Source organism: Ylistrum balloti, unplaced genomic scaffold, assembly GCF_031769215.1.
Source record: "Ylistrum balloti isolate Yb309-2 unplaced genomic scaffold, AGI_CSIRO_Ybal_v1 Utg370022, whole genome shotgun sequence".
NCBI lineage: Eukaryota > Metazoa > Mollusca > Bivalvia > Pectinida > Pectinidae > Ylistrum > Ylistrum balloti.
In genome coordinates, this window is record NW_026782089.1 from 340,197 (window position 1) to 484,375 (window position 144,179).

A 144,179-nucleotide genomic window follows, 5' to 3' on the forward strand; every position below is an offset into this window, starting at 1 on the left:
GTGAGAGTATTAACGATTTAATATCGCTCTTCAGCAGTAAACCAGATTTACATAATTGTGACACAATTTTTTTTCATCCTGTTACCATTCTTTAACCTATGGCCAGCAATGGTTAGGTCACATATCATATATAATGGTACATACTTTTTCTGGGGTATTACTTTTCATACTTGTGAAAAAACATGTGACACGTTAGTGCTAAAAGACTGCTGTAAACTTACATAGTTGATCAATTGAGAAGGAAATTAGCAACAAATTGTGTAGGGTCATGTGTTGTTATTTCTTCTTGTATGCTATAAAGTGGAAATCCATTATACTTCATTTATTAATTAAGATAACCATTTTGACAGGCTTATTGTCTTGTTGGGTCTATGGAAGACAGCTGATGAGAGTCAGCTGTTCAGGTGTTGGTCTTTGCTGTAATATAGTGCAGACTGAATATCACTGTGTTTTGATCTAGAGCATGCTTTGTAAATACATTCAACATTCATATTACATGCTTTTTAATGGAAGCTTTGAAACTATACAAGCTTTGATGTTTTTGTCTGATTAATAAATAAGATAAGTATGATGGTTAAACCTCTTAATGAAATTGTACATTTACATAAATTCATGTACTATTTAATCATTCATCATAGATATAAACTAATTTATTGAATGTCATGGAAACCTGTTGATATTGAATATCATTATTTCATAAAGATGCTCATTAATGACTCTGTGGTTTATTTTGCAAATACTTCAAAAATGCACTTAGTAAATTCCAATATCTATCGATACAGTATCACTACACAGGATTTTTCAAGTCTTTTCTAAGGGAAGTGTATTACACAATCTTCATACCGGGTGCATATTTTTAAATTAGTGCAAAGACATGTTTTGATATGAATAATTAAAGATATACTGTTATGCAATTATTGAATTTCTGAATACATGTAAATATAAAAAAAACTGGCAAATTACTGATTGTGCAATTTTAATGAAATTAAAGAATCTCTGAAAAAATATCAATTTTATAATATTGTTGTGTTTTCTTTTTTGAAACAGTAATAAATAAATATGTTTATATATTTGCAATATTGTTGCACAGTAATAACTGAAGTCCTCAAACAAGTTGTGATAAACCTAAAGGTCTTGTGCGAAAGCATTGTTGTTGGTGGGATGATGTGGTACCACACTCAAAATTGAATGACCTTCATTCACCTAAAATGTCATACAAATAAAATGTGGCCTTTTTTTGACTGCAAAGAAGACTGAATGTTACATTTCTCCGTTGGAATGTTGTGATTAAGTTTCTTCCATTTAAAGGCTTAACTCACTTTAAAATCTGTTAAAGTTCTTAAACAACTTCTGAAGAATAAACAAGAAATCTAGGGTAATGTCATTCAACCACAAGCATGCTCTGTAAAGGGCAATCAATTTGTCAAGTGGCAATGATATCTTCTATTGTTACAGTGTTCAGATAACCCTGAAAGTCTCGTGGAAAAAGCATGTACGGTATCGTGTTATTTAGCCACAAGAGTTGATCATGTTTTGAACACATTATTTTAGACATTTTCTTTTCATAAAAGCATCAATTGCAGAGATAAATGTGTTGTGGTATCAAAGTAAATCTGGTCTGGTGTCACATATAACAACATTCTTAGCTCGATTAAGGCTATGTCATCAGCGTAAAATCAACGTATTAGCATCATAGTGTGAAAATTGTTCATGAATTACCTTAACCCACAGAAGCCAAATGTTATAGGATCATTATTTAATTTCCTCTAAATAAATGGGAGATCCAGGGTCGTATTTGGCTAGTAGCAAGATGGGACGAGTAACAGTGACCAAATTTCAAGCTCGGAAGTTTGAAATTAGTTGGAAACTTGGTAGAAGAATTAAGGAGTAAAGGGTTTAAAGTTTTTAAAAAGTAATCTACGTTTAAAAGCTTCGTCTGAATGTATAATTGATATGCTAGGATAAAGGGTGATACACTTAAACATTCAAATGAGATAACGAGAAAGAAATTAAATTATGTGTTATTAAAATGAGCTAAATTCAATTTAAATTCTAATGATCTAATGATACAGTGCATTACAATCCTAAATATATCCATTACATAAATGTTAAGATCTAGTATGTAGGAAAATTGCTCGATTTGAATATTTTGAAATTGTCCTACTCTGATGTTAGCAATAAATACCACATGGGTCTCTTGGTTTTTTTTTTTTTTTTAAAGTTGATGAAGAAAAGAACAAATTTTAAATTGATCTAAAAAATGTCTTAATGATCAATATACTGATTTAACATTATTAAATTTTTTTAGCATGATTCTTTGGTAATTTTCTAGATCCAGCAGTTTAAGCAAGTGACTCATTAGTTCAACACAGTGTGCTATCTAAATTATAATACAAGCAATCAGACAATTTCTTTCAAAACTGTTTTCCAGCCACATACTCGCTGTCTTAATGAAAACCCAGGTAACTGTCAAATATTTCCATCTGTTTTATTCAACTAACAATTTACCAATGAAATTACAAGACAACTTATATCAGTAACAAAATTTGTAACAAACTTTCAAGTAAAACAATAAGTTAAGTATCAGTCTCAGTTTAGTGCGTATATCTAATTTCAAAATGTAACAGATGTCTCGTCTTGTTACAATAATCTGACTCAAACCAAAATTTCAAATCTTGTCAAATATGCACTTTTAGGGAATGAACTTTTTAAAAATAAGTACAGTATAAATAAACATTGGATATCAATTTTGCTTTTTCTTACAGGGAGACCATAATCTATATTACTTGCATATTTATTAAAACCCAAAACAATAGCTATGTTTTCTATTGGAAATATCTGCCTTACAATATTTTCAATACATGATAATTAGATCATCTGAGTATCATTGTCACATCAAAATGAACCTGATCAATTAATCCAGCCTAATGATATATTATTGCCATTTATAATATCAATGTCCAACGTGTGGAGCGGATGTTTGTCATTATAAGGTTGTATTTATCCTTGAAAGTTTAAAGCACATTTCATTTACAGAAGTTGATTTGTTGACGGACGGCTACAAACAAAAAAACTGAAGTCATAAAAAGATAGTTTCTTCAGAAAATTCTGTTAGCAAAACATTGTGTTATCATGAACAAAATCAACACACAGCTATTCAAATTGTAGCAAAACATTGTGTTATCATGAACAAAATCAACACACAGCTATTCAAATTGTAGCAAAACATTGTGTTATCATGAACAAAATCAACACACAGCTATTCAAATTGTATTTGCACACTGATTGGCAACTCAGATATTAACAAAAATAAATCTGTTATCACACAGTATCAAATAATTATTATTAATATCATTTCGCAAATCACTACCTGACAGGTAAACTTATAAAACATTTAAAACAAAAGCATCTGATTATATCACACTCTATATTTGAAATGAACACATACACACGTAATCTCTACTCCCTTTTAAAAGGAACCATTATGTTTTACAAACATGATTTATAGTCTCCATGATAATAGTGAAGTGTTTGAGAACAAGCAATTTGTGACTCATTGTTGCCAATCTCCAGAGGAGCATCCAAATGAATTGCTTATTCATAAGCATAAACATGTGCAGATGAGTAAATTTCTCAATATTACATACATATATGTATTCTAACCATACACCTTTCATCTCTTACGAGTCCTAAAAGGACGAAAAAGCTGGACAAGATTGTTTAGTTCATTATTTGGCACATAATGCATCTAATACTAAAATTGTACCGGCAGATGCCATTCACTTGCGTGTTTTTTTCAGTTTTTTTTTTTTTTTTTTTTGTTTTTGTAATTTTCAGGGGGGACTGCTGCTGATTTTTATTAGTTCCCGATGTTTGCCTTAAACCTGCATGTTACGTTTCAACTTTTATTCATATCAACTGTGGTATGGTTCACTATATACAGATATTCCTACTTTTTATGAAAACCCAAATATTGAAATATATCACGAGAATAGGACACCTTTTCATCTATATAACTTGATATTGATTTGACCAATTTTGATTTGCCTCCACCGCCTATGTATATAATGTGTCTAATACTGACTTTATCATGTAAGGTGTATCATCTATTTGTGTCTTATATACAATCTTCCAAGATATACCATAATACCAGCTTACAACCTTAACAATTACATGCAGTCCAATGTGAAAGTCATAATAATAGAAATGAAAAAGCAAAATTTAAGCAACCAATGATAAAATGGTAAAAATGTTCTGAACACACCAATGGAAAACTACATGCAAATTAATTATTTCATTCATTATATGCGTTTATCAATTAATCAAGGAAAGCATGTTGGTAGGCAACTGAACGTTTAAGTGTATATGGATATCAGATAGAGAGAACATTCTCTCCTGATGTTTATTTTGGTTACTTAATCACAAAGACACATTTCTGGATATTCAAAACATGTCCATGAACATCAACCGACTGCTAAATTCATAGTCACAGACAGACATTGACATACACATACATCAGCTGGAAAACCCAGATGTCGACGTCTGTTAATGATCTCTACCATAAAATATCCTAACATGACAATATATTTCAAACCTGAAATATAAGTCTGAAACGAATGCAAAATAAAATTTGTATATAATGTTGATATAATATGAATAATTTATTTACTTAAGAAAAATATCACGAAACTGGGACTATAGAATTGATTTTATCATATAAAACGCTAAACTTTGTTAAACTTAAGAACATATGATAATAAACATAAGTATACACATGTATAAAGCAAACTCGTCATTTTATAACAATATGCCCAATGGTTGACTAAGGTGTGTGTATATCAACACAATTTATTTATTACATGAATCCTAATATTGCAACTGAAACACATTTCACAATTCCAAACTAATATCAATAACAGAATGTTATAACATCAAATTAAATCTACGAATTGTATCACAATCTTAGAGAAATTATTAAATTTAATCTTTTTCTTTCAAACAATATAATTTCTTTTTATGTTCAAATGAAATTGTTTTCATTGTGGTTGTGCGCTGTCTTCACATCTTCTATGCTATATTTTACAACCACTCTTATTCAATTAACTGAAGCAACAAGAAAGGAGTAAACAGAAAGTTTACCATCTGATAACGTAAGTGATGCTTTCAAAACATCATACCCATAACAGAATTGTGAATATGAAAAAACAACTTTGTTTTTTTTATTCTGCAACGAGGGAAAGCAATAATGGAATAAAGTCTAACCAAATATCTATGATTTCTTGATCAGCATTATGATGGCAAACGCAACATTGCTTATGTATCCGCATACAAAATAACTAAAACAACAATATTGTGAGACAAATATATATATCTTGACTGCAAATCAGAGCAATATATCGGAATATACAAAATCGATAGTCTCGTCATAACCAAGTAATGTATTCCGCTGTTACCACAACAGTGGTGTGTCGAATAACTATGAGACGGATTTCGTTGTAAGATTCGACTGGAGAGCAGTATTTGACCTCATACACACACCAGCAATATTAGAATGATACCACAGCAATCGTTCGTTATGCATAAAAGAGGAAAAAATAAATTTGTGACGATGCAGATTCGACAGTGATTCTTTTTCCTATGTCACAATTACCATAGTTTTGTTGTAATGAAAATGCACCATTCTTCTTAAACAAGCATATTGAAACAATGCACATTGGAAGGCAATAAAACGGATCTACTGTACTGTATCACGAAAAAATGAAGTTAAATTACCTTTATATCAATTAGAACCTGGAATCTTTGTTGAACATACAATTTTGAAAAATTAAACTTCAAACTGACTAAAAATGAACAGTTACCAAGAAGCTTGGTCATAAACCTAAATGCGGTGAAACTAGGCAAAATGAACACTCATATTCTTTTATTTAGAAATAGATATTGTTCTAAATCAGTTGTTGTGAGCATTTTACGATTTAATCTAATGATTAATGCCCATCATGTATAGAATATAAGTGAACACCTATGTGATAGTATAATCAAACATTCAGCAAAATATAAAAAAAAGATAATTGAGGTTGATGGAGTTCAATAATCTTAAAATGATGCTCTCCACTTGAGCGTTGTCTTTCGTACAATCATTGTAAGAATGGCAAAATAAGTTATGGCTAGTTATCAAACTTTGTCAAAGATAAAATATCAGTAAGCCTTATCCCTGTACACTGACCAGACCCTCTTCACCTGCCTTGGGGCAAGTTTTACACTAAATTATAATGACAATGTATTCGAAGCACATGTCAACATTTTATGAAATATTTGGACACAGTGGGATAAATTTGACTCTTTGTTTTGGGTATTAAATTGTAGAATAAATTGCTCCATCGTTTATAAACTATTGCACAAAATATGAAATTCAATGATTTTGGAAATATTAAGAGTTGAAACGGATGAAATATGTGCGTAATCATCGTTCTTACATGCTGGAACATTGAGATTAGAATTACGATTTTATATTAAACAAGAGGCCTAGCGGCCTTGACGGTCACTTGAGATAAGCAATATTGAATATAAACATTAAAGGATAGTTATCAAGTGTTATGAAACAGGAATTGTGACACTGAAATAACCAACGTTATGCTCAGAAATGCATTCTATTCTATGAAAATTACAATAAGTCTAAAAAAAATTCCTCCTTAAGATGGTTCAATTCCGGGCCCCTGGAGGTCAATCAGGATCAATATGGGCATATCATTAAGCCGTCATCCTTCACTCAAAATTCTAAGCAAGTTTGATATATTTCTAATGAAAATTAAACAAATTATGCTCAAAAATCTAGTTTTCCTATATAAACTATAGTAAACGTTACCCCCTCCCAACCTGGTGCCATGATATTCACAATTTTGGTAAAGCACCCTAAGATGCTTCCACTCATGAAGAGTATTTGATTCTTTCTAACATACCTGGGTCTTGAGAAGAAGGTTTTTGAATTTGGGCCAATTTGACTCATTTTGGCCCAGCCCCTTAGGCTCCTGTGGAGAAGGGACTGTATAATTCACATTTTTTGTTCAGGGAAGGTTTCTGTAAAATTCATTGAAATCGGATCAAGGGTTTTAGAAAAGAAAAAATGTTAAATTGTTTACGGACGCACGACGCCGGATGAAGGTGATTGCACTAGGTCACAATGCCACTTTGTCTCAGGTGATTTAAAAATTGAGTAATTCTGTAAAAGCAATTTTAAAAAGTTAAACTTCCGATATTGTCGACTGCCTTTCATTTAAGCATTCATTCACCTCTTTAAGCAGAGTATCTGCTTCGTAACTTTGTTCGCAGGTGTTAATGTCTAATGTCTCATCGTGTGTGCTTGCTACTTCTTCACCATCATTGAAATCTGAAGACCGATCACCGGTCCTTGGATCGACTTTGTTATCGTTGTTTTGCAGATTACTTTTGATGTAAGACTTATTTTCATTAACATCAGCTCTATCATCCGACAATAAGTTTGCTTCTTCTGAAGTGTAACTAGTCGTTCTTTCAAACTTTTCAACCTTGAGCGTAACATCTATATCATCAGCTATGATATGGCCATTTTTGAAGACGATGTCGTCTGCATTGACAATCTGAAGTTCAGTTGTAGACGGTCCCGTCTTTGTACAGGCACTACTGTATCTTTCAATATCTACTGAAACAAAGAATTTATTTCTTTAAAATAATTCGAAATATTGAATAAATCCTATATGATAGATTGATTGATATGAAGTACTCGATGGCGATAACGTAAAAATGGTGGTATGGCAATATCAAAGCAGACAAGACAAAACAAGTCAGAAGTATACGATAACTAACCTCTTGGCGAAACTCTCTCACGAAGATCCAACATTGAAATTGATGCAAAATTTTCTGCTTCTGTGGCACCCGGATAATTCTAAATGAAGTACACAAAAGGAAATTAATTAAGAAAACGAAATACTATGTTAATGAATTATGTGTGATATGCTCATATATGTAAGGGCATATTTCCTTCTAATATATTGGTCCATGGACTTAATTAGCCATGTCAAATAAAAAATAAAATATTGTTGCTGAATGCTCAATTTTCTTTTCATTTATGAATCTCCTTCACCATTATCTACATCTACATCCTATTTGGATACTATAAAATGAAAACCCCACCATAAAACACGTATCGTTATTAAATCTAAATTCTTAAGCGTTATACATATGAAATGCCAAATAGTGTACGATCACATGTTTTATCAAACAAGCAGGTTGTCGAAGAAGATTTCTGATGAAACGTTGATTAAAGAAGTCAACGAACATGACATTAAAAGCTGATGAAGTTTACCCAGTAAATTCATTTACTACGTCACGTATGTTTAAATTTGGCGCCAGAAATGGAATAGAAAAGTTAAACCGAAAATGCATTCACAACACAAGCATTCCCAGGGCACTTTGTTGAATTCCTAAATACATGCACCTACTCTTCTCAAAATAACAAGAGGCCCATGGGCTTTAACGGTCATCTGACAAAAAGCAAGCCAAACTCTAACAACAGTGAGTCTGCTGTTAAAACAGTGGGCTTTATTCATTTGAAAAACTTGGTAGTCCTTCCTCCCAGCATCCTACAGGCCCAATATCGGCACTCTGAGCCTTTTGGTTAAGAAGAACTGATTTGAAGAGAGTCAAGGTTTCACTTAAACACATTTGGTAACACTTCCTCAAAGCATCCTACAGGCCCAATATCAGCACTCTAATCATTTAGGTTATTGAGAAGTCATTTGCATATTTTAACATATTTAACCCCTGTGACCTTGAAAGTGGGTCAAGGTCATTCATTTGAACAAATTTAGTAGCATGTCATCCCAGCATCCTACAGGTCCATTATCAGCACTCTTGGACTTTCGCTTATTGAAGAGAAGTTGTTTGTATATTTTAACATATTTGACCCCTGTGACCTAGAAAGTGGGTCGAGGTCATTCACTTGAACAAACTTTGTATGGCTCCATGCCAGCATGCTATGGGCCAAGTATTAGCCCCCTAGGCCTTCTAGTATTTGAGAAGAAGTTGAATGAAAAGTTTACAGACGACGCATGGCGGACGACGATGGACGAAGCACGATGGCTATAGGTCATCTCGACCCTTCGGGTCAGATGACCTAAAAATCCTTACAAATCACGGAATCGTCTAATTTTAGCGCTAATATCACATTTTAATGCACCTTGCTAGGCTTTAATTCATAAAGGTAGTTCATTTCTTTATTCCTCGGATCAGTTCAATATGTTGCGAATAAAAAAACGTTTCACGGTTATTATTAAGTAAAGGCATGCGCAAGATTTTAAGTATGTATGTTAACAATCAACAAATTAAGTATTGAATAGTAGTGGATGTGTTCTAAATTGATGTGGGTCAAACACTGAAGGTATTACTGTCAATCTCTGAACGTCTTGGGAGAATTCGATAAAATGGTATAACAATAAGACTAAATTTGAATGTAACTATGATCGAACTGAATAGGTGATTAACCTTTACGAAACGAATGCTCTTTTAATATTTTATGAGCCTAAATATACTAACCTGTTTCACTTTTGGAATTAGGAACATAAGCAGCGAACCTAATATTGGCGTTCCTCCAGCAATGTAGAATGCAAGGTCATAGGAGTGCATTGTATCGTATATCACCCCTGCAATGACACGCGACCTTAATCAAAGACCCTGAGCAAGCATTGAACAATTAAATGGTGTAGAATTAAACTTAATTGAATTGAATCGTAACCTACGTCATAAACGAACATTTACTTTAAGTACAGTTTTCGACTGAATATCTTTAAAATAGTGTCACCTGTAGGACATGTCGTTGAGACATGCAATCCACTTGCTAGATTTTGATAAACTTAAATATTGAGAAGACCTAGATAGTTTGCCGTAACATTGTACTTAAAACTAGACAAAGACTAAAAACCACGTCTTGATCCTATTAAATGACCTGCTACCTGTACAAATAGATAAACGAATTTTCGAATACATTTAAATGAATTGATAATCATGTACATAGCCCTGAGATACCTGGTTTGGGTAAATTAAAACCGTAACTACATACACTTTCAATTGAGACTAATAATATGCCGGATCAATCAGATCAAACAAAAGTACGTGAATGTTACGCTAATACCCTACTCGATCTTTTCGAAAATTCATTTTGTTCAACTAATTTTGAAATGCTACGACAAATTTTTGAAACTACATTACATCGCAATCATTAAGCTTACCAGCTGTTGGTGGTCCAACTACAAAAGGTACAGCAAAGATGCCTAGTAAAAAGCCTATTGCTTGTGATGCTTCTCTATGTCCAACGATGTCGAAGGCAATTGGCCCAAGCAAGCAAACGAAAATTCCGTCACAAAGCCCAAATATTAGGCTTATAGCAACAAGTCCTCCATAGCTACCGGAAAGAGGAATACATACAGTTACCACACCCATGATAAGAAAAGATGCCTGTTGAAGGTAAATGCGGTTGACAAAGGGAAAATCAGCAACTTTGCCAAACACTAACCGTCCAATTCCAGACGTTATTTGTAAAAAAGTTATCAGCAAATTGCCATCTGTGCCAGGAAACCGATCTCTTGTATGTTTTACCTGAAATGCAGTGAAGGACATATCATACTTAGCATTCAAACTAATTGATCGAAAAAAAATTGAAAGAAAATATTAACATGTCAACATAATCATAACCCTTACTCAATTAAATAAAACTAAGGCAAATTATGAAAAAAAAAAAAAGATTAGAAACTGAATTTGTCTCAATGATATCACTATGGCGACCTAAAACTTCTTCATAACCTTTTGAATCCTGTGGTATCAGTTTGTCTGTCAGTTGATGACTTCTTGCACAGAAATCCTAAACATGCAAACAGGCCTTTGGATGTCGAGTCACCTGCTTCATGTAGTAACCACAGGTCGGAGGTTTAGGGATGTTGTTATCCAGAAATGGAAAATTAATAATAGGGAAATTGAACTTATTAAACGTAACAGCCTGGTGGAAAGCTGTCCGCGTTTGTTTCGCTGTGGGAAAAGATCGAGATAAGCGACTGATGCCCTTGATTTCCTTTTCAGGTGAGTTTATACGATGGACGTGGTAAATTAATGTACTATTTAGACATGGTTATCTACAATATGTACTGCTGCTTGATTTCAATACGCGTGTACCGTCATTAAAAACTACATGCACTATTAACATTTTATTGCGCTTTCCCAGACGAACTTTGTCTGCCAGACAGTACATATGGACATCTTCGTCGAGAAACTGGCCTAGATGATATATAATATCGTATACTTAGGGATAGTATGAATAGGTGTATAATCAGTCCAAGGTCAAAAGATTATGAATTTTGACATTTGTTGTAAAACAAATTTAATAAGATAATTAATAAAAAAAACTTGCTACCACAAGCAGTGACAACTTGCTAGGGATTGTTAGCTTACTCGAACCATCTTTCAGGTTCCCTTATAATTGATTTGGGTATATTATAAGTCTGTTTAGACACAAACTCTATAAGCTGCTATCAGAAAAAAAATAGGAACATGAAATGAAATCGTTTCTAGTACTAGAAGAGATAGACCTAGACAGTCGACCTAAGCGTAAACCTGTTATCACTAGTCTACATAAACTGGATATCAACGATTGATAAATACTGAGGGCAAAGTCATTCAACATCTGGAAATTTTCCACAACAATCACCTTCAAAAAAGGTATTTAAGTGTGAAAATCCAGAAATGAAAATGAGCAGAAACAAGAGTGAAAGAAATTCCATAGAGATCTTGGCACCCAATATCTAATGATGCGTATTGATACTATGCACCTTTGAACTTTTCAGCATTGTGTTGACTAGTGAACATTAATAAACATGTGGCTATTTTAAAAAATCCAAGTGGATTATGCGCGGAATTTAAGAAATTCATGAAAAATAGCTAAATAAGAACTTTCACTGCCCATATCGAAGTCTTTTCAAATCAGTCTGAAAACAATATAGCGTGCGATCATTGAGATCGAATAACAAACAAAATACCGACATGTTAACAGGATCTTACATCAATTCGATGTGTAATTAGAGCAAAATATGAAGAAACGAAAGGGACCCTGAAAATGTAAAAGGAGATTTATAAAATATGTTTTGAAAGGTAAAGTCTTCAACGACCATTTTTTGTCTATCCAAGAATGTAAAGTCATGTTCCAAGATGAGAACAAGGTATACAACAACACTTCTATCAAACATGATCGTAGACATATCCTCACACAAGGCAATAGAATATTTCCCAATGAAATAATGTAGAAGATATTTTTTTCAGAAAAATATTGATGTCTACATTTGTTAAGGGGCGGACGACTGAACGTTGCACCAGGTACAAAGTGCGTTTGAAATCATTGCGATACTACTCTAGTAATATCGATAACAAAACGTCAGTGTTCAAGTCCTTTTGCTTTTTTAAAGATCAGTTCCGATAGGGCTAAAGGCATAACTAGAGACAAAAGGAGACCCGCGTTCATTCATTTAGAGAGATCCGTCCATTGTTTCTCTAGAAAAAGTTATAACTACATTTGTTAAAAGGAAGATGACTAAACTACGGATAAGGTACGAAGTACGAATGAACTGTCCCACATCTTATAATAATGAGCTTATTATACATAAAGAGGTTCATAAACTCCATGAATAATCATACACATGTATTCAACACATTGATAATGTCACATGAATCAACATATTTGATACATTTTCATTGTTTTTACATGTATGTAAAAACACATTTGTATCCTCTGAACAGTACATCCATTCATATCGATTTAATAGTGACATAAAGCGCATCGGAAACCCTCGGGAGCATATATCCACCAATATAATGCAACGTCCCCGGACGATATAAAGATACAGAAATGAATAGGCCTAGCATCGTGTACCCTAACCCTAACAAATATAGTGATACGATGCACTGGATATGACAGATAGTGAATTCAACGGTATTGTACAGCCGTTAATTATATCAAGGCCTCATCAATAATACCATGATCAAGAAGCCAATTTCGAAAATAAAAATGTGTCAAGAAGAGAGATATAGGTTACGTCAGGCCAATTCAATAAGTGAATTGTTCGGAATGTTGGGGTTTGACGTCTAACTTACCATTATTTGGTCATTCTAATTCTAAATCAATGGTACATTAATGAATACTGGAATATAAATTTTACTTACACTTGCATTGCTCAGAGAAAATCTCGTTTTCTATAATAAATCATTATTGAATGAAGAAAAATCCATATAAAAAGAATAGAATGAAATTCCTCGACTAAAATGCTGTTGTCAAAACCTCCCAGAATATATGATTTAGTTGAGAATAAAAACACTTTTACTTTGGCCCATTCATTAGATTAATCTATTACGATATTTTAAATTCAAAATGACCTTGGACTGTGTCTCAAACAATTATCAATAGTAATTTTATAATTGTTTGTTTGTCCAGGTCAGGGGACAGAACTTTATCGTTCCACACTGAGGCGGTTAGACAGCGTGGACGAGTTTCGACATATATCTAAATTCATCATAAAAATTCTTTTTCCCCCTTTGACTTTGTTTTTTTTAACACTAAACGTCACATGAATGTAATTAATCAACATTTAAAAAACAAATCTGTAAGAAATACGTACCAAATGTACAAAAGGTACAAAGTAGCCTATTAGCGCAACACCAAGAGAAAGGCACCACACAACGTATGCCTTGTTCCGAAATATTCTGACATTTAAAAACTTTCGTGTCCATGTACAACAATCATTGCAGTGTTCATACACACTTTCTGTTGATAAAGCCATTGCTGCAAGATTGTCTTTTTTAATTAATGGTTTCCAAGTCAGAGCACCAAGGATGAGGATGAAGTAGCAGCCTGCGAGGACAAGAAATGTATATCTGATTTTCAATGCTTCTAACATTTTTGGAAGACCAAGCGACAAAGCTATGGTGAATAAGGCACTACCGAACGCCACCATGCCGTTCACAAGTCCCATGTGTTTTTTGAAATAATGTCCGAGGATCACCAAAGATGGAGAATATGAGAATGCTGCGCCAATGCCAAGGCAAACTCCGTAGGATAAATAAAGAATCTCTAGTTCCGTCACAAAGGCGCTGATAATTAGGCCCGTCATTCCCAACACTGCACCTATCACAGCGATAGGTCGAATTCCGATTCTGTCACTTAGAATACTGGATACAATGCACATCAAAAATGTCACGCCAGTACACACGGAACCAACAAAGGCTGAAAATAGAGTTTTGATCACTATGAGAACATTGAACAATGAAATGAAATAAAAAAGAATGTTAATGACGAAAGTAAGCGTAATGCAACAAGAAGATATCAACACAAATAATTAGCGCGATATAGCGTTTTACCCATAACGTATTACCAACCCGAGCTTCGTCTGTTTGCCTGAAATGTATTGATTTGGGTGTAGATTAGTATATGAAAACATAGGACATTCTTTGCAAACTTGTCGTTGACTAAAATAATAACTAATGTCTTTACATTTTCCCAACAATTGTATCTAGCTTCCAATGTTTTTCCTTTCACACTCAATTTTGAGTTGATATTTTGCTGATTTTTATATCCTTTTCCTTATAATCGGCAAAAATTGTTCAAAAGTGTTCAATGTCGGAGAATATATTTTTATAATATTAATTATATTATGGTATTATATAATGTATGTGACTGTTTGCACACAAAACAACGTTAGTTGATCGGATTAGTCTAGACTATATGATTACAAGAGGTACTGTCTACGTGTCAATAATCATGTATCTCTTTCCTTAGCAAAATACAAAACATGTGTTTGTGGCTGCTATGTGTTATAGCTCAACAACAGTTTTTTTTATCAATACACCTTATCCTTTCAACAGCCACCAGCAACTTGACACTGTCGTCTTAATTGGGAAATCACTGCGTAGGCCATTGACCGCACTAGGTAACCTCGCCAAGCATGTGACAAACCATAATTCAAACAGTAGATTTGGTTAAACGATGATTTTTTTTAATGATTTGTACCGTTGTTGGTGGTACATATGGGGTATAGCAATACCAGAAACATGAGAGAAACAAAACGAAAATGAAACTTTAAATTAAACGTCAAAGACACAACATGAAGATAAAAAAGTCACAGATATAAAATTACTGATATTAATTCAATCTATCAAATACTTATTCAGAGGTCAATGAATTCTTCAGTCGCCAAGTACACTATCAAATACAAACTAACTATGAGACCAGCGAAAAGCCATTGACTAATAAATATGTCAAGATTACAAGTGCAATCACGTCCATTTAGGTGACATGGTCAAGGTCATATGAGGCTACACTATATATTGTGTACACATTTTAAATCAGCACCCAAAGTGAACTACATATTCGCTCAAAACAAAGACAGGTATACAAAGGTCTGTAACGCAGCCTTAAACTTTGTTTTCATTGAATATCTTGATCATGATTGGAATGCGTATTTTGACCTACCTAGATGTGTATATTTATAAATTAACATATTTAGTAAATCAGTAAAATTTTGTGTAAATCATACTTTTATACAAACTTGTAACTAAAACTTATTGATATCATGGATATCTGTTGCAACATATGATTAAAAGTGCGTAGTGGTAGCAAAATCGTTTGTCAACATTGCCAGTATATATAGATTTCAGGTACCACACAAATCGACCGTAATCGCATCTGTCATAGTGACTTGAGTTTCAGTATATGTTGGCTTCATCTTATGTAACTCGGCATTTTTAAAAAGACTGAAAACGATCGAGATATTGTGCATATTACGTAAGGTGTGTTAATTTGAAGAAGTGTAGGACAACTCTTTACTATCGTATGACACTGTTTGATATGGTCACAGTTAGCTTAAATACAATTCCAAGTGAAGAATACAAAATGGATATTCAGAAGACGAGGAAAATTTATGTGTAAACCTTTTTTGACTGCAGTGTAGCATTATCAAAGCTAATATTTATTAACCTGAACTGATTGACAGAAAGTTATTTCATCAATTTTCTTATCGTATCATGTTACAGATTATATCACCAGACAGCTGTGATATCTGATAACGTCAAATACCATTGATTTTGGTTAGGTATATGGGTACACTGAACAGTTTTAAATGAAAATCTGTACCTCATATGAATAAAATATTAATTATATCAGCATATATCTTTTTAATTAAACATAAACCTAAACTAATATCCGTCACAGAATGTACACAAATGAGGAGGCATACACAAGTGTTGATATGTGACACAAACAGCAAACTCAAAAAGCAAACAGAGGACAACTAGAGGACAAAAGTAAAAAAAAGGGTAACGTAAACATATAGATTTATTAACCACAATTTAGCATAATTATCGATGATACTTACATGTTTTCAAAGAAATATTAGGGTCTCCATCTGCATATTCATCCAGCATCACTACATATATGATTCCAAATGTATTGATGACTCCGAACACAGTACCATTGGTGAGCATGGATGTGAAGCACACCACCCATCCCCAACCTCCATCAGGGTGAACGAATTCACCACCCATAGTCTGGCTACTGTTCTTCTTAGCAGCATGATGACTTCCGTTTTCCATGCCGTTCCCGTGAGCGTTTAGAGGTTTCTGGACATCCATATGATCACTCATCGTGATCTAAAATGAAGGTTTTCACTGTGTAAGTTGATTTATATACAGTTAATAATCTTTATCCAGACGTTCAGGTTAGCTGTTAAGTAGGCGTCGGGTGAACTTTTCTCTAATCTTTCACCGCTGTAAATACAAATATATAGATATATACATATATATATATATATATATATATATATATATATATATATATATATGAAGGAACATTCGTGATAAGCTGTATGTGAGAACATCAATGTTAAATAGTAGCTGATTAAGAAAAAAAATTATACAGAAATATAGAACAATTACATGGATGTGGTCGCATGTTGGCTTTGTCAACTATGCAATCCCTAACGTACAATCTGAACTTTGTATTGTTAACTTTGTTCATGTAGGAGTGGGTAAGTGTGAATAACACGAGGTGTGTACGAAGTAAAACTGTCCGATAAAGCGATCAGAACAACGTGTTCATGAGTAGTGAATTAGACAAAGCTATAACATTCAATGTGAATCTCCAATGATTCCATTTGAAACTGTGAACGAATATGTATGTATGATAACAGCAATATAACAGCAATATGACATATATATAGTGTTATATCCCATTGATACTAAAACATTGTAAATTTAAGAAAGCACTTATCAAACCTAAAGTTTAGTTCTGATCGATTCAAATGGGAGGCATGCCACTTTTAACAAATTGGATGCAATTTTGCCTCTCTACCAATAAACATTTATGTCAGTGATTATAAAACCTGAGTGAAATACTATTCGAGAGTCTTCTTCAGACACTTGTTTACCAATACTAGTAATCAAATGCAGCAGCAACACAACTTTGATGGCCTAAGAACCTCACCTCTTCTGTTATAATTTTATGTAATTTATTGTTGAGCCTCTAGTATCCCTCTATAAAAAAATGACTCAAATTATCGTTTCTTTTGACGAGGAGTATCCGCCTATCTTGGATCTTGACAATTTCAAATATAGATATCTTATGTTAACTTTTATGTTGATGCTGTTCACGACAGGGTAGATTCGAAACTTCTTTTTTCAGAAAAGTATCATGCAATCAATAGCCTGAGTAGGCATTCACCGAAAATTACCATTAAGATTATTTAGAATTATATAGTAATCATATGGTGATTGGTCGTAGCATATATGTATTTTCTTTGTACTGTAAAGTCATATATTCATGGAACTCAAATTTCGTGGTTTGCATTAATGTGCGTTTTCGTTTGATTTCGTAAATAAATCTTCCTCAAAAATCCACTAGAACAGCTACTATAATCCGTGTGAATTTGTATCTGTTTTTAACAATTCCTGTGAATATTAATTAAGAGTGACCCGGAGTTCAACGAAAATATATAGCGACAAAAATATTTTACAGTACGTGTGAAAAATGACAGCAATTAAGCGATTAAGAAGGCTTGAAAATGGTGACTATTAAATCATCAGGATTTCATTTCTATTCACATTTTTGTTACTCACACACAAAAAAGTAGCATCTCAGAATTTCAAAACAATTTATTGTTTTCTACAAACAATTGATTTAAGAGAAAAAAACAATACATAAGGGAGTGAAAGCATTTGCGTTACAGTTTGTGATACCCACCATGATGAAAAGGTTAAGAATAACGGTGATCTATATTGTGCCTGCAGACAAGGGATATGATAACCTTATCCTTGCTTGCAGACATAATTACACTTCGTACTTACAAAAAAGACTAGGCTTGATCGCAGAGGAAGGAATACTGTTAAATCACTTCTCTGTATTACAATCGTTCATATTGTCTACTCATGATAAGGATACGAACTTCCCTAGATCCATAAACTTTACAAGAATCTGTATAAACGTTTTATTGTTGGCTCGTTTAGTTGCTAAACTAACTTGATCAAAGCTTCTTTCCACCAATCGTTGTGCTATAAATTCATGGCTTCAGTATTATTGTAAAACTTTCTACTTGAGAAATGGAATGATTGATATATATGTGTGAATTTTAAACAATCCTTTAAACCCTCTCCTGAAGACTTTTCTTTTGAAAGAACATTTAGTTTTTCCACTTCGTTGTCATTTACGAGAGCTTTCTTCACAAAGAAAGGTTAAAAATACGTTGTTAAATTGTTACAATGAATAAAATTCTGGTGAACAATAACTTCGTCAATTTTGGCGGCAAGATCTTCCAATCGACTAACTTTCTAAATGAAAGAAATGATAATTCACCTGCAATATTTCACACCAATTTGGTTGAAATCTACCTAGGCAATAAGGAGGAATAGCAAAATATTCTTATGTTCTCTTTTGGGGCCCGCTTGAAGTCCCTTGGGTGGAATTATATTTCTGAATTTAAGAAATAAGTGTGTGGTTTTAAAGCTAATCTCGACAATTCCCCCTTTTAGCTCCATTACTCAACCCTAGGGCAGAATCATATTTCTGAATTTAACAAATGGTTTCCCTCATCCAATGATGCATCAGACAGAATTTGGTTGTGATGAATTAAAAAAAAAGAAAAAAAAGTTTATGCACAATGCACTATATCTATCACAAGATTTTTCTATGCAATGAAAACATCTTAACAATAATCATGACTTGATTTATGAGTATGTAATTTTGATATACATTGTGTTCACTCCCTCTTAGGTATCACTGACCTACATGTTTTTTTTCTAAATTCACTAAAGACACCACGCGGGTCTCACAAGAGGTATAGCAAACAAGTATTTATTAAGGTCATCTGTTTATGGTGCTTCAGATGTTTACTCAGTCACTTTGAAACCATAAAATGCACACAGTTCTTTAAATGGCAGTGTCCGTCTGAACCAACTGTCCTTAAACCTCAATTATACTTCATTTCTTCGATTAATAACACAAAATTAACAAACTAGAGTCATAATTTGCTTGATTCGCTCATCTGTTCTGCAGCTTAAGAAGACATTGTCAGTTAAGTCCATTTCTGAAAATCTGAAAGCACACTTCCATGACATGTTTCTACACAAATACCATAACCCAAGGCCAATTGATTATTGAGAAGACGTTTAAGATTTTAACACATTTAATCCCTATGATCTTAAACTTGGATTGAAATAATTCATTTGACAAAACTTGAAGGTCCTTCATTCCAACATGATACAAGAACAGTACCATGATCCTTGGCCCTCCTGGTTATTAAAAAGAAGTAGCTGAAATATCTTTGTAACTTTCAATGTCGCGATTGTTCAAGAAGATTCAATTGCAAAAAGATGTCAATTCTTCATCTCATCATCCTACATGCTCAATTATCAGTACTATGGGCTTTTTTGTGGTCGTTTCAAGATTTCAAGACACTTTCCCCATGTCAATGTGGGTCAATGTAAATTTGAAAGCGGGTCGAAGTTATTAATTTGAATAAACTTAGTAGCCCTTCATTCCAGTATTCTATGGGCCAAATATCCAAAGTAAAGGTAAGGAAAAAATTGATGCTGGACGTCGCATCACAGCATACGACACATGCTCTTGGAGGGGGAGCTAATAAAATAAGCACAAAATTAGAAATCTCCAGTCTTCTATAGAATCGAGAGAGAGCTCTTTAGTGTGGGTTTTCCGCAAAAACCAGATTGGTTTCTAAAATGCAAGTCTTCTACAGAAACAGAGTTGCTTCTCTAAGCTTCTCTGTACAGACAAGAATATTTCTCCTAACAAGGATATCCTATACATACAAAAGGAAGACACAAATTAAAAGGTAGCGGTAAAGTAGCTCCCTATCGAAACAAGAGAAGGTTCATGGACACCTTACAGATACATGAGTGGTTTCCCTAATGAATGTATGCTACACTAACATGTGCTGTTTCTCTAACATAGATCCTTAACAAAACAAAAGTGGGTTTCCTACCCTGTGTCCCCAACAAAAAACAAGACTGGTTTCTTAAACGTAGATTGCTTGCAGAAACGAAAATGGTTTCTCTGAGTTCCCTATATATACAAAAATGGTTTCACTAATGTGGGTACCATATACATACAAAGTCTTTTTTCAAATGAAGATCTCTATCAAAACAAGAGTGGGTTCCTTAGTGTGGGTACCCCATAAATTCAAGAGTGATTCTCTAGTGTAAGTCTGCTACAGAACAATAGTGGTGGCACTAATGTGGGTCCCCTACAAAAACATTTCCCCAATGCAAGTCCTCCATACAACCACGAGTGGTTTCTCTAACATGACTACAATTCCAAAACATGAGTTGATTATCTAATTTGGTCTCTCACATTATCCCTACCAGAAACAGCAGTGGTTTCCCCAATGTGGGTAACCTACAGAATCAAGAATTATCTATTTCTATGGAAGGTTTCCAACAACAAAAAAGAACACTTTCTCTATCATGTGTGCCATAAAGAAGTATGAGGTTAGTTTTCTTAGGTTTGTCCCCTACAGCAAACGTTCTAATGTTTCTTCTCTACAGCAACAGCATTGCCTTCTCTTATTTTGGTCCTTTACCAAAAAAGTTGGTTTAAGTATTTCCTCTCATTAAAAAAGGGGTTTCCCCAGAGATACATGTACGAGATTGCCTTCTAAATCGTAAGTCCTCTACAGACACAGAACTTGTTTCTAAATATTCCAGAAAAGTTTCCCTAACGATGACATCCTATACATATGAGAAAAATGACAAAAAACATACAGATTGAAAGGTTGATCTAAATAAGGTCCATGCTGAAACAAGAGTGGTTCCTCTAATGGGGTTATCTTACACATACAAGAGAGATTTTGCTTAATGAGAGTGTGTTATACAATTTGTTTTTAATTGGGGGTTCCCTATACAAACAGCAGCAGTTCTCTAACATGGTCACCTATACAAACAAAAGCAATTCCCTTACTCATTACCCTATGTTCAAACACACACACACACACACACACATACTCAAAAGAATGTTTACTCTACTGTGCTTCCTTAGTAATCCTAAGAAATAGAGTTGTTTCTCAATATACCTTCTGTTTAAGACATATTGGGAAAAAAAGCTCTTGTATCCTATTTCATGACTTAAATGTGGTATAGTATTAAAGAATCCCAAACTGATCCGCTTTGAGCAAGACTTGAGAATTCTGTGATTTTTGGGACTCACTAAACTCTGAGGATCCACAATATCTCTTGGTAATGGGACTCAACAATCTGAGAAATGGTTTTCTGATCTTACCCGAAAAATCCTACAAAAAATATTGATATGTAGCATTTTTTCTATCTACTATTTCTTTAACTTCGACAGTTTTTTTTCTTCAAAGGGATTCATTTTGTGTTATGTGACCATCTTTAGCAGGAGTAACCCCCATAGAAAGGAATGATCTTAACAGTTCCAACTCAATGCACATAATCTGTCCTTCACTCTTTTTTTTTTCAAATCTGTTTTAATTGCAGTATATTAACCATCTATCTAGTCACATGAGTTATTTTATCACTTTTTAAAACAATAGATAAAATGTAAATTAAGATGATATTCAGACTGATAGATTTCAACATTACAATGGTCTCTTTTTCTCTCCTTTCAACTTCATCTCTTAGGCTTCATCACAAAATATCTATAACCAATCCTGTGTACAGGAATTGCAGTTCATTAGAATTGATTAATCCGAAAGTCGTACAAATGATGAGTTGTATCCAGATATAAACATAGGGAAATGCCATATATTAAAACAGTGGAGATTTTCTTTTCTACAATTTTTTTCCCAGTATTACATGTATTGTCAGCCATGCAAATGTGTTCCATTTATTTAAGAAAATTTGATATTTTAAAAAAAATTGATCATCATTCACAAAATTTACTTCCCAACTGGTCATTTTTTTAACAAAACGAGACAAAAAGCTCCTTTCAAAATTAACGAAGAAAAGCTAACAGATATACAAAGGTTATAAACATGTTTCAATCATGTGTGTACTTCAAATAATACTCTGAAGTATCATCATACAGTCAAGTAGTATGACTAATGATCACATTAAATATAAATAAAACTTTAAGACATTGCTTACACTGCAAGTAGTCATCATGAGTCATTATACTGTACTAGACATGACAGAAAACACTTAAAAATAACATCATTTAGCAATATTTATGAATTCAGAATTAATTTGTGCTATAAACTTTGATTATTCCTCTGCTATTGAGGAATTTTTATAAGGTGGTAAATTTGATAAGTTAAATCAGTAGTTAGTGTAACACATTTGCACATTTCACAACAGCAATTAATTAACTGTGACTTCATATATAGTCAACAAATATCTCAAACTAAATATTGCACCAGTCTACATGAACGTTACTGAATTATTGATCTGATGCAGCAGGTACCACATTGATTTGTATTCAACTATATACAAGTATGCACATGTATGTTTCAGTCTAAACAGGTGATATGTCTTCATAATATTAAAACCCTGGATTCTCGTTACCAGAACCATTATAATACATCATTTTTAAGACTTCTGCCATGCTTTTATGTAAATGAGATATATTACACAATATTATGCGACAAGTTAAGTATAAATTGATTCACAATTTCATGTTAAGTTTCATATGTTGTTCCTTGTAAATAATTTATTTTGGCAGTTATCAAAGGGATTTTTTTTTTCATGAATAACTTGTGCTTGAATAGATTCACCCCCCCTCACCCCCCACCCCATTCATTTATGTGCTTTATAACAGCTATCCTTCAACATTATTTTGTCTATAGCTTTTTTAACTTACTATTTTAATAGTAAAGGTTTATAGACCCATCGTCCTCATAAACAAAGAAGCACGGATATTATGCCCAATTTATTTCAAATTAATAGGAATAAGTTTAATAGCATGTCAAATGTGAAATTTTGAAATGTGAATGCACAGTTGCCCAAACCTCTAGTTTTAACACTTATTTACAATCACAATAACACATTACGGTGTATGTCAAATAAGTTCATTTAATAGATAAAGGCTACGTTATCAGAAAGAAGTGTTATTCTAAATTTTCCAAACTAATTCGAACTCAAGCATGTTGCTGCTGCAGATCCTTCTGGAGATGTATATTCATCCAATGACCTCCATTCCTGGGCCTGGCACCTGGGGACTGCAGAGTTCTGTAGTATATACAGACTGAACCTGATTGAATCATGCTTGTCTCCTAATAATTTTTTAAAGAAAGCTCTGTTCCACATTGATTTTCTATAACCCAATATTGTAGTATGATAAAGTGTGCCCATGGTAAAGTGACCCATGGTTCATTTCACCATTATGGTGAAAATGTTAAATGCTCCCCCCAAGACCCAACCCCCATGGTAATGTGAAGTTTCTTTATATTTATTTTCAATTGACGTTTCCTCGCTTGTTATTTTTATCTGTTTACATAATTATTTTCCTCTATAAATAATAAAACAGATAAAAATAACAAGGGTGGGGACATAATAATAGTAATACTTGATAATTCTTTATTTTTAAAGACGGGTAAGGAGTCAATCACAACAAACTTTATTAAAGTTTAACATTTTAACTACACACTAACTGGTGACACTTGAAATTTGTTGCAACAATAAAGTTTAACTACACTAACAAAAAATATGTCTAGGGTGGGAAATTACTTGGTGGGGCAGAGGACTTCACTTTACAATGGGTATTTTTTCTTATATGTGTGTTTAAATAAATGTATCAGGGTAATTTGAAAAAAAAGATGGTGAAAAAAATAGTGACATAATTACTGATTATAGTATTTTGACCAAAGTTCATTTCACCATGCTTCACAATACCATGCTACATCTAATGGAAATTTCCATTATTATGATACAGAGGAACAAAATAGTTAACAGTTATTTATCTGCCACATCTTTGTCATGTGTCTGGAAATATCTACCATGAGTCTTATCGCACAAATTAGATGCATCTTTCTTGAAATAAACTTAATAAAATATGTGGAAGAAATATTTTTCTGTATAACAGAAATAGCAATCAAAATTGGGGCCTAGTGTTACATGCATGGATATCATAAAATGTTGATATGGCCACTAGTCTAGATGTAACTTTCAAGGTGCATTTTTGACAATGTTATAAAATCTTATCTATTGATTATTAGATATTGAAATAAATTTGACTTTCAAATCTAGTGTTATATCATCATACAAAGTGTTAAAGAAATGGAATTAACCAACAATTTCTCAAAATTCTAATCTACTGGTAATTTTATCTAGTACTCATATGCACTTACACAATAAGTTTATACTGTACTTTTATGACTAAATATTTCCTGACATTACATCGAAATTCATCTAACATGTTGGTCAAATCACGAACCTGTTTTATTTAGGGATAACATAACATATAAACGGTGATAATCTTTTACCTTATACTCCTGTACAATACTGGTATGTCTCCTACACAATGAAGTTACCGTCAGGCGAACAGGTGTAATTTGTATCTTAAAAGCGGTTCAACTTACCGTGTCAGCTGATTGTCAACGTATCAAGTGAAATAGTTACAAAAACATAGACAGTAAATGTAACCCGACACAGTTCCATCTGTATATTTCACGTACCCGCGTTTGTAAATATTATCTAGATTTGTATGAGCTAGGCCTAGATACCGCTGGTTGGGAAGGCGAAGGTCACGCTGCGATCAGCTGATCGTTGGTGTATTAGCTATTCACATCCCACTCTTACAGCATAACCACTTTCACGAGAAAGCCCAGTAGGCTAGGACTATCCACCATTGTTATTGGCATTGCCGTACCTAATCATATTTTTTTACTATGATAAGTAGGATTTTAACACACACTCCATGCTATATATCCATACTGAGGTAATGCCAACAATTATATTCCACAGTTCAAGATGCACTGACAGCGATCCCAGCAGCAGCAGAAGATATTTTGGTTTACTCGTTTATCGGAACAGGAAATCATGTGAAAGAAACGGAACGCATTCGTTTGTGTGGAAAGATGGATTCGCGTCAAAAGAGCCGTTTTGAAACCGGTTATGACTAATCATTGATGCTCTGAATGCTAAAAAGTCAAAGATCGATTACGACCTGATATGAGTCAAAGATCGATTACTAGTGACCTGTCATAATCGATCTCTGACTGATTAGTATATTAAGCATTCAACGAGTAATCTCGTTATAATCATTGTAACAAATATACAAGCTTATGTATTCTGAGCCAGAAAAGATTACGGCATTAACGGAGTTCATCGTGCTGTCTTTAGCATTTGTTATACCGTAGAGATTTGACTATCGAACTACAGAGATTTTGGTTTGTCTTTACTCAGGATAAAATGTAATTCCAATATTTAAAAAAAAATCTTTCTCAAAGTATCTAAATCTATGCATGATGACGCAAATTGGCCATAATCTTAAAATACCCTTAAAGTTACCAGATGTGGTAATTTTCATGCCTGTCTCAGTACAAGTGATATTGTAATACACATATTTTTGAAACCCTGTTTGTAAGACGAGGCGGAAATATTTGGTTTCTCGCTACTTCAATCGATTGGGGAACTCCATCCATCTATGCACTTTCAACGACAACAGGCAATTATCATTATACCGAATATATTTGTATGATTAGAATAGATTTCTATAATTACGTATGATATCAACTAGTTATGAATAAACATATTTACATTTAAGAGCTTGCTTGTTAGTGCATGCTACGGTCACGGTCTGATAAACAGGTATATCTTTATATTATTGCACTTTATTATGAAACGGATAGAGTACATACTATCATTATAGGTTTCACAACAGCGCACAGTATACGTTATATAGAGAGAAAATCAATGAAGCAATACTTAACAACACTCGATACATGTGTAACGTGTACAGCAAATACATAGGTAACACGTCCTAACTTTGCCTGAAGTTTACTCATTGTGATGTAGCCAAACCTTTGGTCGAATGATTTCCGAAGTTCAAACTTACAAAATATTTCCCCCAATTCTATAGACTTTGGTCCTCTTCTCTGGACTGTTCGAAATCCAAGATGATCACCATGACCGCTATTTGGTATAGTTTCAAGTTACGCTCCGACTTCAACTTACTGCTACTTTCACTCTACTACTTCAGCACAAGTTTTGATGTGTATAGAAATCAAATCCATCCGGTGTATTTATTTATCGATGCGAACCGCAGTTTGGATAGTCGTCACGCGACAATGATGTCACATATGTTTTTACGAGGAAGTAATTAAGTATACATGTTTGTATGTGTCAGAGAAAATAAACGTATTATGTATGTGCATTTATAATATTTTTGTATAACGCAACGAGCTAAAAATTGCAGGGTTATGATACACAGAGATTCTGAGCCTCGGGGCCAGGGAACTCTTGTTCTCAGTAAAGGTATAAGCCTGTCGTTATCAAAAGGATTCTTTTCCTAAGAAGACGATATAATGTACATGTTTTTTTTTTTATCTTAAATAAGTTAAATATAAAATGGGTATTATGGATTATTCAACAAAAATCATATTCCGAGAGGACCAGGAAAAAAAATTGAAATTGGATAGCTCAAACTCTAGTGTCACAGCAGGATAAAAATATCGGATACCAGGGGAAAAACAGGTCGCGAGTTAGAGGAACTTGGGAAACTAAAGTATATTGTACAGTCATATAGAATACTAAAATCATTTTCATACACGGGGATTTTCAATTCTCAAGTACTTCATGTATTTCCTGAGTGTTTATATCATCGAATGGTACATGTAGTTGAATGTGTCATTTTGTAAACAAGGAAAAGGCTTCTTAACAATACATACAATGTAGTTTCCTAGAAAAAGGAGACGACGTTTTACATTCAATGACAAGGAAATTTTAAAAGCAGGAAGATATCTGTGTGAATTATGTGGAAATCAATAAATTATAATAATGTTGCTATGGATTTAAATGTATGTTTGTAGGATTAAAATCGATCCTTTCATCTATATTACCGATTTAAAAATAACTGATTGATTATCTCCCCTGTTCTTACAGGTGTGTTACTATGAATCTCTGCACAAAGACCCTTTCATGGTTACCTGGTTGTGGAAATTAGTGTGCAGTGGGTTGTAGAAACAAGTGAAGCTGACACTGGTCTTTTTATAGAGGCGTGGAGCATGCAGGAAGGGTGACTTAAAGTACATTAGAATTTCCCTTTATAAACATTCGCAATCACGCAATAAACAAGTCCATGTTATTACGACGTTCTATCTACCTTCCTTTAATATCAATCTGGAGTCAATGAACGTCAGAACTCTGACCGTATATAAAGTGTAGGAAATAAGTGACTCGCGTCTAAATGTATGTTCTTTGTGTACAAGCTGGTACCAATGTCACGTTTCAAAGTTCTGGACAAATATGTATTAAATACTATTTCTGTAGCAACTCTTATTTTGATGGAAATTAGGACAGGAACAACCATGTGACTTAACAATACCCAAGGTTATGACGTCACTTATTACAAAAGTAACACAGACAAATATTTGAAGCACAAATGCTGAAAATTATGTATCCAAACAACATATGTGCCTACCACGTTCAAGTATTGTACAAGACCCTAAGTGTAATTCCAACACGAGACCCCAAATCTTCAATTAAAATACAGGTAGATTTCTGTCATCGATTATCGTTCGACTCCACTGCCATCGTTCCTTTTCATAGATAAATCGCTCATCGAGTCAATGAACATCACATCTTAAAAGATCAGGTAAGTGTTAAAACCAGAACTAAATGTGAAGCTGATCTAACCGACAAGAATACACGCACGAATATAATCTGCGTTCAAAGGGAAACAACTCTTACAATGACCACGTTAACACCCATATGGCAGAACGGTAAGCCTATGGTCTCCAGGTTTAAAATGCTTGACGTCGAAATTGTTTCGTCCAAGTTGTTCACTTTAAACTTCAAACCTTCCAAAAAGAATAAGAATTAAAGGAGAACGATATATCCCATTTTCGAAAGCTGTTTGTTTGCATAACATGAATACTGCTATATCCCCACCCTTCGTGCATGTAAGAACTGCAGTTGTTATACTCTGTACTCGTTTGCATCTAGATGTGCCCTGCTGTTCACTAAATAAGACACAACAATGATGTTGGAATTTGTAGAATACTTGTGAAAAAGAAAGAAATATCAGGTAATTCTAGCATTTTCACGATTTAATTAAATATAAAGAAGTTGTCTGATGAAATCCCGTAATTTGAAAACTTAAGGGATTAACAATTAATTTCAATTTCAAATCAATTTTATTCCGTAAATTTTTACAACTTATTGGACACGTAAGAATTTTTTCAAATGACATATAGTATAGCATACATTCAACGGTCGTCCTTACTCCATCATTATCAACTTGTTGAAAACATACATTTTTACAAATGATATTACATAACATGCATTCAAGAATAGTCGTGTATGTATCACCATATTCAACTAATGTATACATCGACAACAAAAAATACAGTGTTATTAACGTAACAAGAAATGACCACAATATATATTCTGCATAATCTTATTATTTACAGACTGACTTTAGATTTTATAATTATTTTATCAATTATGGTCGTACTTAATTTGCCTAAAATATATATCCAGCTAGTTTACGAAGGTCGTTTAAGTTATCGACACTAAGCAATTGTATAAGTTATACATAGAAGGAATTCGCCAATAAAATGGTTTTATATATTTCATTCTTAAATTTCGGTATTTCCTTCATATCAAAATAAAATTACTTTAAATGCATATTCATCTCCTGTGTCTAAATTATAACTCGGACAAAGTCTTTGTTCTCTCGGTATATTATTATATCTGTCAGTTTCAATGGCCAAATTATGTGCGGAAAGGCGAAGTTTAGATATACAAATTCGATATTTTATAGGAATAAACTTCGTCAAATACTATTGTAGGGTAAAATTATTCGCAATGTGCCTACATAAAGTACATTTAGGTGAGGACTCCAGTAATCCTCTCAAGTGTTGCTGACTTTGGTCATCAATCAGCATTTATCTATTTCAATATTTAAAGTCATACCTTGTTTCGTCCTTTCGACCATCAATATACTCATTTGTCTTGGCAGTAGTGTGATAAGAAAATGATAAACCCGGCTTGTTAATCCCATAAACACGCTGCGACATATTCACCTATCCCTATTGACACGCCTGTATTGCATACCTACAATGTATAAGGTGCGTCTCGCTTAGGGAGACATATGTGCATTTAATTCTTCTTGTGTGATCTCGTTATACGGGAATAAATGGAACGTCGAACTTTAAGAAAACGTGAATTGTATGACGCAGTGTACTCAGTGTACATGTACTGGTATATAATACATGTATTCGTCCCTCGCTCTGAATTCGATTTCCGCTATGTTTTACAAAATTGTCCTCAAAGATTATATACGATTTCAGTAGATCGAATAAAAAACATTTATCGCGTACAAAATATTACACTTACTGAAACATGTTTTAAATAACCCGACAGCCTTACGACTACCGAGTTGATAGCCTTTCTCGAATAACCGAGTAGACAGCCAAGCTCAGCCGGTAATAGCCTGAAGCTAGAGTCTACCAGTGAAGTCTAATACACTATGTATCTCACTCGTGGTTCATTCTCGTGCACATTTCTCTGGAACGTTATATGCCTATTGTTTACCAATATCCGTGCATTGCCACATTCTACACAGTCTGTCTTGATCTATCCATTCCGAAACACTTCACTATCATGGGATACTCGCGTGGACGATTTGGTAGGCCGCCTGACGCTGAAGGAGATCATGTTGCAGATGAGTAAGGGAGGTTCGGGTCCCCATGCGGGGCCTGCACCACCCATACCTCGCCTGGGCATAGGGCCCTACAGCTGGAACACGGAATGCCTCAGGGGAGACGTGAGTGCGGGGAACGCCACTTCCTTCCCACAAGCTCTCGGCCTTGCCGCCTCGTTCAGGTAAGGACCGGTTCGATACACAGCAGGGGCACATTTTTGGTATTTACACGTCGCCTGAACACTGACGTTCGTCGGTGAGACGATGCACGGGCACGGGAGGAGTCGCGGAGACGGAAAACCTATCAACCATCAACCATAATTATTTGAATTAATTTTCTTATTATATAATACTTAAAAATGCAAAGCTTGTTAAAAAAGTTTATTAATATTTTTATCAAAATTGCGGAAACGATCGAAGGAGATATCAGTTTTCAGGGTTTTCCCCCAATAATTTTTTCAAAATAAAAAAAAAATTGCAAATTTTGCAGATGGTATTTAATATTCAATGATAATTAAGTTTTAGCAGGTCGATTTTCATCATATCATATACACTGTACTGTCAAAACACAATTCTGTGACAATATAGTTTACAAATTCATTTGCAACATCAACTGAATTAATAAATGCCGTCGCCTCTTTGTGGACATGGAGTAGCATGCAGTTGTTAAGACGTTGTGTCATTGTTGATTGCAGATAGGTTTTGATTCTGCACAATGCTGATGCTGACCGTTCACTGACAGCATTAGTTGCTGGTATCAAAAGTAAACAATATCAGAAGTTTTATCATGACTAGTAATGATTTGCAATTTACATTTACTATTGTCATCATCACAATTTGAGCAATTTTACTAAAAAAAACATGGTTGGAAACAAAGTTTTTATGTGTATTTCAGCTTTTAAATTTGCAACCAAACAACGCTACAATCCACCAGCTGAAGGGGGCTTCGCCCCTGGTCACCCACCAGGGCTTTGCCCTGGACCCGATGGGAAGCCTAAAGGTAGCCCACGGACCCCCTGCCTTAATTATGTATGTCAGTCCCCCAATGTCAAATTGCTTCCGCCGGGCCTGTTGAGGAACCTAAAAGTTGTATCATGTATGATTTGAGTCATTGGACTCATATCTTCATGAAATTTTAGGGTTCCGGGCTGAATAACATATTATTGCATATATGTTTCTCTATTGTGCCTTTTTTTCGAAAATAACAGAAACGGAGTGTCCAATATGCATGGTCCAGGAGCAAAATCTCATTGAATTTTCTGATAATCTTTAGAAGCAGTTTTGTTGATTTGTCGCTATGAAAAGAAAGTTCCACAAACCACGACTAATCTTTTACTTCTTTTTCGCCATTCTGTAGTACCGACGTTATATATGACGTAGCAGAAGCCACTGGTGTTGAGGTTCGCGCCAAATATAACTATTTTCGGAAGCGACAAGAGTACGGGGACCACAAGGGGGCGAGCTGTTTCAGCCCCGTTATCAATATCATGCGACACCCTTTGTGGGGACGGAACCAGGTTAAGTTGTTTTTACTCCATTAGCAATGTCTACTCTATAATTAATTGCTATTAAGAATATAGATCTGTATTTTTTTGTATCCCGAAACTGACGCTGTCATTGACAGAATATACCTGCTACAAGTATCTTTACTGTTGTACCAAACAAGTCTGTTTGCGTAAATTCATTTAAATTGCAGCTTCATCCGTTTAAGTTTGGTATTGTATTTACTCGTGCTGACAAATTTATTTTTTGTACATCTGCTGTCATAACTTATGATAAGGTCAACATCAAGGTCAGGTAAAGTAAGACTGAAAAACAAAACTGTCGAAGTTTCGATAGTGTGAAATTTCAGTAAATGTTGCTGTATAAATAGAATGTCTGTTCAGTATCTTAAATATAAGCTGTATTTTATATAGCTTCTATTTAAGACACTCGCCGTGTATTCTTTATACAGATCGTCACCGAATATTATTTTTTGAAAAAAAAAATGTATATATATATAGGTGAGCACGCGCAAATCCGAGCATTTCTTTGGAAATGCCGTTAGTGTTAGCTAACAGAGAAAATTTTATATCATCTGGTCCTGTACTCCTTGTAGTTTTACAGCAGTATCCTTACAAATCTTTTTTTAGTTCATATTTTACTCTAGTCTCATCGAATGTGTGTTTGAATTATGATTCCGTTGACAAGTATTATAAAATGTGGTATTATGACAAGTAATTCGTAAAAAAATATATGATGATATATTAAGTTCAGTGACTCTTGTTCCTTCAGAACGCCCATTTTTGTTGTAGGAGACCTATGGAGAAGACCCCTACCTCAGCGGAGTCCTGGCTGCATACTTTGTTAAAGGCTTACAAGGTCAGGACAAAAAGTACATCAGAGCTAATGCTGGTTGTAAACACTTCGACGTTCATGGTGGGCCAGACAATATCCCTGTGTCACGTTTCTCCTTCGATGCTAAGGTAAATAAATCACTATTTGAGAAACTGAAACCTGACATTGGCAGAACGATATAAAAATAACATCAAAAAAGAAAATGTATGAAATGATTGCATGCGTTTCCATTTCATAGAAGATCTGTGAAATTAGGTAAAGTTTTCATTTTACAGAGCATCTTTCGAGGTTAAATGAAAACTTGTAAAACATAATCTCTGTATGTTGATATGTTGAGAACTGCAAGAAAAGATTGTAAAAATAGCAGGAAGTATTTAGTGTCGCCGAGTCTTTCGGTTTCTCTGCCACAACGTACTGTTTAATGGAGAAGATTGGACACGAGATCGGAGATTCGCAGACATAAGACATTGTTTGACATGATATATCACGAACACATCACACTGTCACAGCTTCTGATTCATTGACATATGTCATCACAAAGACATCACAATGTCACAGCTTCTGATTCATTGACATATGTCATCACAAAGACATCACAATGTCACAGCTTCTGATTCATTGACATATGTCATCACAAAGACATCACACTGTCCTAGCTTCTCGTTCATTGACATATGTCATCACAAAGACATCACACTGTTACAGCTTCTGATTCATTGACATATGTCATCACAAAGACATCACACTGTCACAGCTTCTGATTCATTGACATATGTCATCACAAAGACATCACACTGTCCTAGCTTCTCGTTCATTGACATATGTCATCACAAAGACATCACACTGTTACAGCTTCTGATTCATTGACATATGTCATCACAAAGACATCACACTGTCCTAGCTTCTTGTTCATTGACATATGTCATCATAAAGACATCACACTGTCACAGCTTCTGATTCATTGACATATGTCATCATAAAGACATCACAATGTCACAGCTTCTGATTCATTGACATATGTCATCACAAAGACATCACACTGTCACAGCTTCTGATTCATTGACATATGTCATCACAAAGACATCACACTGTCCTAGCTTCTTGTTCATTGACATATGTCATCACAAAGACATCACAATGTCACAGCTTCTTATTCATTGACATATGTCATCACAAAGACATCACACTGTCACAGCTTCTGATTCATTGACATATGTCATCACAAAGACATCACACTGTCACAGCTTCTGATTCATTGACATATGTCATCACAAAGACATCACACTGTCACAGCTTCTGATTCATTGACATATGTCATCACAAAGACATCACACTGTCCTAGCTTCTGATTCATTGACATATGTCATCACAAAGACATCACACTGTCCTAGCTTCTGATTCATTGACAAATGTCATCACAAAGACATCACACTGTCACAGCTTCTGATTCATTGTCATATGTCATCACAAAGACATCACACTGTCCTAGCTTCTGATTCATGGACATATGTCATCACAAGGACATCACACTGTCACAGCTTCTGATTCATTGACATATGTCATCACAAAGACATCACAATGTCACAGCTTCAGATTCATTGACATATGTCATCACAAAGACATCACAATGTCACAGCTTCTGATTCATTGACATATGTCATAAAGACATCACACTGTCACAGCTTCAGATTCATTGACATATGTCATAAAGACATCACACTGTCCTAGCTTCTGGTTCATTGACAAGATATCACAAAGACATCACGCTGTCACAGCTTCTTGTTCATTGACATATGTCATCACAAAGACATCACAATATCACAGCTTCTGATTCATTGACATGATATCACGAAGACATCACACTGTCACAGCTTCTTGTTCATTGACATATGTCATCACAAAGACATCATACTGTCACAGCTTCTGATTCATTGACAAGATATCACGAAGACATCACAATATCACAGCTTCTGATTCATTGACAAGATATCACGAGACATCACACTGTCACAGCTTCTTGTTCATTGACATATGTCATCACAAAGACATCACAATATCACAGCTTCTGATTCATTGACAAGATATCACGAGACATCACACTGTCACAGCTTCTGATTCATTGACATCACACTGTCAGCTTCTGACAAAGACATCACAATATCACAGCTTCTGATTCATTGACAAGATATCACGAGACATCACACTGTCACAGCTTCTGATTCATTGACAAGATATCACGAGACATCACACTGTCACAGCTTCTGATTCATTGACAAGATATCACGAGACATCACACTGTCACATCACACTGTCACAGCTTCAGATTCATTGACATATGACATCACAAAGACATCACACTGTCACAGCTTCTGATTCATTGACATATGTCATTACAAGGACATCACACTGTCACAGCTTCTGATTCATTGACATATGTCATAAAGACATCACACTGTCACAGCTTCAGATTCATTGACATATGTCATAAAGACATCACACTGTCACAGCTTCAGATTCATTGACATATGTCATTACAAGGACATCACAATGTCACAGCTTCAGATTCATTGACATATGTCATAAAGACATCACAATGTCACAGCTTCAGATTCATTGACATATGTCATAAAGACATCACAATGTCACAGCTTCAGATTCATTGACATATGTCATAAAGACATCACACTGTCACAGCTTCAGATGTCAGCTTGACATGACATATGTCATCACAAAGACATCACACTGTCACAGCTTCTGATTCATTGACATATGTCATCACAAAGACATCACACTGTCACAGCTTCTGATTCATTGACATATGTCATCACAAAGACATCACACTGTCACAGCTTCTGATTCATTGACATATGTCATCACAAAGACATCACAATGTCACAGCTTCTGATTCATTGACATATGTCATTACAAGGACATCACACTGTCACAGCTTCAGATTCATTGACATATGTCATCACAAAGACATCACACTGTAACAGCTTCCGATTGGTTGACATAAAACTTCAAGAAAACATCACATTGTCACAGCTTCCAAGAGTACAGTGTATATAAATTTTGGTATAACGATTGAAATATTTTTTTATTTTCCGTATATATAATTGACAGGTAAGTGAACGCGACTGGCGTCTCACTTTCCTACCAGCCTTCAGACGTTGCGTAGAAGCAGGAACCTACAGCCTGATGTGCAGCTACAACAGGTCCGTTGGTGTATGTCGAAAGTTATTATTTTATTAGTTTATTTGACAGATGCACATAGATGATGACGAATGTCCTATGGACATTATGTAATTTATATTGTACATTCTCGTGTTGATAAATGAAAATACTAACATGGCAGCGTAATCATAATTCAAACTCAAATTCCATAGAATTAGGGCAAAATATATACAAAAGAAATATTTACACGGAGACTCCTGAAAAAGTACAAGAGGAATAAGATCAGGTGTTCAGGAAGAGTAAGCGTCTTCTGCTTCATGGACGCCACCCACCATGTAATCCTAATAAATCCAAGTAAATAATGTCACGTTCTAAAATGAGAACAAGGTATATAACAATGGAACCAACAGGCAAACTGATACGCATCAAATACGCCCATTAGCTCCCACGACAGATGTCGTCGATGAAACAAAATAATCATTTCTTTTCGGTGCACCTGGTTCTATTCTACAAGTATTTTATCAAATGTTCCAAATACATGATGTCTTTTGCTGATATTCATTTACAAATTTACATTTACATATTTACTTTTTCAGACTAAATGGGATTCCCGCTTGTGGTAATAAGCGCCTCCTAACGGATATCCTGAGGAAGGAATGGGGGTTCAAAGGTTACGTGGTGAGCGACGAGGAGGCTATTGAGAACATTATAGACTTCCATCATTACCTCAACAATTCTGTGGACACGGTGGCTCTATGTGTGAATGCTGGCTGTAATTTAGAATTATCAAACAACGAAGCAAGTCCTGTCTACTACTCTATGAGTATGTATCATGTCCTTTTGCATTACACACTTATTCCATTTTATTCCGAGGGGGAGAGAGAGAGAGAGAGAGAGAGAGAGAGAGAGAGAGAGAGAGAGAGAGAGAGAGAGAGAGAGAGAGAGAGAGAGAGAGAGAGAGAGAGAGAGAGAGAGAGAGAGAGGGGGGGGGGGGAGAGAGAGAGTAAACTGGTTATTAGAAGTTCTAGATCACAACGTTGTTCAAATATTCTGACATCTTTCCACTTTTTCTTATTGGTCTGGAATCGACGGAAGAACAACTGTGACCCTATATAGGATTGAGGGAAAAATTCATCGACTGCAGACAGACATAAAAGTCCATAAAACGTCAGAAAAATTCGAATCCTTCGCAACTGCCAGCATAAAAAATTTACCTTACGATCAAATGCTTAATGTTAGTATATATCTAAATTGTTTTACAAAAATTTGATCATTGGAGACACTTCATATTTCACATCTTATTATTATTTGCTTTCGCAAATAATCTTATACAACCATTTTTTTATTCCTATAGTTGAAGCGATAGAATCTGGAAAACTGACAGAAAGCGTTGTTCGGGAAAGCGTGAAACCATTGTTTTACACCAGAATGAGACTTGGCGAGTTTGACCCACCAGACATGAACCCATACGACCGTCTGGATTTATCCAACATTCAGAGCGCAGATCATAGAGCTAAATCACTTGAAGCTGCAATGAAATCTTTTGTTTTGTTGAAGAACGTCAACCATTTGCTACCATTTCATAAAATATTTAAGAAAATTGCGGTATGTGTCTTATTATCATAATGAGTTTTAAATGCCCTCTTGTCATTCACACAGATTTAGTTAATGCTGCAATTCCCTTAATTAACCAACGAGTTACACAGGACATTAAGCGATAAAGAACAATTCACAAACTGATTTTATTGAGAGTTTTGATTGGTTAAAGCATTTAGCACAAAACATGTCCTGAAGCTGTAACGTTCCAAATGGAACAGTAATAACTGTCACTTATTGCAATCATACAGGAACTGATTAAGACTATCTTAAATACTATTGCTACTGTGCAGATACTTATTTTGAAATTTTTCTGTATGGAAAATTGTTTAAGAAAGGACGAATGAATGAATATTCATTTCATATCACAAAATTATTCTGTTACCGGTTACAGGTGGTCGGGCCCATGGCAAACAACCTTGAACAGCTATTTGGTGACTATAGTGCGGACGCCAGTCCATCATACACTACAACACCTCTAGATGGGCTAAAACATCTCGCAGAATCAACTAATTATGGCCAAGGGTGTCCTGACAACAGGTGTGTCCTTTACAATGCTACACAAGTCAAGTACGCTGTGGCGAATACTGAGGCAGTGTTTGTTTGTCTTGGAACAGGTGAGGGTTGCCTTCTAACATTATGCTGATATCTATTTAATGGATACATTATAAGAGTCAAAAATACTTATTTAGAGAAACAATATTAAACACAAACATTTAGGCGTTGGTCATTTTAAAAATTTAAATTATTTGAAAAAACAATGAATTAACCAGATATTTACTGAATTTTGAGGTAACTATGCTAATTAATAAAACATTTCCATATACAGCGTGTATCATTAGACGTGTATTATCATATGTATAATTAAAACAGGTGTTACCAGTTATTATCAGAATTTAAGTAATAATCAAATAATCAAATAGGGGAAAGAAAGTCACGTCAATTAAGGTAGAAGTCTAATCATGTGCTGCCTACTAGTAGACAGTGCTAATTGAGAAATTCTAATTAAAATGTAGATACATATACCAACCCTCATGTTCCATTCTGTCAATTAAACGCTAATTTATCGCTCATAATTTCGAAAAAGGTAATTTCGAGTCATTTCATACTTAATATTTAATTTTGATAACTGTTCCTAGTTTATATCCTATATGACAGGACAGGAACTTGAAGGAGAAAGCAATGACCGAAGCAGTATGGACTTACCAGGGAAACAGCTTCAACTTTTGAAAGACGCCGTACAGTTCTCAGGTAAAGTGTTTTATACACACCTGTGGTAGACACCTGCAAACAGAATGTGCAATTGTGACTATACAGTTTTACAAAATATAACAACACTAGTGGTTTAATTTTACAAACATAAAATACTGCACTAGTATGTGCTCCTTTTTATCCATATACCCACTGTTTATAACGGATGCAAATTTGATGCTTCAAAACATTATGGACTATTTAAAGTTAATGCAGTAAACATTAAAAATTGCAGGTAATGTACCGGTTATACTGCTTCTCTTTAATGCTGGTCCTTTGAACATTACATGGGCTGAACAAAGTGGTCGCGTTGATGCCATATTGGAGTGTTTTTTCCCTGCGCAAGCTGCAGGTGAGGCAATATTCCGTGTCCTTACTAACAATGGCGACAATGGCAACCCGGCGGCGAGACTACCATTTACATGGCCTCTTTATGCTAGTCAGGTAAATATGCACAATAAGAGATGTGTGGAATTTTTACACAATGGAAACACGTGTATGTTATGACACCAACACTTTACAATCAAAGCTCACAATACAAGTTGAAACGCTTACATGTTGAGATTAATAAAGTAAAAGTTTTCGTTTCCCAAATGTTTTGGAGATACCTCCTTCGATAACGCTATCGTCCAGTCATTGTATCTAAGGAAATGGCAGACACGGTAGTTCAAACCGTGCTTCGAAACCAGTACTGACGTCCTAGGTTATGAAACCTGTCAAGTTAAACACACCTGTATAATATCATTACACAAGGCCCAGTGTGCACTCGCCTGACAACATTGAAGTGGCGAGAAGATAGTTGATGTTTCACATAGATACATTCAATATTATGTAAAATAATAAAAAAAACCCCCAAAAAACAAAACAAAAAACAAAAAAAGCGAATCAAAATCCCATCAGGCCATCACATACACGTACTCCAAGCTTTAAACTAGACATGGCATTTTTTTTTCAATGTCTGCTCACTGAAAAGTTTGAAAAAGCTGTATAACTTAGTTGTTGAATTTCTCAATCATGATCTTTTAAATGCTTGACAAATAAAATGCATGCAAAATGATGACCTGTCTTACATTTTACTGATGTAACTGAAATAACTGGACTAAAATGTCTTCCACTTTCTTGGATACAATGACCGAACGATATCGTTAAGGGGAAGGTCTCTGAAGCATTAATTAATAAATATTTATTTCTTTATTTATTTTTGATCTCAACATGAATGATTTTAACTGAAATTCTATGATACAATCAGTATATTACGTTTGTGTTGTTACAGGTGCCTCCTATAAGTAACTATTCAATGACAGGAAGGACCTACCGTTATTTCCAGGGTGATCCGCTCTATCCATTTGGGTTCGGTTTATCTTATTCTAAATATCAATACTTCGACGCTCGGTTGCCACCCCAGGTTATCGCTGGTCATCCCGTAGGGGTACAAGTGGAGGTCGGGAATATTGGGCCATATGATGGACAAGAAGTAAGGATCCTAATTGTTCTTTTATCCTTCTTACAGCTAACAACAAATGAAAAAAAGTCTCCTTAGACGATGGGGATTGAAGTCGTTACCTCGACACAGTTGTATAGTACAAACTCAGGTCAAGTTAAATACAACACTGCAAACAAAATGCTGCAGCTTTCCCACGTTACCTCCTTATTATCATAACAGATTATGACGCGATTAAACATATCAATTCATTTATTTATGGTATAGATGGATGTTACGTAAGTCTGATAGGAAATGTTATATCAGACTTATGAAGGATCAGATAGGTGATATTGGGATGTTATTACAATTATTATAATATTGTCATATCTTGCGTTGGTACCTATGGAATAATCTGTATCACATGTTCATATCTTTATAATAATGTCATATCACGTGTTCAGATCTTTCATATCATTTTAATAAGTCATATCATACGTTCATATCTTTATGATATTGCCACATCATCCACGAACAAGATTAGAAACTTTTATATCAGTTGGTATGTGTCATTTATTGCCTTGTTATCAAGTCAAGATGTTGAAATTAGAGGCATTTTACTTTTACCTGATTGTAGGTAATCCAAATTTACATGGAATGGAGAACGACAAAGACGCAAATGCCCAAGTTACAGCTAGTGGCTTTTCAAAGAGTCTTCCTAAGAATTGACGGCAAAATAGTAACCAGTCTGGAAATACAACCTAGGGACATGGCTGTGTGGACGGGAAATGCTTTTGTTATAGAACCAGGTATAAATAAATGACTACATCGCCTGAACTAACCGCCATTTCTACTAAGATTAGTTAAAAGGCAAACATATTAATAGAATCATAACCCAATTTCAAATACAATCAAATAAGGGCAAAATATTAAAAATAGATTGGTTTACGCGGAGAATCTTAAAAAAGAAGACAAGGAAAATAAGATCAGGAGTTCAAGAACCTCTCATGCTACATCGACAAAAACCGTCATGTAATTATTAGTCATACTAAGTTAGTAATGTCACTTACCCAAATGAGAACATTGTATACAACATTGGAATCAACATAGAAACTATAGAGCAGCAAACGCGTGCGGCTTCATATCGCGTAAAGATATAGAGTTTTCTCAATGAAATCACCTTGGTGACCGAAAAACTTAATTTTCAGCAATCTGCATTCGTCGAAACCCTGTATTGTAAGTTTGTCTATAAGGTATCGACATCTTACACGGAAGTCGTGTTACTTAGAACAGACCCATTATTATCGAATTAACTGGAACATGTAAACATCATAGGGATGTTGCTATCTAGAAATGGAAAATTTAGAGTAGGGAAATAGAAATAATCACGTTTATCATACAGCTTGGTGGAAAGTGTCCATGTTGGTTTCATTGTAGTAAAAGATTGTGGTAAGTGACTGATATAGGAGAGTCAGTTGTGTCTTTGATCAAACGGATAATGATTTAGATAATGAAGAAATGTATAAAGTAACTGAGTGTTTGGTCTGAAACAAGTTTTTTTATTATGATCAACTCTTTGAGAATCTTTGCTTAATACTAGATACTTTCCTTAAGCATAGTCATATGTGACGTAAAATGTTCTTTCCAGGTAAGATGAGGATCTATATTGGTGGACAGCAACCTAAGCAAAAGATGAACGTACCCTCCAATATCCTAGTGAGAGAATTCGAAATTATCAATTCAAAACCCTGCTATCATTGGCAATAATGTGTTAATCTAATGGCAGCTTATGATTACCAGGCGCATGCAAAATGTACAATTATACACAAACAGTAAAGAGATTACATTGTACATTGATAATGAAATATGATATTATGTATATGAGAAATGTAATATTCATTTATTTTGTTGCTTTTCATATATTTCATCGAAATTTGATGTGTACTTTTTGTTTGATAATTTCATGAAATCTATTAAACTTTATCGTTGACAGTGAATTAAAAGGAAGATCTGATTGTATATAATGTTCTTTATTTCGTGTTTTATTTACAAATGAAAGTTATAAAATGAAAATTATCACTATAGTCTATGATCTCTTGTATGTATCAGCAGCAGTTGTCTACTTCTAACAGGAAAGAAACAAATATAAAATAACCTGAAAATATTGACACACGACAGTTAACGACCGAAGTTGCATGTGTGAAATTACATTCTGTATTTAAGCACGTTGGCTGACTTTGTCGGTCAAGAGTTTAAAACTATAGTATTATGTTTAAAAAGGTTAACTTTTAGATGTTGTGGCGTTTCATTGGTTGAAATTATACTTGTCGCTGTGATTTATTTCTGCAATTTGCACCCAAAATCAGATTTAGTAGTAATTGCTATCACGCGAAAAATCATTCAAAACCCTGAATCCAATAACAATATTTTTCAGGATCAATTTATACAAGATCTTTTATTTGGAATCGATTATAATCCTTGTTGTGTATATTACATCCTATATATCTATCATCTACTTTCTTTTCTGATTTGTTTTATACATGATTAATTTTAATGTTGGTTTGGACGACGTTTACATTTTTGTAACAAAACTCAAATGATTTTTAAAATGTGCAGAGGAAAAGAGCGAGTAATATTCGTGATACGCATTATGTACTGTGTATAGAATAAACAAGAATCTTGAGACAGTTGCAATGACTGAGTACTTTCTTTCCGTGTGAAAAAGAACATTTCTAGGCAGTCACACTTAATGCTTCTCGGCGCTTGACAATAAACCCGGAGGCAGTCATTTTAATTCAGATATTACACTGATCGTTTAAAAAAAAGAACACATTACATCATTTTTTGTTTACCACACATCCATCAAATACAAGTATACATGTCTATTACAGATAAACAAGTGCCCAGGGCCGTTATATGATGCTTGTCGAAGTCACGCTTGGGCTAGTTTGTGTTAATTTTTCTCTAGTAGCTCACGATGGACTGCATGGCAATGTCGCATCATGTCATCCACAGTAGATACAAATCACTATATTTATTTGCAATGTGTTTGATCAGTTCCGCATTGAGTCTAACTGACCATTACCCATTCCGGAACACCTCGTTGCCATGGGATACAAGAGTTGACGATTTGGTTAGTCGTTTGACCCTTGAAGAGATTATGATTCAGATGAGTAAAGGAGGGTCGGGACCAAAGGGAGGACCAGCCCCGCCGATAAATCGACTAGGTATAGGGACCTATAGTTGGAATACGGAATGTCTACGGGGTGACGGAAGTTCTGGGAACGCAACATCCTTCCCACAAGCCCTGGGACTAGCCGCCACGTTCAGGTAACTCATTCTTGATGTGTATATACACAGTCATTTTTGTCTGATTATTAAAGATTTATCAATGTCAGCCCATTGCTGTTGTCAGGTAATATTTCACCCCAACGTTACGCCTATACGTAAAATCTTTTTGTTTGATAAATCTCATAATCTCTATCTGTAGTTATATTGTATATCATCTTTATCTGAGAGATGAGGTTGCGTCAGTGTACACCTTAGAGTAAAGTAATTATGCTGTCTGTGCCATCGCGATTAATAATGTAGGGTTGGTTGCACCACAACGAGTGACTTCTGACAGGATTATAAATATTTGGACAAAGAAAAATGTAAATGAAAAATCTAAAATATACTTTGTCTTCAAAATGTAAAAAAGAAATTGCCATAAAGCTCGTCAATGTTTTAAATATTGACAGTACATTTCTAAGAATCGCGGTAATTATTATTTTCACAATTAAAGCACTGACGTCATATATGACGTAGCAGAAGCCACTGGTGTAGAGGTTCGCGCCAAGTACAACGACTACCGTAAACACCAAGAATATGGTGACCACAAAGGGGCGAGCTGTTTTAGTCCCGTTATCAACATCATGCGACATCCCTTGTGGGGACGAAACCAGGTACAAAGAATATTGAATATTTTGAAACATCCTAATTCACTGATTGCAGGCATTAAGCATCATACGTCTTATTTGCTAAATAGCTGGCTCGGTTTTCAAATAAAAGTTTTAAATTGGATCAATGAAGTAAACTTCCATCCAGAACCAAAGGGACACTCAATATCAAACTACATTTTTGCATCCTGCTGTTCATTCCTTTTGATGACAAGGTTATTTGTAGTTGACTACTGATAAAGACAACATTTCTTTTAAGTCATATGAATATCGAAGAACATAGATATAGATCATATAGATTTTATCTGATTGATAACATTACAATATCACGATTCCCAGGAAAAGATAGATGAAACAATTATCACTGTACCTTTTCAGGAGACATATGGCGAGGATCCTTTCCTCAGTGGAGTTCTTGCAACACATTTTGTGAACGGTCTGCAAGGTCGCAATCCTACGTATATTCGAGTCAACTCGGGATGTAAACATTTAGATGTTTATGGAGGACCTGAAAACATACCTGTATCGCGATTTTCTTTTAACGCACAGGTAAATATCATAATAGCCCCCAACATACAGAACACGCAGTCGTACAATGTTAATTGTGTGATTTATCAAGTGCATTTTATCTTAATGCCAGTTCATATTAAATAAGATCAATAATAAAGAACATGAAAACTTAAGTATGAAGAAAAGCATGTTTTAGCAAACGTAACATTTTCAGTTATAATGGTGTAAAAATAAAAAAACTGTATGGTTTGTCCAACTTTTAATCGTCAATCACACCGTATACTACATGCACATGTAAAATAGTAGCTAGGAATTTAGTAATAAAAGTATATCCCTCGCTAACTATTTGTCTCTCTAGGTAAGCGAACGGGACTGGCGTTTAACTTTCCTACCAGCCTTTAGGCGTTGCGTTGAGGCGGGAACCTACAGTCTTATGTGCAGTTTTAACAGGTTAGACCACGGGAGTTTCCTCTTGTAGCTTGTCCATCTGATAAGGAAATTTGAGTTAAGGTTATAGACAATAATTTTCATTCAAGACTTCCATCATTTCTTTCCCATTATCAATATTTTTTATCATCTATTTTTTTCTACAAGAATTAATGGCGTTCCTGCATGTGGCAACAAACATCTCTTAACGGATATTCTGAGGAAAGAGTGGGGGTTCAAAGGTTACGTGGTGAGTGACCAGGCGGCAATAGAGAACATCATTGATTTCCATCATTACCTCAACAATTCCGTGGACACGGTTGCTCTGTGTGTGAATGCTGGCCTTAATCTGGAATTATCTACTAATCTAGCGAAGCCTATCTACTTCTCGATGAGTATGCAGTACTGTTTTCTTACAGATTATTCCATACAGCTAATGGTTTATCTTTTTCTTATTGATTTAGATTTTATTTTTGTTCTTATTCATTTGTCTATTTGACATTCAGTCATTATTGTAGCATATCGGGAGCTTTTACATTGTTGTTGTCATACAGATTTCACTGTTGATTTTATTTGTCTATCTAGAATTTTAATGGTTGTTTCAGTTGAAGCGATCAAAGCTAAGAAATTGACAGAAGATGTTGTCCGTGAAAGTGTAAAGCCATTGTTCTATACTAGAATGCGACTCGGCGAGTTTGACCCACCAGACAGAAACCCATATAGCTTTTTGGATCTGTCGTATATCCAGAGTCCTGACCATAGACAGATTTCACTAACTGCTGCCATGAAATCCTTTGTTTTATTGAAAAACATCAACAATTTACTACCATTAAAACGCCTACTCAACACAATAGCGGTAACAAATATCTGATATTTGGTTCAAGCACACAAATAATAATGTAATTATACTTTATTTAGTGTAATTGATTAGGATCACAAACGTATACCATGCATTGGTAATTATATTCTAGCGTTTTTCGCGCCGACCTTATTGCGCTGAAATATTATTGGGGTAATAGCATTTTTCTGAATGTTGATTATGTAGTAATTTTTGTGGATGTGTTTATTCATCATCGCGCTTTTTTTTAACCAAAAACATGTTATAATGCTCTAAAAACTGTCAAATTCAGTTAGTTTACAGCATCTTAAATAGGACGTTTTTTGACAGGTAGTGCATATTCAGTATGTAGACTTTTACAGGTGGTCGGACCTATGGCTGATAACTTATACCAACTCTTCGGCACCTATAGTGCTGACGCAAGCCGTCAATACACTACTACGCCTCTTGATGGACTTAAGCGCTTGGCCCGGTCAACAAATTACGGTCAAGGTTGTCCGGACAACAAGTGTGTCAATTACAATGTCACACAAGTCAAGGACGCAGTTGCAAAAGCTGAGGCAGTTTTCGTTTGCCTCGGAACAGGTAATTGGGAAAAACATAGTCCATAATATGTGAATGGATTTGTGACATCAGTTTGTCGGGTGATACAGTCGCGAAAACAGTCACGATCGATACCTGATTGGCAATGTAATGACATGGTAATCAAATATCGTCCTAAATAACAAGCTATGTGTGATATCATCCAGGTCCATGAAAGCGTTAATTAAAGAAATATTGTTTGATACATTCGGCTGTATGAAACTACAAAAATGTTGTTTGATGATGTTTGTACTACGCCAAATACTTAAAGGATTTAGTATAATCACAGTTAAAATAATTATGCGGTTTTCGGTCATCTGAAAATGTTGGCAGGTTTTTTGTTAATGTAGACAATGAATACTTAGATTACAGTCAAAATGTAGGAAATAATCAAATAATAAGGATACCGCTTTTTCTTGTGGTCATATCAACCATAATTGCATATTTCCTCTAATCAGTATTACACACGAATGTGTCACATATTTCTCGTATGTTACATGTATATGAAGGACAAGAACTCGAAGGAGAAGATAACGACAGAAGTAACATGGACCTACCCGGAAAACAACTTAAACTCCTGCAAGATGCTGTAGAATTCGCAGGTATTACTGCACATGCAAAACGTGTACATTGTATTTTATGCCATCATTTTCTGCAGAACCATTTAGTCATTATTAATGTTTTCGTTATATTACAGTAAGAAACAAACCGATTTTTAAAAAAATCATAAAAAATTCAAATGCATCAATTTTCGATAAAAATATCTAAGTACACATCCAGGAACTGCACCAGTCATACTGCTCCTCTTCAACGCTGGTCCTTTGAACATTACATGGGCTGAACAAAGTGGTCGCGTTGATGCAATATTGGAGTGTTTCTTCCCTGCACAAACTGCAGGTGAGGCAATATTCCGCGTCCTTACTAACAATGGTGACAATAGCAACCCAGCTGCCAGACTACCGTTTACATGGCCACGTTATGCTTGTCAGGTAGGTACATATTTCTTAAGCTTGTACAGATGGTCCATCTAAAACTGAACATTTCTTCTGATCACTTCATATTTTCTTCAGTTGCCTCCTTGAATTCAAAATGAAAGCCCTCACCATCATTGACCAGTCCTAGAGTGACGTAACAGTTGTATATGATGTACAATATTTGAATTATGACTACACATTTAAATTTCAAGTCTCAATTTTGCTTTTTTGACATCTTTTTCTCAAAGCTTGTAACATAAGACGAAATAGACTTTAAATGTATGATAAAAATATATAAACTGGTCAAACTTGATTGACGAATATTTACGCAATGACTTGAACGTCACATTTGACTTCATTGACAGGTTCCGGCTATAACTAATTATACAATGGAAGGAAGAACATACAGATACTACGACGGCGATCCTCTCTTTCCCTTCGGATTTGGTTTGTCCTATTCTGTATTCCATTATTACGACGCTTGGTTGTCACCTCTTATTCAAGCTGGCCAACCACTTGATATAAGAGTAGAAGTTGGCAATATCGGACAATGTGATGGAGATGAGGTAATTGTATTACACAGCACAATAAGAACATGCGCGTGAAGAACATTTCCGTAATAACAAGGATAGTTCATGATCAAAATATGTAAAGAATCTACATTTATAAAGAGGAAATTTGTGAACGACTGTTACTGTGTAGCTATGACGATAATAAAGATAGAAATTCGCTTTCGAACAGGAACACAGACATTGAGATAGTAAATTGAGATAGGCAAATCCTAATATATGTGTCCAATTGTTTCCCAACAGGTGATACAAATATATCTGGAGTGGATTACGACGAAAATGAAAATGCCGAAATTGCAATTAGTTGCATTCCGAAGAGTCTTTATCAAAACTTCAGATAGAATTAACTACACTCTACAGATAAATCCACGCGATATGGCTGTCTGGACAGGAAAAGCTTTTATCATCGAAGCAGGTAAATAACTTATATTCATATTCAATTATGTACTTGAGCATTCACTGAAATGTAAATAATGTTGTTGCATGGATTTTTTTAATTGAAAAACAAATCTATATACAGCCGATGTTCTTTATCTAAACACAAATTGGCAGATACATTATGTAATTGATGCATTCTAGATTTTTTTTTATTTTCGAAGCCTGCCTTACATTTTTTTTAAATACATGCTTTCAGAACTCAGTCACTGTAATGTTTTCCGCAATAGAGTGTGTAATTTCAAGTTCACTTGTCAGATGTATTAGGGACAACACGACTTAAAATGTCGATGTCAAACATGTTCCTGTTTAAAACCATGTTTGTAAGAAAACGTTACTGGACAGATGAATAGAAGTCGACTAAATTTTATTGAAAAAGTAATAGTTTGTGTATTACTCATCACACAAAATGTTTACCGTTTTAGAGTGAAAATAATGTGAAGAAAAAATGCCTGCAATTTATGCTAAATTTTATACATTATTTCATATAAACGTAACCCTCACTACATCATCTTGTCTCGGTACCATATTTTTATGGAAAAAAAATTGTAAGTATACAGATATTTGTTTGATACAACTTAGTATGCCAAAACTGTTTTAAGGTGAATAAGAAACGATGACATGTACATTGATGTCTCCAATAGCTATCCGTCAGATTATAGTATACATACCAGCCGATATAATACCTAGTTAAGCTTTACTTGATGTGAGCAGGGACACGTCTGATAAACATCAGTGCAAGAGATGACGACATATCGGGAGTTATAGGCATTTATGATAACTAGTAAATGATCTTTGATCTTTCAATTTATCTTCACTTATCTGCCATTTGTTCTGACAAATAAGGTTTTTTTTTATCTAATCATGACATAGAGCCCCAAAAATTGTGGGTATGCCCTGTTTTCATGTTTAATGATTTTGTATTGTTTTGCATTTTGCAGGTAAAATCAGGCTATATGTCGGTGGACAACAACCTAACCAACGAAAACATGTGGCATCGAATATACTTGTTAGAGAATTCGAAATTATTAATTCAAAACGTGTAGATTAAAAGCACGTTCTTAATACAAAAACCACGTAAACAATAAAATAACATAAATAAATAATACTTCTACGATACAATATTATGATTTATTGATTTTAAAAGTTACAATGGTCGGATGGTCCAACACCATGATTCTTTACAAAACGTATTTCAACAGAACTTTGATCAAATAATTATCGTTTATCAGACATATTTACCACTGAATATACTTTCAACATGTTCCCAAACATTTGATTAACATGTTTATAACCCATGCTTTTCTGTGCTCATTAAAACCTCCATGGCGGAGAAATCTTCAGTTAAATAGGACTAATCATGTTGACACTTTTTAGATGTTTTGCATTGCATGCAATAATCCACATTCATGTATTTCATATTCTTGATCGCATTTGGGCAACATCTGAATGTTGTATATACATGATCATATATTGACACATGAAAAGGTTAAAAAATTATATGTCAAATTCATATCAGATTTGATTTCATATAAAAAATAAACTCTAGACTAATGAAATACTTTATGTAGATCTTAACAAAGTGAAGTTTTCTAGACAATAGATTTGATAGACGCAGCGGCAGCATAAACGTAAAAGCACCTTGAAAATTGATGAAGTTGAGCAAAACAAACAAGTATTATTCACAAACAAGTAAACACGATATTGCTTACCTAAAAAGTGAACCAAAATACATAAAATGATTCACAAGATAAGTTAATAGCATGGCAAACAAAATGAAAGTATCAATAATACTGATTAAACATATCACAGACAGTACAGGAGTATCACTTCTCTCAGCGATTTAAAAAAACACATCAAAACATTGTTAAACGTAGTTGAAAAATACATTAACGAGATATTCAAAAATCATATTATCAACATTGTAATCAGTGTGTTGCCAATTAACTCATTATTGTAGTGTTATTACTCGTTCATCAACTGAATATTCCAACGTAATAGTCCTTTTTAGATAATATAAAGACAAGTCTGATATAAATTACACTGTTATATTTTGACTTGGGTGTAAAGTTTTAAACTACTTGTGCAAAAACGGGTATAACCAATACATAATACAAAGGTTAAAGTTCATACACTATAAGACTACAAATTGTAAGTATTATTGTGAACAACAATGGAAATAAACAAATACCTTGATAACCTTTCTTTACCCTCAAAAATAGAAATAATCGAGCTTACACATAAAAAACAATATTTTCTGTTGACAACAAAATCACCAACAACATAACCTCAATAATGATAAAAAGTAAGCATAGAAAGATTAACATATCACAGACCCAGCTATGTATGCATTTGTTATAATACTGGACGTAGGAAATCAGTTCCACACAACTATTGACAGGATACTGCATGTAAACATAACGTTAAAATGTAATTTAACCAAACAGAAGGTTTACCACGGACTTAGAATACATAGTAATTCCGTGGTTTATCATAGTATTTCTATATGTAGCCCTTGCATATTCGCTTGGAAATGACAGAATTGGAACATTAAAGGACCAATAGGAACGCAGTGCGTAACTACTGCAATTCAGATACCATGGAGTAAAATTTATCGTTTCTACTTTTTATCCTCTTGAGGTAGCGTCATATGCAGTGGAGTCGCTGGTTTCCAAGAGTCCAGTCCTTTGACGGTAGAGATATCTTCGTCTCGTTGAAGTCTCCTTTCATTTTGACGATAATTGTCCCTGCAAATGTAAGAATGGGTAAAGTCAGATTATTATGTGATCAAATCTACTTTCTGATACAGAATCAAGTATAGTAATCTAGTGTATTTTTTTCAATTCACATAATATTTCATGTCACCTCCAAATACGTTCACCTATGTTTACCATTTGAAACAAAAATATGTGCTTAAAGTGGGTACGGAAATTGACACACAAGTGTACAGCACTTTTCAATACAAATTTACAATTATATATGGTGAAACCAAATAATGAATTAAACAGCATTATACAGATATTTCATCCTGAAAGCGAAAATAGATTGCACAGGTATAACATTAAATCTATCGCTTTTCACTTTCATTTTCTGTTATAAGTGAAGTAAAAAGCTGATATTTATTCTACATATAACCTAACACCATATAGCTATAGCATATATTTAGAAATGCATTGCAGGATATCATATCTGGTACATATTGAGGGACAGGATACCATCACCTAACTGTTCCAACTGATTTGTATAGATATATAAGTATAACCATAAAACGGAGTTATATTTATGATCAAACTCTCAGTTGATGACTTACTCATCAACAATTTCTCATTACTATTAGCATTTGAGCATTTGCATTTTAAAGGACGTAAAGGAAAAGAGTATTTAATGTATAAAAGTATATGTACTTGTTTACGTGAAGATGTACTGATGAAAGGAACAGTACATACGTTTACTGAGCTTTAATTGGTTCCATTAAAGAACAACTTGATTCTGGCGCACCGTGTTGTGTAGTTCCCATCACGCTATCTCCATAATAAATCAAATTACATGTAGGTTGGAGGAGAGAAAATGCCTTGTTCATGAGAAGTACATTTCTAATCTATCTTTGATTTCGGAAGACACGGAAAGTCAAGGAAAATTTACTGCACTTCAGAGAATTTGTAAATGCTTCAGTTCTTTAAATGTATTAACACTGAACTATTACTGGTGATCGGAAAATACATTACAGATCTACTGTTTGTCTTACATGCATATACTGTAATCGCATGTAGTGATGCCGTCTTGCCATCCAGAACTGGCACACCAGAATCAAGTTTCCCGAGGTGAAGATTTTGTAACAATATTAAGTAATAATTAACATTGTTTGTTCTTTTTCACAGAGACAATGTGTAGTGATTGTCAATGAAAGTAATAACGTACTATTATAACGTACTTCTGTATTGTTAAATATTCTTTTCGATACTGAGTTTCAATAAATGAATAAAGATAAAGAATAAAGATATCGTATAAAATTAAAGAATAAAGACAGAAAAAAATCACTGATAATGTCATTCATCAAATCTGGAAAGAATATAAGAATCAACACATTCTAAAAGCATGACCTTAGTCATCTTTACATAGAGTAGGAAAATGAATTTACAATGTGTAGAGTGCATACGGATTTAAATCTACAAGTGGAAGGGAATTATTGTCTATATATGATATGTATAAATCCCACACCAAACACCGTCACCATTTGTAGAGCATTATTACATTGTTGGCTGAGGCTATGAACATTATTCTTATCGTCTCCGAAACCGTGTGTCGTTTTGATACAAACACAATCATTAGTGTAACGTCTTTGATATTCATAGAAAAGTGAGAAAAGAAAACATTGTAAATTCATCTATAAAGCACTTTCTGCAAAACTTTATATAAGCGGCACACAACTGTAAATATGTTCAGAAAACGTAAGATTTAAACACTCCTAACAATGAATCTTATCTGGATTCTCCCTAGCTTAGATTAATAGAATCTTCCACCCCTGTGTTTTATAGACAGGGATATCTCAAACCGAGGGGTAATTTTTTCAAACTTTATGGCTTTGAGGCAGGTAACTAGATTCCTGCATGCACGCTTTATGAACTTCATTCGAGGAGTGCTAAAGTCCCATGATACGTTATTCTCATTTCTGATTATAGCTCAAACAAAACTTTTCATTATCATAAAGTCCAGAGCATATCTCAAATTGGAGTTACATGTGATTTATATGACCAATGGTTGTTGAAGAGTCATAAAATCTCTGTAGCTTATGAGGTTTGCAAAATGAATGAAAAATTTGGTAACAGTGCATGGAGGAGCTTTTATCATTTGTCAGAACCACTGGTACATAAAATGTTGGTACAAATTTATATATTTGCAAATTTGAAATGAAAAAAGACAGGTTTAAGCTAATGACAGAGTACAATTGCTGCAAATCACAACTGCATTGACAAGAAAGTTTTTAGGCTAAAATTCCAATCTTTACATCCTACATGTGCCAAAGATTCTAGGACAATTTTTTCCTGAAGATAAAGATATGTTTACAAGAATGTTACAGATTACTAGTGTTTTGTTTGATTAATTCTGATGCTATGCATGATAAAAAGCTTTTAGAAAGTTTTTGTAAGGAAATATTTCAAAGGACAAAATGCAAAAATGTATCTTGTCGTCAAATTTTGTACATCATCTGATACTCTCCCTAAATGTAAATTAATTTTTCATATCCATATATGAATATACCAATTCGCAGTTGATATACACAGCTAATGAGTTTTCAGCACTTTCTTTATACTGAACTTGAGATATTTTTTATTAATCTTTTATCATTCCTGCAGCAGCTAAGCCTAGGTTATATGAATCATATTTTGCATGCATGTAATGATCCCAAAATAGTTTTTTCTTATGATCACCCACACACAGTGGCATCACACATCAATATCCATGTCATTGTCTTTAATTTTGTGTGTTTAATCATTTACTGTTGGATGGTGCTACATAATCACACAATATCCATTTTGGTTTTTCTGCTGGTTTTATCCCCTCCTGAACAACCAGGTCATTTGGAGGCGGGGTCTCCTATTAGAAGCTTGTGACTACCTCACTGATCAACATACGAGAGGCCTATCACGTATCACCCAGATCAATTAAGGGTAAATGTCTTGCCCAGAGACACAACAACATCAGTGCAGACTGGTCTGTTTCTCAGCTTTCTAAGAAACACAGACCGCCAAGGTTTCCAGTTAGAAAACACAAGGAGTATGAACAAAGAATACAACTTGAGCATAAGTAATGTCTGTAAGAATTTTTATATGACAGTGTATGCTTAATTCATAGATTTATATAAATCATCAAACAACATATATTGTTATTTAGTTCGCAGGAGAATGTTTCAAGAAACATGTAATTTAATTTGTTTTAAGATCCTCTGCATGCGCAGTGATATCAAGCAACAGACAACACACCAAAAGCTATACATTTGAATTGTGTAAATCGCATATGTTTCTTTACACGGACAAAAAAATGAATTTTTCATGATTCCATGCTCATTTGTAAAGAATATATAACATTCTCCTGAATAAACAAAAAACTTGCCATTCTTAAAGTATACAAAATATTTTCCTATCATGAGTTGAAATGTTACTTTTGAAATTTGAATCTATTATATTAGGGTTTCTTAAACAGTTAAAGTATTCACAGAAATATTTGGTCACAATGCTGGACTGACCCTAATCTTTCAGAAATCTAAAAAGTATTAACCAGTTACTGGCATAAGTATGTGCATTTGTTAACAGAAATATGAATATAAATGACAACATTATTATACATGATCAATAACATGAATAGTCCACAGTAGATGATTATATCATATAGATACATATATAGAAAAAACCAACATCTATATGAAACACTCGGCCAACAATGTAGGATACCATACTACCTGTGTATAACCGGCAACTTTTGTAGTGGAATAAATGTATCCGCAGTAGCACGTTTGAAGTTAGCACTGAAATTGAATTTCATGACACCACAAATGTTTAACTTAGTTTGTTAGCTTCAACAACACCTGAAAATTGTTACAAACCTATTAGTCGTCTGTGTAGTTGTTGGAGTATATAGAATTGTACATTACCATAGACATTCTGGGTCTAGATATTTTTATCATAGCTTAAAGTCTGCTGCTATCATACATCCCTGTACAGAAAAAATTAAATTATCCGTAACTATTCATCAACCCAGACCTAGCTTCCTCTCTCAAGTTAAAGTTCACCAATGTTATTCTGTAAAGTTATTACTATTACCTGGTATATAAAACTAATTGTACCTGCACCATATAAATATATATATATAAACCAGATCACCTATTACAAAGTGCTTGTACTAGGATATGCATATATGGTGTATTGACATTATTTAGGTACAAATGTATATGTTATCTAACATTAAACTTGTAATGAAGAATAACATATTTTATTCCTAGTCATTTTGTTAATATTTTTCCTTGCTGTTCAAATGCAAGTAGATTTAAGAATTTCTATGAAATTATTTGATTTTCCTTACATTAAAGGTTTTAGTCATATCTAGAAATCACAGAAGTGCAAAACTGATATTTAGTTCCCAAACTCATGTTGAAAATTTCTCTCAAACATTGATTTTAGAATATCACTCAAAAAACAAATAAGTGAAACCTGTTATGGGTTGAAATCATTTCACACTTCTCGTTTGATGAAAATCTCACAATTCACATTCCAATCCATTGTTATTACTTTTCAAACAGGTGAGATTTCAAACTGTTTTATTTCTAGTTAATTCAATATTTAAGTGCATTGTGAATCAACAAATTTCTTATCATGTTAGGATTCTGTAATAACACACAAGATAGATAAATGATAATATTACCTTATCATTCTGTAAAATCAATACAAAGAGATACAAAGCTATAACATTGTCTATACTACCAAAGATACAGACAACAAATCCATCGACAGATTTGGCTGTTAACATTAGTCAAAACACTACACTGTCAGTTCAGATAATACATTATGCAAGTTCAATTTGTACAAAATAATGTCCATTTAATGGGCAATCAAAATTTGAGGTCAAAATCTAATTCAATATCCTAATGTTTTCCTCTTTTTCTTCAAAAAAATTCAAATCATATCACTTTTTTTGTTTCTGCTAATTTTTAAAATATATTCAAAATGTAGGTGTGAAATAATGTGTGATAATCTGATTACTTCAAGATATTTAAGTACTTTTTATCCCCAATAAAAATTTTGACAGGTTGAAAGTCTGTGAAAACAATACATTGCATCATACTTTTCAGATCCTGAACTGTTGTGTTTTGATGGATTATGGGGTACAATCACAATAAGACATTTTATACCGTACAATTAAACCAAAATACAATGTGCCTACAGTAATAATACTAGAGATCATGCAGCTGTAACCAATACAATCCAAACAAAGTTTACAATCTACTTTTATAAGATATCTACAACAGGTTTGATGCCTTTCCCATCTACAACACTGGTAAAGCTAGGCTAACTTAAGATATCTACATAAGTCTTGGAACGCTTGCATGTCTTGTAATCTACAACACTGACCAGGATCTAATTAAGAACTAATTTACCAGTATCTAAGTTCTCTACCTTCAACCTAATTTACATAAAGAAACTTACCCGAATTCTGGTAATGGACGAGTGGATCCTGTCCTGTGGAATCCTGGTGAGTACTCTACTGCCTGGTAAGTTTTGTCTCCTTCTGATGCATAAGGTATTCCATTCCTTTTATCTATGATTGTCTCTGTTGACATAAAATATACAGGTAAAAATAAACAATAATCATAAATAAATGTAAAAGCCAATGAAATACTTAGACTCCATGTCAGTAAACACACAATTCATAATAAATACTTTGCAATAAAGTGATCCCAATTATTTTTATACGCCGCCAGAGGCGGTCGTATATTGACGTCATCTGCGCTGTCCGTCCTTATGTTTATTTCTTGTGAATGCAACTCCTCCTAAACTAATCATCAAATTTTCATGAAACTTGCTCAATATCACTAATACAATGGGTAGATGTGCACGAAAGGGCAATTTTTTGGTTCGTTGATTTTTGTAAGATTTATACAATTTTCAACTTTGTATCTGTAGCTTTCTCATAGTGGAGCCTTGTGAATGCAACTCCTCCTAAAATGATCATCAGATTTTCACGAAACTTGCTCAATGTCACTACTACAATGGGCATGAAGGGGCGATTTTTCGGTTCTTTGATTTTTGTAAGATTTATGCCATTTATGATCTCGGGTCCCTGTTTCTTCCAGCTAAGCTAACAGGTCCCACTTGTATAAAACATCTCAACTTGAGATTTCCTCAAGTCGAGATTTTCCTTTCTCATAGTCAGAATATAATTGCTTGTGCAATGAACTTTAACTTTCAAATTAGGTTTCAAAGAAAATTTTAAATGAACTAATTTCTCCTTCCAGTAAATATGAATCTTTAATGAATGGTTGAAATAAATTCATGCAAATTCATCCCAGACTCTTAAAATGAGGTTTAATTTAATGTCTTTTACCATTTCTTCCTCTTCCAAACAGCATTTTATGCGTGATTTCATCGGAAGAAACATCCGTAGCTTTATGGACACCTTCAAAACTGCATCTCAGACCAACCTTAGTCAGCCCAGGATCAAGGAGCCATTCCTTATTTGTGCGTTTGTATGTAACTGCAAATTAACAATGAAAGATTGTAAAGCCATTTAATTCAATTTAATTTTATTTAAGAGTAACAACAGCACATTCACTTAATTGATTTTTTTCCAACCTGGAGATCTTTCAAAGTGAGTTTCACCATTCAAAAGATACCTTAATAATATTGCATTATTAATTTTGATATGAAAAATGAAATGTTAAAAACTGCATAACCATGCCAAAACCATCCATTCAGAATTTTTTATTAATTTTCCTCTTAAATTGTAGAACTGGAACATAACCCTTCAAAACTATTTCTATTGGTTACCCATTTGCCACACACATATTATGTAGACTACACATGATAATATGTTCACAACCCAAATTAAAAAGCTAAGTCAGTTAGGAGGGAGTATACATCTTTGACTGAACACGCTCAAATTAAAGACAAGGAGCTCCTCTGAAAGTTAAACTTTCGAAGCTGATATGTTCTTAAAGGTCAAGTTTGAAGGGGAACCTATCCAAAATCTATTTTAGCAACCATGGAGGATCTGACCCTGGAACATCATGTCAAAAGGGAAACAGGTTATTCACCTTCACTAACACTCACTCATTTAGCAGCTTGATAAAACTCCTTCATTATCGATTCTTTGGCTAAGTCAGCTGAATTTTGTGTTTTGCAACAGTGGCATTGACTATTGATGAATCATGTCCAATACCTGTGGGGTTTGATCTGTCTCTCACATATGGCTTTGTACCCTTAAACTTTTAACATTGTATGATACAAACATAATATACTTTCATATCTTACATGGATATGGTCTCATAGCCTTCCAGTTATTTGGAAATATTTCTGCGGCCGGGTATTCAGGGTGTTCTGGATCAGGAATGTATTTCAGTTTGGATTTCCAGTCTGGTCCATTTCTGGAAAAGAGTCAGACTAAAATAGAATTCATGCAACTTGCAAAGATTTATCAAGCAGTATTGTAAATCAGATCAAGTTCTTTTTGTACAGAAGGTTTACTTATGGTCAAGTTTGGGAATTACCCAAGTGGTTCACCAGTCAGTGTACCAGCTGAGCTCCTGTGTTGTATGTTGACTTACTCTGAATATTGGATTTGTATATTCTGAGGATGAGGTGTCCATTCACCATAAAATCCATATCCATGTGGTATATATCTACGTCCTCTGGCTCGATAAGATGGTGTACTGGCATTGTTATTTATGTGTGGAAAATGCCTCCGTTCCCTCTCTGAAAGTATGAAAAAATCAATTAATATGTATATAATAATTTTATTTTCTATATCACAAATAGTGGAGATAACGTTTACAACTGCTCCTTCTTAATTAAGTGAACAACATCACTTAGCTGGCTAAAGGCAAACACCAGCAGATAATATAGACCCATATTTTGACCAATATGTCAAAAATTACAGTTAAAAAATGGTGATAATGTATAACGGTACATTCTGTTGTTAGAGTAACTTAATCATAACATCATTCAATAACATATTTCAATATAATTTTAATTTGGATTCAGTTCATTTTTTTTTACTTTTTGTTGCTAACCCTGTGTTTCCAGAATTCTTCAATCTGTGCCAAGGTATTGAATTCTATTAATATCCCAGTGCTCTGTATTGTATTATGATTTGCAATAAAGGAAATTATGTTTCATTTTCCAATATTCTTCTGGATTTCTTGAGCTAACCATTTCCTTGTCGTGCAAAATCATCTGCATTATCGAATAGATCAAAAATTGATTCTCAGACATAAAAAATCATAATCCATATTGTGTTTGAAAAGTTTGAATGTAATTTTCATTTTAATACTGCTCACAATCACATTGTAAATGATTATCACATGCATTTCTATCCATTCTTTCAATCAAGTTTGCTACTTTGTTTTTGTAATTAAATTATCTCTAATAAAAGAGACTTTTATGGAGACTTATGGTGAACAAAAAGCTACTACTGTGCTTTTCCTGATCATTTTAATTGACATTTGGAATTTTCGTTCAGTTGATCTATATATATGTTTCTATATATTTTGACAAGTGTTGATGCATTAGTTTGAAGCCATACATATGTACACACTGTACTATATCAATCCCGGAAGAAAGTGTTCATATCTTACTATTAAAAGGATGTCAGTATGCAATACATAGCTAGATGTAGATACGTAGCTACATGTAAATTTTGTAGATATAGTCATATGCACGTCATGTTCACCATACTCCAGTACTTCAATACTCAGACTTAAAAAATAAATGTAGGCCACATATTCAAGTAAGTGGTCATTTGTGTATATGATTGTTAACTCACCGCGTTTGCCAGGTTTCCCTATCTCCGTTGTTACATGTAGCATATTGCCGCTTTAGAATTTTCCACTGCTTTAATCTATGTATTATACATATTTTTATTTTCAAACGGTAGTCTATTTGTAAACACCTCAGCAAACATCCGCCATGCGCCGAAGAAGCCGTATCCTGGCGACGACCGGAACAGGTGCCCGCTATCAGCCCGACATCTATCGGTGAAAGCTTAATTTACTCTCATTTTGTTACAACGTATAAGAAAGATAACTCCGTCATGCTTATACTTTTAGTTGACGCGATACACGTCTGTGTTCAGAGAGTAGGGAGTAAAGAAGTTATCGTCTCTTCATTCGACGAAAAACCTATAAATATACCTATAAATATATTTGTAATATATATGAAATTAATGAATTGATAAATTAAGAAAGAAAATAAATTAATATGATATTGAATATTGACAGTGATCAGTGCAGAGCTCCAAAAGTGGCGTATCTGATTGTATATTTGATTGCCTCATTCGTCTATAGGACAAGACATGCTCAAATAAATACATCGTCAAAGCCTTGTATGAAGATTTCAAATGACCGAATACAATGTACGTAATTACCCGTCATAGAAACTGATGTATACAATGTATTTGATATCTGTCAATTTCCGAAATTCATATATACATAGTATGTCTGATACATGCCTAACTCTGTCTTGTCATCCCATGGGTACTTGCCTAATTTTGTCTTGTCATCCCATGGATACATGCCTAACTCTGTCTTGTCATCCCATGGATATTTGCCTAACTTTGTCTTGTCATCCCATGGATACATGCCTAACTCTGTCTAGGCATCCCATGGATACATGCCTAACTCTGTCTTGTCATCCCATGGATACTTGCCCAACTCTGTCTTAGCATCCCATGAATACTTGCCTAACTCTGTCTTGGCATCCCATGGATGCTTGCCTAACTCTATCTTGTCATCCCATTGATACTTGCCTAACCCTGTCTTGTCGTTCCATTGCTGTTAGCCTAACTCTGTCCTGTCATCTCTTGAATACATGCCTAACTCCAATTTGCCATGCCATGGATACTTGTCTTGTCATCACATGGATACTTGACTAACTCTGTCTTGTCATCATATGGATACTTGCCTAACTCTGTCTTGCCATGCCATGGATGTAGGCCTAACTCTGTCTTGGAATCCCATGAATACTTGCCTAACTCTGTCTTGTCATCCCATGGATACTTGCCTAACTCTGTCTTGTCATCCCATGGATACTTGTCTTGTCATCACATGGATACTTGCCTAACTCTGTCTTGGAATCCCATGAATACTTGCCTAACTCTGTCTTGGAATCCCATGAATACTTGCCTAACTCTGTCTTGTCATCCCATGGATACTTGCCTAACTCTGTCTTGTCATCCCATGGATACTTGTATAACTCTGTCTTGTCATGACATGGATGTAGGCCTAACTCTGTCTTGTCATCCCATGGATACTTGCCTAACTCTGTCTTGTCATGACATGGATGTAGGCCTAACTCTGTCCTGTCATCCCTTGAATACTTGCCTTACTCCAATTTGCCTTGCAATGGATACTTGCCTAACTGTCTTGTCATCCCACTGATGCTAGCCTAACTCTGTCTTGTCATCATATGAATACTTGCATAACTATCTTGTCATCCCCTTAATACCTGCATAACTATCTTGTCATCCCATGGATGCTAGCCTAACTCTGTCTTGTCATCCCCTGAATACTTGCCTAACTCTGTCTTGTCATCCCATGAATACTTGCATAACTAGTTTGTCATCCCATGGATGCTAGCCTAACCCTGTCTTGTCATCCCATTGATGCTAGCCTAACCCTGTCTTGTCATCCCATGGATGCTAGCCTTTGGACTTTCCCACTGGGACTTGGCACGAACTGTTATATACATATACATTGAAGCCTTAATAACTATCCTATCATTTCAACTGCATTCCATGAACCATCTCGTTCATTCCAAAGATAAGTGCCCGGCAGTTTTCTGCCAACACATGAATACTAGCCTTAATAACTCTATCATTTCAACTGGAACATACTGGGCTTATCTCAACCAATTCCTGCCAATACGTTGACACTATTCTAATAGTAGGATACTTATTTACCTATCCTTTTCTCCATAAGCATAATGTTTGATACTAGGATACGTATCAACCTACATCGTCCCCCATTTGTACAATATTTGATAATAGGATACATATCAACCTACATCGTCCCCCTTTGTACAATGTTTGATACTAGGATACATATCAACCTACATCCTCCCCATTTTTACAACGTTTGTTACTAGGATACGTATCAACCTACATCGTCCCCCATTTGTACAATGTTTGATAATAGGATACATATCAACCTACATCGTCCCCCTTTGTACAATGTTTGATACTAGGATACATATCAACCTACATCGTCCCCATTTTTACAATGTTTGTTACTAGGATACGTATCAACCTACATCGTCCCCCATTTGTACAATGTTTGATACTAGGATACATATCAACCTACATCGTCCCCCTATTTACAATGTTTGATACTAGGATACATATCAACCTACATCGTCCCCATTTTTACAATGTTTGTTACTAGGGTACGTATCAACCTACATCGTCCCCCATTTGTACAATGTTTGATACTAGAATACGTATCAACCTACATCGTCCCCCATTTGTACAATGTTTGATACTAGGATACGTATCAACCTACATCGTCCCCCATTTGTACAATGTTTGATACTAGGATACGTATCAACCTACATCGTCCCCCATTTGTACAATGTTTGATACTAGAATACGTATCAACCTATATCAGCCTCCATTAGTGTTATCTTTGATAATCGGTTACGCATGAATATGCTACGTGTGCTTCGTATCAACTATCCTGTCCTCCGTGTAGATTACCTATAAACATATTCCACCCCCTATAAGTACAGTCACTCGTACTATGCCAGGTGCAGGTATGAACCTATATCGTTCTCCATTGGTGGTAATTCTTATACTAGAGACTACGTATAAATCTATCCCTTCCCATTTTAGTACTATCTTTGATACAATGTACTATGTCTAGTAAATGTTGTATCAACCTATTCCGCTCTCCAATGGTACTATTCTTGATATTAAGCCAAATACCGGAGTGTTTTAAAGCCGATTATGGAAAGTTCAACCAATTTATCTTGATGAATGTATTCATTTTGTTTGTATCTAAACTGTCATCAAATGTACCCGACAATACTGTCACTGATATTAAGTGTTTACGTTTATGATAGAGATTGAATTCCTCGGCGACCTTCTGATATCGATTGAAAATATTTAGACTACTAATGACCTATTTCATCAACGATCAACTATGGTCAGCTTTAGAGCATATTATGCGTGATTTAGGGGCGTCAAACGAGGGCTGGACAGGTACTATCAAATAGAAGAAAAACAGGGTTTTATCACTTATCACTGACTCAAACATTTACACAACGTATACGTCACTCAAATATAGACCACCTGGCGGACGACAATAATGAGGTATCAATGATATGTCTTTTACTCTTTATCGGCGAAAATCTTTTATTGGGTATTATTTATGTGTCTTCAACATTAGCACTTTGGTATTATTACTGAGTCTTTGACACTGACAGTTAGGTATAATTTTTGTCTTTTTGACACTAACAGGTGAGTATCATTCCTGTGTCTTTGACACTAACAGTTAGGTATAATTTCTGTCTATTGACACTAACAGTTAAGTATCATTCCTGTGTCTTTGACACTAACAGTTAGGTATAATTTCTGTCTTTTTGACACTAACAGTTAAGTATCATTCCTGTGTCTTTGACACTAACAGTTAGGTATAATTTCTGTCTTTTTGACACTAACAGTTGAGTATCATTTCTGTGTCTTTGACACTAACAGTTAAGTATAATTTCTGTCTTTTTGACACTAACAGGTGAGTATCATTCCTGTGTCTTTGACACTAACAGTTAGGTATAATTTCTGTCTTTTTGACACTAACAGTTGAGTATCATTTCTGTGTCTTTGACACTAACAGTTAAGTATAATTTCTGTCTTTTTGACACTAACAGGTGAGTATCATTCCTGTGTCTTTGACACTAACAGTTAGGTATAATTTCTGTCTTTTCGACACTAACAGTTAAGTATCATTCCTGTGTCTTTGACACTAACAGTTAGGTATAATTTCTGTCTTTTCGACACTAACAGTTGAGTACCAGTCTTGTGCCTTTGACACTAACAGTTAGGTATAATTTCTGTCTTTTCGACACTAACAGTTGAGTACCAGTCTTGTGCCTTTGACACTAACAGTTAGGTATAATTCCTGTGTCTTTGACACTAACAGTTAGGTATAATTTCTGTCTTTTTGACACTAACAGTTAGGTATAATTTCTGTCTTTTCGACACTAACAGGTGAGTACCAGTCTTGTGCCCTTGACACCCAGTTGATCACCATTCCACTCTTACAGTTTTGTATCGTTGACTTCAACTACTATTACCAGAAAGTATTTTTATATTAGACATTAACAATTGGGTATTATTTCAATGTCTTGTTATGTCAACACTTAGTTATATTTCCGGTGTCTATGGTGCTAATAATTTGGTACTATTCTGATATTTTATCCCCTGTATTCGGGTACTACTTACAGGTAATCGTCTTTAATACTATTTATATGTCTTTGGCTCTAACATATACCTTATGAAGACGTTATTTACATGTCTTAACATCAGAGTTCCACCCACGAACAAGGTAAATAAAACATTTCGTGTTTTAAAGCTGTTGAAGTGATAAACCTGAAGATTATTTGATATCATTATACACGTGGTACTACTATTTATCTTAGTTCAATCTGTCTGACAAATCGCCGTTCGAAGTGGAAACTTCAAGCTGTAATCAACCATTACGGTACTATAAACTGTTTGTTTTCTAATCATACGATACCACGGACACTTGTAATTGACAGAGGTCGTACGCCTTTTAATGGGGACTATTTACTAGTGTCCTTTGTTGTTACGTTTGTGAGATTTTTTCTTCTGTAATCCTTACTGGGGTGTATTGGGGAAGATTGTCACTGCTATGATCGATTTACGCTGATAGTAGGGCGTGTGTTATTGACTTGTAGGAACATTACTCCAATAAACTGAACACATATCAGACCGCTGCCACGAAATCGGAACCAGTCTTGGGGTGCTCCAGCGTATCGGCACCGTCGGGAATAAACCCATAAAGAAGCGAGTAACCAGAGAAATCCATCGATAGATATTAAGAGATACTAGGACAGTGATCACTACCAGTGTGGGCAGCATGTGTGAGGGTGACACCTCGAAATGTTGTAACACGGATTTACCAGCCCAGGGACATTTAAATCAGAATCATCAACGTGTGTGTGTTTGATCTGCTTGAGGAAGCAAGGCGAAAGAATTGTCGTTATAGGATCGGAGGAAACGAGCACGTGTACGTGTATATATATATATCCTTAGCTACACACACAACTTGATATATACTAGTGTGAATGTCAGTGATATGATTTATATTGACAACAACGTACACAAAATATAGTACCCATTTTGGATATTTATATCTTTGAAGCAGGGATACAGCCGCGCACGTTCCAGGAAACAGACGGAAGAGAACCAAACACTCAGTACAGAGCGTCTCTCGTCGAATCGCTATTCGAGTCCTGCAGCTGTCATACCGCCGGCGTCTTTTCTTCCTCTTTAGTGAAACGGAAAAGTCAACTTGACATGTCGCGGTACGCACACATGTGTATTCCCGGTACATATGATACTTTCCTTGTTCGTTTATACAGTCAGGAAGATTTGTTGGTTTAACGTAATAATTGATTTCAGTATAATAAGTCGGCGAAGAATGTTAAAGCGGTTACATATGAAAGAGGAAGCAATCTTTATACGTGTTGTGTACATACTCCAACAGCTTACAGAGTATGGTGAGTTTTTATCCGTTTAAAGTGATTTTTCGCTTGAATTTTTGTTCTGGATTAAATTTAAACTGTAGAAAACATTAAAATAAAAATCTGTCATGGGCGCTGGAGCATCCAAAAGCTCAACTCGCCGTAAGGTTCAGGCCTTGGCTGCTTTCGACGAAGCAGGAAGGAGGCACAGGGAGAAAAAGGGACATGGGGGTTCAAGGAAAGGTTTGAGGAAACGTTTATCTCGAGTTGAGGAGGTGACAGAGGACGAACCTTCAATGGAGAGAACGTCGTCCGTCTCCTCAAACTGGGTACGCCTCCGTGAGAGGAGTTTGCCAAGTATTGAGCTACAACCAAAGACTACACTGAGACTTAGCGACTTCAACAAAGTTGTGAGACAGAAAACATTGGACCCAGACGACGAGAAACCTATAGACATTCCGTATGGAATGAGAGAAAAGGTAAGTATCCATGTAACCATGCATTAACACAACAAACACATGATGCCGTAGTAATTAGTGTGCTTTAGGGAACCCTCTTGATGGAACCAAAAGTTTGATGTTTTTACTTTCTAATAAATGGTGATTTTCGGGAATCGCATTCGGAAAACAGTAATAAAGGATTCATAAGTATAGCTTTGATCTACCGAAATATCCCACAAAAATATGTTATGAAGGTCTTACAGCATCTTTTAGTAATTTAAATAATATATAAGGTCAAATTCGTACGAAGTTTTATATACATGTACGATATATCCTTCATAACAGTTTTACTACACATCAGATTTTGTATAATTATTATATGTATGTATTATAGTCTTAGAGATGTATAGTTATGGTCGGTTGTAGTAGTAAATTTCATTACACGTGTGCACGGCACTACACGTGTTTACGGCTTTGTAAATGTAATGATTCACACCTACTTGTATATTGGGTGACAAGGACAAATCCCGGTACACGTGTTCCTTAAGATGTTGGCTGGTTGTAGCGACAATGAGTAAACACGTGGGAGATACACACACTCACTAACAAGATGCCTGATATGTCGAAAATCAGCTCATATTTCTTGAATTGCCCCTAGGCACCTGCTTTCTTACACTTCAGCTTAAAGAGGACACGCACTCAACTTATATTTGTAATACTCTAGCAGTGATGGATGACTGCGCAAAACGTAAACTTTGATCACTTACATTTATTATTTTGTTTTAAGAATTTGAAATTGATTATTAAATGTAAAGTTTGAAAATGGAATTAAGAAGAATAAAAATGGAAACAACGTTATAAATGTTATGTAGTCATCATAATTTAAAAAAGACACAGTTGGCGTTTTAAGGTATATTTTGTGTTGTGTCTACGGCTGTTGTATTTTAATGTGTTGATGTTATTCACTTGAGTGTATTTTTTTGCGATCTGTAGACTTATCCACAAGTATGTCGAGATGTATGAAAGCTTGAAGTGATTTATCATTGATTTGTTTCAAAGCACTCCAACTTATCCAAGGGTTAGCCTAAGGAATATGTCTGTTTCCAGTGACGTAACATGCTAATTCTATATGGAATGTAAACATAAAAAATAGTTCGTGACCAACTAGATCACAAGTGGTTCCTGGTGGCAATTGAAATACACAGTAAATAGGCATCTCAATCACAGGAATGACAAAAACCTTTTCTGAATTCTACGTACTTGAGAATAATTACGCGTGACATCTTAAGTCACACAGCCACTGTAGTCTGCATGTCACATTTAAATCAGTTTGAATACTATCAGATTATCGATTAACATATATATAAAAATTATGAAATTTATTGACTTATGGGAATGGTTTCCTTTCCCATTTAGAGTTTCTTTCAATTTTAATAAATCCTTATTTTCCTTGGTCGCCTCCTACAAGCAGGTTTCAATCTTTAGACCCCTAGCATCGCTGACGAGTCATAGACGGATGGAACAGCTGGGAGATGCGGTTTAATCCATTATTTGGTTCTGTTGTATCTAATTCCAAATGATCTTGTTCGTAATCAAGGCAATCAATGAGTTACTCTTAAGATCAATATAGACACAATACAGAAGCACACCAACAGCAGACAGTTCTTTATCTACTGTCTCTGTAAAATGGTATTCTGTTTGACGCTTTCTAGATATATTCTTCAAAATTATCACTGAGCTGTGAGACACAGACTACAGATTAAGAGAAATATAATCGATAGGAAATCCGACTATTAAATCCATATTGTCTGTGTTGTCGGCGAACATGAAGTTCGTGAGAGTTTGCATCAATTTAAAGTGATGGTAGGAATATATATAAGCAAATCACATAATTGTTCCCTTCCACACCCATGTTATTGATATTTCATACTAGTTTACCATAATAAAATAAGCACCCGTAAAACTGGGTCATTTTCGTGTGCACATTGTATGTGTGTGTTTCTTAGTGGAGTAATGTGTCTTCAAAGTCTCCAGGTCCGTGCAATTTCAAAATGCTTTGACACGGTGGTGTTTGTACACTAATGTAGTTGGCTTTCGGTCTGGGTAGTATCTTACACAAAATTTATGATTAATGTCAATTTGAGGCCAAGGGAGACATTAAGTTAATCATTTCTCTGATAAGAAGAGAAGCCAAAACAAATTAGTGTCTTTAATAACAGCGTTTTATTATCCCAGATTTTAAAACACTATCATGTTTATACAAGTATTTGAACTGGGTGTGGGCATTTTACCTGAATAGTACATTTTCTAAACATTGACACACACTCAAAACCTATCAATGACAGATGTATATGTTAAATTCCATACACAAATCATTGGACCGAGAAGCTTATTTCATATCGTAAGATATTTAGGACAAATGATCTTGTTATATTACTATATGTCAGAAACCCATGTTATTAAACAAAATGCGATGATTGTGATTGAACACACATTTAGAGTATCGTTATAGTCTATCGAGAATACTATTAATTATAGTATCACCTCTGGAACTCGATTGTCTGTTTCAGTTATTGATGATTTACACAGGTATCATATCAACAATGTCAATATCTAACAGCAACCTAAGCACACTTTTTATATATTAACTTCAAAACACTTGATATTTTTACATTGTAAATAGATCAGCCGGTGGTCACACATAAGGTTAGTTACAAAGGACCATTCAGTCCCTTGTTACGTGTTGTATTAGACGGATGACTTAAACTGTACATTCGGTCTGGTCCTGACAGTGTTAAAGAATAATGTAATTTCACATTCGTGTGAAGGTTTGTCTAGTACGATAGTATAGCTAGTTTATGACCAAAGGGAATTGTTCTGGAAGATTTTTTACTAGTCCCTAAATGTCAAACGTGCATCTAGAAAGGTTTGTAGATATGGTGGTGGCGTGTCTATGTTCAATCATGAGGATCAAGCTCATTTATAAGATCATCAATCTTGTTCGTCATTCTGTGAATGTCGTATGTTGGTCCTCAATACAAATATTGTATTTTACATCTTATTTAGTAATAACTCTCCCAAACCGCACGGAACTTTGATAAAAAGCTACATCCATCTGATAGGGATTTATTACCCGAGGTCCAGGGCAATTGACATTCAATAATTGAATTATAAGCTGTAAACGGGTTTAGCAGGAAATGTATGACGATGTTAACGTTTCTCTAAAATAGATAATAAATATCGTGGAATTTCATTACTCAGGATTTATATATTTTTTAAGTAGGATATATTAGGTCCTCAATGTTGCCATTCGTTTATAGAATGACTGGTGACGTTGTGAAGAATTTAATTCGATTGACACCATTTAAATTATCAAGGTTCCCAATGATAGGCCGTCAAAGACAACCATGAAAATAGTAACAGAATACCTTTTAAGCGTGTAAAGTTAATTTGACATCTATTCAACTGTTTAAAACTCGATCTAATAGCTAGACTTAAATGTGCTTTACAACTGTATTAGGTTCTCAAATTATCTCATATCTAAACATTTACAAAAATTCAAAAGACACTTATTATGAAAGCTTCTTAGGCCTTGACATACTAGAGTTGAATTAGAACATTTAGAACTTAACATGACGCACCTTGGAAAACTGAGAACGTTTTATACCACTGTATCACTCGGCTGACAAGATATCAATGTAGTCTTCATGAAAAATGTCATTTGCGAATGTTTAATCACACCGTTAACAAAGTCAATCCCCTGGACTCAAATTGATACATTGGTATATCATTAACATAGTTTGCTCTCACATTCCAGATAATCAGAGGTAGCTAAACACAAAAGTAAGTGATGAATCAACTGGGTCATGCTTCATTTTTTCACACTTCACATTTTTTTGGAATAATATGCATGATATAATTAACATTATAATGAATAGAAAAGAGGAATATAACCAATCTAATCTTTTGCGTTATGATGTAATCCTTAATTTGCAATCAGCTTTAGGAAATCTATTTAACAAAATCATCTAATATTTTGAAGACAGTAATTTTACTAAACACTAAGCTTTTTTTTAAAATCAAAATTGTATAGATATATCTACAGGTTGATAAATGACTATCACTTCTTACTACATCATGTGACGTAAACAATGAAATAAGTAAATATGTCACATACGTATATATCAGCTCAATACACGTGCTTTCTGACAGTACCTAATTTTGACGTCTATTATGTCACCAGACTTCTATTTAGACAAATAGGTGACGTAATTTAAACTTAAATGTAAAACTTGATAGGCAAATTTGAATACATATATATACGAAAACAGTTTGAAATGCATCGAAATAATACTGAAGGTATTTTGTTTTGTTTTGCTTTACATTTCAAACAAAATTGCATCGAATAGCATAATTCTAAGTTCAACAAAGCATCATATAGGCTAATTGTGTTTTGATATTACAATGTAGCTTTAGGATTTGTAGAAGACGGATCTATAACACCGTGTACTGATATGCCTTGTAGATTACTAAGACTTACAACGAAATTCAACGGAGCACCATACGTTATGTCATATTTGTTTTACCAGTCTTTCTCAACACCTTAAGAAAGTGACGTAATTTCTGCTTGTATTTTCTCAACGGTTTAGGTATATCCACAATGTACACGACTATTCCAGTAGCCTTGTTAGGAACGTATGATCAAGGTAAGAAGTGGGCCGTTACTGATTGCAGGACCTTATCGTAAGGGAAGGGAGCACACATATATCACGGCGATTAGGCAGTATTGATGTTGGGTATCATCTTATCTACCATTTTATGTAAATAGCTCTTGCAGCTATCTTCAAACAAATACTTCTGGCATTTAAATAGAGGTCAATTCACAGGTGAAAATTGTGTATTGACACAGGTAAACGAGGAACATACCCTAATAATTCTCATAGATGAGATTGAAAAAGTCGCACTCTTCTTTTGAAAGAATTCTAAAACGACCGATTGTTATTACATATACTTAAGAATATATAACTGTTAATATATACCTTGCTGCTAAACAACATCCGGGAACTGTGTCAAATTTCTCGGATTCACATTTCTGTTTCGGCACCACGAAAATAATGCTAGTTTTAAATGTCAGTTCAAACGTGTTGCCGGCCATGGTACTCTGAGATCTGGCAACATCTACATTACTAAGAACTAGTTTAAGTCTTGGATAGACCAAAGGGGCGAACATTTCAATCCTGCACCATCTCCCTGTGGTATAGATAAGCTTTAAATAATCGAAATTTTTTACGCACAGTGCATACTTTATTCAATATACATTTTGCAATTGAAATATAAATCATGCATTTCAAAATATTTCAAGCTCAATATTCCGTAATTGCAGCTGTGAAAATCTGGATGATCAATACTGGGAAATTAAAATGATGTCCCAAGCTTCCTTACATTTCAATACATTTGACATTTGCTTTGCAATAACTAAAGCTTCGATATTGGCCGTATTGAGATTAACCGTAGAACTGTATGCGTCTGCATGGACAGGTTTAACAAACAATTGTCATTTCAAACCAAACCAATAAATCGGCGTTGAATTATAATAATTCGGTCAGAGGTATGTCAGGAACACTTTCTGTCCTTAATGATTTATTCAAATGTATGTTTAACTTTCAATAGATATCATTAATTCGAATATTTCGACGTATCGGTGAAAAATCAGTTATCGATATCTATTCAAAAGACACCTGTAATTTGAAACTTATTCATACACTTTGCACATTTGTGAAAACACCCATGAAATTACCATATGTAAACTATATTATTTACTAAGAAAGATTTTTATAATGTTTGAAACGAGTAAACACTGGCATTAGAATTTAAAAACCGAATTGATCTTCATATAAATTGCTTGCTTGTTTTGATAAAGTATTTAAACACCAAGCCAATCAGTAGGCACCTGTTTATGGGCATGTCTCCTACACAAAGGAACATGTTTAAGCTGTTTGAAAGTATCAAGTGAGACCGATTTACATTACCAAAGAACGTTTTTATAACTGAAGGGTTAGTTAAATACGTATTATTTATAGTGTTCTGAGATGTGTGGTAAACCTACTACTATTGAGATCCTGTCATGTCTGTGAAACTGATGTTCGCTGCCTCTACTGGGGATAGAAACTCCATATTTTGTTTGCCCTGAAATGACGTTCCATTCCATTTACACATACGCAGTACATGAAAATACAGATGTAGAAATCGATGAAAATAGATAGTTAGAGTTCAGAATACGTGGGCTATTTTTTGAGATTGGTAAAATGTTATGAAATGAAAGTCTCGGTGTAAAATGATTGTTTCAATATTTGTGGTTTTAGTAACTGTTTGATGTGGCAGTAATGCCATTAAGTTTTCCCATAAATGCTCTTTTCTTGCTGTAATAATTGTTTCATTTTTTACACAAGGTTGACTCTGTGGAAAAAATAGTGGAAGACTTTTAACACTTTCACACTTTTACAACCACCTCCCTCCACCCATGTGATAAAAACATAAACTGAACAAACACTGCTTACCTAGAAGACTGAGTGCTACACCTAAGTATCCCACGGTGTTAAGCACATGCAAAGTATTTACTTACGGGAAGCGTTCATGGAGAAAACAATTTTTTTCATATTTAACGTGACTCCGGAGATGAATTATTTTCTTTCCAATATATTTTCTCAGTTGATCAGATTTTTTTCGATTTTAGCAATACATAAGAATTGTACGGACAGTATAATATGCGTAATTACACTGGAATATTTGTTCTTATTGTTGATATTTGTGTGGGCCGAATACCATTTCATGAACCATTGATCTTTAGTACGCGTAACCATTATAAGCAATCTTTCTCTGATATACATTTGTAGATTGAATAATGCACAAATACTTTTAAGCTTCGACAAGTAGTAAATACATTTCTTATACATTTAATCTTTATGTGTTGATAAAATGATATTCCATTTCGTCCTTGTATTAAGAACCAGTGATATACAAGGTGCTAATGCTTTAAACAAATACATTTGTATGTAAGTTTCATTTGTCTGTCCGGCCTTACAAGTAGGATTTATCACAAGTTGTTTCCAAATACGGAAAGGTTGATTTCAATTCTGTTTACATGTACTTTCATGTATTTCGAATAAGTGCAGTGTCATTTTACTGTTGTTTTGTCAGCTTGAACAGCAATAATTCGCGAGACTGTACAGTATATTTTCAAATTTGAAATTCCAACAAAAGAAGGAAAGTTTAGCTTGATTTTTAATAAGAGAAACATTTCATTGTCCTGCAAACTCGGAGGTAAATCCATTATTGACTTACAAATTTGAAGTCTAATTAAGTATTGCCCCACAAACTCAAATTTAATCCAGTATATTCCTACAGACTAAGAATATAGTCCAACATCGACCTACAAACATAAATTTCAGTACAGTTATGCCCTAGTAACGCATGATTTTTAAGTCAGTGTTGCCCTATTACCTTAAGGGTTAGTCCTGTGTTCTATAAATTGATTGTATATACAATTATATAAGGGTCTAGTCCTGTGCTATAACATGCAATATACGACAGATTCTAGTGATAGAGCTTCCCTCTTATATACACAACCGTGAATCTGTCTCCTGTCTCAAATCTCTTATAAAACACATGGCTTGATAATGTGTCTGTACTACGTCAACAAAAAAACCCCAACAAATATATGAGTGTGTTTTACTAAAAACACATTTTTATAGTCGAAAACACATTATATGTAAATCAGAACTTACCAGCTCGTTGTTTTAGGGCAAAGGCTAACGTTAGATATACTCAAATAAAATTATACTGAAATAGCAAGGAATATATAAATACTTAGATATGGACACTGTTTATGAATTTCGCCAAAAGCACTATTTTTAAAATGAAGGAAAAATAAATCTGACTACGTTTTTATGCATTTTATTAAAACAACATTTACTAAAATAGCTTATGATATTCTCAACCAATGTATAATCCATCTATTTACTTTGTTTACTGTCTGTATTTTCTTAGCAAAAATAACATTAAAACTCACTATTTCCGCAATCTATATATAGTTTGTAGTGATTCAGTAATTCAGGATATGGACTTCAAATCTTCAAGTTCGTATGAGGATACCTAATGTAGGCCTTAACAACCTGTCCTGAAAATGTATGAGATAACGAACACCCATAAAAAACGGAAAGAAGTCTGTTAATTTCAATTTATTGCGATGGACTAAAGCGTCTTTCGGGATCGATCTATCTTCTATCTCTAGAAACAAATCAATTCTGCTGAATCCTGACCGATTTATTTCGGAGATGAGAAGAGTCACCTCATTGGCAAAATGTATCCCTTTATGACATATTGGGTGTACATTTTAAGGAGAACAAATATCGTTTGATTTACCAGAATTAGAATCGCTAGTTGTAAAATGGACATAAATAATATCATTTTAGAAATCCTATTTCGGTAGCACTCTCTGAGAAAATAACACACTGCTAGCCACTCCTGATCGTCAGATGTCTGTAAGTGTACTACAGAGATACGAAAGTCATATACATTACTGTAGAGGAGAGTATGGCGTGGAGGAGCTGTGATGTACAGTTTTTGTCTGGGATCATCGACTTCCAATAATGCCAAAATCTAAATCTTCCCAAAATGTTTAGAAGCTAATCAAAGGAGGACAAGGGTATAACTTAAAACACACGAAATGTACGTTATAGAAATACAATTGCCCTTGTGCAATGTTCTAAAGGTCAGGAAAACGACAAGCTAGTCAAAGAACAGTAATGTGCAGTCGGTCAGGAGAACAAATTTTGCATGTATCCACTCGATCTCATATGATTTTGACATCCGAATGTGTCCGACCTTTTATTAGACAGTATCATACACATCATTTTAAAATTCTAGATCACGTTTTGCCGGTATGTTGGTTGAATGTGAACTCATAAAGGATCTATAAAAATTCTTTGCTTCCTGATGAACAACAGCAATATTTCATTGATGTGTAGTGAACACAGTTCGAGTGAAAAAAAAATGAAAATTTCCACTCCATGAGATGAAATATAACTGTCATTCATCACGATACAAAGAACTTTCATTTATAATGTTTTTCGCATATTTTTATCAATTTGCCGATCTGTCCATTCACATGGTCTGTTATCATTACTGCCATATCATTTACATTAGGTTCAAATATACACAACAAGTCTTTAAATAATACTAAATAAAACCAGTAAACGCAAAACATATAACAGTAGAAATTAAGCAATTAACAATTAGTTGTCATTCCTTAAGGATAAGCAATGCACAGGATGCTGGTTCATGTCATGGTTCAGATATACATTATATGCACTAGGGATGCTTATTCATGTCAGCGTTAAATATATATTTGATTCATTAATGATGCTGGTTTATGTCAGGGTTCATATACACGTATGATACGCTAAGGATGCTATTAGGGTTCAGATATACATTTGATACACTAATGATACTTGTTCAAGTCAGTGTCCAGATATACATTTGATTCACAGATGATGATAGTTCATGTCAGGGATCAGATATACATGTATATCTGAACCCTTGTTGTTAATCTTGTTGATCATGAGATGCTACACTAAAGATGTGATGTTAATGTATGTCAGGCTCTAAGGTTATAAACAGGTTAACAGATATTCTATAAATATAAATATATTTATATAAAATATAAAATAAAAATAAAATAAAATAAAAAATATAAAAAAAAATTAAAAAAAATATATATAAAAAAAAATATATATAAATAAATACATACATGGCGATAAATACTGGAAGTGCGTAAGATACATATATAACTCAGAGTCTATATAAGTTATACACTCATATAAATACAAATATAACTAAATGTCCTTAAGAAACATTAAAGTAGAGATTCATTTATCACTCGGTGTCCTTAAGATACACACAAATAGAGATACATATATCACTCAGTGTCCTTAAGATACAAACAGAGATACATATATCACTCAGTGTCCTTAAGATACATACAAACAGAGATACATATATCACTCAGTGTCCTTAAGATACACACAAATAGAGATACATATATCACTCAGTGTCCTTAAGATACACACAAATAGAGATACATATATCACTCAGTGTCCTTAAGATACAAACAGAGATGCATATATCACTCAGTGTCCTTAAGATACATACAAACAGAGATACATATATCACTCAGTGTCCTTAAGATACACACAAATAGAGATACATATATCACTCTGTGTCCTTAAGATACAAACAGAGATGCATATATCACTCAGTGTCCTTAAGATACACACAAATAGAGATACATATATCACTCAGTGTCCTTAAGATACACACAAATAGAGATACATATAGCACTCGGTGTCCTTAAGATACATACAAACAGAGATACATATATCACTCGGTGTCCTTAAGATACATACGAACAGAGATACATATATCACTCAGTGTCCTTAAGATACAAACAGAGATACAAATTTCACTCAGTGTCCTTAAGATACAAATAGAGATACGTATATCACTCAGTGTCCTTAAGATACACACAAATAGAGATACATATATCACTCAGTGTCCTTAAGATACATACGAACAGAGATACATATATCACTCGGTGTCCTTAAGATACATACGAACAGAGATACATATATCACTCAGTGTCCTTAAGATACAAACAGAGATACATATTTCACTCAGTGTCCTTAAGATACAAATAGAGATACATATATCACTCAGTGTCCTTAAGATACACACAAATAGAGATACATATATCACTCAGTGTCCTTAAGATACATACGAACAGAGATACATATATCACTCAGTGTCCTTAAGATACAAACAGAGATACATATTTCACTCGGTGTCCTTAAGATACAAATAGAGATACATATATCACTCGGTGTCCTTAAGATACATACAAACAGAGATACATATATCACTCAGTGTCCTTAAGATACAAATAGAGATACATATAGCACTCAGTGTCCTTAAGACACATTACAAATAGAGATACATGTAAACTCAATGCTAATATAAGCTCCATTTAAGGTTTAAGTGATACATCTTTCTTTTCTCACTTACGATTATATTTTTAAGAGCATAAATGAAACACGGACGGGCTTTGCTACATTCGAGATTTAATACGATGCATCAGAGAATGTCACTATCATCAAATTTTCTTTACTATGGTTCGATTTTATATGCAGAAAAAATATTATTCACAAAGGATATGAAAGAAACGTTACGTCTAGTTATTGTAATATCGATTCAAACTGTGCGATATTGTTCACGATTGCAGAGTAGACCTTTGTCCTCTTGGTCGTAAACGCGAACATTTCCATTGGTCGCTTATCTTTATGAGATTAATTTTGAAACCATATCTGCCAAGCGACGGCGTAATTCGTCCATGGACTTGGTATTGAAATGTTTTGTCACTCTAGTTGCAGCTTATGACACGAATAGGTGACATTCTACAGCAGGTTACGGAATAATGGCAACGAATTGTTGGCAATTAGATAAACACCATAGCTACTGTTAGACTAACATCATCAGCCACTGATCAAGGTCCAACAATCAATCACTCTCCTCACAGATCGTTCAATGTTCCATTGTGTGGTTACCAAGGAGATATGTGATATCAAAATAAGGTCCCTTCCTGAATGTCCCAACATATCCGTCTTTATATTGTTTGACTTAATTCATTGTATTTACCCATATTGATGGGAGGGGTATATAAGACAGTTTTCTCTAAAAAGTATTTCTTACTGATGGTACATAAACGACAACATAGCTACTATTGCAGCTACAAATATGGCATTACTTTCGAAACATGAAATGGCAATCCTTTGCGTAGAAACTGGCAAGAATAATTCATTCGATCATGTTTCCACCAAGCCATACATGTACCACACCTTCAGTCTAGTAGATGTCAACAAGCATCATATCACTATCTATGGAAACACATCCAAGAGTGGTATCTCATACTATGCCTTCACATAAAACGATTATCATTTAAGTGATCTCGTGAATAGCGTGTTTAATAATTTGTTCCAAATAAACAATACAATCCATTCATCGAGGCAAGTTAATCGCTTTGTATCAATGCATTTTTCGATTAGATTACTTGCGGGAATTTCGTGAGAAAAAGGAGTGTGGTAACCTAACGATTGAGTTAAGTGTCATAAATTATAAATAACGCATCTAAAAACCGAGGATGATGTTCTGCTTTAAGATATTGACATTTATCGTAAATTACTTTCTCGGTTGGATCAAATACTTGCCTAAACGAATGAGATTATTTTCCGGCATTAGGTATATTTGGGTAGGGCCATAATTTGAGTGAATAGATAATTTCATTTAATGTCGTTCTGCAGTTATTGATACCGTTAAGGACCCATTTACGTCATAGGTTCGTAAACGACCGTGAAATCCCTGAAATGTAGACTTAAACGAGAGGAGTTGGAAGAGTTCTACGCCATAGACACGGTGATATTATCTATCCTGTACAAGAAGCTTTCCATGCAATCACCCTTGACGTAGATGAAACCCCTGGAAATCCGTTGCGTAAAACTATAGGTGACACACCTCTTCTGTGTAGACGTGCTATGTTTAGAAAGACGGCATTTGGAAACTAATGATATCAAATTGACATTTAAACCCTATCGATGTTGAGGGTCAATGAACTCGGTGTCCATTAGTGTCTAACATGAAAGCTCTGTCTATATTTAAAATCGTTTTCACATCTTAGAAACATCAGCATATTAATTTCTGGTTTTGTTTTGATAGATCAGGAGAATATATGGCAGCGTTTAACATTTCTATATTCTGGTAAATTACAGAAAGGAATATTATCACGAAATTTTTCCGATGTTTTTTTTGCTTTCCCTTCAATACACTATAAGTTTTGCAATATACATAATTCAAAGATCTCTAAAATTCTGTTTAGCATTGAATGTTGTTTCTGCTACGTATAAATCACAAATACAGCCATAATCTTAAATCCGTTTTAAAAAGTGAAAAGCAATATATGCGTTTAGATTTGTGTAACTGTAAAATCTTCATTGATTATTACAGACGTACAGACTTCAAAATACACAGACCTTTGTTAAACGTCGAGTCTTTAAGATAAGTCGGTGTGTCTTGTGTCAGTTTGTTTGACCGAAATAAGCTCAGTAAGGGTGTAGGTTTGCTGACCTCCTACTCCTTTGATTTTATGCTATTAATATTTCTTAAATTTGTTTTTTTTTAAGACAAATAGGATATGTAGCTGACAGATTGAAGGCGACAGCAGTATTAAACATAGCAGGAAATGTAGGAATATCCTCGATAAATTTACAGCGCAGTTCTGATGTTTTGTTATCGAGGGAAATAACGTCACTCAATTGAGATAACTCCATCAGGGATGGTTCAGTACGCGACGAGTGAGAGCTAGCAAGTTCAGAAAACAAAAGAATTGCTATAACACCATTCCCAGAATGATTAACCATGTTTCGCAGTATTTAGGTTGTAACCAGATCGGTCAGTAAGCAGTTTGTTGTATGAAAAATAGGATAGTATCTATATTCTGTTTAATGTTCTAAGTGTGATTATCCGGATGTGATTATATTTATTATTAGCTGTCAAGGCAAGTTAAATAAAAGTACAGGTGTTATCAAGCATGTCAACACAATGATGTTCACACTTTTTCAGATCTGAGGTCTGCGGTTAGGTGTTAAATTAGAACTTGCTTGTTTCTGTGAAGGTGGTGAATTGGAATATTGGCGAATGTCATTAATGGGACCAATCTTCTGTACAAAATATTGAAGTATTTGTTTTTTCATAATATTTATTTTCGCAAGTTTTCAGGAAACACATAGCTAAGTTGTTTGTATGTAAAATACCATTCACAGAAGATCATGTGTTTTACATGTATTTTCATACAAAAATGAGCTTCGGTTGCATATGAAAGGAAGTGGAGGTAAAGGTGCTGAAACAACAAAAGTGAAAATGAGATGAGTGTGATTTGTCAGTTTGATCAATTGAAACATGAACAGACATGGAGTTTAATGTTAACTACAGGATAGGTTTCGTAAGTCACATTATGCATGCAGAATTTTCATTACACAGAAATAAAAATGAATATATTCAAGGGAAACAGAATGATCATACATTGTACATGTTGACAGTGTACATGTAGACAGCTTTACCAAAGGTATTAATGTAATAATAATGAAAACCTTAAGTATTCTAATGCTACCTCCGTTTTTCACTAAAATTATATAAATATGGATGATAGTTCAATAAATAAGGTCAGACTTAGTTGACTTAACTGTCATTTGTCAAATTTCATATGCTGTATTTCTTCACATCTCATTTTGTTCTATTAATTCTGATTATTGCAGGTTCGACCGGAAGAATTGTGCCATATTTGCAGTGTATACACTGGCAGGGAAACATATCCGTGTAGAATATGTTGTAAGGTTTACCACGAGGGATGTCTCCATAAGCTTGGGTATTGTAAGGATCCAGCTTCTTGTCTTCTTCTCAAGAGGGCCTTGAAGCCAAAGGGCTGGAGCTGTCACGAATGTGTAAGAATCTCTTATTTACTCATTGCAACAAAACAACACAACCTACTACAGCTACATCAATTCTAGTATTTAGAAGGCACATTTATTTCATACTCATGTTATCAGTGATGTAGAAACATGCATATTATTAAATTCTCACTGTGATAAATTTGCATGTGGCTCCTTTTCAACAACGTTAATACAAAATATCTGGATGGAAATGATTTAATACAGGAAGGTATCATATCAATGATTGTCGTTCATATCTCGTGTCGTCGACCTATATGGTTGACCTTGACACGGCCTCGTTATTAAGTGACGGTTTAGGTTTTTCTATAGAACTTACAAGGAAGATCGGGAGAAGTCGTGATATCGATTTGCCATAATAGTTTTCATGTTTCCGTCCGGGCGTTCAACTCTTAAACACACACACGAATACACATACAGCTGTCAGTGATTTGAAAGCAGACCACATTTCTACACAAGGAAAGAAGAATAAATAACAAAGAACAAGTACACTCCACAATAGCAGCATACATTATGTGTAACTGAATACTACGCAATTATTTTCCAAGAAGATGTGGGGATGTTAATATTACATAGAACATAAACAAAATAACGACACTTGATATACATGTCTGTACTACATTTACAAAAGGCACAAAATTGGATTTCATTTATCACAAGTGAATGCTATTAGTAGTGTCTGACTTCAACGAAACAACTTAAAATAGTTCTGTTCAAGGTTTCTCAAATGAACATTTCTTATTTATTAACTTAAACAAACATAAGGTATTCCATTATAGCGTATAAATATCGTGTATTTGATATATGAGTTCTAAGTTACAAAATGCACAACATGGCACTTTATTGACCGTAAAGTTGAAAGCTTGCTGTTTGTTACGTTGCCTTACATAACTTACCTGAGCAAGTCAAGAGTGGAATGCAATTGGTAAAGCATTAATGAACTGCTAGAAATGCTGATGCATAACAATATTACATAACAAATACATATACAAGTTTTTTAATGTACACCCTTAAATTGTCATATATCTAAACACACAATTTAGAAATAAATAAAACCGCAAATTTAAATTTACAGCCGAACATTTAAATGCTTTATTTACTTTTGGATTATTGGATTGTTAGCAAGTCTTAACGATATCAGCTTTTTTAATCTTTAATACATGTAAGTGGAATAGACTTTTGATTTACGGTTGATTTCATATATCATATATTATAGAGGAATCAATTCATTTCTCTCATATGCATGCTTCTCAATTTTGCCCTGGTATATGCTATCGAAGATGTAGTATTTGATACATACCATAAGTTGATACAGAATCTATAAGCAGTTGTATTCCAGATTCATGCCTTTAACATGTCTGAGCGACGTGTAAAGGTCATCAATTATATATTGGATATTATTTACAATGCAATACTTTGTCTTTGATATATACTGCATGAATGTCAATTCTGATTTACTTCATGAATTCTACCAAAGTTATGTTAAACTGTCGTAGTTTTTAAATGTTTTATCATTAAAGCTTACTGCCAAAATCATTGAATAAATCAGAACATTTTTATTTAAATAGGCATGTTATATTTTAACTAAAAGTACTTCGCAGAATCATATTTATTACATCATGAAATGTCATAAGAATACGTTCATTTATCAAATGTATATTTGTACATTTATTTGAGGAAAGTACATGCGCACTTCCACTATAATTATGATCAATGCAGTGTATACAGACATGAAGACATAAGATTCACAAGCCAGCAAATCTCGTTAGTCATTGATGGTACCTCGGAGTCTGGTGATGACGGGCAAAACAATCTTTATTATTGACACGTTCCTTGCTTTGTACGGTCGACCGATTTCGATGCCAGACCTGTACAATAGTAGATGGATATCGACCGAGACATAATCTGTGCCTTGTCTGTCTGGAACTTTCCTTCATCAGTCACTTCACAAAAGGCCATTACGTTCCTATGTTATATATGCTTTATTTGACTCAGACACTGTGTCTATTGCATTAGTATTTTATTCTATATTGATAAACCGTTATCCCCACATCTATTGCATCGAAGACCCATATGTTTACCGCACCATCCTCCAGGAATGCAAGGAATGCACGCTTAACGTCCGTATAGACCTATCATTTGAAGTATTTTGAATATTGATTCTTACACAGAGTCTAATCCATACATCCCAATTAAGATAAGGAACAAACAATGCGAAATGCTTTTATCTCGTTGTGTCTTTTCGACATTTGCAAGTAAACAGAAAATCTATAAAGTTTTGGGTAAACACAATGTTTACCACTGTTTAACATAAAGCTGTACAAAACCTTGCACAATTTTGATTTGGTGGAAATGTTTGGCACAGTGCATGCTTAACATACAGATAATATTACTCAGATTTAGACTGAGACCTTATGTTTTTGATACAACACAAAGCAAGATTCTTAACAAACGATATGCAAAGTTCAATTAACTTTGGAAAGTATTGTATACAAAACACATCTGTAGCGACTGCACATTATTGTCAAAACCGACTGGGATAATTTTCAAAGTAAACAAATTTAGTTAATTGTGTTGTTTGTTTTGTTTTCTTCGAAATGTGCTCTGATACGTTTACATTTTAGCATAATTAAGACTTCAGGTTCATAAAAATAAGATAGTGGTGGAATGTATAAGCTCTATCAAGAAAGTTGTCGTTTGGAATTATTACCTTTCTTTACTGTAACAGTCTGTGTTTATACGTGGTACTAGTGTTTAATAAAAACAACATCTACATGGGTAGCAAGTTTGCATAAGCATAGTATCTACACAGGTAGCAAGTTTTTAATAAACACAACTCACACACACACGATGTAACGCATTTGAATAGGTACAACATACACAAGAAAGCAATTTGAATAAATACAGTATCTATACCAGATTGCAAGTGTAATTGATTTATAATTTATTAACAGTAGAATGTTGAGAAAAAAAGTAACATTTATAAATGGTAGTAAGTTTGCTTTAGCACGATATTTACATATGTCTGTCTGGCCCCTGAACTTAATTAAAACTCTAACTTGTACTCTGCTGAAGATCTGTCCCCTAACGTTAATTATAACTCTACCTGGCATTTGCTGAAGGTCAGATCCCTAAAGTTAATCATAAGTCTAACCGGTGTTCTGCTGATGGGTTGTCCCTTAAAGTTAAACACAACTCTACATTGTACTCTGCTGAAGGGGTGTCCCTTAAAATTAAACATAACTCTACATTGTACCCTGCTGATGGGTTGTCCCTTAAAGTTAATCATAACTCTACATTGTACTCTGCTGAAGGCTTGTCCCTTAAAATTAATCATAACTCTATCCTGGGCCTATCTGAAGGTCTGTCCTATAAAGTTAATAATAAATCCATAGTGTACTTTGTTGAAGGTCTGTCCCTTAAAGTTAATCATAACTTTACGGTGTACTTTCTTGAAGGTCTGTCCCTTAAAGTTAATCCTAACTCTACCCTGTACCTTTTCAAAGTCTTTCCCCTAAAATTAATAAGTCTACCCTATAATATGCGGAAGGGATGTCCCTTAATATGTTCATTGCTCTAACTTGTACCTCGCTGAAAGTCTGTCTCCTAAATGCTAATCCTCGATTTATCTTGTTCACTGCTGAAGGTTTGGCCCTACAGTTAATCGTTATTTTGAGCTTGCTATTATGACAGTGACAGTGTTTCCTGCAGATGTCTTTGATTGGCGTAGTGCCAGCATTGGTGATAAGACAATTTCATTTCTATTTCCATACGGTATCTCCTTACCTTTGTAATGCTTTGTTCCAGGAAAATGTCGATAAGGATAACACAGCGAACCCATTAAATTGTAGATGCATTGTAATCGTCTCTAACTACTCAGGAGGGAACAGACAGTGCACTAAGAAGTTCTTGTATTTTGATAATTTGAAACACAACTTTGTCTCTACTTCAACCCCATCCTCTCTCCCCCGTGGCATGGCCCTCTACATCTATGGTGTTGTCAGCGTGATCGTACCAGTATGTCAATAACATGAGGTGTCTATTGCGTCTCCTACTCGTTCTCGGTGTATGTTCTATTAAATACTACAATAAACTGTTTTTTCTTATGATAGGACGACTGCAGTAATATGTTAACAGAAGAGGAACTATTTGCATTGTTAGACTCATTTGAAAAGTATGATTTAACTCAAGGTTAGTATATAAAAGGTGAACTTATTTGAACAACATAAGGATTACTTATTAACTTGTTAAATGTGGTTGAAATTGAATTCCTCTTGTTATCCTGCATGAACAATGTACACTATCAACAACAAATCTTAGGCTAGAAGCATATTTGAGTCTGGAGATGTTATATTCAATTCAATTTACTTTTAATAAGGATATCGACTTCACGATAAAGTTCGGAATAACATGCTTTAAAACTGTAATATGCTTTACGATTTACAGATTCAAGTATATCGTTGGAAGAGTATTTGACGTACCGTAAGCGTGCATACAAAGACACACATACTGTCTCTCTACCTAAAGCCGAGCTACAAGACGAAATGGCACAGTTTCATCGATTGGATAAAGAAAACTCCGGATCGGTAACATGGTGGGAATTTCTTAATTACGAGTCAATAAAAATTCTTCTGAGACGTGGAAAGGTTTGTATATCAAAGGCTTCTTTTTGAAATAAGTATTGTAATTTTTTTAGGGAAAACAGTTTTGGTTAAGAATTAGTATACACAGAATGTAAAAGGACATATTTAAGCCAGATCGAGGGGAAAATCCCTAGGACTCCTAATTTAGTACTAGACTCTGAACTGACACATCTGTGATTAATATATTTATAAACTTATTCATATCTTTTGGTTTAAAAGATGTTTCAAATGTGGAAAATAAATTTTGTTTTATCCAGAATGCAATCACACGACTGCTTTATCCAAGAGAGATAGAACTTGCTTATCGCCTGTTTCACAACTTTGATGACGCGAACAGTGGTGAAATAAGAGAATACGATGCTAAGAAAGCTTTGGCCTCTTGGTACACCTTGTTTCTAGAGAACGATGACACTTTAAACGGGTAAGTTTTGTTTCCTATTCCCACTGCTTTTCATTGTTAAACGAAAATCTTCTTACTCAAGATCCGATCAACTTAGCATCTTGCATAGGGAATATTTCAGCACATCCGATTTAAAGATTAGCATTGAGGACTTGTCTTCTAATTGTACACACAGATAAAAATCATATCATCTATAATTCATCGTAGGGTAGAGCTCGTTCCCCATCTTCTATTACACCTAATGGATTTAAAATCAATAATATGGATAAAATGTGGTTCGCCAGCCTGAAATGTATCTATTTCATCGATGTAAATTTGGTTGGTGTATAAAAGCTTTTCATTTCACGTGAACACATTGATAGAATAAAGGTCTTTAAAGGAAATTGTGTAGAATTAAACATTTTGTTTCTCAATAGCAAATCCTACCCTACTGTATCAGTTACAAACGTTGTAATTCGTGTTATTGACAGAAATATTGAACACTTTATGTAGTACACATGTTATACTTATATCTGCTGTAACGCATTTAATTGTATACATTATAGTACATTATAATAAACGTATATTGTATGACATAGTTCTGTGGTATGTTACTGATACATAAATGTACTAGTAATACTTTATGTATATTACTATAGATGATAAAATATTACATATATGTATATTGTTTATCGATGTTAAATCCATTGTATCAGCAAACTACCATGGAGATAATGCTATCATACTATTATTGTAAGACATCTTATATGAACGGACATTTTCATAAGAATAAAAGATTGTAATTATCATAGAACCAACGATATTGTCGTAGTTGTTAAATCTTTAGGTACACTATTGGAAGTTCATGTCCTTGGATTCTTAATGAAGCATGTATTTATTTATAACTTTCAACGTTATATATAATTAGACTTTCTCATTTATGAAAAGCAACGTGACAAACAAGTAAACATTCGATGTTTCTAAGTCTAACTTGTTTGATTAAGAATGGTATTTTCATTAAGTGTAGAAAAATACATCGATAACGATAAATTGGAAATTCTTTCAGATTCACAATTATGTCTTCTAACAAGGAAGGAGAATTATGGTATATTGTTGCTGAGATGCTGACCTTTACTATGGATACCAGCGTGGAGAGTAGCAGGTAATTATATAACCGTTATTCTACAATGTAATAGGATTCCTATATAATAGCATATATATTTCCAATACTTCGATTAAAGATATTAAACAAAAAGGCCATATAATCATATCAGCATCATTATCATTTATATGCATACAGGGTTGTCAGTTTATATTTTTCATTTGCAACTTACAAGTAATAGAGTAATCATTTTGATATAACATTTAATATGGATATCAGATAACAGTGTAAAAGAATAGTGCTTTATAACAATATTACAGTGATAAATTATCCATTGTATTGTTCATTTCTAGACAATCACTACCTTATGCATTACAGAAAAATAGGACATGTACAGTTACCAAGCAATTATTGTGATATGTATAAGACAAAGATAGGAAACGCACAGTCACCAGAAAATCAGTGTAATATGTATTACACGCAGTAACCAGGCAATCAGTGTAATATGTTATACACAATCAGTATGAGTTTAGTTTGTAGTAAGCCCCCTCATTAGGTTATCAAAAGAAAAAAAACGATATATTTACATAACATTTCAAAGAAAATGTCATGCACGCTCTATTGACAGAAAAAAATCAGGAGAGTATAGTTGTGAGATCACACAACGTTACACGGGCACCATCGATTTTTGCAAACATGTATTATCCGCTGAAGAAGATTTGGTAGGGATGGCACCAGAATGACTTTGTGAATCTGCTGTGTATGGAAACGAATAGTAATTCTGTAATACTGGTGGTGTCGTAACAATGGAGACGTCAGAATATAACAAATACAGACATAGATTATGCTGAATCTGAGTAGTATAACATGTATTGCTAATTCTGTGGAAAAGCATAAAAGTCGTAGTTAGCATAAGTAACTACTTCGGTCTTCCTGGTTGTGCTTATATAGCAGTTTCATGTAATTTTAATGGTAGGGAAAGGGATTTGATAAGTGTGATGTATGTTGAGAACCCCTAATACATGGACAAGCAGCCAGTGCGTGTACGTATGACGTTAATGCGGCTCAATTTTCTAATTTAAATCTCAGTTCCATTAAAACCAGTCTCAACACTGAAACATAATATCTACTTTTCAGGACCTAAAGATGGTCTATGCTAGTATAGACTTGACATAGATTTCTCTTGCAAATTATATGTAACGAAAGATAATTGAAAGCTAGTGCGTAATAAGTAAGAGCGTGCCGAATACATTTATTTACTAAAACAATCTTCGGTCGAAGAGCTAATTGTTATCAGTTAAGGGAATTTATGACATCACTACTCCACATGGGATTCGCTGGTAAAAAAATAAAAAAGATGTGATATCGAATTTTATGAGATTGATTTTATTTTTAGCCCAGTAAGTGCATTTTTCGGGCTGGTTTTTGTTCACGTATTCCTTTCGACAAAGTTTGATTTTCATCAGTCAGCTCTTAGGTTTCACAATTTAGGCCTTTGGCATCGTTGACGTGTCCTATTTTTTAGAAGACCAAAACAGCTGCAGTTCAGTTCTATATTTGACTCTACTGTATCTAATCCTTAATGTATATGGGAAGATCTTGTACAATCGCTTGTACATCCAATAAATAACAAATCAACCGTCTTTCTATGACATGTGTCCTATTATATTTGAAGTGATTTACAGTAAACCCATGTCAACCATATCGATACCTTGTCCGTACGATAGTGTTTAATTTAGCATATAGTTACATACTGATAGTCAGGGTAGTGTACTATCTGAAGGGTTTTGTTTGATCTTAATTTTTTGTCTTCCATAATTTAGAAAGCCAGAAATCAAATCTCATTTCGTCATTTTTTGTTTTTGTTTTTGTTTTTGTTTTTTTTTTTACTTAAATATAGCCATAATTCATTGATTGATTGATTTATTTGATATTTTTTCAGAAAAGTGAACTGGAACGAATTTCTTCGGGAGTTATCAATATACATTATAGCAGCCAGACCCAATTTGTCGCCAGTTCCAATGGAGAGTTCAGAGTGGACCAAAGATGTCGTAGTCTCTACAGAAACAGATTGTGATATTAAACGGACGTCTCTGTAAACCTATCTGCTCGGTAAAAATTTGTCAGCAAACAATAAGCTGGTATATCTTTGTATTGGCAGAAAAAGATTTCAACAATACAATTTACATTCAAATTTGCACGTGGAATAGCTTGACAGGCATGTTCTTTACCAAATTTGCAATGAATCAAAAATATGTCATTCGGATATTCTAGGGAGCGATATAGCATTCGTCCCACTGGAAGAGACAAGAAATCTGTGATATTAAGGGAAAGCTGTGAAAGTGTTGACAATGCAGAGATCTTCCGGCAATTTAAGGAACATTAAAATAGACCAAGTGTCATTAGATATTTGTTATTCTTAATGTGTGTTCAGCTGACAGAAACATTATCATATTTGGAGGACACCGATATGACGTCAGCATCTGATCCTATTATGACAATGGATGTCAATAACCTTCCACAACTTATTGCGTTGCGAACTGATACGGTGACAAGCTGGACCGTGTGCACCGAATTATTTGATCTGAATGATATTTTCTTCCAGCATTTTCCATTGCAAGTACACTGTAGCTATTTCAATATCAGTTCTTTGTGAACCATTCTTGACGGCCATCTGTGAATCGTGTTACACACGTACTTCTCGTTTTTGTGTCTCAAACAAAGTTCAGTATATACTTATCAAGACAATTAAGGAATGCTACCCTAGCTGCATGTATGTGTAACAGTAGAGGGTCTAAATATCGCATTGTGTAACGCCCCCTTGTGTTCAGTTATAACAGAGTGGACTTTAGATTGGGGAAATATTTTCTCTCTAATTTTATAATCACATTACGGGAATAAGAAACACCACAATACGGACTATATTAATGAAAAGTATTTAAACAGTGCTGGCTTTATTCATCTAGGTAATCGTTTAGTTCAATATATGTGTTTAATTCCAAAAATAGACGCACTTCTGTCTTATCTGACTCATGATCTATCTTTGTATCCATCGACCTCTTTCGTCCTTTATTCATGATTTTTGTATATTCATATTATATATTTCTTTATCTGCATGAATTTTCAATTCAAATCTTAATTCCATAGGGTATGTAAGGCCGTACGGCCAATGCTACTGTGTCTAAATGGGACTGTCTAAAATTGTCGATCACAGCATGAATCACGAAATGGAATGAAATAATAATGAAAATCTGTGAGATACAGAATTCTGTAACTACCGAAGTCGCCCTCTCTGTTGGATAGTATTAAAACCTCGGTACTTGTCTGGTACTGACAACAGTTCTTATTTGGTATCTATATCAAGTTTACCACAACAGAATTGGTATACGAACAGAAATATGCATACTTAAGATAAGATATTATATACATGAATAGTATTTTCACATCATTACCATGTGTTTTATACATGTTTATCTACAGTGTCATTATCTCCTCTCCATTTATTTCTTAGCGTCTAGTCTGTGATTTCCCTTTAAAACAATAAAAATGCAATTTTACAGAATTTACTGTCGTGTAGTTTTTCTTCTTTACTCATTTATATTCACGAGATAAAAAATATAGGATGAATCCCACTAGGAGTTATCGTTCCTAGAATCATACAATTTTATTGGTATATGAAGGGAGGTAAATCGAATTTATTTTAACTATTGGTAGAAAAAAAAAATCACCAAATCTTCACTCTATAATGCCACGAATCAGTTAGTATTATCATGAGGAACTTGACCACACATCATAACTTCCATCCATGCCAATATCATAAATAGCCCCGGCAATAAATGAAAAAAAAGAAACTCGAAATGAATATTTGAGATATGCTAGCGTTAATAATTTGACGATAGTAACAAGGATCGATCTTGTACTGACTGTAACGCTTGAATTTTATGTCACTTTTTCAGTAATAGACAGATCAAACAAATGAACATTTCAAGTGGTATTGTTTTTGTATAAATATCAAAAGTTTCTCGTAAGCCGTTAACAGCAGGACTTAACCATATTTCCATCCATTGTCACAAGTGTGAAATATAAAAAAAAATAAATAATTGATTGATTAACTATTTGATCCAGATTAAAGATCTACTGATATACTGAAACAGACAATTTCAGACATACAGTTTGTGTAAACAATTATAGAACTAAAGGCACTTGATGAGTGGGAGGCATATACACCCATTCTAAAACATACATGTTTTATTGTATTTTTTTTCATGATTTCCCTGTATGTATTACCTTTGACAGTGGTTTCGTAATCTTTTTTGTCCTAATGACGATTTCAACATTAACATCAGTATTCATTTAAATTCTTGTTTTTTTTAATTATTTCTGATATCTTTAAAAAATGTCTTATCATCTTTCAAACAGTCCAATCATGAAGATAAGAGTGAATGAGAACAGTTTGATTATGTCTGTCATATACGGTGTAACATATTTACCAGGATCTCGACATTTGATAACAGGCACCTGTAGCATATCACATAAACGATTTCCCTCAATAACTACACGTTGCACATGGAATCACTACCACTACCACCTGGTATTCTATACATACGGTGTGATGGCTGTACCGCTATCACGACATCAGATGACAAGTATGTACGGTGAAAAAAATATCGCTTTCAGTACAATATATCACTGTCACTGACGTAATGTATTCACCGCTATCACTTCAGTTGGGGTAGGCAGCGTATTGTTAAGTAGAACAATTGATATATTTTCATTGATTGGTATGGTATGTATCCTCGATATAAAAAACAAAAAGGACGTTATACTGTAGTCTTCATGTTTCCTTTGTTGAAAATAATTCATTATTGAAATAAAGACAATTCTGCCTCTCAAAATAAATGTTAAATTCGCAACTGTGTGGTATAAAAGCAGAGGTAAAATTAGAACGAAAGAAAATGGAAATTGACAGAATAATTTTCTAGTCTGATAAGGATCGATTACGTACAAATGTAGATATTTTTGTTTTGTGTATGGATGTTAGGCTGGATATCACACCATTCTGTAAACGCACGTATTAGTGAAGTAAGCCAATTATAGCTGTATTGTTGACTGAAAATAACATTATGTTTTATCATATAAGGTGTTTGTACTTACGGAAGCATTCTAAGTCTGCCTGTGTCCTTGGATAACGAAATGGAGCTATCATCTTTACCCGAGGAGTATCATCAGAAACAGTATAAAGCAGTCCCACACTAGACATATAATTCCTTAAACTCTCGTATACTATAGCAGTAAACCATGTTGTGATATATGTAATATGAGCTATACGTGGAAACGCTTAAGTCACAATGCTATTCTCTCAATGGAACAGTAGATCCCAGATACGATTGGTGTTAGTCAACCCGCTCAGAACTCTAGTCAAACCGTCAGAAGATTGACAATGCAAACAACACATGTTTGTATTATCTTTGATCATAATGGACACTCTGTTCAGTTCTACAGTACAACGTTGTTTAAAACATGGATACCTGCCCAAAGTCACCTTATCTTTCTAAGTTAGCCCGGGTATCGATACCGAAGGGGGAATCCACCATCCTATGTGTTCTAATGATAAAACACACATATGCTGTACCGACAACATAAAACACACCTATATAGGAATGATGAAAATGTAAACACGATCAATAATTAAGCTGACAGATTGTAATCACGGCGATTTTTTGTCGTCAGGACGACAATGACAGTCACCATGTTTGTTGACATTGGATTTGTCACATTTTTTCTATTGTACAAAAGAGGCTAGTCTCTTCACCCGTCTCATTACTCGATAAAAAGAAAGTGCTTTGGTTTGTTTGATAAGGACAAATAAATGTCATATTGATACAACATACAACACTACGAGTCGTTGTTCTCCTATGTAAGTAAGTATATTCTGGATTTCTGAGGATGGTTATTTAGTCAGTATACTCGTTATGTTGGATTAAGATGAGCAGTTACTGGCCGTGGAAATCAAGGGAAATAACTCGTCTGATATTACCCAACTACATGTGTACAGCACATGTATTCTTTGTGTTCTTTTTTGTATCAATAAAACCCAAGTGAAGTTCGCCCTTTGCTAACTTGAAGATGCCATTTTAATGATTGAAAAGTTTATTGGAAGAGTTAATGAGAACGAAAAGTAATAAGAAAAAAAGATATGAAGGAAGTGTGGAGTTCATAACAACTTGGGATTATACCACAATTTACTATTTACTTTTAGAAGAGATTGGGAAAGATATGAAATAAAATAAGGTTAGTTGGGAGTATTATACTTTATCTTGTCAAGTCCTTTGTTTCTAGATCACTTGTCCTTATGTTTAACAAAGCATGCAGTCATTTCGGTTTAACAATGATATCTTTCCTCCAAGACACACAATCTCTAAGGGAGATTCGAAGTAATGATAAAGATAATAAACAAATTTATACAGTGTGTCAGGTTGCCAGTAAGGTTGCCAGTATGTCTAGCTGTCTGTCTGTTTGTCTGCAATGGAAAGCAATAGAAAGCAATGGAATGCAATATTAGAACGCTAATGTGATGTAAAGAGACAACAAAGAAATTCAAGGTACCGAAAAGGAAAAGAAAGACATCACCAGGATCGATAAAACAACAGGAAAATCTGCAATAAGATCAGAACGACATTAATACAAAGATAAGTAGACACAAGCGACAGAAGAGACGCGCCAAAATTTCAGGGAAAAGAGTAGCTTAAAAATTTAAGACAACAAATCGAGTGGAAAGTCTATAACAGCAACAGATAGAACTGCAAAGAAACAGGAAATTCTATAGCAGGAACGGCAGACACCACAAAAGGTAAAGACAACAACACTAACAAAAGGGAAAGACGACAACACTAACAAAAGGATAGACAACAACACTAACAAAAGGGAAAGACAACAACACAAACAAAAGGGAAAGACGACAACACTACCAAAAGGGAAAGACAACGTCACTAACAAAAGGATAGACAACGACACTAACAAAAGGGATAGACAACGACGCTAACAAAAGGGAAAGACAACGACACTAACAAAAGGATAGACAACGACACTAACAAAAGGGAAAGACAACGACACTAACAAAAGGGAAAGACGACAACACTAACAAAAGGGATAGACAACAACATTAACAAAAGGGAAAGACAACGACACTAACAAAAGGGAAAGACGACAACACTAACAAAAGGGATAGACAACAACACTAACAAAAGGGAAAGACAACGACGCTAACAAAAGAGATAGACAACGACACTTACAAAAGGGGAAGACAACAACACTAACAAAAGGGATAGACAATAAACACCAACAAAACGGTAAGACAACGACACTAACAAAAGGGAAAGACAACGACACTAACAAAAGGATAGACAACAACACTAACAAAAGGGAAAGACAACAACACTAACAAAAGGGAAAGACAACGACACTAACAAAAAGGAAAGACAACGACACTAACAAAAGGGAAAGACAACGACACTAACAAAAGGATAGACAACGACACTAACAAAAGGGATAGACAACGACACTAACAAAAGGGAAAGACAACGACGCTAACAAAAGGGAAAGGCAACAATACTAACAAAAGGGAAAGACAACAACACTAACAAAACGGTAAGACAACGACACTAACAAAAGGGAAAGACAACGACACTAACAAAAGGGAAAGGCAACAACACTAACAAAAGGGAAAGACAACAACACTAACAAAAGGGTAAGACAACGACACCAACAAAAGGTAAAGACAACAACACTAACAAAAGGGTAAGACAACAACACTAACAAAAGGGTAAGACAACAACACTAACAAAAGGGTAAGACAACAAAAGGGAAAGACAACAACACTAACAAAAGGGAAAGACAACAACACTAACAAAAGGGTAAGACAACGACACTAACAAAAGGGAAAGACAACAACACTAACAAAAGGGTAAGACAACGACACCAACAAAAGGGTAAGACAACGACACTAACAAAAGGTAAAGACAACAACACTAACAAAAGGGTAAGACAACGACACTAACAAAAGGGAAAGACAACGACACTAACAAAAGGGAAAGACAACGACACTAACAAAAGGGAAAGACAACAACACTAACAAAAGGGAAAGACAACAACACTAACAAAAGGGTAAGACAACGACACTAACAAAAGGGTAAGACAACAACACTAACAAAAGGGTAAGACAACAACACTAACAAAACGGTAAGACAACGACACTAACAAAAAGAAGAGTCGCCAGAAGGAATAGGGTGGTTACAAAAGGGATAATGAACACATCAAAACAAAAGGGAATAGTTCAGGAACTAAGGAGAAGCCAGAAGGAATGTGAAGACTTCAGTGTAGAGAGAAGAGACATAAAAAGCAAAATATTTCAGGAACTAAGGAGACATTAGAAGCAACATGAAGACTACATCAGGTACAGCGGAAACTCCTAAACAAAAAGAAATGCTTCAGGAATTAAGGAGATATCAGAAAGAATGAAAATACTTCAACAAAGACAGTGGAGACACGAAAACAAAAGGAAAGGTAAAAACAACATCAGAAAGAAATGACAGCCATAACCGAAATATAGAAGACAAAGAAACACAATGAAAGTAGGTTTATTAAACAATGAATAATGAAATGATTCTTTTATTCTGACTTGTGGCATCGTGTAATGAAAAGGAAACGATAGCTTATGCAGGGTTTTTCGTTCATTTTGGATCTGTGAATGTAATTATGAAGGTTATTGTCTCCGGAATATTTGTGCCGGCATTGTAATAAGTAAAGCGTTACATGTATGTACTAGCGACACATATAGTGTTGATAAGATATCTGCTAAATCATTTCATTGAAGCGTAACGCTGAATGACATGATTTTAAAATGTGGAAAACAAATTGTTCAATACGAATTGTGATCACCAGAATTGATGATTTGTTCTTAAAGAAAAAAAACTGAATTCAGAAAATATGAACTACTAAAACAGCAAAGGAAATTTCAACATGTCAGCCATAAATTTGACTTGAAAGGGTAGTCTCTACAGACAATGTCAAACATGATTCTTTTATCTTTCACCTGTCAATAATGATCCACGGGTTTAAACTATGTTATGTACAGTTTGTAAGTACACATACCGTGGGGCAAATATTAAACAGACCTACGACATGATTCAATACATATTTTTAAGTATTTGAAATCTTTGCTTTCGATAACAACGTCAGCATTTTTGATATTTTCCCATATTTATATTGTGATATGTTCACTATTTCTAAATAAGTCACTACCAAACGCATAACATCAAGTGATACTACAAAACGTTCAATTTTCCCAACGTTTACAACGTCAACATATATACTTCGTCACGTTTAAAAGTGAATGAAGACAAGAATGATTTCCTTTCAATTCAGATTTCGAATAAGTTAAAGATTTAGGCGAAGATTTAGGAAACGACATATAAATGGTATAGTTGTACATAGGTTTATTTGATATACTTTATGTAAGAACAAAAATCTAAAGCATAATGTGTGACATGTTCAAGTTTCTTAAAGGGATGAAAGTCTACTGAAAATTTGGAAAATGTCATGTTGAACTATCGACCATATATAACAGATGGAATATTAAACATTGGAATTCTAATCTGTGCTCTCAGAAAAACAATGGAGAGAAACAAATACTATAAACAGAAAGATTTCATCAACTAGCTTAACAAATTAAGTTCTTTTTGCACAACTTGTTCTTGGTTAAACTAATCTCTCCTGCTAGGATTAATAGCTGAACAGACTTATTTTTGTCATGGTAAGATATACCCAAAATTGCCTTCAAGTGTTGTTTCTACATATATAAGTTGTGTATTACCGACAACTAACCCCCATTCGCAACGCTTTCTGCTACATTGTTAAAAAGTCTTAATATGCATATCGGCTACTTCATTCAGATGACTAAGACTATGTCTTTAGGAGTGCAGAACAATTGAACACTTCACAAAATAATTGAAAAACCACATTTTCAATAGAGGAATTCATTATCGTCAATAGCATACTTGTTTAAATTCCATGCCTTATGTGATAGACAGCTATTTGCAATGTGTACATACTGACAACTCGAAATTGTCAGGAAATACAGATGTGAATAAAACATCTGCACATCAAATGGTGTATATTAAATGTGTAGGAGACAACTCACAACCTTATTAAATCGTGTTCTGTCAACACACGAAGAGGTTTGTGTTCGCACTCACGTCAGTGTCCCTATTGATCGAGAGCTCAAACCCGATTAGGTAGTTGATTCAACAAAACAGAAACAAAAGATAAAAGGCGCCTTTCGGTTAAGCTGAGAAAGATAAGAGCCATGTTCGGAGGTGGAGGAACGTCTATGTGGCGACAGATCATCAATGACATTTCATTCTCCACCAAAGTGCTGTGTTGATATGATGAGGTATGTGTACCTGTTTGTTAAGTTGTAAATGCAATCTATTCGCACTAACTTGGCCAATTACTTGATTTCGTAAGTTGCTGATTTCCGCAATAATTGGCAGGAGACGGGAAAATAGTAAAATATTTCAAAAGTGATTGGTAGATGTTATTGTCATTTTTAAGTCGAGATTGTGATTCAATAAATATCCATTAATGTTTCAGTAATTCACATTAATGGCTTCTTAACGGGGTTTCAAAATCCTAAATGAGTTTTGCTATCAAATAATGTTATAATAATCACATTATGAGAATGAAGACAGGCTTTCTGAACAAATGAAATATAGATATAACGATCTTTCCTTTCACAGAGGATTGTGTTTTAGTCGATAAATTTCCAATCACATACAATGTCCAAAAATTGTGTCATTTCGCGAAACGGGGGTTTTGTAGATTTTCACAGAATATCTACCATCGATGTAGTTAAGATACGGTTTTATTGTTTTTTTTTTTCAAATATTTGTTTCCTTGAATCCAATGCGACATTCAAATGGGAGAGCGTTCGTGTTACGGTTTTGAAAAGTCTGTTTTTTTAATCAGGATATTTACATATTTATGATAACGTTTGTTTGAAATATGGTATTGACGTTTAATGATGTTATCGAACCAATGTCAACACGAAAACCTTTGAAATCTAAAAACTAGTATGTATGGAAATTCTTCTTAAGAGGGTCTCGACAAATAAATTTCAGCAACTACAAGACTAATAAAAATGCTTATTTGTTCAAGATTAAAAAATTAGCTTAGTCAATATTAGATACGATACCAGTAAAACACACCTACACTATGTGTATGGAACACACTTTGAGACTTACTTGATGTTAAGGTTAGGAAATAGGTACAAGTAAACAGACAAGATGACGTGATATTGGCTTGGTGACATTTTACTCAAATGCACCACAAAACGATATTTTTAATTGGAACGTTTCTTCCATAACTTGAATACATTAATCGCGTTATCTGTTTGATCTTGAAACCCTTTCCAGTTTAAAATTCATCCTGTCATGTTTTTGATTTTTTATGTAGATGGGAGTTATAAAGATTAGTGCATTCGTTAGGTAAACGGATCTAAGATTATGGTACATTTCTTAACGTTACAGAGCTATTCCATTTTGCATGACACAATGACACGATTAATCATATTTTGTGCTTAAACTCGACTTCAATCAAAACTTTATTTGAATATAGCATCCACTTCTCAACTATAACACCTGCACTTCAAATACCCCATGCCATTATGGTGTTACCCAAAGGAATTATTAAAGTCTATTTAAATGATTTTTACGGCGCAAATTGTATATGGTTCTTAACGCCTTATCGTGTTTCATATCTAAAGGTATTAAAAATGCGGTCTCTTTCAAAAGTAGTCTCTTTTGAAAAGGTGTTCCCTTAACAGAGGCTGTCATTGTCTTGAGTTATACAAATGTGGTTTGTCATAGAAAATGTGTGACATCATAATAGAGTCGTTGTTTTTATCTTGTAATGAAGGTGCCGGGATGGTTCCTTGAAAGAAGGTGGTTTTTAATAGAGGTTGTTTATATGGACAGAAGATGTTTCTTAACAGAGCTAGTTAATCAATAAGGCCCGTCTTACAAAGATGGTTTTCTACAGTGGATATCTTTCGTAGGGATGAATTATTTACAACGTAATGACGCAGGATGTACCAGTTTCTGTGACAAAGAATTGGCATTTTCTGAATAAAGGAGCGTTGCTTAATACGGATGGCCAGTCGAGCGGTTTGACTGTAATTTGTTATAGACTTTACTACTGGAAGCGACATATTTAAATTATGATTTATTGTGTTATCTGCAGTAAACAAAATATCAATATTTGTCATAAGTTGCATATAATTGACACTTTGAATGTGTCGAGAAGTCTTGAAGATCGTAATAGTACGTAGGTACCAGGATATCAATCTCCGTAAGCTGATCACTAGTATACTAATCGACGTAAATAAATCACCGTTTTTACTGTAACCTATGTATCTAAATGTGATATCAAGATTTGGTATACTTTACTGAAGTTAAATTTCTGTGAGGAATATCTAAATTACAACACAGATGACGCTTTGATATTTTCAAATCCATTTCATATACATTGCATATATATATATACATACATTCCATTGAGTAGACTATACACTAAAACTTTGGTCCGCTTTCATATCGTATGTTAACATGTGGCTAAAACTTCTTTAAAATATTACGTACAACGGATTTCGTGCCTGGCATACGATATTTGTAAACTTCACCGAACTATTGGATAATACCAAAGAATTCGTACAAAACATGTATAAATCAAGGTACACGTGCCGCTTAATTGGAATATTAATCAGGTAACATTTGACTATTACTAAAGAACTGGTATGAACGGTAATCAATCAAACAGACCGTGTCATATGTCAAATAGACTCAGACTTAAATCCGATAGGTGGTTTGTCATCACCGGGACGTGTCCCTTGAAAACTGCCTAAAGCGGAGACATACAGCATTTGGTATCTAGTCTCTAACCATAATAACAGTTCTAAGATATCGGATTTCAATTATGAAATTCAATACATTGACAATGTAGACTGCATTTGTAGTTTGTAAATCCCACCCTTGACCCCGTTAATAGGGTCTTGTTTTTGATAGAGATATAGTAGTCTTTTAGCAGGGATGGTATTTAATTTATCAAACGTTTTTGAGACATAGAATGACCATTGTTAATTATATGTCGTCTTGAATCCCTCAAACAAACATACAATACACCTCATTGAACTTTGCTGAAAAGACGTATATTAATTTATTTGCCGTAGTAGAATACCACCTCGTCGAAAGGTCAATAGTTTTACAGCTATAGGGCTTCACACGCCCGATAAGACTTTGTATCGTGTATCGTGAAGGCTTGTTTGAGATTAAAACGAAAATCAACCTCTATGAGTAACATACACGTCCTTGGAGTAATGAAGTGTTAAGGCATCAACGATGTAAAAGGAATGGATATATAAATCTCGTAATGTAGCATTTATCAGGTTTCAAACACTTAGCCTGAGACACCGATAAAATAATGAAGATGATTCTAAATTATGTCTTATCAGCGAAAAATTAGAGCTAGTATTATTACAATGAAGTAATAGGTATGCAATATCGTAATTATATAAAGTGTACTGTTGCTCAGATATTGCTGGTGAAGTATCATTTATCCTGAATCTATTCGTCAGGTTGTGGTGTTGACTGCAGTATTTCTACCACGGAGTTTTTCCGTTTCGGAGTACTAGGATTGCGGACGGCAGAATAATTGATCTAGACGGCTCGACTTTTTGACATCATCGATTCTCTCCCAGGAGGGTGTACCTGGTTGGGGATTTCACGTTATGTAATATAATGACCGACGAAGACGGTTATTGAACGAAGTGATTTGATGTGAACTACACCAGGTGTATTTATTTCGCCGAGATTTTCCACGCGATATGGGGATACACGGCATTGATTCCCGTCTACCGTTATCGTTGGTCTATAGAAACATTAGTGTGCGTTAGTGACGGCGAATCTATCCAGCAATAGTGATATAGGAGTTCGAAGTTCCTTAGCCATTAATGATAATATTAGATTTCTTTTTATGTCGTTAAATATCAAAGTACTAAATCGCTATCAGAATGTTTAAAGAAGTATTCTGTTTTAGTCAATATGATAGTGAGTGTGCATGTAATTTCATTATAATTAGACCAAACCAAGCGTGTTTTTGAATTAATGTTATTCATCCTTGATAGACTGACGATTTGTTAGCTATATAAGGTTCATGATTGAGTTAGTGACGCGCCTTTCCTTGTCAGTGTAATAGATACGTTAGTTCCTTCAAAATGTAACCTCATGTTTAAGTTATTTAAATGGAGCTTATTTAACCGAACAATCGCATATGCGATGTGATGAAAATATCAAAACAGTCTATTCACTACCGTTTATTGATTAACAGAAAGTGCTGCCTGATTCTGAACGCTTGAGCAATAACTTCATTATACATTTGAATATCCGTTAAAAGCCGCTAGTTGGTACTTTGAACGTATTGGATTATACCATACGTACGGAAGGAGACACGAGGACATCATGTCTATAATTGTAAATTTACAACTGTGGAATATTGTAATGCATCATGACATTATGTGGAACTTCCATGTGAACGAGATCTACTGGTTATAACTACTGTAAAATGTGGCTGACAGAACAACGTGTTCAGTACAATGAACCTTAAGGAGTCACGGTGCATGTTTTCGGAGTGGTTTTAATTTGACAATACTATATATTATAAACAATGCTGTTCAATGGCATGGGTATAGCGCTCAAACAAATACGACAAAGTGTTGTATACACAGCTACCCATGATTGATACTCACAGTAAAATAACACAATGGACTAGATAAAACAAACAATATTTGTAGTCTTAAAATAAGCTCATCATGGGAAGTACTGCCGAAATTATACGGCCACGACATGTTGCAGGTCATGGAGAAGTTTGAGAGGCAGTTTACAGAGAAATATGTTCCATTCGACAGAAAGAAGAAAGTCGGGAACTATATCCTCGGACAAACAATTGGAGAAGGTTCCTTTGCTAAGGTTCGTCAGGGATTCCATGTCCTAGCAAGAGAAAAGGTAAATATTTTGTTACTTTATATCTTAACCGAAAAGAGGAAAGCGCAACCCCCATAAAAAGCTTATATATACGCTACAAGTATTTTCTGAAGCATAAGGTCTATATGTGATTAGGTGTATATATGTTGATGTAGATCATGGTGTAACATCGTAGAATAATCAGATGTCAATAACTTTTAACAACAACAGGATTCTAGACAAAACATTATAATGAATTATTTTAGAAGTTTACACATACTGATAATAAAAAGGCTCCTAACATTCAACAGATTGACGTGTTACATGTATGATGTGCATCACATCGAAATATCGGGTCATTTTGTTATTAAAGCGAATGGCTCAGTTTTCTTGCCATTAAAATGTCGTTAGACGAGTTCTTTTGAAACTTATTTCTTGATTTATGAATAATTTAACGGGTGCTGTGCTCGGATCCGAATCATGTAGCTGAATTGATTTTAGTTATTAGTCAGCAGACTTTCTTTTCATCTAGTCAAATGTGTAAACGCGCCTATCTTATTTCCTTTAGGTATCATGCCTACCATATGTACATATACCTAAAATTAATAAACCTTGAAATCATGAACTTTATTGTAGTCATAACCTCTATATTTATCGAACTTTCGTTGCTTTGATGTATAGTCCTCCAACATTATGTGTTTAATACACATTTATAGTGGTACTTAACGCCTTCTCCGGTTTTTAATCTCATGAATTGAGTAAGTATATTAATGTTAAACTTTAGATATAGCCTCGTAACACCTGTGTTGCTTTTGCCAACATGTTTGTACAGTGTCTACATAGTGCATATGGCAATGTTTTAAATACGGTTTATTTTGTTTTAGTGGTGTCTGAGTTTAAAAAACTCGCACTACCCAATAAAAGTATTTTTATTTAGTCTATTTGAATGAATAAAAAATAAGAGAAATATAGCAATGTATCGTTTTGATTAAATGGCATTATCACTAATGCTATGATGATATAAGTAAAATTAGTAACGTCACTAGAGATGGCATCACTTGTTTTTGTTTTTACTAATAAGAATGATTCGTTCTAGTTACTTCATTGAAGCTCTCTGGTATTCCTGTGTGGACACAAATGAAGCGAATTCGCTGCTTCTCCATCAAATACTTATCTTGTACACATTTTTTAAAGTTTGGTCTATAATTGACTTAACGTCAAAGTATCTGACGTAAAAGAATGTGCCATTATCTCCCAAACATTTTGAACAGTGGTTTATATTCTCTTTGAAAGTCTTATTAAATATAATAGTGTATATTTTCACCCGTGCTTCGCATTCGTGAAAAATATTTTGGCACGCTTGTGAAATATATGATGTTGATCCTCTATATATAGAATAATTGGATGATCAGATATGATTTCATTCTGTGGAAAAAAAATATTTGGCAGCTTTATTTTTTCTGTCCCTGTCTCATATATCATGTCCGTAATTGGTGAACAGGGGCCCACTATAAACATATTTATTAGCTGAGGGATATTTAAAGAATTTGTAATACCCGGACTGTACAATAAAATATGAAAATGATTGCAAATAAAACTCGTGAGTGTTTAACGAAGCTCCCGTATATTGAAAGGTGAATACTGAAAATCGAGGGCATATTTGACACAAGCATTTCCAACAACAAGAGCATGTCTTCCTGATAAAACAACTTCAAATGGCAAAATCTGATCATGTAGGTGTCTGTTTTGAGCAGACATAGGTATATCGCTCTTTGATCTGTTACATGGACTATTAATAGGTTCTATTATGCTTGAATGACTATAACGAACCACTATATCTCACCCATTCATATACACGGCCATAAGAAAAAAGGTTTATATGTATATGTAAGTGATATGCAATGTAATCTTGTGGTTTTGATTCAAAGTTAACAAGTGATTTTATCATCCAATGAATAATATAAAACATTTAAATTAATTTCAAAATCAATTTTCTTTCTTAAGTATTATGTTTCTGTACATTGAATTATTATAGTCATTTCAGCATTTAAAAGAACCAAGTAGTGATCGATTACAAAATGTTAATTGAATATTTGCAGTGTAGGTCGATATAAAAATACAAACCAAACCTTACAGTAATCCCCAATACACAGTTTAATTATATGTGAAATTAATGTTTCATGATCGATATCAAATATTACTGGTAACGATTTTTGAAATATATTTTGTTTAATATTCTATTCATATATTTATTTGACAATAAATCATCATTATCATCGAACATTCAATAAAAGAATATTTGATTATCTATTCAACTAGACGCCACTTTCTATACGAAGTCATGTTACATGTAATTGCAGTACCGAAAACAGTGTTTGAAAGTCAATATATCAATCTATTTTGTCATAATCTATGTTGGTAACAGTTCATAACATGTTCATGTCTATGAAAAGACAATTGAACAATACCACTGTTCATTTGTACTATTATCAATTCCATTTGATCATTTTTGCGATAATACATAAAAAAATATCTTTAAATCACTGTTTCGCATATACTAGTGATTCGTAATAATAATATGCCATTGAAAAAATGAACCACGATTTTCACATAATGAGATCACAAGAAACTAGAGTACGTAAGAATGTATGACTGTTAAAATCAACTGATTGTGTAATCTTTTGTAACATTTCGCTCAAAGATGAATCCATATTTTATCATTATACTTTCTTTCAATCGTTTTTATACATTACTCGTCACACTTGTGTTGATGTGTGTTGTATAGGTAGCGGTGAAGGTGGTGTCGAAGAAGGCCATTCTCCTTAGGGACTATGTAAGGAAAAACGTACACAGGGAGGCAGTAGTATTACAGAAACTCCAACATCCTAACATCGTCCGTCTGTTCGAGGTGATGGAAACAGAGAATACGTACTACATAGTCTTGGAATATGCGGATGGAGGCGACTTCATGAAATATTTATCTGGAAAGTGAGCAAATCAGAATAAGGTTGTGGAGTAAATATAAACGTAGAATATATTATTTGTAGATCTCTTAATATAGTGATGTAAATATATCTTTATTGTTTAAATTGTTGTTTATGAGATTTCGACGCTTTACAATGTGTATTACAACAAATATATTAATAACCTATTTCCTTTATTTATTACAACTTTTGTCGTGTCTATCTGTAGACCCCGACCATTTAAGTAATCGCACTGTTTATATTATTATACCGTTATGAGAGTAAATAGTACTATAGAATAGATAATCCCCACTTTGTTCTGAGACTACGACTACAATTATTTTGAATTCATCGCAACTTGGTAAACTTGATATCTTGCATCGTACCAAAGTCGTCCCCTACTCTTCAATATGGGAGGTTGTCTTATTGCCTTGTGATTAGCTCGAAAATGCATTTGGGGTTAAACTATACACGACACCAATATAATTTCTTTGTGTGGTTATAGAATGAAACTTTATATTTCATTTCGTCCTATTATCTTTAATCCAAGAAATGCTCAATTATCAAAAACATACACAGTTGTAATCCGATTTTAAGTGATCCATATTTTTGATTACTTATTTTCAGAACAAAATTCCTCCGAACTGATTTTTTTTTGAGCTAGTAGGGAGGATCGCTGAAGTCCTTAAATCTATCTTATCTCGCTTAATATTTCAAATTTGTAGGAAATACTTAACAGAATTTGAATGTAGACGATTCTTGCGGCAGCTAACATCGGCAGTGGACCACATGCACAGATCTAATATTGTACATCGGTAAGTTGTAATCATTTTATGAAATAATTTTTTTTTCAAGATTTCACATTTGTAATGTTTTACAATATATCACAAATGTATTGTCACGGGCGTTATAAAAAAGAAAAGAAAGAAAAAAGATCGTCTATGAAGGCAAAATGACATAAAGTTGATTAATGTACTCTTTTGGATTTTGACAACATGCCGAATGAGGGAAATACAAAATAAAAATAAATGTTTTATCATATTCAAATTTCAGAGATTTGAAGCTGGAGAACTTCCTTCTCGATAAAGATATGAATATCAAAATTATTGGTAGGTATAAATATGTTTCATGTATTTTAGAGATAGTAGTTTATTTAATTTTAGCTAACAATACCAAAGGCTCATATTGTAAAGTGTTTTATAAATTAAGATCGTATGTGATTACACCGTGTACTCATGAAATGTCAGCTGTTAAAATAGATATCCAAGCGGTCACCACATCCACACAAAAAACGCTTAAAATTTCAACGCCGCATTATTGGTGCTTAAAACAATACATTTAGAATAATCATTAAGGAACATGATTCCATGCTGCTGTTATATGAGTGCCAATTACATATTTTTATAATATTGATGAAATTTTAATTGTGTTTGCTATATTTGTTATTTCAACATTTACCATTGTGCAGGCAGCCATAAACAAATAATGCTCAAGTGTAGAGCAATAATTATAGGTGTAATCAAGCTACCTTAAATCGGCTATATTCAGCAACGGAATTAATTATCACTATTAACTAAATTATCATATGTACTTCCTTTTGTTCCAATACATATCTAAAAACACGATCATTATCGAGCTGTTGATTACTTTCTATAGTCCATTGTGTCTGTAAACACATATCGATCAAATCCCGATCGTGTAGCCATCCAAACCTCATTAGCTCCTACTCAGGTTTTATACAAAGTCGATAAGTACACACTTCCTTTCTCACACAGTGCAAGTTAGCCAATATAATGACCTTTAATTAAAGTAATTTAGTATGCCTTTTATTTGTGTTTTCTAATTATATAACTGGTTTATAAATTCGATTTTTTTCTCAAATTAACGTTCATTATATTGGCGGTAATGTCTGTACAGATTTTCTGCACGAAAATAGATAAATATTTGTATTTATTCCGTTGTTTAACTTCAAGATTCAATCGATTATATTGCAAAGGTAATAAAACATCATTCATTCACGTTTGTATATTTCACAGGATGCCCTAACAAACAAGTAGAGTATATGTAAAATTCCTGCATATAGCCTAAAAGTTTACAAATGACAAAGAAATGGGTTTTAACACGTGTTAGATATAACATTAATGATATTTTGAAGAAAAAATACTGTATGACAATCACCCTGTGATGCATTTTGACTTCGCTCAGTCATTTGTTGTTTTTGGGACCATCGATGTAGTAGCGAGTAGGAGGAGAAAGGTGTCCTTCGGTATGGATGTAATCAATGAAGTGGTAGATAAAACTGAAAAACTCTGACTAAAGTATTGCTATATTCTAATGATACTTCATAATGGCAATGTTATTTCCACTGAAATTTTACAATGTTATGTTTGTTATAAATAATGAAAAATAATAATGATTAGAAACCTCCGCTGTAACGTTATATTGAAATATTTGTTCGTTATTCATTGGCTTAAAATGTGTATATCAGTTACTGAAAGTAATTATTCGTTAAAATACTGTATTGATATATATATTACAATCACAGGCAGCCCAATGAATTAACCATTTAATCACCTCGTCCATTAATGGAACACATCCTGAAAGACAATATATAACTTATTGACTTGACTCTCTCTATTATGGTCCTTTTCGTTATATTTGATTTCTGTTTAACAAGTCCAAATTGATATCAGCGGTAAACGAGAACTCATTGATATACATAACGTCAACCTGCACAATAACTTAATGATGTATTGACGCACTTTCAGCATCTACCAACGGAACGTAATGATAGTAAAGTGTAAACAAGTATGAAGCGATTGAGCTTTATTTATTGAAATTACAATGTAATACTAATATTTTAGACTGATTCTGGTATGTGATAGTCATTATTATTGTTCAAGTGCTACGCTGTTCCTTTTTGAATTTCATTTTTATGCTGTTTTGTGAAGTCTTGATTTATAGAAATCTACGACAAAGCATTGTTGAAGTCAGTTTTAAAAGAAACCTAATCTTTTTTCTGGATTAAGAATATTTTGAATGATTAGATTGCTAACAAGCTTGTATGAAATAAAAACAGTACACTTAATAAAACGTATAATATGTTCAAATTTTGTCATTGAACATATTTCATACAGTTATGTTTTATTTCCAGACTTTGGACTCAGTAATGTGTTCTATGGTGAAACATCGCTTAGTACACAGTGTGGGTCGCCAGCTTACGCCGCCCCCGAAATCTTCAGCAATCAGAAGTATGGATCAAGCGTGGACATCTGGAGTCTGTATGTATTGCTAACTTAGAACAATGAGTATCTACAGTCGACATATTTTAATAGATATAGTGTATTTGATTTGCAGCTGTCAACAATTGACCTTTATGGAACTGTGATTCATAAGTCCTCCCATTGACAGTCGCGAAAGAGAATACCTTGGGTAGTAAATTACATTTGTGAATAACACTAACCATTACTATACGGGTAATCAGTAGCTAATGATTATGGCTTCACGCACTTCAACATATTTCATTTAGACTTGTTGATTGGAATAAATGCTATTGTGTATTGCGTTCTTTTATTCCAACCGCACAAGGCAGTTCTAGTTATATTTCATTATTTCGATTATATTGAAAACAGTGTATATGTCAGTAAAGAGATAGCTTTTGTCGTTTGTCCGTATCAACATTATAATTTACTACTGACTATGGCTATCATCTTTATTGTAGTGGAGTGTGTATGTATGCAATGCTGATCGGCACTCTGCCATTCGTACCCCAACCAGCTAATAACCTCGCCCAACTTCACGCCTTAATTCTGAAAGGTTGTTCCATTCCAGAAGAACTCTCTTTAGGTAAGTTGGATTGCAGAACTAAGAAAAATCATACGCATTGTTTTGTTCTATTTCAGTCTTTCAAAATATGTCATTAAAATTAACTCTGATTATTGATTTATTATATGCGTATTTTAAGTAGCATTCTGTTCTTCTAATTTGCATTTTATCTAAAAAGTAGATCTATATTCGAAAATGAAACTGACGCATTTAAAAGTTCTTTAATGGCTTATGTTTCTTTTAAAAGAAATTTAATGAGTCTTCATAGCTTTTGTCAAAAATTCTTATATTTTCCCTCTAATTTCTGTTAGGCATACTGCTGTTTAAATGATCGTACTGTGATTGTACACAGCTTGACGCCATACAATATCATAGGTCACACACAATTGGTTACGACGTTTACAGAACAATGGTTTACAATATGTAAAATACAAATCTCTATTCATATGCCTCTTGGTTTATCTTTGACATTAATTAAAGTACAATGCTATTCGAAATCCACCCCGATTGGAACATATATCGGTTATCTCATCATGAGTAATGACATTATGCTTGTATCTTGTTTTTCTCAAACTGTCATATATTCATGCATTATTCATTCAATTAGGGATCAGATATTTTCCTTTTATCATACTTACATTGTGATTAATCGAATCATATTGATTTCGTTGATCTAGAATGCAAAGATTTATTAAAACGCATGCTACAACCGGACTACAGACGTCGAATAAGGATTGAAGAGGTTCTACACCACGTCTGGATGTCAGTAGGGTACGATGAACATATTCATCGCCAGCCAACGCTTCCCCATGTTACACCAGTACCACCTCACGAATCGGTGCTTCACTACATGACAAACACCTACAGCTTTTCAGAATCTGACGTTATTGAATCCCTCGAGGAAAGAAAAGTTAATTCTACAGCCGCCACGTACAACCTTTTGTTGGACAGGTTTGAAAGTGGACTTCATTTAGTCGGACTGTCTGTGGAATCCCCTACGAGGGATCAACAGTTTACATCACAAAGTGATTCCATCACAAACAAAGACCATTTCCTGGAAAAGGGAAGATTACCCGCTGAAATAAACACCCCTATGATAAATCCCACTTCATACAGGAGATATGTGCAATTTTTACAAGAGACGAGACATAGAACACTCAGTCGTCAGCAAAATGAATCGTTTTTGTTTCAAAGACAGAAGATCATAGCTTCCATAAAACCAGAAAGTAGAATAGGTATAAAAGACGGCTCCAATGGTAAATATTCCAATGTGCCATATTCAGCTCCAACGTATGAACAACTGTATGCGTGGGGCTCAGATAGGGGTGGCAAGCATGATGACCTTACAAAAAGGTCGTTTGAAGTTCACGACGATTCATCAAAGGAAACAAAATCAAATGAACAGACAATTTTGCCTGTTGTAGATACAGACAGGAATAGAAATCTAAGTGTTTCTCCTCTGAAAGCCGTGGGTCGACAGCAGTCTATCAGTGATTGTAGTGATGTGCTAGAAGACTCCAGTAAAAACTTCCCTGCCAAAACTTCAAAACCAGCTTCTTCTGGTAAACTTGTACCTCCCACCAAAAGTGGAAAAAAGAAACTGCCTCCACAGCGTTCTATGTCAGAACCAAATACAAGAGATACCGACAATTTATCAATAGTGTTAACCGAACCTTGCTCGGACGATGTGTGGGGCCCAGTACAAAGACATAAGGCTAAATTAGTAAAAGGAGTTACTCTCACGCTTTCGAGGAGTAAGACTATATTCGGTAATTCTATATCGTCTCAAAAGTTGCTCACCCCAAGGGATCAACGGATTCTAGGCGACGCACAGATCGTAGGCAAAGGTAAGGTTTTAAAGGCTTGTATTTATTATATTTAAAGTTAAAATCATTAATTAATTAATCAAATTACATTAATGAAGGAACATCGTTACAAGACCTTTTGATTATCTAATTAATTTTGTATTTAAGTTATGCTATTTATTTTCACAGAAGAGAACACGAAATCTGGTAATATTGTATCAGGAATATAATGGGAGTTGGTGATAAGCTTACACATAATAAAGCGCCTGTTACCTTGTGTCTATATCATCTTACTTATTTGAAATACTATAAAAGGAAATTGCTTGTCTACCATAAAGGAATAAAACAATAGTAAAATGTAGTCTAGACACTGTAGATAGAGGTATATGGTTGTTTTCGTATTATTTCTTTAACTTAGAGTAGTATCTTGCACTTAAAATAATAATTTTACGTCATTCTAGACACGTTCACTTTGTATGTTATGAATTTGGGAATTTTGTCCCTTTAGTAATCAGATGTTTTACCTGTTACTGACATTGTGATATTGCACATTGATTGTTGTTGGACAGTCAAAGATATTTTTCTCCACTGGCTTTCTGATAGATAAATTCAAAAGTATTACATAATATTAATCAATGCAATGATTTAAACTATATTACGATCTAGAAATGTAGTTCGAATACTTTTGTTGTGAAGCTTTATTCTCGGTGCATACGCGTTGTAAGTTTTTGTTACAAGTATATTGGAAGATATCGAACCTGTACTGTATTAATGGCAGATAAATCGTATGGTGTAATATAAGCTGACTTGTGCCCCCTGTACGTTAGTGTCTGTATTAATGGTAGATAAATTGTATGGTGTAATATAAGCTGACTAGTGTCCCTTGTACGTTTGTGTCTGTATTAATGGCAGATAAATTGTATGGTGTAATATAAGCTGACTAGTGTCCCTTGTACGTTTGTGTCTGTATTAATGGCAGATAAATTGTATGGTGTAATATAAGCTGACTAGTGTCCCTTGTACGTTTGTGTCTGTATTAATGGCAGATAAATTGTATGGTGTAATATAAGCTGACTAGTGTCCCTTGTACGTTTGTGTCTGTATTAATGGCAGATAAATTGTATGGTGTAATATAAGCTGACTAGTGTCCCTTGTACGTTTGTGTCTGTATTAATGGCAGATAAATTGTATGGTGTAATATAAGCTGACTAGTGTCCCTTGTACGTTTGTGTCTGTATTAATGGCAGATAAATTGTATGGTGTAATATAAGCTGACTTGTGTCCCCTGTACGTTTGTGTCTGTATTAATGGCAGATAAATTGTATGGTGTGATATAAGATGACTTGTGTCCCCTGTACGTTAGTGTCTGTATTAATGGTAGATAAATTGTATGGTGTAACATAAGCTGGCTTCTGACCCATGTACGATAGTGTCTGTATTAATGGCAGATAAATTGTATGGTGTGATATAAGATGAGTTGTGTCCCCTGTACGTTAGTGTCTGTATTAATGGTAGATAAATTGTATGGTGTAATATAAGATGGGTTGTGTCCCCTGTACGTTAGTATCTGTATTAATGGCAGATAAATTGTATGGTGTAATATAAGATGACTTTTGACCCCTGTACGTTTTTGTCTGTGTTAATGGCAGATAAATCAATCGAATTGTGTGATATAAGATGAGCTGTGTCCCCTGTACGTTTGTGTCTGTATTAATGGCAGATAAATCGTATGGTGTAATATAAGCTGACTTGTGTCCTCTTACGTGTGTTTCTGTAATAATGATAGATAAATCGAATGTGGTGATATAAGATGACTTGTGTCCCCTGTACGTTAGTGTCTGTGTTATTTGTAGATAAATCAATCGAATGGTGTGATATAAGATGAGTTGTGTCCCCTGTACATTTGTGTCTGTATTAGCCATTATATTCTGCTAGCTATAACTAAGGTTTACTGCTTTCTATCTGGCTTCTCTCCATCTTTTACCTATGTAGATGTCTCTGGGTGTCAGTGTGCGACTCTATCATATATATTTTGAAACATATATACATACATGTTGATATATCAATATGTGCTTTACATGGATGCTATGGGATGTGTACATTAATATCAATTTTAAACAAATATCAAATTATAAAATTTACTCAAGAATAATTTCTTCTTTTTATGTATTACATCTTTATTTTAGAGTACATGTTTTTTACACCTGTACATTCAAACTGCATTTTGTTTCCTTTTTTATTTTTTTCGTTAAGTTTACACCCTTGCTATCGTAACGTATATTACGATCTCGGACACAAATATTGTATTGATAAGATTTATAAAAAGAAGTCCATCATGATATATCATTGGTAAGAAACGGTAGAAATTTGTATTTTCTGACATGCTCTATTCAACACAAGAACACTTTCACGAAATGATTTATCTCTGCAGGTCGGATAATGGTTGAGCGATCGGCATCAACCCGTCACTATCGCCAAACATATGTGACTGACTACCAGAAACCAAAGACAGCTACTGGCGTGAAGAACAGATTTCCTGATGTAGTAAATCCCGCCAGTGTGAGAGCAAAATCAGACTTAGGGATGTACCCCAAGAGTGAGGAGATTTCCCATTTACCGGAAGTTGTGGATTTATCAAGCTACGATATTCCTGTTAGTCCTCCCTCCCCCGTGGAGCGACTGATTGTTGACGACGAAGCCCCGATGATACGAATTCGAATTACCAGTTGTATGAAACAATGAACTTTTTAAAACAATGTGCAATAATATAATGTAGTTAGTGTATGGTTGTATGATAGATAAATCTACGAATATTTTTAAGTGCTCAGAATTGTTTTTTGTCTGAGAGTATACATCATACATACACTTGATAATGATAATGATTAACAGTAATAATAATAAAACCAAGTCTCCGTCATAAACCTCATGTGTTAGAATTTTATTTGCCATTCAGTTTTGCAAACTTACATTGATCAAAAGCTGTCAATTAGTTTCTATATTGGCATGTGGTTACATTGAAATATAATATACCATAGTATTAAGCTAACAACTGCGTTTCACCACATGTACTTGTTTGCCTGTGAAATAGTATCTACATCTTCAAAATAAGTTAAATCTTCAAACTTGTTACACCCTGTGATATAGTGTACTCAACAAACAACAATTATACATTAGTCAATATACGTTTAGCTTCATTCTGTAATTGTAGTACTGTCAATTTTACAGTTTTGACAATGTTTCAGTAAACATTGTTGCAAATATTGTTAATGATATTTCATAACAGTGAAGTCTAAGAAATAGACATTTATCACACCGAATTATCTAATAACAAGTCATATGGTTAAAAAAGAACCAGTTAAATATGACTATTGTATACATAATTGCAAATGTCATTGAATCGCGTCACTGAATATAGAAACAATTTACACTGATTTAGCGTGTGTAAATGTAAGATTAGAACACCAGGAGGAACATGTGTTTTATAATCATACATGATAATAGTATAGCAGATAACATTAAAATAGGCACTTAAAAAGTAATTGATAAAAGATATATAGCTTTATAGACATATAATATATAAAATATATTGTATAACGAATCAAAAAATAAACTTAAAGGGAGGCAACTTTTACAATTAATAATTATACATATCATATATACAAAATGGTTGCTATAAAAAGAAATTATAATGATAAAACTTCCATTCTATTTTGTCATGACAAGTGATACTCGAAATGTTTCCTTTTGTTGAGGGTAAAGTGTTTTGTTTGTTCGTAGATATAATAAGATCTTCTATAACACTAAGTAACAAGTATATCGCCTTAACTAAGCCTCTGATCCGGGTCTTCCACAATACTATGAGACATATTATCTAACCCAAAATCACATTGAGAAAGAAATAAATGCAACCAAATATGTTTAAGAGAAAATGTCTACACGTAAAACAGTAACTGTAAACCCGATTGTTTTGTGTAATAGAAAATGAGTGTCCCAAATGTTAAATGGTTGTAATTGTTTCTGTAAATAACATAACATTTACAATAGTAAAAAAATACTGTGCATGTAATAGAATCCTGAGCAGTAGAGTATTTTTTATTGTATTTTACAACCGCGCAGACGGCTTAAAATTGTATAAAAGATATTGTTATGCTTGACTGCTTTTCCTTTATATTAGTATTCACATATGTGTGCCCTGGATTTAAACTGGTCCCATAGTTGGCATAGACATGTTGATTATATCAAGTCTCCATTTGTTGTTCTGTCAACAGGGAAGTATTCATATATAAGTTTAAATGAACGGTGTAATGAAAATATATAAAAACAGATCAGAGGATAACTGGTCAGTATTTGTGATAAGTCTATGACGTATATAGTGGTCAATGGGGGTCATTGTTTAGACATTGAATTACAAAAGCATAAAAAAATAACTATAAATCTAAACAACACAATATCCTAGCAAAATATGTGTATGTACACACATAGGAAGAACACTAGGACATATTTATCATGTGATCTCGATATCACTCATATTTATGTCCGTAAGTGCGAAACATCTCCTGGTGTAAATTTCATATGCCCATCGTTTTAAAACAATCCTTTAAAAGAACGCCAGAACGTTTTCTTTTTAGGTTTTTGCTGCGGTTCGGGAACATTTATTGGTTGCTGTAGTTCAGTTACAGAAAGATGCTTTGATTCCGTGCGAGTTCCCGTCGGTTGTAGAAGTTCAGTTACAGAAAGATGCTTTGATTCCGTGCGAGTTCCCGTCGGTTGTAGAAGTTCAGTTACAGAAAGATGCTTTGATTCCGTGCGAGTTCCCGTCGGTTGTGGGAGTTCAGTTACAGAAAGATGCTTTGATTCCGTGCGAGTTCCCGTCAGTTGTAGGAGATTCACTGGCGCCTGTATCAACAGACATAGAAACATTGACAACATAAGTATAACCTCAAACTGTAATTGTTGTTTAATTTCTTTCGAATTGATACCGAGAAGATGGAATTGGAAAAAGAACCGGACTATAACGACCGTCAAATAAATACTGGGCCACAACGTCCTTCATATATAAATTAGGTCTGCAATGTCCGTTACGTTTAAAATGCAGGGCTACAGCTTTCACAATATATACACAGCGCATCACAAATCCTGTCATGTAACAACGTCCGTCATGATAGTGCAGGTTTACAATGTCCTTGATATAAGTACTGGGCTACACTATCTGTTATATCAACATACATGGCTGTAGAGCTGTCACATCACTTCTTATGGTGATAACGTTGTTGTACCTTTTCATCTACAATTGAATCCCATGAGGATGAGCATCCTGTGGAATGTCCTTCTGAGATAGAAAGGTCCTCTGTAAAATCCGTGTCAGTCGAGGACCATTGTCGAGGAGCACGTGATGTGTCTTTACCACCAGAGAACATCTCATAGAAGGGCCTCGCCTTTCATTGGAAAAAAGATAACGACAACTTTAGATATCAAGAACGACCCTGTAAATCGGTAATAATAGACTTTGTAATATAAGAGCTTCATAGGTTTATGTGTATCATTGAGGTAAGCATCAAATGATAATATATAGTTTTTACAGATCATTGTGGTCTATGTTTTGTCAATGTCAATATTGAAGCTCTGCGCTGCCCATTATGCCCATAGCATACGACTTACAAGTACTAAAATGCTACGTGATAAAATAGATTCATTGTTTGACTATATCTTACTTCATTCTGTTATTGAATTGAAAAGTGTTCAATTGTGGATCTTGTATAAAACCAAGTTCAATCAAAACATGTTTACAGATATGTAACATCCTATCCGATCAACAAAAATACCTTTTCTTTTGACTGAAGTGCTCCTGGTTCAAGACAAGGTGTACTTTTACTAGCTCGAATAGTATTTTCTTCATCCAACTCTTCTGTCCATTTCAAGCATCCGGTACTTTTCCTTCTCGACACTGTTTCCACCATTGATTCCGAAGAGTCACTATCCGTCTCATCAAGGGAGATAACTTTGACAGATATCCCTTTCTTCTTTAGAACTTTTAACGCTCCTGGTAATTCATTACTGTCATTCAATTTCAAGGCTATCCCTAGAATGATATAATACTACAATCGGAAGAATTAGGATAAATATAAACTTAGATGTCATTGATTATTGAGTGTCCTTTCAATTTCATGAACAAATTACTACATTGCCAAATTATTGATTCTTCATCCTGCTCATGTAAAAGTAGACTGTAAGAAGTATCTGTTAATAAAGTATATACTAACAGACGTCCATCTCTAACAAAGTATAAACCAACAGACGTCCATCTGTATATACCAACAGATGTCCATCTGTAACAAAGTATATACCAACAGATGTCCATCTGTAACAATGTATATACCAACAGATGTCCATCTGTAACAAAGTATATACCAACAGACGTCCATCTGTAACAAAGTATATACCAACAGATGTCCATCTGTAACAATGTATATACCAACAGACGTCCATCTGTAACAATGTATATACCAACAGACGTCCATCTGTAACAAATATATACCAACAGACGTCCATCTGTAACAAAGTATATACCAACAGACGTCCATCTGAATATACCAACAGACGTCCATCTGTAACAAAGTATATACCAACAGACGTCCATCTGTAACAAAGTATATACCAACAGACGTCCATCTGTAACACTGTATATACCAACAGATGTCCATCTGTAACATTGTATATACCAACAGACGTCCGTCTGTAACAAATATATACCAACAGACGTCCATCTGTAACAAAGTATATACCAACAGACGTCCATCTGTAACAAATATATACCAACAGATGTCCATCTGAATATACCAACAGAAGTCCATCTGTAACAAAGTATATACCAACAGATGTGTAACAAAGTCAGATGTCCATCCGAATATCTGTAACAAAGTATATACCAACAGATGTCTCTCTGTAACAGATATAAACCAACAGACGTCCATCTGTATATACCAACAGACGTCCATCTGTAACAAAGTATATACCAACAGATGTCTCTCTGTAACAGATATAAACCAACAGACGTCCATCTGTAACAAAGTATATACCAACAGACGTCTATCTGTAACACTGTATATACCAACAGATGTCCATCCGTAACAAAGTAAATACCAACAGATGTCCATCTGTAACACTGTATATACTAACAGACGTCCATCTGTAACACTGTATATACCAACAGACGTCCATCTGTAACAATGTATATACCAACAGACGTCCATCTGTAACAATGTATATACCAACAGACGTCCATCTGTAACACTGTATATACCAACAGATGTCCATCTGTAACAATGTATATACTAACAGACGTCCCTCTGTAACACTGTATATACCAACAGATGTCCATCTGTAACACTGTATATACCTGTAACAGTATATATGTCCATCTGTAACAATGTATATAACACTGTATATACCAACAGACGTCCATCTGTAACAATGTATATACTAACAGACGTCCCTCTGTAACACTGTATATACCAACAGATGTCCATCTGTAACAATGTATATACCAACAGATGTCCATCTGTAACACTGTATATACCAACAGATGTCCATCTGTAACAAAGTATATACCAACAGATGTCCATCTGTAACAATGTATATACCAACAGGCGTCCATCTGTAACACTGTATATACTAACAGACGTCCATCTGTTACAAAGTATATACTTACAGGCGTCCATCTGTAACACTGTATATACCAACAGACGTCCATCTGTAACACTGTATATACCAACAGACGACCATCTGTAACACTGTATATACCAACAGACGTCCATCTGTAACAAAGTATATATCAACAGATGTCCATCTGTAACACTGTATATACCAACAGACGTCCATCTGTATATACCAACAGACCTCCATCTGTAACACTGTATATACCAACAGATGTCCATCTGTAACACTGTATATACCAAAAGACGTCCATCTGTAACAAATATATACCAACAGACGTCCATCTGTAACAAAGTATATACCAACAGACGTCCATCTGTATATACCAACAGACCTCCATCTGTAACAAATATATTGTAACACTGTATATATACGTAACAACAGACAGATGTCCATCTGTAACACTGTATATACTGTATATACCAACAGATGTCCATCCGAATATACCAACAGAAGTCCATCTGTAACACTGTATATACCAACAAATGTCCATCTGTATATACCAACAGACGTCCATCTGTAACACTGTATATACCAACAGACGTCCATCTGTAACACTGTATATACCAACAGACGTCCATCTGTAACACTGTATATACCAACAGATGTCCATCTGTAACACTGTATATACTAACAGACGTCCATCTGTAACAATGTATATACCAACGGACGTCCATCTGTAACACTGTATATACCAACAGACGTCCATCTGTATATACCAACAGACCTCCATCTGTAACACTGTATATACCAACAGATGTCCATCTGTAACATTGTATATACCAACAGACGACCATCTGTAACACTGTATATACCAACAGACGTCCATATGTAACAAAGTATATACCAACAGACGTCCATCTGTATATACCAACAGACGTCCATCTGTTACAATGTATATACCAAAAGACGTCCATCTGTAACAAAGTATATACCAACAGACGTCTGTATATACCTCTCTGTCCATCTGTAACACTGTATATACCAACAGACGTCCATCTGTTACAATGTATATACCAAAAGACGTCCATCTGTAACAAAGTATATACCAACAGACGTCTCTCTGTATATACCAACAGACGTCCATCTGTATATACCAACAGACGTCCATCTGTTACAAAGTATATACTAACAGACGTCCATCTGTATATACCAACAGACGTCCATCTGTAACAAAGTATATACCAACAGACGTCCATCTGTATATACCAACAGACGTCCATCTGTAACAAAGTATATACCAACAGACGTCCATCTGTATATACCAACAGACGTCCATCTGTAACAAAGTATATACCAACAGACGTCCATCTGTAACAAATTATATACCAATAGACGTCCACTTGTAAATGAATACTGCGTATGGAAGGATGCTTAGAACGAGCCATAATAACACATCAATGAACACCAGAACTGCGAATAAATTGCATTTTACCACCCTTGAAGGGGAGAAAGGATGTTCGAGGCGAAGTAGTCTTGTCTATATGAAGATTCGGAGTACTTGCCAACTAATTTCCCTGAAACATCTTACCTTCAAGGTGGTGAATTATTATTTTCTCTTCTCTTTTGGATTTTTATTCATGTACTGTTTAGATTGTTGATTTGACGTCATTTATTTGTTGCTGTAACCTAATGACATTTTCTTGATAGGGAAATTACTACCTCTTCACCTAAATATGACAAGGAAATGTAATCGGAGCAAAAACATGAATACGTATATATATGGTAAGAGAAAAGAGACGAATAATACATAGGGAACACACATTATCTGTTACCTTTCCGATGTCTTGATTTTTTCTTTATTGATCTGATTTCGTCTTGAATGTCACTGAGTGATTGATAGATATCAGTGACGGTTTCAGACCATTCCTGTCGAAGTTCTTTATACCGAATGACGGTAGCTTCGTCAAAAGTCATATCTTTAAGACGATCGACATCGTTTTGGTATGTAGATCCTAGTAAACGTACTATGGCACAGCTAATATTTCTCCACATGTCGTTAAAATCAGCAGCCGTCATTACCAAAGACGTTAGATGTGCTAACTTGTTTCTGTACATCCGTATACGCAATACATCGTCTCCTTCTGTGATGTCATCATTCTGTGGTAATGTTTTCAGATTAAAAGTTGGTTTACAATTCATCGTATTAAACAATAATATGCTGAGAAGAGAGATATCTAAATCATGGATGTTTACTGTGTTGTTTGAAAACAAAGTTTCCCACTGTGTCGGATTGATTACCTTTTTATTTCTTAAGTGCACTAGTGTTGGCGTGTATCGGTCCACTATCTCGGTAAGAAAGGATTCTTCAATAAATTCTCGTAGAGATTCACCGTCTTTTGAATTCCTAAAACATTTACCAATATCTGGTAGGGGATTTGGTACACGAAACCTTGTCGAATATCTGTTTTCTTTTCTAGAATTACGTTCTTTGACAACTATATCTTTATCAGCGAAATATGTGAACGTTGCTTGGCGTGACTGAATGTACTTCACAAAGAGCAATTTCACAAGAAGTGTTCGTAAGGCAAGTGTTCCAAACTGATGGATTAAGTGCATCAGACGGCACAGAAGCACGATCTCATCCCCGTACTGGAACATCTTCATGCTGTAAACAGAGAAATGTAACAAACAAATTTAAGATATAAAACATCACTTATTGTGGAAAAATAAAAGTGACAAGAAAACCAACAAAATGGTTATGTTGTAAATATGTATGTCAACATGTTGATTTCTAAGCATAAATGATTAATACTTTAGTTAAAAGTCGATTTCATTCATTTCACAGCTGTTATCATAAAATGTAAATATAGTTATTTATTGCCTGTGTCAATTATATAGCGAATGTACCATTCAGTGCTTAAAACAAATATTACCTGGATTTGAGAAGAATAGCCTTTTTCCTTTCTGAACCAAATAAAACACAAATAGCAAAATAGACGTACCTGATATGTAAATGATTAGATATGATTATGGAGGCCAAAGCGCGCCTTGCTTTTTAAAATATAGTTTCGTATCTAGTGATTTCGAGTCTAATGCCGCCGAAAGAAACAAGATCAGCATAAGGATATTCTCTCAAAGGTATTTTACTGCTCTACAAGTCATCACGAGAATGGTTTAATTTCAAAACTTGAAGCTTATCACCATACCAGATTCATGAATATGTAAACCCCGTTTGGGCTTCCGTATGGTTATAAAACTAGGGCGACAGATGGAGTGTTACCTATGCTTTATAAATAGACTATTGTGAAGTCTATTTAAAGTAACTGAAATAGTTTCATATGCAGCCACTTTTATCTTGATTAACACACGCATACAAGTTGAATTACTCATATATGGGACAATATCAGGCGAAGTTTGATAGCGAAGTTATTTTGTATGGGTGTGTTCTCAGACGAATATAACAATGTAAGAAAACACACCTTTTTATATGAGAGCAAATTTTTAAAGAAAATGTCTCTTTGTCGACAGTGTCAAGTACAAGAATGAACACGTATAGGAATGTGCTAAAGAATTACATTATATCACACAAAAAATACTTGTTTACATGGTTTACACAATCTTCCCTTTAATACTTGCCGAGATCATATTACTAATGGGATTCCATGCGTAGACTTTATACACCACCTGCAAAACAACATTTTAAAAATAAGTTACCCATTACAAAACATTTCTTGGTGAAGTGTAATCACCTGACATATTATATATGTAAAAGCTCTGCATTAGGCTATAGGATTTAATGCGTATGTACATGTATTAAATAACTCATGTAAGAGCGATGTCTCGTGCTAACCGTGGCTTTAAAACGACGCTTATTTATTATGAACTTTACATTATATGGCCATATCAAAGACTTCCATTTTGAGCTGAAAGTTCCAGTAACATTCTACACGTCCAACCTTATGAATTATGTGTAAAACAAAACTATGGTTGATAAATTGATTTTAAAGAAGACATTCATATGTTTTGATATATTATCATTATATAGCCATATCAAGGACATGCATGTCTAATCAAAATATACTGCAACACGTGACATGCACACAAAATATCTATTTATTGGCAGGACACGTGTAAAACAGTTATAATGTCATGCGTTTCCAATATTCAATTATTTATATTACTGCAGAAATAATAGAAAGGCAACATCGAAAACAATGCTGAATGAATTATTAACGATACCAAACATGCAGAAGTATTGAAGAATAAGATAACCGAATGGGTTAGGCTATATGTTTGTAAACATTTCTATTGATGACTTCAAATTTTTTACTTTGTTTTCTTTGAAGGATTGTATAAAGCATGATAGTAGATAGTGCATATCAGTAAAAAAATCATGATCAGGGAAAGAATAAAGAAAAAATGAAGTAAACTCCTCCATACACCTGTTTCGTCCTTCAAGAATATGTCAATGAAAGTAACCAGCCAAGTGAAATAAAATAGGCCGAAATGGATGTCAATATAGGACCAACTCTTCATTTACCCTTTAGTATAGGAAGGTGTACCAGCTCTTCATTTACCCTTAAGTATAGGAAGGTGTATCAGTTTTAAATTTACCATTTAGTATAGGAAGGTGTAGCAGTTCTATATTTACCATTTAGTATAGGAAGGTGTACCAGCTCTTCATTTACCCTTAAGTATTGGAAGGTGTATCAGTTCTATATTTACCATTAAGTATAGGAAGGTGTAGCAGTTCTATATTTACCATTTAGTATAGGAAGGTGTAGCAGCTCTTCATTTACCCTTAAGTATTGGAAGGTGTATCAGTTCTATATTTACCATTAAGTATAGGAAGGTGTAGCAGTTCTATATTTACCATTTAGTATAGGAAGGTGTATCAGTTCTATATTTACCATGTAGTATAGGAAGGTGTAGCAGTTCTATATTTACCATTAAGTATAGGAAGGTGTAGCAGTTCTATATTTACCATTTAGTATAGGAAGGTGTACCAGCTCTTCATTTACCCTTAAGTATTGGAAGGTGTATCAGTTCTATATTTACCATTAAGTATAGGAAGGTGTATCAGTTCTATATTTACCATGTAGTATAGGAAGGTGTAGCAGTTCTATATTTACCATTTAGTATAGGAAGGTGTAGCAGTTCTATATTTACCATTAAGTATAGGAAGGTGTAGCAGTTCTATATTTACCATGTAGTATAGGAAGGTGTAGCAGTTCTATATTTACCATTAAGTATAGGAAGGTGTAGCAGTTCTATATTTACCATTAAGTATAGGAAGGTGTAGCAGTTCTATATTTACCATGTAGTATAGGAAGGTGTAGCAGTTCTATATTTACCATTAAGTATAGGAAGGTGTAGCAGATCTATATTTACCATTAAGTATAGGAAGGTGTAGCAGTTCTATATTTACCATGTAGTATAGGAAGGTGTAGCAGTTCTATATTTACCATTAAGTATAGGAAGGTGTAGCAGTTCTATATTTACCATTAAGTATAGGAAGGTGTAGCAGTTCTATATTTACCATTTAGTATAGGAAGGTGTAGCAGTTCTATATTTACCATTAAGTATAGGAAGGTGTAGCAGTTCTATATTTACCATTTAGTATAGGAAGGTGTAGCAGTTCTATATTTACCATTAAGTATAGGAAGGTGTAGCAGTTCTATATTTACCATTAAGTATAGGAAGGTGTAGCAGTTCTATATTTACCATTTAGTATAGGGAGGTGTAACAGTTCTATATTTACCATTAAGTATAGGAAGGTGTATCACTTCTATATTTACCATTAAGTATAGGAAGGTGTAGCAGTTCTATATTTACCATGTAGTATAGGAAGGTGTAGCAGTTCTATATTTACCATTTAGTATAGGGAGGTGTAACAGTTCTATATTTACCATTAAGTATAGGAAGGTGTATCAGTTCTATATTTACCATTAAGTATAGGAAGGTGTAGCAGTTCTATATTTACCATTAAGTATAGGAAGGTGTACCAATTATATATTTATCCATTTAGTATAGGAAGGTGTAGCAGTTATATATTCATCCATTAAGTATAGGAAGGTGTACAGTCTTCTATATTTACCTCTTGGTATAGGAAGGTGTACCAGTTATTTATTCATCCTTAAGTATAGGAAGGTGTAGCAGTTCTATATTTACCATTAAGTATAGGAAGGTGTATACCAGTTATTTATTCATCCTTCGGTATAGGAAGGTAAACCAGTTATTTATTCATCCTTCGGCATAGGAAGGTGTACCAGTTATTTATGCATCCTTCGGTATAGGAAAGTGTACCAGTTATTTATTCATCCTTCGGTATAGGAAGGTGTACCAGTTATTTATTCATCCTTCGTTATAGGAAGGTGTACCAGTTATTTATTCATCCTTCGGTATAGGAAGGTGTACCAGTTCTATATTCATCCTTCGGTATAGGAAGGTGTACCAGTTATTTATTCATCCTTCGTTATAGGAAGGTGTACCAGTTATTTATTCATCCTTCGGTATAGAAAAGTGTACCAGTTATTTATTCATCCTTCGGTATAAGAAGGTGTACATGGTCTTTATTTACCTCTTGGTATGGGTAGGTGTACCAGTTATTTATTCATCCTTCGGTATAGGAAGGTGTACCAGTTATTTATTCATCCTTCGGTATAAGAAGGTGTACATGCTCTTTATTTACCTCTTGGTATGGGTAGGTGTACCAATGCTATATTTCCCCTTTGATACAGGAACGTGTGCCATCTCTATAATTATCGTGTGGTATAGAATTATGTACCAGAACTTTTTGATCCTTTGATATAGGAAGATGTACCCTATATATGTGTATATATATATAGATACTGTGATAATAAGAGGGTGTATTCACCAGTTCTATATTAACCTTTTGGTATTGGAAGGTGTACCAGTCTATATAGTTCTATATTTACCCTTTAGTATAGGACAGTTTACCAGGTCTATATTTACCCTTTTGGTATAGGACAGTTTACCAGGTCTATATTTACCCATTGGTATAGGACAGTTTACCAGGTCTATATTTACCTTTTGGTATAGGACAGTTTACCAGGTCTATATTTACCCATTGGTATAGGACAGTTTACCAGGTCTATATTTACCTTTTGGTATAGGACAGTTTACCAGGTCTATATTTACCTTTTGGTATAGGACAGTTTACCAGGTCTATATTTACCCATTGGTATAGGACAGTTTACCAGGTCTATATTTACCCATTGGTATAGGACAGTTTACCAGGTCTATATTTACCTTTTGGTATAGGACAGTTTACCAGGTCTATATTTACCCATTGGTATAGGACAGTTTACCAGGTCTATATTTACCCATTGGTATAGGACAGTTTACCAGGTCTATATTTACCCATTGGTATAGGACAGTTTACCAGGTCTATATTTACCTTTTGGTATAGGACAGTTTACCAGGTCTATATTTACCTTTTGGTATAGGACAGTTTACCAGGTCTATATTTACCCATTGGTATAGGACAGTTTACCAGGTCTATATTTACCTTTTGGTATAGGACAGTTTACCAGGTCTATATTTACCCATTGGTATAGGACAGTTTACCAGGTCTATATTTACCTTTTGGTATAGGACAGTTTACCAGGTCTATATTTACCCATTGGTATAGGACAGTTTACCAGGTCTATATTTACCCATTGGTATAGGACAGTTTACCAGGTCTATATTTACCCATTGGTATAGGACAGTTTACCAGGTCTATATTTACCTTTTGGTATAGGACAGTTTACCAGGTCTATATTTACCTTTTGGTATAGGACAGTTTACCAGGTCTATATTTACCCTTTGGTATAGGACAGTTTACCAGGTCTATATTTACCTTTTGGTATAGGACAGTTTACCAGGTCTATATTTACCCATTGGTATAGGACAGTTTACCAGGTCTATATTTACCCATTGGTATAGGACAGTTTACCAGGTCTATATTTACCTTTTGGTATAGGAAAGCGTACCGGCTCTGTAAAGAAAGTTTTGTTTCAACGTTTATCATTTCCACGTGAGATTTCACGCTGTTGTCAGTTCTTGTTGATGATGATGATGATGATTACATGATACCTATTCACATTATTTTTCTTTCTTTGTCTAGGTTGGCTTTGTTTGTAAATTTTGTTTTAACTGGGATTTTGTGCTATCACGATCAATGCATATAAACAAGAAATGCAACACTTATGTAGCGGTTTAATTTGCGTTTATTGATTTATTTATTAATCATGCACGAATAAAATAACTGTACAAATCGGATATATCTGCTGTCAAATTTAGATGAAGATCTTTGCGTTCAATAATGACAAAAAAGTGATTTCGATGGCCAATAATTCTGCTGCGGGAAAGTTTTGCATACATGATTGTTCTACGCACGCTATGGCTAAGAATGGAGAGGGCATTAGTCTTAAAATTTCGTACCGAAATTGAATACCACTTAAATTGCGATTTACCTGAAACAAGTCTAATTCATCCCTCCTACTCCCTAAAAACCCAATATATTTACGAACGTGGCCCCGTTCTATGACGCAGCATTTCGCATCCACATCTTCCGTTACGGCGTTGCAGACAAAATCAAAATTACAAATCGTACACGGCGTTTCTACACATGATTAGGTTAAGTTGTGTACATGTTGTTTGTTTACTACTGATCAAGAAATATATACAATGGTCGACGGAACATAACCTCAGACGTTGTAAAGATTACTTTGACAGTCCGTGCTTTATCTATTCGAAATCAAATTATCTTTTTTTTTTTTCTAACTGATGACGACAGAACTTTTTAGAGGCATCGAAGAGAACGTGTGATAGAAACATGTACCATTTTCGTATTATTATCGAGCAATAAATGATGGTTTGGACAAAAATATGTTATAATGGGTTACTTATAAAGCTCCTGTTTCAGGAAATACATGATGCATAATGTAACAATATACATAATTACAAATAAAGCAGTTAGGTGTCGTGTTATCAAACGTATCTAAAAATTCAAACAACATATAGGATGGTCTTTACACTCATAAGAATATGTTACAACGTATATAAGCCATGCATAAGACATTTTCTGGCCACTGGAGACTCTTTAACAACGTTTAAAGTGAATAAAGATCATTACTTATACTCAAGGGTGACAAAATTTGTAATACCTTACGAGCACGTATTTAAAAAAACGATAGTCCTGCATCGAATGTTGCATTATTGTATTGGTGACTTTGTCTCTCGGAAGAAGCACAAAACGGGAAAACCTCGTGCACAGCAGTGTTGTGACACTGAGTTACACTGCTCGCCATACCATTAGGTAGTCTTCATAGATCGCAAATCATGCCAAAAAATAAATCAAAGTACTGAAAGTACCGAGAGGCTAAACGTATTGAAAAATGTTCACAAATAACCGCTAAGATATATTACTTTCCCCATACTCCTACACTTTGGAATGCAAACATTACTTAAATAAGAGAACCAGAGGCTATTTTTCTTAATTTTAAGCGATTTTATATCTTCTTTAATTCTTATTTCAAATTTGACGACAATAATGTGAATAAATAAAAATAGGTAAAAAAAAATAACAAAATACATACAAACCATATATCTATCGCTAACAAGCCAAATGACAAATAGCTCTATGATGAAGTTGACTAATGATGTTGCAATTACTATCCTATCAATATGAGGATTTAAACAAATCGAAAGGACTTTATAACTACTTCTTTATTTTGAATGTATTGCAAAGTTTACTTATTATAATCATATTTGTAGTTGAGGAAAGTAGATAAGGTATACACAGCATTTCAGGTAGATAAAAGTGTAAGTAATAACATAAAATGTATTTACATGCCAATCTTCCTTGAAGTATCATGGTTAAACTTTTCTTCCAGTAATTACGTCTATAAAGGCATAGTTTTATGAGATTAAACCAGACTTCAATATATATACAAAATTTACAATATTTTCACTATAGCTACTATTATTTCTGATCTCCAATGCATTAGGTAATGTCACCATGACACGCTAAATGAATAAATATGTTATGGAAATATTTTGTTTTAGTTAATTGATAATTATAAACATGAATATTTTGGGGTTTTTTTATACGCGCTTTGTTTAAAGGAATATTTTCATTTCAAGGAACTTTGATACACATTAACAAACATTGAGAAATCAGCACAATCAACCTTCATCAAATAAAACTAAAAGACAAAAATATAGGTTATAACAAAGTCAACATCATGATCAGTACAGTATTAAAAATATATCATTCATAAATCATGAGCACCAAATGTACCTTGCCTACGAAGCGCAAACTTTTTATCTTCAAAAACTTGAAAAAGTGTCATGGCGGTGGATGTGAAAATCCTAATAAAAGTGTCATATCGGCAAGTGTGCGCGTAGGACGAACAGTCCAATTTTGTGAAGTCTATTGAGGTAAAGCGATGTTATATATTAAGACGATCTTGCCACAACGACAAGGATTAAAGCAAAATTGATGTTCTGTTTGTAAGTTTTGTTTGTTTATGAGTGCTGTTAGTTGATAATTCAAACCAAGCCCCCAGACTAGCTTCTTATCATAGCGCCAACTCGCACGTACAGTGTTCTGTACGCTTACGTCATGTCGAGAATTCCGTAAAATATATTGTTCAAAATTTATCAATAGTTCAACCACACTGTGCTTCTTTTTTGAAATATATTGTAATCGTATTGTTATTTAAAAAATAAACTAATTTTGGATGCTTTTAAAATAGCGATTTGAAAAATAAGCCAATGAGAAGGCCAGTCCTTCATCTCCCTGTATCTCAACACTGTCCTTCATCTACCTGTATCTCAACAATGTCCTTCATCTACCTGTATCTCAACAATGTCCTTCATCTCCCTGTATCTCAACAATGTCCTTCATCTACCTGTATCTCAACACTGTCCTTCATCTACCTGTATCTCAACAATGTCCTTCATCTACCTGTATCTCAGCAATGTCTTTCATCTACCTGTCTCTCAACACTTAAACTCAAATAGTCTTACCGATGTTTCATTACTTAAATGTTTCTGAAATGTGAAGCGAATGATATATAATTGTCAAACTTAATTAACCTGGGAAGGGTGCCCACTTCAAAAGGCATAACGTTCATATGATGTTTTAAGGATTTAGTTATTGTTACACAAACAAAATATATAGATATATCTCATGCAATGTAGTTATTAATAGATATATGTGCACTAAACATTATACAGGACTCATGGCTACAAAGTGTACAGAGAAGGCGTTCAACTGACCCATATGTTATATACACAATATATCATATACAATGAATATCAAAGTATACTTTACATGCACTTGACTCAGAATTATTTCATATACATTATAATGTACCACTACACTCTCATTGAATGTAATATGCACAGGATATACATCCTTCTAACTCTGCATGATTCAGACACTACATATATCTCTAGTATATGTAGATCGTTCCTACTACACACCGAATGATAGTTATGTTATCTCGTCATTGATAGATATTTCACCCGTTTTATCTGTTTAATATTTTTTTGTACACCCTATAATGTGAATTCTCGGTCAATCCACATGTTATGACAGGTAGCATGCGCTCACGACATGGTAGCGTTGTTATTTCATATAGGGTAACCATGCCGGTCGCAAATCGATAACGTCATCATTTTACGTAGCGTATGCATATACCAAATCCATAACGTCATCATTTTATGTAGCGTAAGCATATACCAAATCCATAACGTCATCATTTTATGTAGCGTAAGCATATACCGAATCGATAACGTCATAATTTTATGTTGTGTAACCATGTCGCAAATCGATGAAGTCAGTAGTAGTTTCGACATACCTTTCACGGGATGTTAGGTGATGGCACGATGAAAAGATTTCATAACAACTTTCAATTTGTAAATTTCTTAGATATGTAAGAAAAAAAGAAGCAAAAAGTATACGAGTGTAAAAGATTGTGTTGTTAGAACTCAGTTGAGATGTCCCTTATGATGGAACAGACCCATGTATGATTCTATCAACAACACATTATTCATGGATAAACAAACGACATATTTGTACTGGATTGTACAAGGTAAATAAAATACCCCAATGAAAAGATTAGAAATTGAGACATTTATAATTCCAACATTATTTACAATATTTCTACCTGTATCTTTTTATATTTTTCTCACCCTTCGTTCACGTCACAATAAATATGACCCCATGAACACAACACAACGGAAACAATGGGAATCTTCAGTTAATAAAATATCCACTAGATCAAAAAACACGTTTCATTACAAACGTACTAAATATAGGCTGATATCACGCTAACAACAAGGTAGTTCTGTGACATGCAGCTTTATGGTCGGTGGCATTTAAAACAAACACACGAGTGAAGTAAAATCGATAAAACATTTTTCTAAATCCAACCCATTTAATAACACAGTGATATTTATATCAATCTTTAAAAAGAACCTAATACATATATATATATAAATAACGCAATAAAATTGACCAAAGACAGCGATCATAATGACTGTACACAACTGTGATGCATGTGGTATAAGACATGCGCTCTTTTCATTCGTATTAATGGACCTGCTTAATAAAATATACGTTAAATACAGGTAATGCGATACCATCCTATCTTGGCAAGCTTTAATGGAGATAATCCATTTACCATCAACATTTTAGAATTGTACCTACAAATTGAAACTTTTTTCAACACGGCAACAACCAAAGTCGTTTCGAAGCAGTCTTGTTGGAGTAGCCGGTTGCTACCTCTCGGAACAACATACAGGGGATACTCAATTGTCACTCAATCGGTTTGAGATGTCTTACATAACATTACAACAACTGCAGTTCAAAATTGTAAGTATGGTAATTCGATATTAAGATTAAATCAACTACTGCATCAGAAATATAAAATAACTTGATTTTGACATAAAAATGTACATTGTAATATAGGGTCCACACGTGTATCTCGAAAATCTAAAACAAGTCTCTATTATTTGGAATCGCACATGTTTTCTGCTCCAAAGTATTTCGAGGTAGTATCCTTAATCCACGACGGAACGATACCTTCAGTAAATAAACTCAACAAACACCATCATCACATGGTGCGTTTAAAGGAGTCCAGCAAATGAAATAGAAAAAAAAAGAAAATGGTTCATATAGACCTTACAATGCTATATGTGTGATAGACTCCTATCAATTTTTTTGGTGCTCCGTTCTACTGTGTGAACGGTTTTCTCAACATATATTGTGTGATCCTGAAGTTCATACATTGTTCACGAGATAACGGTGATCTGCATGAAATGATTTCTGAAAGTGGATGGGATATATAAATATTTAAAAAAAGAAAGAATAAATGACTGCCCCTATAAACGTCTTTATGGATGTCATATTTTTCCTAGTTGGATTCAACAATTAATAGCAAGCTTATACAATTATAGCTATTGGTTAGTGAATACATATTTATAGTCAGGAATAACTCTGGTTAATTGTATAACGGTATGATGCTTGAAAGTTGTTTTGTTTTGTTTTGCTTGTAATTATCAAACAAAACAAAATAAGGAACATCATATTTAAAAAAAAAAAAAAAAAAACCAAGACGCGGACGACGTGCGTTAAATTATCTACACACCTGAAAAAGATCCACACCACACTGCATTTGAATAAAAGCCAATAGTAATAGTACCAAATATATTACTGTAATAGCATTACACAACTCTCAGTGCCTCACATAGGTACAGTACATATAGGGTTGTATTAGTATGTTGTAAATACCAACATGTCAACATAATCATATCCACATTCAATCTCTATAAAATACTCCAAAATATTAACAGAACAAATGGCCACCCCTGAAAAAGTAAAAGGAGAATAAGACCAAGTGTTGCGGAAGAGTAAGCGTCTTCCACTTCGTCGACAACAATCGCCTGATAAACCTTGGTATTTTCAAGTAAGTAATGTCACGATCGCAAATGAGAACAATGTATATGTTTGTTATACATCATCAGAATGACAGCGAGCATGTCACATGTATTTAGAAAAGATATTGTTTTATTAGTTATTAGTAACAAAAACTGAGTTTACACAAGTCATGAGAAAAGCTTTTGTTATTCATTACGTTCGCCCAAAGGTAAGTCATCACTGGTCGTTATTAGGTCGAACAGATGTATGACCAAGGATGAACTTTTCATATCCGCGAACTCTTTTCACCTTTGTAAAAGGTATGTTCGTTGATAAAGAATCAACCGCATTGTCAGAGTAATCTATTAGCTACCTTAATATTTAGATACCCCTTTTAGACATCGATATAGATGTTTGCAGACATTGTGCGGTTAGTAACTCACGAAATACTGCGACATCGGAACAGCAACACATATTTGTGAGAAAAAAAATTGCAGGACTCAGTGTTTCAAAACCGAGTAGAACAAATTCCAATATCAGTCTGCCTGATGGCTATGATACTCTTAATATATATATTTAAAACTCATGTATATTCTATTTTGCTTTGATGATAATGATGATGATAATGATGATGATAATGATAATGATAATGATAATGATGATGATAATGATGATGATAATGATAATGATAATGATAATGATGATGATAATGATGATTTCATCATGATGACCAACTTATTATGGTGTTTTGATTTCCTGTTCTTTTTCGGATTTGCATCATTTAGGTCACGTGGTTATGTAAAGAGGTATATCTGAAAACATTTCACATAACTTTGAGCACTTTAGTTTTCTTTTTCACATTGTATCGTCGATTGTTTAATGGTACACACTGGTATGAAACGCATTGGAAATAACATTATTAGTGTAATTCATATTTCATATTATAATGAATGGGATGTTTGTATTCCTCATGAAATATAACATTTGATTCTAGTTTCGATCCGTTCACGGCATATCGGACACCTGGATACCATTTTTGAACATTCCATACAACATATGAGATGACCACATGGAAGGAAAGTAACTCTCACCTCTTCTGTCAAACAAATCTTGCACATCAATCGTTCAAGTCTTCTTAAATGATTACTTTCATCTGAAATCATAAGGTAATATTCGTGAAAGTTTGGTAACATGAAATATGGTAAAAATATTTGAGAAATAGTTCGACATCACAGTCCTGCTTCATACAAAGAAAATAAATTTTTGTTATCACTCATCTTTGTTATTGTGTTAAGTATAGATTTTATTTCAGTACTCTTGTCTATTATTTAATCCATGGGACTGACGGATTTTAAATGGGAAAAATGAAAATGAGAAAAAGAATATAAAGAGATAAGAAGAGGGAAATGTGCAAACGGGCTCTGTTTTAGCTCTTGAAAATTCCCTATCAAAGCAAATAAGGTTTAACAGTTCTACTGAGGGCCTATGTCAATGATGAATATGCAGTGATGCATGGATGAATATGCAGTGATGATCGGATGATTCCACTGAATCCTACATAATTGGTTCTTATGACATACATTTATACACAACATGTTCCTTCTTACTCCGAATCCAGAATAAAGAAATGATGCGCAACAGCAGATACCTGGGTTTAACAAGTTTGAGTCTGACGTCATACCGTTACTATCATGTTACTGTGCAGGGATAAGATGCCTAGGCGTTATATTTAAATCTTTATCATTATGTTTTAAGAATGGACATCTTCCTTATCTCTCTAATCGATATTGACGTCCTTCCAACCAAAGCTCTAAATTAAAGTTAAATGAACCCTTAGAGTTTGCGTGACGATTTAGGTTTTTGTTAAAATTCTGCTACATCCTTAACCAAGTAGCTCTGCTACCGATTTGGAACTGCCAAAATATATACAGATACCAGTTTAAGTTAGACGAAAATACTCGCTACTTGAACTTGAAAGAGGTAATCGGTCACGTGATACATGTGACTTCAAAATGTTACTTTAACTGACAATATATGTTATACGTGAACAATAGTGTATCAGGTAAACACCGTATCTTAACGATATCCTTGATTGACAGGGAAATTTAACATAATATATCATTCTATACAAATTTTAGCAAACGCAATTGTTGAAATAAAAACAAAATTAGTAAAAAAAATCCATATCGAAGGACCTTGATAATATAGAAAGGAAAACCGCTGACATATAGCATTATGTGAACACCATATGCGCAGGTCAGTCCCTCTTTTAAACGATTTTAATCGCACATAAATAATGGGCCGGCCAATGTAGGCTTTTCTTATTAGTAATTAGTATTATACTATCACCGAAATAGACTGAAATATCGAATTACGGAAAAACATGGCTTCAACACTTTTAAATTTTCCAAATTCTAATGCGGTTATCAATTTACTTTTTTGCAATGCCTGTATTACGGAAAGATAAATTTTAAGTATACTCTCTACCAGTGAAAAGTAGAACACTTCTAGAGCTGGTAGGAGACTATCAATGAATATAATACCTGAGAGATCGACAGATGCAATGCGGTCATGCCCAGTAGCTGAATCAGTTGGAATTTTATCTCGTTTTGGGAACATTGTTGGTAATGATTCAGGTTCAGTTGTTTCTTCGTTTAGCAGCTGCTCCAAAATGTCTTCCCATGAGTAATTACCTAACGAAGTTAATTGTTGTTTGTGTACTTAATATATATATAGAAATTGTTTATCAGAGCATTATTTTACAACTGGTTTGATAACAAATATCAATATGTGGATACATGACCTGTGTTCAAGTGAAGAGACAGAGTAAAACATTTCATCGTCTTGATGAAACAATCGAATATTCACCGGTCACAATGGTCTTTGTCTTAAATAAAATTGGAAACTGGGATCTTGCTTACAATGTAAATGTATACAAGTATTTTAATTTACCTGCTCCTCTGGACACCTTAATAACAGCTTCTTGGATTTTTTCTTGTTTGAACCCCATCTCTTTCAGTTTTGTTGACTTATGTGATTCGAGATCATCTTGTCTGGAAAGCGTTTGTTCTGAAATCAATACCAAACACTTAAAAGTAGAAATGCATTGTAAATTGTACTTTTTTTGTTCTACAGTAGTTACTTACAGCTAAAGTGTGACAAAACGGGATTACACTGTGTGAAGTCGGGATAATTCCGATGGAAAAATTCTCGTCCAACACATCAGCACGTAAAAACACGAGAAATTAAAATTAAAAAGCCGTTGTCGTTTTCAGTACAGTAAACGCCACGTTTATCACATAATCGGTCGGCAGAGATCATTGCACTAGCTCCATGTAGGGTACTTGCCAAGCGGAAGCAATGATACGTGATCAAACCTGAATTATCAATAGATATACATGTATGTATATTTACACGTCAGAAACAACACATTCAGAATTACATAATCCATGTCAGATAATTCACAACTGATAAAGCGATTTTTATGTTACAATGCATATCAAAAGTTCAATCTACTGTAAGAACGAATACTTACCGGCGACATTAAAATCCTCGACACGTCTGTCTTCCTAAAATACAAGAGAAAAGGGACTTTTTATGTTATATGATATGTTTATGATATTTGATATCCAACAGTGGTGGTAATAGATACTTACTCTGAGGGATCCATCCTGTCCTTCAAGTATAAGGTCGATGAAATCTTGTCCTTTGTTCTGGATCGTAAATGGACATATTGGCTGCCATTTGACATGCTCAATCCATGGATCATCTCCATCCTCCCAGCTGAAAATGCAAACTCCGCACCAGAAGCAGACGACTGCATCGCCGTACCCTTCGAGAGAAAATGGAAGATTTAAGAGTTTAATATCACTGTTTAGAGCAAATTAAAATTGAATTTCACATATGTGGTCAAAAAGAAGTAGTTAATTAAAACCTTTATAAAAGAATCCTGCATCAGCCATTTGTTTGCCTGACTGGGAAACATGCGTTGGCCATTTGGCAAAGGACGAGATCCTCACGAGTATCGACATAAATTGTGGAAACAGTGGATGGAGTAGATCCTGATATTTTTGTTTTCCTCTTCTATCCTTTGGTACTATATGACTGGAAGCAAATTCTGTCGCATTCATCTGGCAGTCTGAATTGCCATTTAAGGCAGCCATTGCCGATTCAGACTCGGAAGAAGTGATTTCGTTTTGATGAACAGGTAAAGAAGCAAAGGAAGGTGTATTGTCAAAAGAGAGACTTTGAAATTTAGAAGAAAGCGAAGTAGTTATTGGTTTCGTTTCTGCAAGCATATTACATTTAAAACCATTGCAGTCATTAAAATAGCTTTTCTCCTGCTTAAAATCGCATGCTGAGTTTGCCATGGAAATGTCAGTTCTTTTGTCACTCAGTCTACTGTCTTCGTCATTTTCATCTCCATATACAATAAAAGAACTTTCTTTCGGATGCTGATGAGTGTGTGTATCGGTATTTTCTGAACACGGAGTTCCATTGGCAAGAGGAAAGCCAGTTATTCTGTCATTACCTTCGTTTGTAACTATCTCCTGTATGAATTCACATTCAGGTGAAATTTCTTCATGGATATGGATTGGATCATCACGTGCATTCCAACCAGAGTATCTACAACCACAATGAAAACATGCAGTTTCGTATTTATTCCCTGTAGAATAAAATCCAGCCTTGCTAAGTTTAACTGCACTTGGAGCTTGTTTACTTGAGAAATTCTTATATGATGACAATCTAGTAAGGTAGTTTGAGAAAAAAACTTCCGGATTGGTGATAACATTTCTTCCTTCAGCACATGAGTCGAACGCCTGTTGAAGTGAATACTGTAGAACAGGATAAACCTGGACACTTTGGTACGCTTTAGTGTAGTGAGAATACAGTCTTTTCTTCTCTGGATCTGAAAGGATTTTTTCTTTCTGACATGGTTTTGTGACAGTTTGGGGAAATATATGTTGTTTTAATCGGGATATCTTTCCAAAATGTAGAATTATTCCTTTTTCTCCAATCGTGTGTCTATCTGGAGTATCTGTACTAGCATATGGAAGAATTATTGTTGTACGCAATTGTGTTTCTCTGCTGTCTCCAATAGCATTTAACGGTTCGTTTTTCGTGTCCTGTACTTGCAGGGGATTGGCACTTACCACTACGGTAGCGTCTTTTACCAGCAATGGATTTACACTCACTAAATCAATGTCTTGTTTTTGCCATTGAATAACATATCTATTCACAATTTCTGATTCTTTAATCAAACAAATGTAATGATGAAACCCTCTTCTTTTCGCAAATTTTTCCGTTATCCTTCGAAATGTGAATATTTTCATTTCTCCTTCGTCTGTCTGTTTTGATTTTGATTTTCTATCCGTGGTCTTATCACACTTGTTTCTTACAGCACAGAACCTATGTGAAAGCTTAGATATGTTGATCATAATTTGTAGTTTCAGGCGTTTCAATATACGTATCTTGAATAGATACCAGCAGCACGAATCGTTGTGTGATTGATCCTCACTCATTGATTTTACTGTTTTCTCAATTAACACACAAACCATTTTGTTTCTGCACTGTTTTGATACCTCATACAATACTATTTGACTTGACAGCAATGTACACAACACATACACAATTGTACAAAGAATCAGACCTATATGTCTACGTCTGAGTTTTCGTTCATCGATAATCCATATGATACCTTCCATAGTTTGTTACTAATGCGTTGTCCTCAACTAAATGTCGGTGAATGGTAAGAGTTTATAGCCATTACATAAGTTCGAAGTAAAAACTGTGCATACCGCATAGTTGTTCGTTCAACTTGATATGATCCGTCATTTAACAAGTTATAAATAGAATGAATGTAAATCTCCAGTGTATAACCTATTCAGCACAGTCTGTGCTCAAAGTGCGTTGAATTAGTGATAAAACTATCCTGTACGAACAGTTCATTTGCATTTGTATAAGCACATATAATTGATTCCTAAAGTACAGAACACAGGTGCGTAAGTAAAAAGTTTTATAGCCTTTTTAAGATTATTTTCTATACAACTAATACAACTAATACAGGTTTGCATATATAACAGTGCTTGTCACTTGACATAGCTGGTCCATGTTGATATGATTATTGTAGCATTATACACTTGTATATTTTATAGATGTTCTTTTTCGATATAAATACACCGTATATGTAACCTTATCTCCCGAACAGTAGTTTTTTACATATGGCTGACGTATTAAAGAAAAACAAAGATCATGTTCGAACATTTGATTCTATATAAACACAATTAAGCAACACCCGATGGTTTAGTTTATCCACCTGTCGGTATTGTAATGATGTTTGGCTTCATTCATAGATAGTGAACGAGCACTTAAGTATTTAACATTCGACAAAGCAATATTGTCCATCAATTATCCATTGTTTTTCCCATCCTAACTTAGGTTACTGGACATCAATAGAGAAATGACTGCTTACATGGCCAGTCAACCACTTTTGGATGGACTTTCCTCCCCGAACAGGGATTTTTCAAATATATTATCAAGGCTTTTCAGCTTCAAAGACTTTCCACAGGAATATTATAAGATTTTCCTGACAAAACTTGCCAACAGAGGATTTTACTATACTCTCGATGACGACAAAGTGCGTTGCTTTTCATGTGGGCTTTGCTTACATGTGTCTGACCTCAAGGAACTAGACAACATTTCTTTAATTCACCAAGAAAGGTCTCGTGGATGTTTATTTATCTCAGACTTCATCAATCAACAAAATGGTAAGTATTGTCCATAGTGAATAATCCAGAGTAACTTTTGAACCTTATTACCATATCAATTCATATAAGGATATCTATTTTTATATCAGCTATAAAAACCATCCAACTCTCTGCTGCTTACATCATTATAACAATTAACGTGAAATATTAAGTAGTGAAAAAAAAAAAAAAAAAAACATTGATTGCAATAATAACAATAAACTATAAGCATTGCATGTTTATTGTTTTGGCTTTTCAGGAGATATTGCAGCTAACTCTTCCAAAACAGCATTTCCAGATTATTTCATTGGACGAGATCGGATTACAAGTCTGGAAAGTGCTTCTATTTCCCATTCTTTAGCAACGATTATGGCAAAGAACGGACTTTTCTTTGATAGTAAGTTATTGGTAGTCCCATTGTGCGATGTGGATGTATCTAATGCTCATCAGTATGCCTGAATGTTCCGTTGTTGTTTACTTTGGTCTCGTTACTTATTACTTATTTGTCATTATTTATTTGGATAGATCAAGACTAACATAGTTGGTGTCAACAAAACAGTAGACGCTTACTCTTGCTGAACACATGGACTTTTCAATTGTACTTTTTAGGGGTCCTCGAGAAAATCTAAGTTTGGTTCATACTTTTTCTCAACTTCCATCAAGTAGAAGTTTTAATTAAGATTCTGTTTACATATAGCTATTTTTATTTATTTCAAGTAGAATAAAAGAAAAAGAAAATGCTTTCACTTAATTGTATCGCAATTATGATATTGACATAACAACTAATTAAAATTTTCGGTTTCATTTCAGAGGAAATACAGAAAGTTCGATGTTTCCAATGTGGAAAAAGTAAGTGTTATTGTCATGCCTCTATCTATGTTCTCTCTGCTCTCCGATAGAATATAAAAGTCCCTTTCAAGCTCTTCTCTCTATAATTTTTTGTTTGTCTTTTTTGGGGTTTGATAACAAGGACTTTGTCAAAATTATTAAAAAAACGAATACATTAACATTCATGAAAGCAATATGATGCCCATCTCATAAAACAATATAAACTAATGATCAGTTGTACAAAACTTTGTGAAATGATGTTAATATGTGATGTTATAAATCACCGGTAAAATAATGCTCTCTGTTTATAAATAGTTTTTTTTTTATTTTCATGTATGCAGAGATTAACTATCACGAAAACAAAAAGTACATGGAAATGCACACAGAACATGCAAAGAAATCTCCAAAGTGCCCTTTTCTAAGACGAAAACCAGTTCATACATTAACAGAGTGGGTAAGTACTCATTTTGTTTGAGATATAAGACATAAGTGTACTTAACAGGCGATTAACCTATTCCACGTGTTCTTTCTTTTTCCATAACAAGGAACATTACAAGGTTCGAAGAGATGAGAAATATTTGATAGTGTTAAATAATGCTTAACATTTTATATGCCAAAGTACTATTATTTCATTTTAATTACAATTGTGTTAACAAGAGTTATGGTGGTGCACGATTAATTATGTTCCGGTATTTCCTTGTGGTAACGTTAGTAGGTGTCATCCTTTCATGATAAATCGTAATGGTACATAGATGCAAAGACAGCTTTTCATTTACATGTTTTGTAAACAAAAGGCAAAGCAGCAAACGAGTGCTGGATGAAGGGAGGTAATCGCTATCTCTGAGTATGTTTCCATTATATGAGATACGATATCTCTTAATTGTTGGTAAAACTGACAAATCATTGGATCGAAATTAAGAGTGATACCATGACATTGGGCCATCAGCCAAAACAAAGGCTGAAACCTAGTTTTGTCACAAATGAGCATGTTACACTAGGCAATGTAATACCTGGTTGATGGTTCTATGAATATTGTAACAACATTTTCGATTCTTCTTAGTTATAGATGCATCCGTGCATGATAAGATAAAGACATATATTTATAGGTAATCACACGCATTCCTCTAACAGAACATTAAACTCAAAATACATTACTGAGAGGAGCACAGCATGAAAATCAACTCAACAGATAATTTTGAATATAAATAGTTCATATTTTTTGTTGTACAGTTAAAAAAAGCAATATACTATTTTATTTCGTAAAACTTTACATAAGCCATGTCCTTTCTATCGCATTGGTCGTTTTTCGGATACAGTTGCAATGATAAGTTACTCTAGGATTGTAGGCGTAAAAAAATATTTGCTGAATTGCATAATGTTTTTTAAGTAATAAATCAAAACTAATGCTTGCCTTTTTCGAAAGTATACAGTATACAAAAAGATCAATAATCCTATTACTTTAAATAGGGAACTGGAATGATTTCAAAAATTGGTACATCGTGAAGATAACCTCTTCAATACTAAGGCATTTAAATAAGGTAAATTTGTGAAAACAAATAAAACATTGATAGATAGAAGCAACACATGTATACAATGTCGATAGTGCTGCAAACAGTAAACACGACAACATATCCTGACCTAATTAGTAACAAAAAGTTACAAGACATTAATTATATAGTACTGGTGATGATTTTTCTTGGAGAATTATAAGTCCACTTTTATATGATTTTTTTTGCCTAGCAAACATACTGACATGATAATCTACTTAAAAATTTTAACCGCCTTACGTCTGAAAATATATAATCTATTCATATTTAACATTTCAGAGTCTTGACGGCGCTATCGAAAATGCAAATGCTGAAATATGTGAGTATTTAACTGATTTGATTATTTCATTATTTATATAAATTAGAAATAATATCAATACAACAAGTATTTGATACAACTCATGGGATATGGTTTAAGTTCGTAGATCAAGATAGGATGCAAAATCCAGCAATTATAACTCATACTCAGCTAACGTTAGCTATGTCGCCATCTGTTTTAACATAACTTTGTTGCAAGCAATTTATCAACATTTTAAGATAAATAACCTTGTAGCATTTAATTTGACAACATTCTAAGGTAAATTACTTTTTTAACATGTAATTTGCCAACATTCTAAGGTAAAAAAAATGTAGCATGTAATTTGTAAAGAGTTGTTACATTGTCCTTGGATTTCTATGGATCTTTTTAAAACCAAGTATGTTTGTTTTACCGCAGGTCCTCCCTCCAGTACAGACGTAATGCTGGATGCAGCAGCATGCCATAAACGCATGCGTTGTCGCAACTGTCAACATAATGAGAAATGTATAACGTTTATTCCTTGTTGTCATTCTTGTCTTTGCAAAGATTGCTGTCAACAAATGAGACCTAAATATTGTCTCGGTTGTCAACAAGAAATTAAGGAATTTTTTGAGTTTAAATTGGCGAATCTATAATGAAACCATAAACGCGAAGAGGAAATCAAGTGTAACATATCTTTCAAGGTGAAGTTTCATTTAAAAGGAAATAGCGTGTGTTAAGTTTACTTTGAATTCACATTCTTTGTAACCCCTCCTTGATTAGGTACCACAAAATCGCTGTCCTTTGCATGGTTGTTGTGTCCCATATGGAAAACAACATTTACCCGAATCGCTCAGGTTAGCATACGATGTCTCATGCAAACTTCCATATGCTTACCTCGCCACAAACTGATCTGTCTATTGAGCAAACAAGACCTAAGTAATGGGTTGAAATTCGCTCGTGTATGGAATCAGAACAGGTTCATATCAAAGTACCTAGTCGTACAAACTTTGGACTGACTTAATTTTTGACAGATGTAAGTCAGTTTACGAACTTCAGTTCATCGTAAGTCAGTCTAACTCAGTTGCTTATGAGGAGTTTGACAATATGTATCCTTAGTCAGCAGATACTTTACTCGAAATAATGGTCGTCCTGAAAGGAAAGGACGAAAATAAAGGACGTATTCTATAATCCACATAAAACGGTTGAAAGGTTTTTAATGAAGGAAATATGTGCATGTGAGAAAACGATGGTAACTTTTGGAAACGACGGAAAGGAAATTTCAATACCATATTTAAGATCCTAAAACTCAATGAATGGAGACTGGAATTTACATTAACTTTGCGAAGGAAATGAAGTCATATCATTCCTGTGAATAGATAAACATTTTCATTCTCGTACTTCCATCCTTGAACATATTTAAATAAATGAAACATTAAAAGATTAAATAAGAATGTTAAAACATTTTGAATTAAAAAAAAAACACACACACAAGTCAGATTTTTTTTTTCTTTTTTTTAAATTAATTTTTTTATCGTTATTTACATGATTATGATATTTATTTGTTAAATATATTTAGATTTATCTGTATTTATCATACGCAATTTTATTTTTAGGTTTAATTAATGTTTTACTTTATTTAGATTTTATTGTTACATTTTATGTGTTCTTGTTAAAATTCCATTAAATATTACCAATTTATTTCCACTTTTGTTGTTTATTATACAAACACTACTTCTCGCGTCCCTTTTGTACTCATATCCTGAACATACAGCTTATCGTGAGTTTACATTGATGCTGTAAATTATACAAGAGGAATTTAACAGTCGTTCTAACCATTTATTACAATATGAAGCTGGACGTATTTGACACTTGTTGATATTCCTTATGGTTTCGTTCTTGATTATTTGTACTCATTTGAGAACGTGATATTACATACTTAGATTGACCAAGATTGATATGACTTGTGTCATCATGAAACAGCACCCACGCACCCTTCTGAAACACATGGTCTTAATCGCTTTGTACTTTTTCATGGTTCTCCATGTAATTTTCCTGTTCTTCTGTTCATATTTTTCCTAGTTGTATTGAATTTGAATTTGGATTATAATTATATTTACACGTTAGTATTTTGTTATAGTTTTATATGAGTGGTTACTACAATATTAAATTCACTTGGAGCTTACATTTAATATAAAAAATCAAACTGATATAATATTTTTGAAAAAGTATTAAAACTCGAACAAAATAAATCTGATTGAACAATTTCGAGGTTGTACCGGGGCGTTTTACCATGATGTTATTGTAAGCAATCAGGGAACCATTTTAAGTTGAACAATTGTTAATTATATTAAATAACTTATATGTTTTACAATTGCTATTGATGGCAGAGATATTGTATCGCTGTATATCATCTTTACCTTTTATAAACCACAGTATTTACAAGCAT

General features: G+C 34.1%; 9 protein-coding genes across 13 annotated transcripts; 5 read left to right on the plus strand and 4 right to left on the minus strand.

Annotated features, from left to right (window-relative positions):
- Positions 1-2,471: 2,471 nt before the first annotated feature.
- Positions 2,472-25,476, minus strand: LOC132548636 (monocarboxylate transporter 10-like). Of its 3 annotated transcripts, none has more exons than XM_060212510.1 (7): positions 25,197-25,476; positions 16,437-16,827; positions 13,686-14,290; positions 10,260-10,626; positions 9,568-9,674; positions 7,840-7,918; positions 2,472-7,675 (listed from the first exon to the last, which is right to left on the minus strand). In XM_060212510.1, the coding sequence occupies exons 2-7, from the start codon at positions 16,702-16,704 to the stop codon at positions 7,239-7,241; spliced, it is 1,863 nt and encodes a 620-aa protein (XP_060068493.1). In that variant the 5' UTR covers positions 16,705-16,827; positions 25,197-25,476; the 3' UTR covers positions 2,472-7,238. The 3 variants fall into 3 exon arrangements, with proteins under 3 accessions (XP_060068493.1, XP_060068494.1, XP_060068492.1); XM_060212511.1 differs by having other exon boundaries at positions 2,472-7,672; positions 25,101-25,476; XM_060212509.1 differs by having other exon boundaries at positions 25,101-25,476.
- Positions 25,477-30,187: 4,711 nt separating this feature from the next.
- LOC132548653 (uncharacterized) lies at positions 30,188-42,190 on the plus strand. 3 transcript variants are annotated; one of them, XM_060212529.1, is made up of 12 exons: positions 30,188-30,570; positions 31,746-31,905; positions 32,683-32,853; positions 35,849-35,940; positions 36,496-36,722; positions 37,254-37,504; positions 37,890-38,112; positions 38,654-38,746; positions 38,982-39,190; positions 40,020-40,220; positions 40,804-40,975; positions 41,815-42,190. In XM_060212529.1, exons 1-12 carry the CDS (start codon positions 30,215-30,217, stop codon positions 41,931-41,933), a joined length of 2,274 nt encoding a protein of 757 aa, XP_060068512.1. In that variant the 5' UTR covers positions 30,188-30,214; the 3' UTR covers positions 41,934-42,190. The 3 variants fall into 3 exon arrangements, with proteins under 3 accessions (XP_060068512.1, XP_060068513.1, XP_060068514.1); XM_060212531.1 differs by lacking the exon at positions 31,746-31,905 and having other exon boundaries at positions 30,398-30,570; XM_060212530.1 differs by lacking the exons at positions 31,746-31,905; positions 35,849-35,940.
- Positions 42,191-43,143: 953 nt separating this feature from the next.
- On the plus strand, positions 43,144-49,853 carry LOC132548648 (uncharacterized). The gene is made up of 12 exons (XM_060212523.1): positions 43,144-43,496; positions 43,951-44,110; positions 44,483-44,653; positions 44,973-45,064; positions 45,209-45,435; positions 45,646-45,896; positions 46,241-46,463; positions 46,970-47,062; positions 47,241-47,449; positions 47,800-48,000; positions 48,247-48,418; positions 49,380-49,853. The coding sequence occupies exons 1-12, from the start codon at positions 43,144-43,146 to the stop codon at positions 49,487-49,489; spliced, it is 2,262 nt and encodes a 753-aa protein (XP_060068506.1). The 3' UTR covers positions 49,490-49,853.
- A 1,076-nt stretch (positions 49,854-50,929) lies between these two features.
- Positions 50,930-60,058, minus strand: LOC132548660 (spermatogenesis-associated serine-rich protein 1-like). The gene is made up of 7 exons (XM_060212538.1): positions 59,971-60,058; positions 58,754-58,901; positions 58,461-58,573; positions 57,535-57,684; positions 56,637-56,760; positions 54,896-54,961; positions 50,930-51,185 (listed from the first exon to the last, which is right to left on the minus strand). Exons 1-7 carry the CDS (start codon positions 60,011-60,013, stop codon positions 51,059-51,061), a joined length of 771 nt encoding a protein of 256 aa, XP_060068521.1. The 5' UTR covers positions 60,014-60,058; the 3' UTR covers positions 50,930-51,058.
- Positions 60,059-65,912: 5,854 nt separating this feature from the next.
- On the plus strand, positions 65,913-89,445 carry LOC132548657 (PHD finger protein 24-like). The gene is made up of 7 exons (XM_060212534.1): positions 65,913-66,382; positions 80,761-80,946; positions 85,065-85,143; positions 85,399-85,598; positions 85,853-86,016; positions 87,041-87,136; positions 89,019-89,445. The coding sequence occupies exons 1-7, from the start codon at positions 66,032-66,034 to the stop codon at positions 89,173-89,175; spliced, it is 1,233 nt and encodes a 410-aa protein (XP_060068517.1). The 5' UTR covers positions 65,913-66,031; the 3' UTR covers positions 89,176-89,445.
- Positions 89,446-102,030: 12,585 nt separating this feature from the next.
- LOC132548661 (sperm motility kinase Y-like) lies at positions 102,031-113,482 on the plus strand. The gene is made up of 9 exons (XM_060212539.1): positions 102,031-102,189; positions 104,933-105,135; positions 105,836-105,925; positions 106,164-106,219; positions 108,265-108,391; positions 108,832-108,956; positions 109,613-110,782; positions 110,930-110,947; positions 113,172-113,482. The coding sequence occupies exons 1-9, from the start codon at positions 102,031-102,033 to the stop codon at positions 113,480-113,482; spliced, it is 2,259 nt and encodes a 752-aa protein (XP_060068522.1).
- A 789-nt stretch (positions 113,483-114,271) lies between these two features.
- On the minus strand, positions 114,272-121,060 carry LOC132548658 (uncharacterized). The gene is made up of 4 exons (XM_060212536.1): positions 120,229-121,060; positions 116,563-116,819; positions 116,017-116,175; positions 114,272-115,636 (listed from the first exon to the last, which is right to left on the minus strand). The coding sequence occupies exons 1-4, from the start codon at positions 121,058-121,060 to the stop codon at positions 115,325-115,327; spliced, it is 1,560 nt and encodes a 519-aa protein (XP_060068519.1). The 3' UTR covers positions 114,272-115,324.
- A 12,240-nt stretch (positions 121,061-133,300) lies between these two features.
- LOC132548649 (baculoviral IAP repeat-containing protein 3-like) lies at positions 133,301-137,890 on the minus strand. The gene is made up of 6 exons (XM_060212525.1): positions 136,267-137,890; positions 135,989-136,164; positions 135,868-135,901; positions 135,285-135,401; positions 134,876-135,025; positions 133,301-133,485 (listed from the first exon to the last, which is right to left on the minus strand). The coding sequence occupies exons 1-6, from the start codon at positions 137,888-137,890 to the stop codon at positions 133,301-133,303; spliced, it is 2,286 nt and encodes a 761-aa protein (XP_060068508.1).
- A 902-nt stretch (positions 137,891-138,792) lies between these two features.
- LOC132548650 (E3 ubiquitin-protein ligase XIAP-like) lies at positions 138,793-142,386 on the plus strand. The gene is made up of 6 exons (XM_060212526.1): positions 138,793-139,099; positions 139,341-139,475; positions 139,889-139,927; positions 140,248-140,360; positions 141,733-141,772; positions 142,169-142,386. Exons 1-6 carry the CDS (start codon positions 138,793-138,795, stop codon positions 142,384-142,386), a joined length of 852 nt encoding a protein of 283 aa, XP_060068509.1.
- Positions 142,387-144,179: the final 1,793 nt, after the last annotated feature.

Coding starts and splice junctions, on each gene's coding strand:
- LOC132548636 (XM_060212510.1), bottom strand. CDS start 16,704: ATGAGTGATCATATGGATGTCCAGAAACCTCTAAACGCTCACGGGAAC. Junction 10,627..13,685: donor TTGTACCTTTTGTACATTTG/GTACGTATTTCT, acceptor ACTGCATTTCAG/GTAAAACATACAAGAGATCG. Junction 9,675..10,259: donor AGTTGGACCACCAACAGCTG/GTAAGCTTAATG, acceptor GTGTCATTGCAG/GGGTGATATACGATACAATG.
- LOC132548653 (XM_060212529.1), top strand. CDS start 30,215: ATGTATCTCACTCGTGGTTCATTCTCGTGCACATTTCTCTGGAACGTT. Junction 37,505..37,889: donor AAATATTTAAGAAAATTGCG/GTATGTGTCTTA, acceptor TACCGGTTACAG/GTGGTCGGGCCCATGGCAAA. Junction 38,113..38,653: donor GTTTGTTTGTCTTGGAACAG/GTGAGGGTTGCC, acceptor CCTATATGACAG/GACAGGAACTTGAAGGAGAA.
- LOC132548648 (XM_060212523.1), top strand. CDS start 43,144: ATGGACTGCATGGCAATGTCGCATCATGTCATCCACAGTAGATACAAA. Junction 43,497..43,950: donor GGACTAGCCGCCACGTTCAG/GTAACTCATTCT, acceptor TCACAATTAAAG/CACTGACGTCATATATGACG. Junction 44,111..44,482: donor CCTTGTGGGGACGAAACCAG/GTACAAAGAATA, acceptor GTACCTTTTCAG/GAGACATATGGCGAGGATCC.
- LOC132548660 (XM_060212538.1), bottom strand. CDS start 60,013: ATGCTACATGTAACAACGGAGATAGGGAAACCTGGCAAACGCG. Junction 57,685..58,460: donor GGCTATGAGACCATATCCAT/GTAAGATATGAA, acceptor GTTAATTTGCAG/TTACATACAAACGCACAAAT. Junction 54,962..56,636: donor CGTCCATTACCAGAATTCGG/GTAAGTTTCTTT, acceptor ATTCAATTTCAG/TGCTAACTTCAAACGTGCTA.
- LOC132548657 (XM_060212534.1), top strand. CDS start 66,032: ATGGGCGCTGGAGCATCCAAAAGCTCAACTCGCCGTAAGGTTCAGGCC. Junction 80,947..85,064: donor GCTGGAGCTGTCACGAATGT/GTAAGAATCTCT, acceptor TTCTTATGATAG/GACGACTGCAGTAATATGTT. Junction 85,599..85,852: donor TTCTTCTGAGACGTGGAAAG/GTTTGTATATCA, acceptor TGTTTTATCCAG/AATGCAATCACACGACTGCT.
- LOC132548661 (XM_060212539.1), top strand. CDS start 102,031: ATGTTGCAGGTCATGGAGAAGTTTGAGAGGCAGTTTACAGAGAAATAT. Junction 102,190..104,932: donor ATGTCCTAGCAAGAGAAAAG/GTAAATATTTTG, acceptor TGTGTTGTATAG/GTAGCGGTGAAGGTGGTGTC. Junction 105,136..105,835: donor ATGAAATATTTATCTGGAAA/GTGAGCAAATCA, acceptor TCAAATTTGTAG/GAAATACTTAACAGAATTTG.
- LOC132548658 (XM_060212536.1), bottom strand. CDS start 121,060: ATGAAGATGTTCCAGTACGGGGATGAGATCGTGCTTCTGTGCCGTCTG. Junction 116,176..116,562: donor CACTTCAGTCAAAAGAAAAG/GTATTTTTGTTG, acceptor TTCCAATGAAAG/GCGAGGCCCTTCTATGAGAT. Junction 115,637..116,016: donor ATTCAATTGTAGATGAAAAG/GTACAACAACGT, acceptor CTGTTGATACAG/GCGCCAGTGAATCTCCTACA.
- LOC132548649 (XM_060212525.1), bottom strand. CDS start 137,890: ATGGTTTGTGTGTTAATTGAGAAAACAGTAAAATCAATGAGTGAGGAT. Junction 135,902..135,988: donor GACAGGATGGATCCCTCAGA/GTAAGTATCTAT, acceptor CTTGTATTTTAG/GAAGACAGACGTGTCGAGGA. Junction 135,026..135,284: donor TAAGGTGTCCAGAGGAGCAG/GTAAATTAAAAT, acceptor TAACTTCGTTAG/GTAATTACTCATGGGAAGAC.
- LOC132548650 (XM_060212526.1), top strand. CDS start 138,793: ATGACTGCTTACATGGCCAGTCAACCACTTTTGGATGGACTTTCCTCC. Junction 139,100..139,340: donor CTTCATCAATCAACAAAATG/GTAAGTATTGTC, acceptor GCTTTTCAGGAG/ATATTGCAGCTAACTCTTCC. Junction 141,773..142,168: donor AAATGCAAATGCTGAAATAT/GTGAGTATTTAA, acceptor GTTTTACCGCAG/GTCCTCCCTCCAGTACAGAC.